A 139,033-nucleotide genomic window follows, 5' to 3' on the forward strand; every position below is an offset into this window, starting at 1 on the left:
GGCCCTCGGCCCGGCGGAGCGCCTGGCGTTCGCCCCGGCGGCCAAGACCCGCTGGCTGGCCCCTCGCGTCCGCGCGCCGGGGCCCCTGGACCCCCTCTACGGCACCGTGCGCCGCTTCCTCTCCGTGGTGCAGCTCAACTCTTTCCCCGCCGGTGAGTGCGCCCCTCCCCCGGGCGGGCCTCGGCGGGTATTGGGTCCCCCCTGTGCACCCTAATCTCCTCTCCACCGAGGGGCGCACCCACCGTCGGCAGGCACTTGGAGGGCAGGGTCCCCAGCACTCCCCAGCCCCATCTTCCTCCCCAGAAGGCCCAGGCACCCAGGGCATCACCTTCCTGTGTGACCTTGCACAAGCCCCTTTCCCGCTCGGAGCCGCGGTTTCTCTGTCCTAAGGTAGAGGAAGTTACAGTCTAAGCTCTCCAAGAGGCGGTTGAGCTTTTTCTCTGGGTCTGGTGACGCCGTGGAGGTTGTGAGGACCAGGGTGGCCAGCAGGACAGCTCCCAGCCTGTCTCCTGCCTCTTAGGGGAAGAGCTGCTGCTAGGCCAGGCCCCTTCTCTGCTTTTAACCGGGCTGCCGGCTTCTCCGCTGCAGGGCCTACCTGGGGGGCGCAGGAGGCGGGGTGAGCCAGGCCTCCCTGCAGACACAGCCTCCTGTAGCCCCTGCTGAGGCACGAGGGCTCCGGGCTGTGGTGACACAGCCTTCTCCGAGGGTGCCCAGGTGGTGGGAGGACCCCCTTCGGAGAGCCCACCTTTGCCTGGCAGCGGGGGTGGACTCAGGGGCAGGGCAGTCGCTGCCCCCAGACCCAGCTTGACTCTTTTCCTAGAGCTGATAAAGGCCTTGCTGAATGAGCCATCCTCCGTGAAGGCGGATGAGGTGAGCGGCTGCGGGCTTTGCCGGGGGGAGGGGAGGGCGTTCATCGGTGAGCCTGAGAAGGGCCTCGTCGGCTCAGCCCACCTTGCTGGGTGTGCCCCAGGGTGGGGTTTCTGGCATCCCTTCCCCTTCTCCGTGAGCACTGCAGTCCGCGCACCTGATTTCTGACCACGGAGCGGCTGTGGGGTTTGCAGGGAGCCCTATAGCCTCCCTGGACTTCAGTTCCCTTGTTTGTAGGATGGTAAATAACACTAAGGACCCGGTGCCCCTCACAAGAGTTAAAGGAGATGCGAGATGTGTGCATAGTGCCCCCGCCCCCGAGCGTGCCTCCCTCCCCTCGGGTTTCCCTCCGGAGTCAGGCGGGAGACGGCTGGGATGGCAGGCTCAGGACAGCCCTCATGCCTTGCTGCCCTGCCCAGGTGGTGCGGTACGAGGCAGGCTACGTGCTGTGTGCCGTGATCACCGGCCTCTACCTCCTGGTGGTACCCGCCGCTGGGCTCTGCTTTTGCGGCTGCCGTCGCCGCCGGTGCTGTGGGGGCCGAGTGAAGACGGAGCACAAGACGGCGGCCTGCGAGCGAGGCACCCTCGTGGCCTTCCTGCTGCTGACCACCCTCGTGCTGCTGTGAGGGGCGCCCAGGTCAGGCGGGAGGCGTGGGCCGAGGCCCAAGGTGCCCACGGGCATCCAGCCAGCCCCTTCCTCTTCCCCCATCCCTGCAGGATCGGCGTGGTCATTGCCTTTGTCACCAACCAGCGCACGCATGAGCAGATGGGCCCCAGTGCCGAGGCCCTGCCGGAGACTCTGCTCAGCCTCCGGGGCCTGGTCTCCGATGTCCCCCAGGTGAGCACCGAGTAACCCCGCACGTGCCCCCATGAGCGCCAGCCATGGGCGGGACAGAGCAGGGTAGGTCCTGCAAATTCGTGCGTAGCCTGCGAATTAGAGAGGGTGCCCCTTCCAGCACGCACCTGACTGCCCCCTGCTGGAGAGTCACTGTAATCCATGACGGCACCCACGGTATTCTCAGGACAGACGCCCAGCTGTGGCGGGTAGTAGGGGAATAAGGGCTGGGGAAGGGACGGGAGCTGGGGTGTCCAGTGACAGGAAGGAGCAGCCTCACGGCCCTGTGTTTGCCTAGGAGCTGCAGGCCGTGGCACAGCAGTTCTCCCTTCCTCAGGAGCAAGTCTTGGAGGAACTGGATGGTGAGGGTTCCAGCTCAGGCCTGCCTTGGGGAGGCCTCTCATCCCCTCATCCCGGGCTCCACCTGGGAACACCCTCGCAGAGGCGGGGAGAGGGTCCAGCTGGGGGGCACGGTGGCCACTCTGCCGCAAGACCACCCTCCGGAACCCAGGGGAGGAGGATGGTTGGGTGGGGAGGCCCCTAGTCTCCTGGGGGCCAGCCCTGCAGACTGCCCTGTGCTCTCCAGGTGTCCACAGGAGCATTGGGAACACGATCCACACGCAGCTCAAGAGCACCGTGTATGAGGTCCTGGCCTCCGTGCTCAGCCTGGGCCAGGGTGAGTGTCGCTGGGGGGCAGGCCCTGCCCTCGCCCAGCCCTGCATTTCTTACACTAAGTCAGCGGTCCCCACCCCTGACTTTCTCACTGCGTTATCCTAGGATCCCTTCTGGCACCTTTGTCCACTCCTGGCTTAGCGTGCCCCAGGGCAGTTTCCATTATAACTACAGAGATTAAGGATCACCAGTCCCTTGGGTTTGGGAGGGAAAGATGTTCTGCCTCCTGCAAGGTCTCCAAGGATGCTGTAGCATTGGAGACCAGTCAGTCCAAATGTGGGTCTCGCAGCCCTGCAGGTCGCCGTGGACCACCTCCAAGCCCTGAACGCCACCTCCGTGGAACTTCAGGAGGGGCAGCAGCCCCTGGCACCGGCTGTCCAGGGGCACCGGGAGCGCCTCCTGGCCCTGCTGCAGGAGCCCGGCTGCCGGGGCTGTGCAGGGGCCCTGGACAGAGCCCACGCCTTGGAGCTGGGAGCCGACTTCAGCCAGGTGCAGGCCCAGGACTGAGGCCCCTGGGGCGAAAGGGGCTGCTCTGCCCACTGCTCCAGGAATCCCTGGGCAGCCTCTGTTCCGGATGTTTCCTGAAGCGGACTCCTGATCCCTTTCCCTGGGCTGCCCGTCCCCTCTCCACGCACCCAGGGTTAATGATGGTCAGCCTGGCAGTGGGGTGAGAGCTTCCCTGGGCCACGCGCTGTGCCGTGAGCCTCATGTGGCTTCGCTTCTTGAGTTCTCACTGCCACCCAGGGCCTTCGGGGCTGTGGTGGTGCCCATCTTGCACACGAGGACACTGAGTATTCAGAGACCTCTGCCCCCATCCTTTCCCCAAGGACCCCTCCCAGGCCTCTCCGTGGACTTTGTCATAACAACCCCCTCAAACCATTTCAGGTGCCCTCTGTGGATGATGTCCTGCATCGGCTGAAGGGTGTCCCAGAGGCCAGCTTCTCCAGCATGGTGCAGGAGGTGAGTGCCTGCCCCAGTCTACCCGACTTCTTTGCAACCTGGCTGGGAACTCTGATGTGAGGGGCCTCCGTTTTTCTCTTTTGGGGTGGGAACCCAGTTGAACCTAAGACTTGGGTCACATCAGGGCCTCGCCTACCACGTGGCACCCTGGGCTGGAGGCTCACGATGCTGGTCCTTGTGTGCACGGGGTCTGGTCGGGGAGGCAGGCCTGGAGCTCAGAAGGAAGAGCTAGGACCCTCAGGGGGTGGGGTCTGGGGTTGGCCAAGGAGCGAGCATGCAAGCTGAGCCCCAGACGACAAGCGGGCTCTCCTGGGTGGAGACGGGCTGAGGGGAAAGGTGTAGCATGAGTCAGCACCTGTGACCCAGGGCCTGGAAAATGCCGGGGTTGGGGAAACGGTGAGTCAGTCGTGCTGGGTAACTAGAGCAGAATGTTCCTGGAGCAGGGAAATGGGGCCTGAGGCTGGAAGAATAGACTGGAGCTGGGCTTCAGGGAAATAGACCTGGTGGTCCTGTGCAGAGTGGCTGGGAGAGATAAGAGGATGGCTAGGAGTCTACTGCAGTAGTCTAAGCAAGAGGGGTGGGGACAGAAAGGAGCAATGTTTGGGGGAGTTGAGTCAGGCTAGGCCGAGGGAGGGGAGAAGAAGGCACTGACCAAGAGAGCAAAGGGAAGCCTGTTTCCTGATTTCCTGGGCTGGGAGCACCGAGGGGGGATGCTCTCCCACTGGACCTGGCGATGCAGGGGTCCCCCAAGCTAGGACACCGGGGCGGAGAGCAGGAGGCACAGCTGCATTTGGTTCCGGCAGGAGAACAGTACCTTCAACGCCCTCCCAGCTCTGGCTACCTTGCAGACGGCTGACGTGATCAGAGGTGAGGCCCTGCCCAGGGGCCAGGCTGGCTGCCTAGGATGCCCCCCAACCCACCCCTACCAACGAGGCTTCTTGAGAGACGAGTGGGGTCGTGGGGTGGGGGAGGTGAAGGCTGTCCTCTTGGCTGGGCCTGGACGGAGAGTAAACCATCTCTGTGCATCCCAGATGTTCTTCCTGTGCATCCATCTCCTCCCTGGGCCCCTGGGGGTCTTCCCCGTCCCATAAGCCCCTGCTGCTTTGGGCAGAGCTGAAGAAGGTGGTGGCCCAGCAGCCTAGAGAGCTGAGGACACTGGTCGAAGCATTCCCAGGCTGGGAGGCGGCTTCTCGCTGGAGCCAAGCACTGGAGGAGATGGAACAGAGCAGCCGCCCCTACCTGAAGGAGATGCAGAGATACGAGAAATACAGGTGCCTGGGAACCCGTGGTGGGGGTGGAACGGGCAGCTCCGCTTCTCAGCCACCCTGGAACCAACTTCCAGCCCTCATCAACCCTCCTTATACTAAGTCTCCGCCTCCATTTAAGCCAAGACCCCTCTCTCATTGGGCCTCCGTGTCCCCACCTTGGCTGTGTGCCCTGGGGATCTGAGCCTGGGGACCCTATAGGAAGTCACACTTCTAAAGCCTCAGCCTTGGGGTAGTGGCCCCACCCAGCCACTAGGTCCTCCACCAGCCCCTCCTGTGCCCACTGCTGCCCTTTCCGTGACGTCCCAGCTTCTCTGTGGCAGGTGGATTGTGGGCTGCGTGCTGTGCTCCGTGGTCCTGCTTGTGGTGGTCTGTAACCTGCTGGGCCTCAACCTGGGCATCTGGGGGCTCTGTAACGGAGAAGACCCCAGCCACTCGGAAGCCAAGGGCAAGGCTGGAACCCGCTTCCTCATGGTGTAAGAAGGGCTGGGGAGAGGAGGAGGGTCTCTCCCCCCACCCCCGGGCTGGCACATTCCTCTCATGCCCATGGACAGCTTCTGGTGTAGCTGCCGGAGCGAGTCCTGGGGATCAAGAGACTGAGCTGTGGTCTGGCTCTGGGCTGACTTGCTGGGTGGCCCTGGGCAAATGATAACCCAGTTGGGCCTCAGTGTCCTCGTTTGTATAAAAGGGTTGGCCTAGAGCAGGAATGCAAATAAGAAGCACTTCCCCTTCCCACACCAGTGGCAACTTTAATAATTAATGGGCACCTTTTCTCTCTGAGCCCAGATACAGCCTCAGAATCCTGCTTAACCCAGTGTCCAGGCAGCACTACCATTAGGAGGTGGCACCAGAGGTAGAATCTGTTTGCCAGCCGTGAACTAGATAGTCTCTAAGGCCAGGGCTGCCACATTCAGTTGTGCAGGAGGGTCACTGTATAAAGGTGCCTGGCCAAAGGGGAGAGTGAAATCCAGCCCATGTTTCACTCTCCAAGCCTCAAATCCTGGCACGGGGCCATGCCTGTCTCACAAAGAAGCCTTGGTCAGTGGCACAGGTCCTACTCAGATGCTGTAGGTTGCTGCCTCTGCTTGTGGGTCATGGCTGGCCATGCCAGGTGGCCCTGTTGAGGCCGAGCTCTGGAGCTGGTCACCTCCATGTGTCCTCGGCCCAGAGGCCGGCAGCCCTGGCTCTTTGAGCAAAACAGCTGTGCTCTCCTCTAGGCTGCCAGGGCCAGCCAGGGCAGCAGCGGTAGGGTGGGGATGGGGGAGGATGAGGTGGGGACGGTGAGCAGTTCTGAGTCCTCTCTCCTGCCCTGGAGGCTGACTCCTCTGGCTCCTCTCCCCGAAGGGCTCTGCCCCGGGGCTGACTCACTGACCATGCTGGCCCCGGGATGGAGATGGGGATGGAGGGCATGGTCCAGGGCATCCTCCCTCCTGTCTCAACCTTGTTCCTCCGCCTTCCCCAGGGGTGTGGTCTTCAGCTTCCTCTTCGCTGCGCCCCTCATCCTCCTCGTCTTCGCCACCTTCCTGCTGGGTGGCAACGTGCAGACCCTGGTGTGCCGGAGCTGGGAGAGCGGGGAGCTATATGAGGTGGGCCTGCCCCGCTCTGGGACCCAGGGGGATGTGGAGAGAGCTGTGGGCAGAGCAGGAGGTTTAGAGGGACGTAGGAGCCCGAGGGGTTAGAAGGGAGAGAGAGAGACAGGAGGAATGATGGAGATGGCCAAGGAAAGAGATGGAAAACCCCCAGTGAGAGAAGAGAGCCGGTGAGTCCCCGGAAGGCTGCCCAGGCCCCAGGCAGGGACCTCGAAGGATGGCGCCCAGACCTGAGGCCCTCCGCCCTCCTAACACTGAGTCTGGGAGTTGGGGATCCTTGTTCCCTGTTGCATTGAGCAGGTGAGCCGAGATGCTGGCCTGGGTCCTCTGCTGAAGACCAGGCTGGCCACCCTCCTGGAGAGTCACGGGGAGGGTCCCTGCCAGGATTTAGGGCCCAGGAGTGATCTGAGTGAGAGGCAGGTGTGGGCTGGAGTCACAGGGTTGTGGTCTCTGCTGTGCCAGGGCGGCGTGGGACTAGGCCCTGGGAAGCTGGGTGGCCTTGCCCCCCACTCCCTGCTCCAGGCCCGTTCCTCTGTGTTCTTTCCCCAGTTTGCAGACACGCCGGGGAACTTGCCGTCACGCATGAACTTGTCCCAACTTCTTGGCCTGAAGAAGAACCTCAGCGTCCTCCTGGCCTATCAGTGAGCGGGAAGCCTGGGCTGGGGGACGGGGTGTGAGGAGGGGCTGAGGTGGGCATCCCATTAGGATGACGTCAGCCCCCACCTGCCCTCCCTCCTCTCACCTCTGATGCGTGTCGTTCCTTCCCAGGCAGTGCAAGCAAGGGGCTGCACTCTGGACGGTCCTGCAGCTCAATGACTCCTATGACCTGGAGAAACACCTGGATATCAGCCAGGTGAGAGAAACTTCTGGAACACAGTGGGGACCCCTCCTGCAGATCCCCCCTCTTCTGATCTTGCCTTGTTGAGGGACCATCTCCTTGAACCCAAGAAGTCTGCAAGAGCAGTTGAGGTGCCTCAGGGGCAGAGAACCCAGGTGCAAGCTCAGGACCTTGCCTGGGGCTAGAGCCCAGGGCAGCTTCCAGAGTGTGTGGGTGAGTGCATGCATGCCTGGAGGCTCGGACCAGCTCTGAGCACTGTGCTCCCGGAAAAACTGAACACAGGTGAGGTTGAGGCCGGACAGGGTGGTGACAGTGAGTGAGAGGACTAGGGTGTGTGTCCTGACTGAGGACAGGCATTGGTTTGGATGCTCCAGTTGGGAGCGGGGTGGGGGATAGTTGGCGAGGGAGTGTGACAGTAAAAACGACGGTGATGAAGTTGGGTGCCACTGGAGAAGGGCTCCCCACAGCCTGTTCCCTAACCACTGGACTTTGCCAGAACTTGCTATGTAGAACTGGAGAGATTTATTCACACTGGCAAGAGATAGTTCTAGAACAAAGAAAAGGAAGTGCTCCTTCATGAGAGGAGACGTACTTTGAGAACGTGGTTCTCCTAAGGGTGCACAGAAGCTGTAAAACACCCCCTCCTTTCCTGTCTTCACACCTAAATGAGGTGGGAGGAGAGCTGCCTTGGCTCCCAGGGTCCCCCAGGAGCCCTTCCCAAGCATATTCTGGGAAAACCACATTTCTCCCACCTGCTTCTCCCCCGACCCCTCCTAAACTGCTAACTCCTAATTCTGCCTTGTCTCCGGAAACCTTCCAACTCCTCTTGAACCCACCACCTGCCCCTAGTCCGCAGGGTAGCCTAGCCACGTGGTCCAGATTTCAGTCCCAACTCCACGCCTTAAACTATAACCTGGGGCAGTTTCCTTAATGCCGTAGCCATCTCCTCTTTCAGCGTCTCTAATCAGAGGAGAGGTCCACTGAGCTGGCACTGTCCTGGTGCAAGGCCACGGGGTGAAGGCTGGCCACGGAGGGCTGCAGGAGGGGGCCCTGTGCTCTGCTGGCTGAAAGGGGAGGGCTCTCAGCCCTGGTCCAGGGAAGGGAGGGGTCCAGGTCACAGAAGAGTCTGGACAGATAGGGCTTCAGATCCAGAGGGACTGGGCAGTCCTTGGGGGCCATCTGGCAACAAACCAAATGTGACCTTAGGAGAACTTGTCCTCGAAGGAGATAATAGTGAGCTGATGATGCAGAGATAATTAAGACAGGTGTGCTTTCCCGGCACCAGGAGGACTCTGCCCGCCTTGAGACCTCTCCTTTACCTGTGTGTTACTGGTGCCCGAAATGCTGCTCCAAGACCCCTGCCTCTGAGAGGATGGGCCTTTTCTCCCCCTGGGGAAGGTGGTGTGAGGGATGGTGAGAGGTGAGCTGAGCTGGGCTCCATGCTTTAAGGTTCCTCCCTGTCTTCAACCTCTCACCTGTGAAACATGGGGGCTGAATTTCGTGCCGTTTAAATCTCTCCCAGCAATGGTTGGAAAATGTCGAGTCCCCTTTTTTTTTTTTTTTTTTTTTTTGCGGTACGCGGGCCTCTCACTGTTGTGGCCTCTCCCGTTGTGGAGCACAGGCTCCGGACGCGCAGGCTCAGCGGCCATGGCTCACGGGCCCAGCCGCTCCGCAGCACGTGGGATCCTCCCGGACCGGGGCATGAACCTGTGTCCCCCGCATCGGCAGGCGGACTCTCAACCGCTGCGCCACCAGGGAAGCCCTCGAGTCCCTCTTTAAACTGTGCTCTGTCTTAGAAATGTGATCGTGTCTATTCACTCATTCATTCATTCACTCATTTTTACACATTCAACAAACCTGTACGGCACCCACCACGTATGAGCCTCTGCTGTAGACGCTGAGGGTTTGGTACAGAGTGGGCAGGTGAGGTGCCATTCTCATGGAGCTGATGGCAGTAAACTAGTACCCAGATAAGTAAATAGCACACAGGTGCCGTGAAGACCTTAACACAAGGTGACGTGATAAAGATGGGCCGGGGAAGCTATTTTTCTTCTGGGTGGCCTGGGAAGGTCTGTGCTGCTGTCCAGTAGACAGATAGGTGCTGGAGGAGAGCTGGGTCTTGGTGGGGGTAAGGTGGAGTCGGGGATGGGTGGGGAGCAGAGACCTGCTGGGAGCCTCTCTGGGACTGGGAGTGTCCAGGGTAGGGGCCCTGGATATCCAGAAGGAGGGCGCTGAGGGCCTGCTGACCCCTCACCTAGGATAGCAGCTCTGGGGTCCTGGCTCAGCCACTGAGCACGGCTCCACCCTGCTCCCACCCTCGCAGTACACTGCCAAGCTGCAGCAGGAGTTGCAGAAACTCAAAGTGGACGTGAAGAATCTGGACCTGCTGAGCCCAGCCGCCCGCCAGGACCTGGAGGCCCTGCAGAGCAGTGGGCTCGAGAGTATCCACTACCCAGGCTTCCTTATTGAGGTCAGCAGTGGGCACCTCGGGCCAGACCACGGCAGAGCAGAGGGGCCCGCAGAGGAGCTGGGGGTCGGGGGGCTGTCTCGCCTTGTCTTGGGCTTCCACTGTCCCTGGACTCATCCACGTGCCCCTGGGGCCTCTTCTGCTGGGGGTGTCTCCAGACCACGTGCCCCAGCTGCCAGCACATGGGCTGGGCGAGAATGAGTGTGCCTCCACCCAACAGCGTGTGTTGCTGTCCATGGTCCTGAACCCACTGCTGTGGCGAATGCTGGTGGGATGTCACCTCTCCGTTGGGTTACACCAGAGGGCGCCTCATTTTTTTTTCTTTCCTAATGGAAAGTGTCTCATATGTTTCACAATTTCAGGTCAGACCCACTGTGACTGATGTGTCACAATAGACTTAGCTGGTGTGGGTGCTTTTGAGAAGACTGGGAATTCTGGGGCTGGGGGAGCCGGGGTTCATCCCCTCTTGGCCTCTCCTGTCCGTCTCCAGATTCAGAAGCCTGTGGTGAATATCAGCGTGGAGGAGCTGGCCCAGGAGCTGGAGGGACTGGCCCAGACCCAAGTGAGAAGGGAGCAGAGACCCCACTTGGCAGGCTGGAGCCAGAGGCCTGGGAGGGGGGACGGGGTGGGAGTGCCTGGATTGGGGAGGGGACTGAGGGCCCCTGCCACTGAGGGCTGAGACTCTGGACCCCCGGCTGGGATGAAGGGTTCTGTAGCATCAGTTCTGGCTCAAGCTCTACCACCAACTGGCTGTGTGTGGCCTTGGGCAAATCACTCCTCACCTCTGGGCCTCGGCATCTTCATCTCTAAAGTGGATTATCACCCACCTCAGATCAGATGACGTCAGATGTGGTCTGACATCGCACAGCTGGTCAAGCATTGCTAGGTGCACACTGCTTGTGGAATCTGCTGGGACAGATGCTGCGAGGGCAGCCCGATGGATCAGACATCATGATAGTTGCCTTAGCTTAAAATGTACTGGGAAAAGTAGCACTTTGTATTTATAAATATAGAGAGTTTAAAAAGTTCTCTTCAAGACAACTCATAGACACCCCTCCCCTACCCCCCACGGTGCTCAGAGCAAGCTAGGGCCGGACTTGGAACTTGGGCTCAGGCCCCCAAACCCAGATCTGGCCAAGGAACTTAAGGAGGCCTCAGCTTTCTGCCTCTGAGCCCAACCTCTGATTCCAGCACTTTCCACATCCCTTCAGTATGTCTGGTCGAACGGTTTGGTGAAGGATGTGTCAGCAAAGCCTGTCTCGGCCTGGGCAGAGTGCCATTCTGGTCTGTCTCCCCTCAGGACAATACTGTGCTGGGGCAGCAGCTGCAGAAGGAGGCCCAGGGGCTCAGAAACCTCCATCAGGAGAAGCTCCTCCTCCAGCAGAGGCTTGTGGTAAGTCTGGAGGCTCAGGGAGGCCGGGACCTGGAGAGGAGATGCAGGCAGGGGGTAAGGAAGAGGAGAGGGATGCTGGAACGCTCCCTCCTACCAGTTCCTTCCCCTGACCAGCCCTGATCTCTTTTTCACAGGCTCAGCTCAACCTCAGTGTCCATGCCCTGGCCGCCTCCGCCCCACTTCTCCAGGTGGCTGCTGGGGGTGGATGGGTGGGTGGGGGGAGCAGGTGGGCAGCAGAGGGAGGAAGATCGCGCGGGCCCAGCTGGCTTGGGGCCTCGCCTGCTCTGCCCAGGCGCACTGGAAGTTGAGGGTGGGGTGGGAAGAAATGAGGGTGGGTGGGCAGATCCTTGAGGACCACCATAGGTGGCCTCTGTCCTTAGGGCCTAACACCGCCCACCCCAAGGTGAGTATGTTGTGTGTCGTACACTGAGTTAATGAATGGATGAGTGAACGAGAGGCTGTTCCCTGACTGAGCCTCTCTCCCCTCCCCCAGCTGGAGACCTCAGATGTCCTGGACAGAGTCACTCACCTGCAAGGAGAGCTGCCTACCTGGGCCACCCGCATCCTGAAGAATGTGAGTGGGAGGATGGGGCGGGGGTGGGGGTGGGGCTTCAGAGTCAGAGGTGAGTTGAAGGGTTAAGGCTCGCAGGGCTCCCACCCCAGGATTCTCCAGCCCTGCCCCCTCACCGTGGCTCCCAGGAAAGCCAGCTTGGCCTGTTCTGATGGTGCCAGGCATGGGGGGCAGGGGTGCTGGCCCTGGGACTCCGACCAGCCCAGGGCTCCTGTCTTCCCTGCAGGAAAGTGAGTGTTTCCTGACCCGGGAGATGGGCTACTTCTCCCAGTACGTGGCCTGGGTGAGAGAGGAGGTGAGTGTGGGCTCAGAGCCTCCTGGCCTCAGGCAAGCTTCCAGCGGTGCCAGCTGTTCGACCTCCTCTGCCCCCTGAGAGCCCCTGGGGGTGCCCTAGGCCTGCAGGATTGAACCCAGACTCCCAAACCTGGCATCTGGCTGGCTGGGTTCTGCCCATCCCCCAACCTCTGCTATAGCCCTTCTCTGAGGCCTGAGCGTGGACTGGGCTGTCTACCACCCACATTGGACCGGCAGGGGTCTCGCTTAACCCTGGGTGTGTCTGTACATGTGTGTGCGAGTATGTGTGTGTGCAAATATGTACGTGTGTGCAGTGCATTGTGTGTGTGTGCACACGTGTTGCCTCCCAGTGAGAGTGTGACTTAGAGAACAGCTCTGGGCACACAGTAGGGGCTTAACCCAGGCTGGTGAACAGGGTGGGAAAGACAGGAGGTGAGCGATGAGCTGATGGCAGTGTGTCCTCCCTTCTCTGTGTTGCCACATCCGTGTGTCTGTGTACAGCCGTGCAGTGGCTCCCCACTGCGTCCCTGGGCCTGTCTGTGTCCCTGTCAACCTCCCTCTGAGCACCTGTGGGTCTGGGTGTGTCTGCATGTACCTGCCTCACGTTGACACCACAGGTGACTCAGCGCATCGCCACCTGCCAGCCCCTCTCCACAGCCCTGGACAATGGCCGTGTGATCCTGTGTGACATGGTGGCTGACCCCTGGGTGAGTGACCCCCAGCCCACCAGGGCTCGTGGACGTGGAGGCCTCCATAGGAGGAGCAGCGTGAGCGGGGCCCTGCCCCGGGCCTACACCCCCGTCCTTTCCCTCAGCTCTGAGAATGCGTCCCTGTGCCCCACACTGAGTCAGCGGGGGGACTGGGGGTGCAGAGTGGGGTGGGAAAACGCCACTGCCCAGACACCGTGCGCTGACCTCCCCTGCTCTGTTCCAGAACGCCTTCTGGTTCTGCCTGGGCTGGTGCACCTTCTTCCTGATCCCCAGCGTCATCTTTGCTGTCAAGACCTCCAAATACTTCCGTCCCATCCGGAAACGCCTCAGGTGAGGAGGCTGCCAGGACTGTGGGGTGCAGCAGGGGCCCAGGAAGGAGCCCTTCCAGCTGCTGGGCCCGGGCCCTGCTGCACCCCGTCTTGAGACCTCCAGGGAGGGGAGGCTTACGCCTAACCCTGAAGAGTCACACAATCTGAGGAGCTCCAGGGCCAGAAAGTTCTTCCATGTGTCTGCCCCGAATCCTTCTTGCTGCAACACATCCGCCAGACCTAACTTTTGGGCACTCTTGCTACCCCTGAAGAGCTTCTGAGGCAGGAAACTCCGGGCTCTGGGCTTGTTCCTGTGTCGGGGCTGAGGGCCTGGGCCTGGGGGCCTCACTCACTCATTCCCTGTGATGCTGCAGTTCCACCAGCTCTGAGGACACTCAGCCCTTCCACATCCCCCGGGTCACCTCCCTGAAGCTCTAGGACCCCAGTGAGTGAGTTTCCCCCCGCTTAATTCCTTGGTGCCAAGGGTGGGACTGAGAAGGGAAGGGAAGGGTTTGGGATCTGGGGTCTCCAGGGCCCAGGAGGGCAGGAAGGTTCTGGGACTTGGCTGGGACTGATAGGCCTGAGCTCAGCTCCCCCCCACTCCCTCCCCCTCCCCCTCCCCCTCCCCTGTTTGTTCTTAATCCGCAACAGGGATATGGCCGCAAGGTGATGCATGGGGCTGCCTGCCTTCCCTACTGACTTGGCCTGGACCAGAGGATTTCTGTCGCTTTTGCCACCAGAGCCCACGCTGGCATCCAGGCCTGGATTATCCCCCAATTCCAGTTACCTGAGCCCATCTTGCTACTCCCTTTGCACCCCTTTTGCTCATGATCCCTTCATTCATGCTCAAAAACACACTTACCTTCTGTTGAATCTCAGAGCCAGCAGGTTCCTCCAGGTGTGTCTCCCTCATCCTCCTTGCTGCAATATGTTAGCTCCAGGAAGAGCCTGTTCTCCACCCAGTGGAACCTCCTCCTCAGCCCCTTGGGTAGGACAGAGGCCCTGCCCAGCCCCAGTCTGTCCCATCTGCCCCTCCCCCTGCCTCGCACACCTCTCCAAGCTCCTTGCCCCCTTTCCCCCTCTCCTCTGACCCCCCACTTGCCCCACTTCACTCTATCCCCTCCCCAGCCCTCACTTCCTCCCCCCAGGGAAGCCCTTTCCCCGCTTTTTCCCCTCTTTACCATTTGCCACTACCTGTCGGCCACGGGGACCCCTCCTGCCCAACTACACTAATCAGGTAAAGCCACCAAGCAGGCCAGGGTCCACCATGGCCTGGGCCTGGGCCGGCTGCAGGCTCTGCCTCGTGGCCCCTGAGCCCTCCACTGCTCAGGGGGTGGGACCCCCCACAGACCCCGGCCTGGATGTCTGGCCCCCAGGGGGTGTGGGACGCCCGTGGGAAGGCTGAGCCCCCGTCTGCACCTTGGGCTGGAAGTCACACTGCTGCCCTCGGCTTAGGGAGCATTGACTCCCTAAGAAGGGACCTGGGATGTGGGCTGGAGCGGGGGCTCCCCCTCGGCTCCCCAGAAGGTAGCTTCTTCGACAGTCACCACCCAGCTTTCCCAGGAGAGATCTGGTGGCCCTTACCTCTTCTATCCTGTGCCCGTGACTGGGCATCACCTCTAGTCCATCCCTGTGCCCTCCCTGTGTGCTGGACCCTGAGTTCCAGAAATGGGGAAGAGGAGGAGAGAGGAGAAGAGGTGGACAGGACCTCGGATGCATTAAAATGTTCTCACTTGGCTAAGTCTTGGCCTTGGATCTTTCAGCTCTCCCAGGCTAGGGCCCTGGATGTGGCTGGTGCTTAGTGAGTGTTTGTGGAGAGGAGAATCCAAGGCCTCCTCTGACTACAGGCATCCAGGGGTCCCCCCAGTAATCAGCAGGTGGGGAGTGGGGCCCACACTGAGAGCAGGCAGACCTGGGTTCACACCTGGCTCTAACGTTTAGTAACTAGGGCACCTTGAACATGACCCATGGGCCCCCTAGACCTCAGTTTTTCCACCTATAAAATGGGGAAAATAGTCATAGCCGCCTCCTAGGGTTGTGAATAATGTGACAATGTGTGGAAATCCCTTGGCAGGGGCCTGGCACAAAACAAATACTCAAATGCTGCTTTTTTTTTTTTTTTTTTTTGCCATGACTGCTCTGGGCCAGGGGCAGAGCTGGGTCTGGGCAGATACAAGCGAAGAGGGAGATGGGTCCCTGTTCAAAGGAGCAAAGCCCTTCAAGATTAGAGTCTGCTGAGTTTCAGAGGGTGTCTATGTTTAGTTGCATCTTACAAACCAGCAACAAATTTGCTACTAGAAATTGAGACGGTGCCTACACAATGTATTGTCACTATTGCACGCACACTCTCAGACCAGCATCCTTGAATGTAGCACAATCGCCTCTTTTGGGCTTTTCCCAGAGGATTCTTGGCTTGCTTTCCATGTTGCCCTGTGTGGGGCACTGTAGCACCCTGCATTTTAAGAATGAGATTGATGGGATAAAAATAGAACTAGAAAATGATTAAAAAATCATTTCTAGTTCTCTATCAAAATTGCCTATCTTATCTTTTATGTATCTGAGCAAACTAAGTATGGTTATTTTAAAGTTCAATAACTCCCTGATATGGAGCCTTCTGTGAGTCTGTTTCCAGTGTCTGTTGTTTCTCTTGGTTTTTGTTAGTATCGTCTTGTCTCCTCGCATACTTGGCAAAAATGGAGTGCCACACATTTTATATGAAAACCTGTAGAAATAATTTGAGGCACAGAATGAAATTATCTTGCTCCATGAGGATTATGTTGACCTTGGGCAGATGCCTTGGGATCCTGCAAACCAGGTTGTTTTACTTTACTTTCAGGGACTGAGATGATTTGCAGTCCCTTGGAGCACTTGTCTATTTCTAGTTCATTCATATTCTGGGGGTGAAACCCTCTGGGGTCCCAACCCAAAGCATGAAAGATTTGCCGGGTACCCCCTGCTCTTGGTGGGCCTAGTTTTGACCTCCTTAGTCGCAGAGGCTGTTAACAGCTCTGCTCAGCACCTTTGCAGTATCTTCTGGGATCAGCAGACCCCCTAGGGAGAAAGCAACCCCAGCTGCCAGCACACATCTCTGGGTTTCCTTCTTTTCCCAGATCTTGGCCCTGTGATGTTTTTACTGCCTTGTTTGTTCCCTGATACCCCTGAATCAAACTTTAAAAAGTATATTTTTTGAGCAGCTTTTAGTTGTCCTCAGTTGGGAATTTAGTCCAAATTACCTAGTCCAGCATGATCAGAAGTTAATAGTCCTAAAAAATTAACTGATTTTCCCCCTGTGAATTGGGAAAGGCTGCCACTCATTGAATTTAGTATCCAGAAACCTTGGCCTAGGGCATTGCACATGGACTTTTCAAAGGAGCTCAGTTCAGAGAGCATCACCCTGGGCTCTGGTAACCTGGGGGTGGGGTGGCACTCAGCAGGTGACAGACAGAAATAGCCACAGAGAGAAATAATATTACATATTTTCCCAGTTTTAAAATGCTGCGATCCTACAATGCTCATCCTATGTTATGTGTGAAACAAAGCCCCTTCGAGGTCACAGTCTCATCTGTTCTTATGACATTCCCTGAAGCAGGTGGGGATCGTCATCCTTGTTTCACGGTTGAGCAGATGAAGCTCTGAGAAGCTCTGTGGCTGATCCAAGGTCCCATAAGTTGAAGCCCTGCCAGGCCTTGATTCAGATGCCCTGACCCTGGGCCCTGGAGGTTTCCTCCTGGGCACGCTGTCAGCCGCGTTCCCTGTGGGTGTGTGGGAGGGAGGCTCCGTCTCCCAGGAGGTGTGATCCAAGTGTCCTTGCTGTCCCTGTAGCAGGAGGGATGACAGATTGGAGGCCCTGGGAGTTCTGCCAGCCTGGCCATCCCAGAGCAAAGGCCATAAGCAATGAGTGGCAGATTCTGCCAGAGAAATGCTACATGGGCCAGGGTGTCGGGTCCCAGGTGGCTGGCCAGTGTAGTTCTGTCTGGCCCCAGGTGTGCAGAGGAAGGGCCATACGGTTAGGGGCCTGCTTAGGCTCCCTGAGGGGACAGAGTTTCATTTATTGAGCTCTGAGTATAAATCGGGAAGTGTGCTGAGGACTCACATGTATTAGCTACGAGATAGACACTGTTATTTACCTATTTATGGGTGAGAAAGCTAAGGCACAGGACTGGATGTGGGCTGAGTAGAAAGGGCACAACGTACCCCAAAGAATCAACTGGGGCCTCCCTGGTGGCGCAGTGGTTGAGAGTCCGCCTGCCGATGCAGGGGATACGGGTTCGTGCCCCGGTCTGGGAGGATCCCATATGCCGCGGAGCGGCTGGGCCCGTGAGCCATGGCCGCTGGGCCTGCGCGTCCGGAGCCTGTGCTCCGCAACGGGGGAGGCCACAACAGTGAGAGGCCCGCATACCGCAAAAAAAAAAAAAAAAAAAAAAAAAAAGAATCAACTGATAAGGGGGGCACTTTATAAGTCAGGTGATACCTGAATTCTCTGGGTGGTCAAGGTCAGCGTCCCTCTTACCCTCCTGGACCCAGGGCTCTGAGTTCCTAGTGCCCTGTCTCTCCAGACCTGAACGCAGGGACTGAACCAGGAGGCTGGTGGCCAGCCTGGGCCACACCCTAGGATGCTGGAATGAAGCCTCTTCTCCATGGCCCCTAATCCTTCCTTGCACTTCACGGATGTGCCACTCCTGGAGCAGTTAGCAGTTACCCATCTTACAAACACTGAGCACTGCAGCACCGGGGGAGGGGAAGGCAGGGTGTGCACAGAGATGATGCCACCCGGCCCCTGACTTCTGCCCAGCAGCGATGCACAGTTTCAGCAGCCCGAGCCCTCACCATACTGAGGGTACCCAGGAGTCAGGCTTTGAGGCTGGGGGAGAGATTTGGGGGAGGTGAGATGAGCCCAAGGGGAGGGGTGGGGGACCCTCCCTTGGCATCAAGCCAGAAGGAAGGGGCTTTAAAGAAAGCCTTCAGAGCCTTCCAGGTGTCCCCTGCAGTTTGAGAAATCCAGCGGACGAGTCCCAGCCCCACCTGCGAGGCCTAAAGCTCAAGAGACAGGCTGGCTGCTTTGCCGGCAGAGCCAGGAAGAAGGCTGCTGGCCCAGACAAGGGCCTCGTGGGAGGGAGGGTCAGCTGGAGGCTGCCTGGGGGGGGTGGACAAGCCTCAGCTGTGCGGAGATGGAGCTGCCTGGGGGGGTGGGGCTCCTTGGCACTCCTGAGACCTACGTGAAGTACGCTGGTCAGGGGGAAGCTGCAGAGGTACCCAGTGGTGGCCAGGCTCTGAGGACTCAGGGAGGTGCCTGCAGGAGGGAGAGGTATAGTTTCCAACCTCTGCCAAAGCCAGAGTGACGTTCAGGACAGCTCCAGTGGGAGGCCCCAGCCCACCTGAGCTGGGCGGAGGCCTGGGCTGTGCAGCAGGAGGGCTGGCCTTGAGCAGGGCCTGGACCCCAGCTGAGGCTGTTGTGTGAGGTGAAGTGACCCACCGTATCTCCCTACCAAGCGGCATCCCGGGTCTGCTAGGTTTCCATCCAGCCGCCGGACGGCGGGCAGCGGAAGAGGTTTCCAGGGCCAGTGGAAGACACAAATAAGGCTGCATTCGGTGGCTTTCCAATTCCACAGCTGTGCCAGCTCATGGTGACACCTGAGTGCTGTGGTGTCCGGGGAAGCACTGTTTTGGGGCAACAGACGTTTCTTGAGCTCCTGTGGGGAGGGGCTTCCACATGCCTGGTGAGACCCACCTCCACCCAGAGGGGGCCTTCCTCACAGGCAAGGGCTCTTGGTGGAGCAAGGGCCCAAACCATGAAACTGTACTGAACATCCTTCTGTCTGTCTCTGTCTGTCTGTCTCTCTGTGCCCCTCAGCCAGGGGAAGGCAGAACCAGGGCCCGAAAGGGTCCGGAAGAAACATACAGACTGGGGACTCCGCGGGGCCAGGTGTGGGGTACCGAGGAGGAGGGGTTTGAACTTGGGCCTGGAGTGGAGAGGATTGTGTGTAACAATTGAGGAAGGTCCGGAAGACCCCCAAGGCTTGTGGGTAGGGGTGGTGTGAGCCCCTCACCACGATGGGATTAGAGTGAGGCCCTGAGCCAGCTCAGATGGCATGCCTCTTCTCAGATACAAGCTATTCAGCCTTCCTCCAGGCTTGAAATGAACCCCTCCTTCCCCCTTCCAAACTCCCGCATCCTCAGGCTCGCCACTCCGCAGTGTGAGGAAAACCACAGCTGAAGCCCATCAGGCTGAAGAGTTCGTGGCCGACAAGGCAAGGTCATCCTGAAGCCTTCCTTAATCTTTTTTGGGTCTGATGCACTGCCAAAGAATCTCCGGAAACTCCCAGACATTCTCAGGGAGAGTCAGCTGCTGCCCATGTGCCCACAGCACTGTCGGGCCCGCTGAGGCCCACGTGGGGAGCCCTGCTCTGGGGTGTCCTTGACCTCCACGCTCTCCTGCCCTTTCTCATCCCTGCATTCCCCACAGGCCTGTGTGGGACCAGCTGGAAGCGCTCTAGAAAAGCCCCCGAGGGCGCTGGGGGAGGAGGGAGGGTGGGGGTCACAGATCACGGCGAGCCACCCCCCCATGTGTGTTTTATGAGGTGCACCCCCTTGGTGGCAGCTGAAGTGGGAGGTACCCCAGGCCCAAGGGCATGGGGGCCTGGCGGGGGAGGGCGGCTGCCCTGTTTTCTTGTAGCTGGAAGCTCATTAGCTTGTTAATTCAGAAGAAAGCATCTCTGGGTAGTGGAAGTTCAGTCCTGACGCCAAACCCGGGGTCAGGGGTCTTCTCTGGTTCTACCTCCGAGCACCAGGCCATAACCAAGGCCAGGCCTGTCCTGGACAGCACAACTGGCAAGTGTCCAAGTTGATGTATGGAGCGTGGGAAGTTTGGCGGGTCTTAGCCATGTGTTCACTTAGGGGTGAAAGGAACAGGCTTTTTGCACCAGCTTTGTCACTTTCTAGCCTATGACCTTGGGCAAATCCTTTAACTTTTCTGGGTCTCACTTTCATCATCTGCAGAGATAATGACACTTCCCTGCCAAGGCCACTGTGAGGACTCAACATGTTCAGGGAATCCCTGCTTGTTCAGAGCCAAGGTCACCAGGTGAAAAGGCCCCCAGGTTCTCAAGGAGCTCGGCCTCTGAGCCTGACCCTACAGCTGCCCTCACCTCTTCCAGGACACAGCCATGGGCAGCGGGGAGGGGGGCCAGGGTCTGCTGAGTTCCTGCCTGGCATGAGGCCCAGGCGGTCCTGGAAGTCCAGTGGGGCCAGACACACGGGCTGCCTCCTGTCTAGAAATAGTCCTCCTCCCTCCATGGGCAAACAGCTCCAGACTATTTTCTTCCTCCCATGATCTGAAAGTTGGAGCTGATAGGCTGGCTCAAAAAAAAAAAAAAAAAAAAAAAAACACCCAAAAACAAAAAAAAAAAAAAAAAGAAGGACATGCAAGTGCTCTTGTGTGCCCAGAAGAGGGGGTGTCTCAGGGCTCTGTTTCCAGGGGAACCAGCGGCACAAGCTGGCTCCTTCCTCAGGGTGCAGAAAAGAGAAACTTGGCTGAGGTTTCAGGCACCTGGCTCCTGGGTGGTTTCCCTGGGGGCTGAGCAAATGCCCAGGAGTCTGCCCTCCTGAGGGGCAAGGGTCCCCCCTCCCCAGGATGCTCAGGGGCCCTCACCCCTTTCCTCCACCACCACAACCCCCAGGAGGTCTGGTCAGGTCCCTCAGCTGCCCTGATGTGGTCCCAACCTGAGACACAGACGATGGGAACAGATGCCAGGCTCCCTGGAGTGTATAAGGAGCTCAGGTTTGGAGAGGGCTCCCCTACGGCAAGGCCCCGCGTGCGGTGAAAGGAGATAAGTAAGGGTGGGGCACCCATGAAACTAGTTGAAGGACCCCTGCCTGTGACCCACGTGACGTGGCCCTGGTAGCCATCACCATCTCTGGGTGGTGAGAGCCCATCAATGGGGCCATTGAGGGCTCAGTGCCCGGAGCGAATGTCCCCACCAGGAGGATGCTCTGGATACCAGGGGTCATCTGCAGGGTGGCTGGAGGGACACCAGGGAGATCCCCCTCCACAGCCCACCTTGACTGCAATGGCCCGAGGTCATGGCGGGGGTGTCACTCCACCTGGTGTCCATAGGAACCAGTAGGATGAGAGAGGGGGCAGCGAGGAGGGGAGGGCTGACCTCCCCGTGCTGGGACAGGAACTTGTGCCGGAGCTCCCTGCCCCCAGCCCGGGCTCTCGGTAAGCCCCCACCCCTCCCCGCTCCAAGGCTGGGGAGCAGAGTGTGTGCTACAGACAGACGGGGCGGGGGAGGGGGACACAGAGAGAAAGAGAGACCCCCGGCGACAGGCTGAGAGGGCAGGGTTAGGAGTGGTTTATACCCAGAGAGTGGGACGGAGAGCCTGGGAGAGAGACGGAAAAGATGCGAGAGGGAGAGGGAGAGACACACACGGGGTGGGGGGAGGTGGAGCGGGGGAGGAGACAGAGCAGAAGGGGCGGAGCTTAGGGTAGAAGCGCGCAGGGAGGGCGGGTGGACAGGGGGCGGGCGCGGAGCCGCTGGTAACAATTACGTCTGGGTCCCAGCAAACATGAGGCAGCTGCCAGCCCGGCCCGGCAGTCCTGTTCTCCTCGGCTGCGCGGTGGGGAAGCCGGCAACAGTTTCCTCTGGTGCCCAGGATGCAGCGGGCCAAGGTAGGCGCCGGCGCGGGTGGAGAGCGGGAGCTTCTGGGGGTTGCCCTGGACCAGGGAGCGTTTCTGTGCCTCCTCCTTTGACCCCAGCCCCTGCTGTCTCCTGTAGGGTCGCTTTTGGGAAAGTAAGTGTTGGGGTGTCCTGGCTGGGAGGCTAGACTCCTGGGGCCCCGTTTGGACGGCAGGGGCTTTAGGTATTTGTGGAACAGAAGCTGGACGGAAGAGGAGCTTGGGGTCAGCCACCTGGTACAGTTAAGTCCCTGGGACGGGTGCCAGAGTGCTGACCCTGAGCCTGGGCCCATGGCCTTTTGCGTTGGGGGAAGGCTGAGTGCTGGGAGGCGGTGTCTTACTCTTGAAGGCTGGTCAGTGAGTGCATTGTTTAATTATCCAAGTAATTAATGAATATCCACTTCCTAAAGGGCTAGGAGACCCCTGACAAGGACGAATGTGATTAGTTCCTACTCTGTGGGGTGCTTGGGAGGTTGGAGACAGAGAGTGCAAGGAAAATGCCTGGAACAAAGTTCAAGAGATGGTAGCGAGGTGTTGGGAAGGATGAAGGATAATTAAATGAAAAATAAAGAGGGAAAGGAAAATAAGCTAACCCCCAGAATAGTTAACACTCAGAAAATCTGTCCTGATGCCTTGCCAGCTCCCCACGTGTTTGGGACAGTCTTGCTTTGGAGGGAAGAAGACAGACCAGGATTAGATCTGGCTGCTCGTAACAGAACAAATAACAGTGGTTTGACCAAGGTTGCTTGCATTTCTCTCTCATGCAGAAGTCCGGAGGGAGGCAATAGAAGGCTGGCACAGAAGCCCTACGGTCAGCAGGGACTAGGCTCCATCTGTCTCACTGGCTTCTATTCTTGAGGTTACGTTAAGGTCCAAAATGGCTGCTGGAGCTCCAGCCAGCACATACAGGCAGCAGGAAGTAGAAAGAAGGGCAAAAATAAATCTCGACTAAAATCAGGGTTTTATGGGTGAGGAAGAATGGATACTGGGCTGGCATCTGGCAGTCTCCCCCAACTCCACCCCCCGCCCAGAGATGGATTCCTGCCTCTCTGTCACCCGTGAGGACAAGCAGCCCAGAGTGGGCTTGTGGCTGCTGATTCCAGGCCACACTACCCCAGAGCCCCAGGCCACCCCTGCTCTATCTGTTCCATTGCTCAGGGGTGCCAGGAGGATTGGCAGAAGTGCTGACAGGAAACCCTTCGAGGCAGGCAACAGAGCATGTTGAAAAGGTATTTTCTCTCCAGGCACCTTAAGCCTCTCCCACAACCTTCAGGCAGACAGGGCAGAAGTAGAGACACTTAGCGCCTTGTTGCACGCACGCTCACGTGCCATGTGCTTGCTGCACACACGTGCCACAGCTGGCACAGGTCCCATGCATCCAGGGTCGTCACTATGAACGTGCAATGCACAGCCACGCCCTGCGACTGTGCCCACAGCTGCCCGTGCTGCATAGCCCGTGTGCACACAGGGGTGGGGACTTCTACAGAGTCAGGCGGCACGCAGGTGTGCACACAGCCCACTCCGTCCACCAGGCATGGGACAGTCCTCCTCCTCTTGCCTTTCCTCTGCTGGCCCTACCTGCCAGGAGGCCACTCCCTGTCCCTGCCAGATGGGTGGAGTGAGTGGCTCAAGTCCCGCAGGTGCATATTCCCCTTCCCTTGGCCATTGTGACCCCACACTGTCCTCCGCCTTCCCTCACAGCCGGGCCCCAGCGGATCTCGCGGTGCCTGCCGGGGGCCTTCCTGCAGCTGGGCTGGCCAGAGGCTGGAGTGGGCCCCTCACCTTCTGGTGCTGGGCCGGGCAGGGCCAGCGGTCTGAGGGAAGCCACCATTGGGTCCCTCACCAAGGTCAGCAGGAGGATTATGAAAATCACCTTCCCCTCTAGTGGCAACAGGGACTACAGTTCAGAGCACAGGCTGGGAGTTGCCTGACTCAGCCACCCTCAGTGCCTGTCACTGTCATTTGTGGATCCTCACAGTGTCCTGGGAGGGCAGGCACTGCCACTTCCCCTTTCACAGACACGAGGCTCCAGTGCGGTGGGGACGGGGGGCGGTGGGGGGGGCTCGTCCAGCCCAGCACCAGGACTTGAGCTCCGTGAACTCTTAGGAGAAAGGAGCAAAGAGAACTGCAGGCTGTGCTCCTGGGTCTTCAGGGAGGGATGTCTTCATGACCCGGCATGTCCATTGGGACCCGCTACCTGCCCCGGTTCCTGCCTTCTTGTGGGGCATTTGTGGGAGGTGGACCCTAATCTTCTCCCCTATTTCCAAAGTAATCAAAGCCCTGAACTGTAATGGGGAGTGTGGTGGCTCTGACTCTTCTCTAGGTGGAGCCTGGGACAAGGTCAAGGCTGAAGGGCAGGAGCCCTGAGGTGGCCACTCCTCCCTCCGTGGTCTTTCCAGCAGGCTCTGCACCTGCATTATTCCCCTGGACCCCCAGGCAGCCCTGAGGTCGCTCTTGGTATTGCGCTCCCTTTACAGATGAGGAAACTGAGGCCCACCCATGATTGCAAGCTATAAAGTGTTACAGCTGGGATTTGAACCCTGCTCTGTCTTGCTCTAAAGCTCAGTTGCCTAGGGCTTGGGGGGATGGATGGGGAGGTCATGGGAGAAGGCTACAGGGAGAGAGGGGCGTGCCTGTGACCAGGCAGCTGAAGAGGTGCCCCATCCCTGTGGGGGCTGGCTCCATGGAGTTATGGCCTGTTGCACCCTCCGAATCCTTTGGAGAGTGCACATAAGTCAGATCCCGCCCCTGGCCACGTCTCCCGGTTAGCCATGTGACCTTGAGCCAGCCACAGCCCCTTGTCTGGGCTGCAGATCCAGAGCTGCAAAGGAAAGGACCCCAACATTTTGATATCAGGAGCCCTTTTCTCATCAAAATCTTCTGCCAGAGAGGGAGCTGCTTTGCCACCTCGGGCTGGCTTGGGGCCCATCTACTCTCCCGCCCCACCCCAAGGCATCTCTGGTGATGGCCAGGAGCGGCTGCAGAGCCCTGAATGTGGCCTCTGTGAGGAAGAGGGGCAAGTTTGGTTTCCAAGGCAAAGAAAGGAGAAGGGAAAGAACTTGGCAAGTCTTCCTTTGCTGGTCCTCCAGCCCCGGGCCGGAAGGAGACAGAACAGAAAGGAGGGTGCAGTGTGGAGTGAGTCACTGTGTTGCCCTCCCCATCTCCCCATCCCCAGCTGACTGATGTTTCCCTGGAACGGGTGCATCTGTCAGCTGTGATCAGCCCACATCCTAGAGCGCCACAGAGCGGCCATGTGACAGGGAGAGAACCAAGGGGACCTGCAAGCACCAGAGTTGGAGGGGGATTGCTGAGCTGAGCTGGGCAGGACAGCTGAGAGGGGCCTGTCCCGTCTCCCGGTTGGCCCAGCCTCCCCGCTCTGATCTGTCGCCTGAAGTCTCTGCCCAGCTCTGCCCTCCATCAGGCCGGCCCTCTGCCTCAGCTAGGCAGAGCAGCTGCTGGCCTTTGCCGGCCTCATCCCCGGCTCTGCGGCCGCCCCCGGTCCTCCCCTGCTTCCAGCACGTGCCTCCGGGGCAGGCAAGGGGTAAATCCGAATTCTCACTGCTGGTTCTATGCCTGGCCCTGTTTTAAGATCCTCTCTCGGGACTTCCCCGGTGGTCCAGTGGTTAAGACTCCACGCTTCCATTGCAGGGGGCGTGGGTTCGATCCCTGGCTGGGGAACTAAGATCCCGCATGCTGTGGGGTGAGGCCAAAAAGAAATCCTCTCTCAAGATGGGCACTCTGGGCAGTGAGCCCAGAGAGCCAAATTCTAGCCCCAACCCTGCCCAAGTGACTCCGTGAGCTCGGGCAGGGTCCATCCCCTCCCTGGGCCTCAGTCACCCCATCTGAGCCTCAGATGCACTCATAGCCTCTGCCAGGCCGCCACTTGAGGTCGGGCCCTGTGCTGAGCAGTGGGGGCTGGGTGTAGAGGTGGGGAGGCCACCACCAAAAGCTCCAGGATGCTGTGGTGCAGATCGCCCCGCCCCACACATATGCCTCCTGGCCTGTCACAAGGCCCACCCCCGCTATTTGTAATTGACCAGCCCGGCCAGGAGCGAAGGTGGCTGCGGAGATAACACAGCTGCGCCTCACCAGCTGTTAGCCCAGCTCTGCATCAGCAGATCTGGGCTCAGTCCCAGCCCCCTCCTGCCCTAGCTGTGTGTCCTCAGACAAGTTATTTAGCTCCCCTGTTCCATGGTCTCCTCGTTTTCCAGGAGGAAATATCATCGACCTCCTAGATACATAAGATCCTACACCAACCCGCTGAGCATAGCCCCTGGCGCATTGCAAGAGCTCCGTAAATGGTTGGAGTGTCAGTGTTATCATTTTGGGATTACTGAGTAGAGCCTGGGAAGGGCACCCCGACGGGAGAATGCTGTCAGTGAGTAGCTCAGAGTCCACCCCTGGGTCGATGAGAAGCCCTCATTGCCTGGGCAGCAGAAGGCAGGTGAAGAGCTAGTGTCCTGGCCGAGGTGGCAGCATGAGAGGCAGGGCAGGGACAAGCCAGTCCTCCCCTCCCCTGCTCCAGTGCTCTGGGAGGGGCGGCACCCAGGCGCGCGCGCGCGCGTGTGTGTGTGTGTGTGTGTGTGTGTGTGTGCGCGCGCGCACGCACGCCTGTGTTCTTCAGGGACTCGTGACGATCTCAGCTCCCCTCTCAGGAGGCAGGGTGCCTGGCCCGTATCTGTTGGTGCTCAGGGGTGGAAGGAGAATCGAGGCTCCCCGAAGCCTCCCTATCCCAAATCCTTGGGGCCCGCACGACACAACGCCCATTGCCACTTCCTGCCATCTGTCCCAAGTGCTGGAAATAGAGCAAGCAAAGATGAGTGGGCGCTCAGTGAGCTTGCCTGCAGGAGCACCCATGGATGGGGTCAGGGCGCCAGGCAGCCCCACAGCTCAGCAGGGCTACACGTCCCCGCTGGCCCAGGCTCTGGCCTCGAGGCAGCTCCAGCCCCGCCCCGCCCTCCCCCCCACCCCGGGAAGGAGGGAGATTGAGAACCCCAGAGTCCTTCCTCCCACAGACAAGGCCCAGAGTTTCCTATCCGGTGGGATAAGCACTCTAAACCTTAGCTGCACTTTCAGATTGGCTGAGGAGCTTTATAAAAATAGAGCAGCACAGGCCCCACTGAGTCAATAATGCAGCCCCCCGGGCAGGCAGAGATGGGGAAGTCTCCCAGGTGATTCTCATGTGCAGCCAGCTGAGTGGAGCGAGTTGGGTGTCTCCGCTGATGTCACTGGGCCCTGGGCTTGGCCCTGCGCCTTGCACTGAGCATCAGAAGGGTGAAGAATAGTGCTAATCACTCCTGCTTGGGGGGGTTGTATATGTCACCTTGTTTAACCTTCTCCATGGTCCCGTGAAGCCCTATTATTATCCCCATTTTACAGATGAGCAAACTGAGGATCAGGGTGGTCAAGTACTCTGTCCAAGGTGGCCCAGCCAGGAGGTGAGGGTCCAGGAATCAAGTCCCTGTCTGGCTGACCACAGACCTCTTCCCACTGTCCTGACTGCAATAACATCAAGCAGCTTGAAATTCCCCCTCCTCAGCTAAGTGTGTCTCTGAACCAGCATCCAGTGGGTCCTGGTGGCTCTTACGAAACTGTTCATGCTGTGTCTCCTGCATAAATGCCTGTAAACATTTGGGAGAAGTTAGCTGTGCCTTTTGCATATGCATTGACTCAATAACATTACCTCTGAGGAAGGGAGCCTGGATGTTCTCGCCCCAAAGGCTGCCACGTGCCCACAGGTCACCTCTGCCGAGCCTTCTCTGAGATACTCTTTGGGGGTTCTCTGGAGCCCAGCTGACGAGAACCACAGAAGCTGAGCCAGCTGCTCAATGGTCTGGCCTTGGAGTGCCCCCAACGGCCTGACCAGATGGGCTTCCACAGGACGGAGCTGTGCACGCTGGGCATGGGGCAGTGAGCAGGGGCAGCCACCCTGTGGACTACTGGCCTTTCTGGGGGCCTGTTGGGGCTGAGGAGCCACCAGGTGGGATGTCCCGGTCCAGGTGCCAGTGGTTTGTTTAAAGTGATCTGGCCTCTTTCTATGGGGTGGTGAAAACTCTCAGATGATGGTTCAGAATGGAGTGTCCTTGTGGAGAATCTGGACCGTATGTGTGGGGAGCCGGAAGGCATGAGCGGTTGTTCCGCTTCCGGTACCCATCTCCATGGTGACAGTGTCACAGTTACTGAGAAGTCAGCTTGACCCCTCCATCACTACGTACACCTACAGCAGATCCTAAATACCCATCCCACTGCCTGCGCCTGGCTCAACCCCCCACCGTCGTCCCCTCAACTTGGGCAGCCCCCCAAGTTAGCCACTTGCCTCATTGTCCCCCAGTTCTCCTCCACACTCCACCAGACCACCTTTCTGAAACAGCTCTGACTGACGCCAGCCTGGACGTGGGTGGGAAAGGGGAGCTGGGGTCAGGGTGTGCCCTGGCAGCGGGAGGCTGCCCCATATCCCCCAACTGGCGGCTCTGAGAACCATCTAGAACAGTGCTGGCCAATAGGAGTGCGTTACAAGGCACAGGTATCATTTTAAATGGTCCGGCAGACACATTAAAGAAAGTAAAAAAAAATTATTTTTAATAATATATTGTATTTAACCCAATGTAAATATTATTTCAACGTGTAATCAATATAAAAATTATTAATGAGCTATTTTACATTCTACTAAGAAGGATTTGAAACCCAGTGTGTATATGCACTGATGGCACATCTCGGTTTGGACTAACCCCATTTCAAATGTTCAGTAGTCACATGCAGGGAGTGGTCACTGAACGGGACACCTCAGTCCGTGATCAGACTCCAAATTTCCTAGCTGTTTGTACTCTGCCTTCACCGATTTGGTTTTTGTTTTGTTTTATTTTATTTTATTTGTTTATTTATTTAGGCCGTGTTGGGTCTTCGTTTCTGTGCGAGGGCTTTCTCTAGTTACGGCGAGCGGGGGCCACTCTTCATCGCGGTGCGCGGGCCTCTCACTGTCGTGGCCTCTCTTCTTGTGGAGCACAAGCTCCAGACGCACAGGCTCGGTAGTTGTGGCTCACGGGCCTAGTTGCTCCGCGGCATGTGGGATCCTCCCAGACCAGGGCTCGAACCCGTGTCCCCTGCATTGGCAGGCGGATTCTTAACCACTGCACCACCCGGGAAGCCCCCGATCTGGTTTTATCTGCCACAACCTGTGCTATTGTTTCTTATTTTTCCTTTAAATTAACTCACATTTTAAATGTCAGTCAGTTCATTTAAAAGGGAATCTGTAAATCATTATCGTAAAAGGACAGCTAGTAGCAGTCGCTGAGGTAACCATAACAACGCCATGAAAACAAAACAACAGCATTAAATTCCAGCCCCTCCCACCCTCCCCCACTATGTGGGCTGCTGAGTCTCAGGGCTGGAGTTAGAGGGATGCTACGGGCACCCAGAGTCTAACTCATCCCCTGTACCAGGCACGAGATTCTCCCAGATGCTCCACCCCCTCCAGCCAAAGCCCAGCAGGACACACCTGAAGGTGAACAAGTTGGTTGACTCCTTGTTGCCCTTGGCCGAGAGAGAACACACACCACGGGTAACGTGGTGAGCTTGGTGAGAGGGTGTGAGAAAGTCCTATTACAGGATTTGGGCTTCAGCTGGGCAATTTGCAGGAGGGCCTACGGAACCTCGAAAGATTGGTGTGAGCGTTAAATAAAGCACCCAGCTCAGTACCTGCTGGAAAGTAGGTGCATCGCCGGTGCAGTGCCCTTTCCGTCCCTCCTCTGCTGCCCACAGACCCGGGGACTTGGAAGGAAGCTGAGACCTGCCCTTGGACCCCACTGGCTGGGCAGGAGCTGCAAGTCTGGGGTGAGTGGCCGGAAATGGCTCAGACCACCTGCAGCCCCTGCCCTGAGGGGACCTTGTGAGGCTCCGAGGAGACTGCAGGTCCCTGGGGCCAGCCTAGGGCCATTTCTGGGACCTGGCCCACAATGCTTACATGGCCAGATGTACTGCTGGGGACGCTGTGTGACCTCAGGACCCAGATCTTCTGGCTTCACTGGTCTCTGCCACCCAACTCTGACCATCCCCTGAGGCCCATGGAGGGTGGAGGGATGGCTCCATCCGCTGTTAAAATGCATCAGGCAAGAGCAGGCGGGGAGAAGGTCTCAGGCAAATTATGGCGAGAGCATTAGGGGGCTTTCACTGGGGCATTTTAGGGTATTTATTGAAGAGTTTGTGTGTGTTTGTATTTTTTAAGTATTTTTTTTGTATGTACGAGAGTCTTTTTTTAATGGAAACTTTATTGAGATCATTGTAGACTCACTTGCAGTTGTAAGAAATAAAACAGCCCCTAAGGCAGGACAGGAATAAAGACGCAGACATAGTGAATGGACATGAGGACATGGGGAGGGGGAAGGGTAAGCTGGGACGAAGTGAGAGAGTGGCATGGACTTATATACACCACCAAGTGTAAAATAGATAGCTAGGGGGAAGCAGCTGAATAGCACAGGGAGATCAGCTCGGTGCTTTGTGACCACCTAGAGGGGTGGGATAGGGAGGGTGGGAGGGAGACGCAGGAGGGAAGAGATATGGGGATATATGTGTATGTACAGCTGATTCACTTTGTTATACAGCAGAAACTAACACATCATTGTAAAGCAATCCTACTCCAATAACGATGTAAACTAAAAGAGAATAAAACAGCCCCTAAATACCCTTTACCCAGTTTTATAATACATGCACTCGTGTGTGTATAGTGCTGCTCACTTTTATCACATGTCGATTTGTGTTTCCACCACCACAGTCACAGCACAGAACAGTTCCATCACCACGAGGACCCCTCGTGTTGCCTTTTTATATCCACACCCACCTCCCCCCTTCCACGTCTCCCCCCATCCTGAACCCCTGGCCCACTAATCTGTTCCATTTCTAAAATGTTATTTTGAAATGTTGTATAAATAGAATCATATAGTATGTGACCTTTTGAGATTTTAGCCGTTCCCATGGTACAAGTGATATCTCCTTATGGTTTTATTTGCATTTCCCTGATGGCTAATGATGTGGAACAACTTTTCGTGGGCTTATTTGCCACCTGCATGTCTTCCTTGGTGAAATGCCTGTGGCTGTCTTTTGCCCATTTTCTAACTGGATGCTTTGTTCTTTTACTGTTGAGTTTTGGACGTGAGGGCCTCTTGGGTGTCGGACTCTGTGATGCGGAAGAGCAGCGCACACAGCAGGCCAGGGCCAGCTCTCAGAGCTGACATTCCAGGAGAAAGAGAAAGAAATGCACCAGGAAACAAATAAATAGGGTAGGTTCATAAGCAGTGTGCTGGGAAGCACAGCAGGTGTTGATATGGATGATGAACGGCAACCTAGAGCGAGGGGTCTCCCATCACCTGGTCTGACTGAGGCCTGACAGGGAGAATGTACAGGAGGAGTGTGCAGGGGGAGGAGTGTGCAGGGGGAGGGGGGAACAGTGTGCAGGGGGAGGGGGAGGAGTGTGCAGGGGCCGGGGGAGGAGTGTGTGGCGGAGGAGCAGCAGGCGCACAGCTGTGCGGTGCTCCAGCCGGGCATGCGGGCACGCGCAGAACAGCTGAGGCGGGCAGTGGAGGTGCGATGGACTCGCAGGGTCAGGCGGGGTTGACGGAGGGGTCTGCAGGCCCGCACAGGCCCTGGGTCTTACTGACACGCAGCAGAAGCCACTGGGGCCTCAAAGCAGGCTGGCCGGGGATTTAATTTGTCTCCTCAGCAACCCAGGCCTCGTCAACTCTGTCACCTCCCTGCACAGAAGCGTCAGGGAGTGAGGTGGTGTCCCCTCGCGGGGCTCCCTCCTTCGATGCCCGAGAGCCCCCTATTCAGGAGGAGGGAGTGGAGTGGCCATTACCGTTCCCTGACAGCCCCGGCAGACCGTCGCTCAGACAGACGAGTGTCAACTAGTCCTGAGGATGAGCCGGTGGTCACTCCCCCGGCCTCCTCCCTCCCCCACCTTCTGATGGGCCAAGTACACGGGCCTCGGCCCCTCCTGGCATTTGTGTGGCCCTGCTCGTGCCCAGCCACTGTGGGCCCTTCCTCTCCTCGCTGTCAGGACCCCCTCACCCATTTCAAGTGGGAGGCCATCCCAGGCCCTACCTGTGGGCCTCACAGCGGGGTCCTGGCCCTCAGCCAGCTGGACATGGCCCAGGGCTCCTCCACCCTCGTCCACCCTCTCCACCAGGAGAGGTACTCCTTAGCCTGGGACATTAGTAAACCATTACTCTGACGTGGCTGGGGGGCTTGGGAGCCCCTCCCCATCTTCCAAGGCCTGTCAGGGGCCTGGCCCAGGAAAGCTAAGCAGCACAGCCTGTGGCCAAGACTGCCTGAACTTTGGAACCAGGAGGCCATGAGTGCAGTGTGGCCCTGGCATGCCCCCAAGCTTCTCTGAGACTTAGTTTCCTCATCTTTAAAATGGGCATGGTGTTGCCAACCTCCTGGGGTTGTCATGACAACGAGGTGACCTTAAGGCCCAGAATAGACATGCATGAGGGGGGCTCTCAGCCCCACCCTGTGGGCCCTCCCAGCCGGACAGAACCCCGGGCCACCGGCTGGGTCTCCCCACATCAGCTCAGGCCTGGCTGCAAGACAGAGTGCCCAGGACTAGCCGCAGGCTCTGCCAGGGCGGCCCCTGCCAGCAGCGCCAGCGCCGTCCTGAGATGGGGGGTGGGGTCCCTACAGACAGCTCCTGCCGGGGATGCTGAGGGCCACCTCAGTTTCTCCCTCTGATGTTCTCTCCTAAGCCCATGTGCAGAGCCTACAGCAAAGAATTCAGGAAATAATGAAGCACCAGCTGCCTGACTTCCCCCTACCTGCCTCCTGGACTGAAAGAAAGACTTTATTCATCGAGGCCATTTCTCTCCTGAAGCAGATCATTAATAATGGAGAAGGTCTCTCTCTGACAGCCTGGGCAGTGCCTGTGTGCACGTGTGCATGTGCATGTGTGTGGATGTGCGTGCGTGTGTGCATGGATATGCATGTGTGTTCATGTGCATGCCTGTGTGTTCATGTGCGTGCGTGTGCGTGCATGTGTGTGGATGAGCGTGCGTGTGTGTGCATGTGCGTGTGTATGGATGTGTGGATGTGCATGCATGTGTGCATGTGTGTGGGTGGGCGTGCGTGTGTGTATGTGTGTGCGTGCATGCATATGTGTGTGCATTGCGTGGGTGCATGTGTGTGTGGATGCACGTGCGTGTGTGTGGATGCGCGTGCGTGTGTATAGGGTGCCTCCCTCAGCATCTCTGGCACCCTGGGGCCCCTGGCCACCCCCGCTTACCCCCTCTTTCTACCCCATTGGGATGGTGAGTGCCCACCCTAACTGCAGCTCTGGGCACCCCTAACCCCCCCCATTGGCAAGCTGAGCCTTGGAGAAGAGGAGGAATGTGGCGGGTGCCGCCGAGGGTGTGTCTTGGGGAGGTGGCTTGCGGGGGTGATGACTACAGGAGGGAAAACCGGCAGCTGGGACCTGGCTGGAAGGTCCTGAAAGTCAGGATCAGGGGTTTGGATGTTGTCCTGTCTAGACGGCCACTCCACCGAAAGCTGACCAGGAGGCCAGCCGCCCAGCCCCAAATGTGGACGGGCCTCATGGGGTCATGAGCCAGCTCAGCACCTGGAGGGTTCTCCCTCCTAACCAGAGCTTGCAGGAGGCCATGCACCAGCCTCCCCTCACCTGGGCATTCGCACAAACTCCACAATTTAGGGGTTATTTGTAGGGTTTTTCTTATTCCTCAAGGTCAGGAAAGCCTCCCTAGAGGGCATGAAAGAACCTAAAAGGCCAGAAGCTTGCTTTCCCAGCTCTCCTTGCAGCCAGGGATTAGGCATATGACCTGGGCTGGGACAATGTGACCCCTCTGCTCTTGACCTTGAACCTGGAGCTAGGGCCTCAACCGAGACTCCCCCAGCAGCAGCCTCCAGGTTCCAGGGGCAGCAGGGCCATCACACCCATGGGGGGTCCCAGGCCCAGTGCCCCTGGGATGGCAGTGCTAGCCCCAGGGTCGGGTTATTCAGCAGCAGCGGAGGTGCCCTTGCTGTCCCGTGGGTGAGCGTGGCTGAGGTCTGGCTATCCAGCAGCCTGCTTTTTGCTCTGGTCTGTCTTCCAAGCCTGGGCTCTCTGTCCTTCCCGGGGAGGACCGGCCTGGGCTCCCCACTGCTGATTCCTTTCCAGTTACCATCAGCCTGGGTCCGTCTCTCTGTTCCTTGTACCTGAGAACCTGACCGAGGCAGGGGCTGCGCTGGAGTCTCAGCATCTGCAGAACTTGCTCGAATGTACATCTGTTTGTGATTTATTTCGGACAGCCATATACTCTTCAGGACTGTACAAATGTAGCCCACGTGACACCCCACAACCCTGGAGGGATATCACCAACCTGTCACCCCATTGGCCATTGTCCTGGCCAGTCAACCCACCCACTCAGAACTGGTACCCACGGGGGTGCGCTGCTTTCTCCCACGTCTGGAGCTCAGACCGCACATCCTGGGTACCATGGACCTGGGGCTACCTGCGGCAGCGACCCAGCGGGCCAGGCCACACCTATGGCACAGCCGCCCCAAGCAGGAGGCATGGCACAAGGGCAGCAAACCAGACTCAACAGATGCCCAGAGGGCCATCCTGCTGCCGGCCTGGGCACTGAGGGTGGTGGGCCACTGGCAGGCCAGGTGAGGGTGCTCAAAATATTGATGTAGGAAAACAATTCTCACCACTCCGGGCCTCCACTGTGACCCCGGGCTGTCCTTTCCCTAGCCACACTCACAGCCCGGCATCTTAACATCCCACCCACAGCTCCCTCTTCCAAGATTCTACCCGTCAGTTTTGTTTTTTGGGTTTTTCTTTTAAAGTCTTTATTGAGTTTGTTTCAATATTGCTTCTGTTTTATGTTTTGGCTTTTTGGCTGTGAGGCATGAGAGATCTTAGTTCCCCGACCAGGGGACCAGGGATTGAACCTGCACCCTCTGCATTAGGCGAAGTCTTAACCACTGGACCACCAGGGAAGTCCCTCCCCCATCAGTTGTTTGAGTCGTTTCTTCAGATGGTTGCACAGGGTACAGTAGTGGGTTGCATCCATGTGCCCCCTCCTGGGGAGGTCCTCGGGCCTTTGATGCGGCCTTGATTTGCCTCCAGGTGAAAAAAGATCAAGGGCTCTGGCGTGAAGTGAGGAGGCCAACTTCGCTGTGTGACCCTGTGCAGATCTGCTCCCCTCTCTGGGCTTTAGTCAGTGAGGGGTTTGGACTGTGATCTCTAAGGGACTGTCTGGCTCTGACAACCAGGCCCGTGCCAGGGTCAGGGGTGTTGATGAGCAAGTCTGGACCCTCACCTCCCTCCTTCCAGGGACCCCATCACGTAACAGACCAGGGTGCCCAGTGGGGGAAACCCTGCCCATAGACCCTGCCTTCAATCGGGAGTTCTTCCAGCAAATTCCCACTGCACAGTCCGTGCTGTTGTCGAACTATCGATGCAAGGACAGACCCAACTCCCTCAGCTTTAGAAGCCAGGGGGGCTTCATGGGGGAGGTGACTTGCTAGCGGGATCTTAAAGCATGAGCAGGGCTCAAGTGTGGAAGGGGTGTGTTCACAGAGCAGCCTGGTGTGGCTGGTGGGGAGTGTGTGTGGGAGCACAGGGTGCACAGAGCCCTACGGTGGCCTTTAACGTCTTTCTCAACCCACTCCTCCAGCTTGGATCACTGGCGCAGCTTTTTCTAGCGGACACTGTCCGTGCCTGCAAGGTGGCCTCGCCAAGCAGTGACCAGGGGCTCTTGGAGAGAGAGTGGGGCTGCTAAGAAACCAGGCAGGAGATAACCAGGGGCGGGGGCAGCAACGGGACTGCGGGCTCCTGGCACGCATCCCTGAAAGGCTAGACCCTGAGAGGAGGGAAGGACCCCCTCAGGGCTGGCCTGGGGACGACCTGGAGGTCCCCTGAGGGAGCAAGGGCTCAGGGCCACTCTGCCTGTTCCTGCTGCAGGAGGTGATGAAGGTGTCAGATGGCAGTCTCCTTGGGGACCCCGGGCGCACACCGCTGAGCAAGAAGGAGGGCGTCAAGTGGCAGCGGCCGAGACTCACCCGCCAGGCCCTGATGCGGTGCTGCCTGGTGAAGTGGATCCTGTCCAGCACAGCCCCGCAGGGCTCAGGTAGGGGTTGGGCTGGCTGGGAAGAAGGTGGGGGTCTGTTCTGAGCGCAGAGACCTACCCTGGGACCCCAGCCTGGGCCACACCGCCTCTGCCTCCGCGGGGACACGTTTCTATCATTCACGCCTGTTCCCATTCATCGGTGCCTGCTCCGCGCAGGGTGCTGACCTCAAGGCGGGACCCAGGGAGGTGGGGACAGATCCTTAGGACTGTGCTGCAATTTCCCCAGCTGGGAGGATGGAGCGGGGCTTCAGAGCCTCGCCGGCTGGGTGACCTTGGGTGACACAGTCTTCCTTTCTACGTCCTCTGTGAAAAGGGGCGCTGATACTCACCTGCAGGGTGCAAACACGTGCAGGGGCCGGGTGAGGAGAAGGCCCGGGCTTCAGCCCTTCCTCGGTCCTGCCCAGTGCAGCCCAGGGGCTGGGGCTGGCTCTTTACCTCATGCTGCGTTCTGGGAGTTTGTGGCAGAAATGGCTGGCCGGCACTTGCTGTTGGTGATATTTGGTGTCTGTGATGCAGTAAGAGATGCAGGGGGGACCTCATGCAACCCCTATACTCTCACACACATACCACACACTCACACCTGTGCACACCCACCAAGTGTGCACATACCACCCACTCACCCCTGTGCACACCCACCAAGCACATGTGGGTGCACACACATCACACACAGGTGTTCACGCCACAACCACACCATGCACACTCCTGTGACCACACACATAGGCGTGCATGAGACTCTGCCTCTTTGACTTTAAGGAAAAGGTGCAGACTTGGATCCTGACAGCTGTGTCTTGTTCGTTGTCTCAGACACTGTGTTTTCCAGGGAGCCTCAGTCCCCTTGCCTGGAGAATGGGTATATTCATGGCCCCAGCCTCCCAGGCTTGATGGGGGTGGGGCCAGCAGTGTGTGCAGGCCAGGCCCCTGTCCTTTACCTGCACACCCACTCGAGGGCGCTCCCAGCATGATTCCAGTCCCCTGCCTTCTGCTTCCCTGAGCCCCTGCCACCTGTGCTGCTTCGTCACCCTTTTCTGACCGTTCCGTTACCCAGAGCAGCCTCCATGGAGGCCCTGGGGCCTGTGAATACACATGTGGGGTCCATGTGCGCTCTCTCTCTCCAGCTTCTTGGGACGACGCAGAAACATGAGGTTACTACAATTTCATACAAGCAGCTTAACTGGGAAGCTCACATCTTCACAGGGCTGTTTTTCTGCAGCAGAGTAAAAGCAATTGTTTTCCATTAGGGTAGGAACAGGGAGCAGAGGTGAGCCGTGGCGCCCTCGTGTGGCCGGCCTTGTGCGCCCGACGGGCTCGGGTGTGCTCTGATGGACCCAGCCTCGCCTCGCTGGAGGCTCAGATTCTTTTTTTTTTTTTTTTTTAGATTTACGATCTGAAGAATTTTATTTTATTTCTTTACTTATTTATTTTTATAAGCAGGATCTTATTAGTCATCAGTTTTATACACATCAGCGTATACATGTCAATCCCAATCGCCCAATTCATCACACCACCAATTTTATTGTAGTTGATTTACCATGTTGTGTTACTTTCTGCTGTACAGCAAAGTGACTCAGTTATACATATATATATTCTTTTTCATATTCTTTCCATTATGTTTTATCACAGGAGTTCCCTGTGCTCTACCGTAGGACCTTGTTTATCCATTCTATATATACTAGTTTCCATCTGCTAATCCCAAGCTCCCAATCCCTCCCTCCTTCACCCCACCTCCCCCCTCAGCAACTACAAGTCTGTTCTCTATGTCTGTGATTCTCTTTCTGTTTTGTAGATAAGTTCATTTGTGTCGTATTTTAGATTCCACATATAAGTGATATCACATGGTATTTGTCTTTGTCTGACTTACTTCACTTAGTGCGATAATCTGCAGGTCCATCCATGTTGCTGCAAATGGCATTATTTCGTTCTTTTTTATGGCTGAGTAGTATTCCATTGCATATATGTGTACATCACATCTTTCTCCATTCATTTGAGGCTCAAATTCTTACCGGCCTGCATCTCCAGGGTCTTCTTGGCAGCAGCTCAGGCTCCTCCTTTTCCTCCTGTGGATCTTGCAACCCCTCCGTGACCCCGGTGTCTGTCTCTGCCTCCCCGGTCCTCGGCATCCAGCACCCACCCCACTCCCAGGCCTCTCTCCTGCTGAGCCCTGGCTCCAGCTTCCAACTTCCAGCAGAAACATCTGGCACACGGTGGTCTTCAGGATGGGGCTGGGGTGTGGTGTGCCCCCCTTTCTGAGGCCTTTTGCACACCTGAGCATGCGTGGACACAGGGAAGAGCAAGCCCAGGGGGCAGGCTGGGTGTGTCTGGGGTCACAACGAGAGGAAACGGGGCCGAGGGGACCACGCCCACAGGTCCCACCTTTAGCTCAGTGGGCTCCTAGATGGCAGCGTCTATTCCCGTCAGCTCCTTCTAGTGCCGTGTGGAAGCCTTTGCTGAATGGCTGGTCACGGCCATGCAGCAGTGGGGGTGGGGAAGGGGTGCAGGGCCCAGGACACCACCAAGGGCTCTGCCCAGCCCTGCCCATTCCCCTGGTGACATGTTCACCAGACACCCTGCCAGGCCATGTGGAACACGGAAAACTCAATCCTTAGTTGTGTGAGGCTGGCACGGAGGGTCACTCTGTTTTACTAAAAGTAAAAGAGCAGACAGACCCTCAAGAAGGTCACACGAGTCAGCGGGTCCCACGGGTCAGGGGCTGAGTGAGGTCTCTGACCTGGAGCGTCTCTCATGTGCTGCGGGCAGGGCGCCCACCCTGATGTGCGTCTTCCCTGACTTTTCTCTCGGGAGCTGCGGGAAGGCGGGGCTCGGGGTCTGCGGAGGCTGCAGCCACCCTCCCAGGCAGAGGAGCCGGGACCCCAGTGCACCCCCCTCTCCACTGAGCATCGCTCTGCAGTCCCAGCACATCCCTTGAGGACACCTTGCTCACACCAAGGGCTCCGTGTGCTTGTGAAACGATCAGCCGTGTGCAGACGAGGTGCCTCGGCTCCTCAGGAGCCTCCCGGGGCTCTGGGTGCAGAGGACAATCGTGCCCTTCAGTGTGGCTCTGTCCCCGCGCTCAGCCTGGCCCAGCTGGGTGTCCTGGGCTGGCGCCTGCGGAAGGCGGGCAGGTGGCCGGGACACTGCACCCTTGTTGGCGGTAGGGGTGGTTTCCATTCAGCAGAAGCGGCCTGAGCCACAGATTTCTGGGACATCTTAGAGCAGGACCCGAGGAGCGTGGCCCAGTGGAACACGAGGGTGGCCTGAGCCTCAGCAACTCGGCAAGGAGTGGGCGGGACTCAGGGACCGGGTGGCACCAGGACATGGGGCCAGACGAGCTGCTGCTGCTGCGCCCTGGGGGTCACTCCTGGGCTGTAAAAGCCCCAACATGGAGTCGGGAGCCAGTCAGCAGCGGTGGCCTTTTAAGATGGGTGGGCCCGGGACCAGGCCGCTCAGAGCTGTTGGCATGGCCCCAGAAGTGCATCCCTCCCCAGCGCTGGGAGGCCATCCTCAGTGACCCAGAGGCTGGCACTCTGAGCTGCTCTGCTTATCTCCCCGGCACCTGAAAGTCCTTCTGGGTGATGTCCTTCTGACATCAGAATGTCAGGCCCCCTCTCCAGGGGCACGGCTGAGCCACCAACCGGACAGACCCGCTTCTCAAGTCTGGCTCCCACGAGGACAGTGGGACTGGGTGCCTTTAACTGTAAGCCTGGAATAATGATATCACCCACAGAGTAACCTGGGGTCTTCGAGGCTGGCTGGTTTAAGCAGAGAGGCATTTACTCTCGGCTGTTGGGAAGTCTGCAGAAACTCTACAGGACCAGAGAAGGAGGCCTGGATGTGACAAGGCCAGGGCCCTGCCTGCCGCTATGGGAAACGCCCCACGTCCCAGCCCATTCCGGTAGGGACGCCGGAGCTGCAGCCACATGCTCCTGTGTGACACGGTGTGACCATTCCCCACGCCAAGGGACACATTCCTGCGCCTTCCCCCAAAGTGGAGACCCAGATTCTCAGCCACCGCCTCCATCTCTGGGAGATACTCATTTCTCCTGGGGTTTTGTCACCTCCATAAAATCATAAAGTCACCACCACCAGCAGCAGCACGCGTGATAAAAGAGCGCTAGTAGACACCAAACGTAAAACAGACAGCTAGTGGGAAGCAGCCGCACAGCACAGGGAGATCAGCTCGGTGCTCTGTGACCGCCTGGGGAGTGGGGTGGGGAGGGAGGGAGGGAGACGCAAGAGGGAGGGGATATGGGGACATATGTATGCATAGAGCTGACTCACGTTGTTATACAGCAGAAACTAGCACAACGTTGTAGAGCAATTCTACTCCAATAAAGATGTTAAAAAAAGAAGAGTGGTAGTAGAAAGGTACGGGGATGAAAAGGTAAATTAGCTTGTCTATAATACATAAGGATATAAAACTATATACTAACAGGATTTTTTTTTAATTAAGAAAAATTTTTTTTAATTTATTTGGCTGTGTTGGGTCTTAGTTGCGGCACACGGGATCTCCGTTGAGGCACGTGGGATCTTTCGTTGTGGCGCTCGGGCTTCTCTCTAGGTGTGGCGTGAGCGTTCTCTCTCTCTAGTTGTGGCGCGTGGGCTCTGTAGTTTGCGGCACGCGAGCTCTCTCATTGAGGCGCTTGTGGCGTGTGGGCTTCGTTGCCCCGAGGCACATGGGATCTTAGCTCCCTGACCAGGGATCGAACCCACGTCCCCTGCATTGGAAGGCAGATTCTTTACCACTGGGCCAGGAGGGAAGTCCCTAACAGAATTTTAATGTGTTTGAAGCACCAAGATATACTCAACATCATGTTTCAAAGTGAGATGCCAGATCAGGTGCAAATTTTCAAGGATTTATCTGAAAACTGTACATGGCTTTTGAAGCTTTTACCCTTATCAAAAGTATAGAAAGTTGAATGGTTAGAGCCTGGCGGGAACATGATTTGTGAAGAGGATTTCTCTGGAGAGTTCAGCACCCCCCAGTGTGAAGGAGAGATGCTTCAGTTACCTTTTGATACCTAACAAAATACCCCCAAATGTAGTGGCTTAGAACAACCACCATTTTTTTCTCCGAATTCTGTGGGTCAGGCATTTGGGTGGCCCCCCTACCTTCCCCCCCGATGGTTCTTCTACTGTACATGGCATCAGTTGTGATTACTCACTTGCCTTTGCTTAGCTGGTGACTGGGCTGGACTGGGAGGTTCAGGAAGGTTCCACCCACACGTCTGGTGCCTCAGTGCCTGTCTTTCTCCACATGGCTGCTTGAGCATCCTCACAGCATGGTGGACTCAGGTACAAGATGGCTGACTTCCAGGAAGGGGTGTTCCAATAAGTAAGGCAAAGAGTTCTTGAGGCCGAGGCTCTAGAACTCACACAGCATCACTTCTGCTGCATGCTATTGGTCAAAACAATCATAGGCTCAGCCTAGGGGAGGGGAAATAGACTACCTTACCGTGGAATTGCAGTATGAAATCTGTGGCCATTTTAATCCACCACAGGGCCCTCAGCTAAGAACCAACCCATGGTGGAGTGACCCAAACTCTCATTCTTGAGGGATCTGAGCCCTTGGTCATCCTACCTATAACTCCACCCCACCTCCACTCACTTTGATCCCTGGATTTGGCAATATGAATAGGTTGCGTGGTGAATTCACTAGGTCCGAGACATAGTTCCCATCCTCCACCCCATGTAGGGCTAACACCTTCTCCCCTGGATAATCAGCATCATTCATCCCAGCCAACACCCTTTCATGTCAGTTGGCCTGAGTGGTGTGGGGAGCCCCAGATGGCCAGGGGACAGTCTCAGCTTCCAGTTCAGCAGATGCACTGGTGTCTCCCCTTTGGGGAAGCATTCTTCTCCTTCTCCCTCTCCCTCCCCCTCCCCCTCCCCCTCCCCCTCCCCCTCCTTCTCCTTCTCCTTCTTTTGCTTTTTTGGCCATGCAGTACGGCATACAGGATCTTAGTTCCCTGACCAGGGATCGAACCCCCGCCACCTGCATTGGGAGTGCAGAGTCTTAACCACTGGACCGCCAGGGAAGTCCCAGCATTCTTCTTTAGGGATGTAAAACCTCTTATCCAGAGCCCAAAGTATTGCAGATGAGAAGCAAAAATGCTGCAAGTATGTGGTTGGGGGCTGGTGCTTCCCTTGGTCCTGGACCCATTCTTCTGGCTGGAGGAGCAGCCCCATATATGGTGGCACATCCAGGACAGCACCTGAACCTCACCACTGGCGCTGGAACCAGTGTACGGTGGGCTCTTTCACTGTTCTGTAAGTCCAGCCGCTTCTGGGTATGGGCAATAGGGGGAGACCCATGGGTCTTGTAAGCACTGGCCTTTGGCCACAATTCTTTGCTGTAACATGAGTCTTTGAGTCAGTAACAATGATGCGTAGGACACAGCAATGGGCGGTGTTGTTGGCAGAAGCAAGGTGGGCAGAAAGCGAGGTCTGTATTCAGAATGAATGTCAATTCCAGACAGAGTATATGATGGTCCCTGCCAGGGTGGAGCTGACCTGCCACCTGGTGGCTGGCTTGTCACCCTGCTGGCAGGCTGGGCACCCGACGACAGCGGTAGCCAGATCAGCCCGGTGAGGGGAAGTTCATTTCGTGTACCCACAAGTAATCTTAGTCCCCCATGGCCCTTTGTTCATGGCCAGGAATACAGGCTGACTGATGTGCACGGACAGGCCATCTTGTCCACCAGACGCTCAGTGCCTCCTCAGGCCTGGCTGCCCTTTGGACAGCATCCACAAAGGACTGTGACATCCTCACACCTCCTAGTCACCACTCCTCCAATCTTCTTCCCTCCACCTCCTTGACCCCTGAACGCATGCTTAGTACCCACCCCTGAGTCAATGTCCATCTGTACCTCAGGCCACCCCTCCTTCCAGACAATGTGAGCAAGCAGATGGGCTCAACGTCCTGCCCACCAGGAAGAGGTCCCTTCTCCACTGCCCCTCCCCACTGAGTGGGCTGCCATGTCAACTTTTAGTTGGTGCCAGCATTTCTTGCAGCTCTGTGTGCTTTTCCTCCTCAAACGGTCTTAGGACTCCCCATGAGGCCACAAGTGTGGGATGAGGGGAAGGTGGTGATGCAGCTGTTACCATGGGGGTCTGAGCCCCATGTATGAGCAGACACCTACCTGAGCCTTCTAGACCCCCGACCCTGAGCTTATACATAGCACCTGTGTGTGATGGTGGCGTGCTGTGCGTGCCCCTTTAGAGCTGAGGGAGAGGTGGACACTTAGTTCCTGATGGGCAGCTCGGGTCTCAGGGTCACCTGGTGTCCCACAGTCAGGCCTTCCATCTCCCCGAGGGCCCAGGAGTGAGCCAGAAGTAGTGTCAAAAGAAGAAGAGATTTCTTCCAAAGAAAGCATGGCTTTGCTCAAAAGCAGAGGCTCCTATCGGGGCCTACCCTGGGCCCCGCGGGACACCCTAGCTTTCCACAGATACACTGTGCACCACTGAATGTGCTGGGTCATCGGGCCCAAGGGGAGAGCTGCTTGTACGCAGCCTGGACCTGCTGCACAGCCTTTGCTTGTGCCTGGAAACAGTGTGGAGCAGCACAGCACCTGTGGTACACGAGAAGCCCCTTGTGTCCGTCCTTTCACTGGCTAGGAGTGCGAGGTACAACGGGTGGCCTTTCACTTTGGAAGGAATGCTTTCACTTGCCTGCCACCAGAAACCCCAAACAACAGTAGCTTAATTTAGACAGAGGTATGTATCTCCTGTCTGAGAAATCTGGGCTAGGCAGTGGCTGGCACTGGTTTAGCAGCTTGGGGATATCAGAGTCAAGGTCTTTGGGGTTTTTTGCTTCTTCCCTCACAGGTGCAAAGTTGTTGCTCTGGCTCCAGCCATCATGGCTTTGTTCTCGACAAGAGAAAGGAGAAATCAGGGGAAAGGAGGAAGTGGTAATGCCTACATCAGGAAAGCAACACTCTCACAGAAATCTCTGGAAGATTTATGCTTACATTTTACTGGCTAGAACTGAGCCACCCTGACTGCAAGGAAGGCGGGGGATGGCGTTTTTTTTCAAGCTGGGCACATTTCCACCCCCAACGAAATCTGAATTCTGTAGGTGAAAGAGCAGAGGAGAATGCTGCAGTGCTGTTCTCCGCCACACGTACCTCGTGGGGTTGTTTTGATGCCCAGAAGGGCCTTAGCGAGCTGCCTGCGCACACCGGGTGCTCCGAGAATGTGGGCTGTGGGTCTTCAGCAATGCCTGCTCCAGTCACATCCTTGGTTTTTCCTTATCCCCCTCAACACAGGGATCCCTTCCCATCTCCCCTTTCTCCACTCCACAGAGGCACCCGCAGGGCTGGGGACTGGGGTCAGTGAGCAGAGGGCAGAGGTGAAGAGTTAGCCAAAGGCCAAGGCCCCCACTCATCCCCCAGCTCTGCCCAGGGTCCCTGGCCCCTGAGCCTCCTGGGCAGGGGGTGGATGGGAGCAGGGCTGTTCCCTTTCTGGCTGCACAGCAGCCCCAGGACCTGGATGAGGCCCCTGTGCAATGAGATCACAGCCTCAGCCGAAAATCACCCCAGTGGCACCTCCCCCATTGCTGCTGGGAGCTCAGGAGCAGTGCCCACCCCCCCCCATGCCCTCCCAGCCCAGGAAGCCACAGGAGCCCTTCTGCCTCCAGGGAGAGTGAGCACTGGGCCCCACCGAGGAGCCAGGGGAGTGGCCGGCGCTGGGGGAGGAGCAGGGCTGACCCCGGCAGGGCACCAGCCGGCCGGCCCGGGGGCTCTGGGCTGGGCTGAGGGACAGGCGGCCCTGGGAAAGGCCGAGAGAGGACAGAGGGCAGGGCCAGAGATCAGAGGAGAGAAGGAGAGGCCAGAGAGGCCGAGACACGGAGGGACAGGCTGAGACCCACAGGACTGGTGCTGAGACTGAGAGACAGACCAGAGGCGGGAGAGAGAGAGGGTTCTAGAGGAAAGACTGAGTGCCAGGCTGGGGAGACGCAGGCAGAGGAGGCACAGAGCAGGCTGGGGGGCCGGTACTGTGGCTGGTTGAGCAGAGCGAGGGCAGGAGAAGGGCCCCTGGGCCAGGCCTGGCGATGGCGGGGCGCGGCGAGGCCCCTGGCCCGGCCCAGGGGGCTGCCCTGAGGCTGCAGGTGTGCCAGCACGGCTGCAAGAAACACCTGGGCAACATCATCAACTTCTCCTTCCGCTTCATCTCTGGGGAGCTGGCTCGAGCTGAGGACTGCTCTGGCAGGACTGGGGACAAGGGGGCAGGAAGGGGCAGGCTTGGGGTTTAAAACTGTGCCCACCTTGAATGGGGCAGGGGGGATGGGGGACAGCGGTCCTGAGAGCAGGACTGGAAGGGACGCCCAGCCTTGGAGTCCTGCCCTGTGACTGGTGGACGGTGAGTGCCAAGCCGGGGCTCCCCCACCCGTGGGTCTGGGGAGGGAAAGCAGGTGGGAGGGGGGCTTCCTTCTCCAGGGAGCACCGGCTCAGGCACAGCGAGCATAGGCTGGGAGGGAGCTGGCGGCTCTCGGGCCGGGGGTCCTCTCCCCTCTTCCCTCCCTCACTGGGGACCCCTCTCCTCCCTCAGCAAAGACAGATATGACATCTGTAGCAAGGATTAAATAAAACGAGCAAGCGTGCAGAAAGGCCTGTGTCTAGAAAGTGCTCAATCAGTGATAGCCATCTTTCAAAATCTATAAAACCCACCAACCTGGAATTTCTAGCAGGGACGCAGTGGGGGGCTCCCCTGGAGCCTGTGCTCTCAGACTCAGGCCTGCGGGAGGAGGCCTGAGTGGGAGTAACTCCAAGCAGGCTGGGTCCCACTGCCCCTCTGAGCCAGGTGCTCAAGGGCTGAGCAGGACGTCGTCCCAGGCTGGGCCATGCGGACCATGCAGACCAGGCACAGGGAGAAGGGCTCTTGCGTCTGGGGCCCTGCAGTTTCCTTGGCAGGACGCCCCAGGAAGGGGTGGTGTCAGGAGCTTCAGACCCTGGAAGGAGAGACCCTCAGCAGCTTGGGTCTTGTGTGTCCTTTTGTTCTATCCTGTTATTGGAGGAAAGCGAAGGAAGCTAAAGAAATCACATGATTCCCTAAAGAGAAATCAAATTCAATCTCTAAAACATAAAGATGAGGCAGTGTAGACATGTGACATGTTGGCTTTTCAGCCAAAGCTGAAAGCTGCTTATGCTGCTCAAAGAAGCTCATGGACATTGAGGGACAAAGGGCCAAGGCCGAGCGGGGCTGGGCTGGAAAACCTGACCTTTGTCCCCTCTCCAGGGGCGGGTCCCCCATCTTGTTCCCTGCCCTGTCCCGAGTGCCTAGCACAGAGCTTGGTGCTTGCCCAGCACAGGCCCCAAATACTTGTCAAGTTAATGAATGCTATTTTAAGAAGGATCCAAATTAAAAATTGAGCATATAATCAATCATCTCAAAATTGGTCGAATAATAATGGTTTAAAACCCTCAAAAGCAATAATAAATCTCTAGGAATCAGAAGACAGGATTCTGATACGGTGAAGGTTTGCAGAGGGAGCTCAGATGGGAATGTGAGTCTAAGGCAGAGGGGCAACCTCAGGGACCTCCGGGGGGCACTTGGACCACCGCTGCTGCTGGGAATGGGAGCCCAGGGTCACCCCGGGCTTTTCAAAAGAAGGGAAATGCCGTCTCTGCCCATGATGCCTCTAAGCCCTGCCTTCCAGTTGCTGAGAATTCCTCTCTCCAAGCTGTCATTTTGGGGGAGGATGGAACTTTGAAGATGGTGGTCCTTGAAGAGAGATGCCTGGGGGCTGGGCCCAGGGGCAGAGGGAGGTGCCTGGCATGTGTCTCGAAGCCTCTGGCCATGATCCTTCTAGCTACTCCCACATACTCCTGCTGGCTGGTGATTTGGAGCATCTCTCCTGCCCACACTGAGCCCCCTCCTCATCTGTCCAACCCGGCAGGGGTGTAGGAAACGGCACCTGCTCTGCAGGGCATCTGGAAGGGTCAGTGAGCGCCCTGGCTTAGTGGAGCTTCAATCCATGGGTGTCTTTACTGCTGGTAGCTTTATGCACCTTTTCTAAACCTTCTTACCCGTCTGATACCGCTGCAGGCTCATGGGTGCTTTCTCTTGCTCTCTCTGTCTCAGTCTTTCTAGAAAGGGAAGGAGGGGATACTGCAGGTCTGTGTCACCTAAGGGTGCAGTCTGCCTCCCAGGCCTCAGGTCCCTCATCTGACAACAATCACAAAGGCCTGGGCTTGCTGGTCTCCCTCTGAGCCCCTTCCAGCTCCGGGGAATGCTGGTTCCGGGATTCCCAGGATGGCCAGGGTGGGAGGAGCTGCCTGGGGGCAGGAAGCGGGGAGGTGGGACGTGGGCGGCTGCTAAAGCACAAATACTTGACATCAACGTATGAAACAAGCTGGAGGAAGCGCAGCTCTTTGTCACCTCTGAGCCTTTCAGTTTGCTCTGTGGAATTGCTCTTTCCAGCCATTCAGATGAAATTTTGTGCACATCCTGTGGTCATCTTTCAGGTGTTAGCGGGTACTCAGGGAAGCCTTAGAGCTCCAGACCTTCATTCACCCCGGAATCCCCTCCCCCTGACTGTTTCAGGTTTAAGGCTGGAGCAAGAGGGCAGGGCGTGGGCAACTCTGAGCATCTCCCGCTCTTTCTCCACTCTGTTCCTGCGGGGTGCCGGGGCCAGGCCAATGCCACCGCCCAGTTGTTGTTTATCACACCCAACTGTTGAGACTTCCCCTCTCCAGGCAGTCTTTCTTGGAGGAGGATGGGCCCCCAGCTCTCTTCCACAGGGTCCAAGGGAGCCCTGCACAAACACACCCTCTGCCTCCATGACTGTTGCTATGTGGGTATCCACGTCCCTCCCATCACCCTGGCTACTTCTGACCAGTGTAGCCATGACAATCACCCTGACCTCTTCCAGGTGTGGGTCAGACCGACCTGGCCCTGCATCCCCCAGACTCCAGGGACACGTACCCAGATCCCCACAGGCTTCTCAGAAGCCCCTCACTTGGACAGAGGACCAAAGCCCCCCTGTGGGAGGAGGAGGGGTGACACCCCAGCACACCAACCAGCCTTTCCAGAGACATTCCCTTCCTTTGCCTCGCCAACCTTTCTCTTCTCTGGGTGAGGAGGGGTGAGTCACAGAGTCAGTTTCTCAGTCCCCTAGTGTGACCTGCAGAGCTGATCTTTGCCTTTGGACCTCTGCCCAAACTCAACAGGAAAAAATCACATTTAATACCTGGACATGAGACATGGAGTCCACACTAAGACGGGGAGAGCCCTGTCTTCTGGGCCTCTCACCACACCCTGCAGCAAGTGCCCAGGCCCGGGGCTCCCAGGGACAAGGCAGGTATGGGGCAGAGGCTGGGAGGGGCCAGGAGAGAGGGCTTGGGCTCCAGATTGAGATGGCAGAGACCCAAGGTTACAGACAAAGTTGGGCACAGCTGGGTTGAATTGTCAAAGCATCATTCTCGATGTGTTAAAAATATCATTCTCCTACAAATAGACAGCGTGTGTCAGGTTCTATTGAAGTCCTTAATGAGGCAACCAGCAGAGTGACAAAGCTGATGCAAAAGAGAAAGAAACACAGGGAGTTTTAGAGAGGATGGAAATAAAAGGAACACAGAGGTATTACTGCTCAGGTATGAGACTAAGAAAGATCAAGGGCAGTGAAACCACCACCCTCTGCCACAGAGAAGAGGAAATCATCACATCTTACCAGCTTTACAAGCTCGTACAACATCCGGGCCCTAATCAATTGCACTGCTTAGTTCTGCTCCCCTGGCCAGTCAGATGCCCCAGGCAGGCAGGGCCCGGAAGATCATGCAATGCTCTTGGGCTTTATTTCCACATTTTAAAAACAATTTTTAAACAGCAAAGAATCTTAACTCTGCCACTCATAGCTGTTAAAGGGTAAAAGGTAAAAAACACACTAAACATTTCAAGGGAGTTCCCTGGTGGCCTAGTGGTCAGGATTCTGGGCTTTCACTGCTGTGGCCTGGGTTCAATCCCTGGTCAGGGAACTGAGATCCCACAAGTCCTGCCGTGTGGGCAAAAAAAATTCAAGAGTTTATTTGAATTGGGTAGCACCAAACCAAAGGTGGTTAGGAGTGTTCCACTGACAGGAGCTAATGGGGAGGTTTTTATAGAGAAGTTGCAGAAGCAAAGCAAAGCAAGGAAATTGACTGGTCATAGCTTAAGCAGTTGTCTTATTTGGGAGAGCCTCTCTCTGATCAGTTGTTCATAAGTTGCATTTTCTCAGATTTAAGTGTGTTGACTCTGGCTTAGGTTTTGGTTTGTTTACATAAGCTACCAAGGCCTTAGAGGCACCTCAGTCCAACAGCCTCTTAAGTACTTTAACAATTCCTCCCTTTTGGTCATCCTCTCATGCATGAGAGACTGACCAACAATTTGGTATTACTGCCACTGTCCATCACCCTCAGGGGACTTATCTCATCGTGAAATTCATAGGTTATGACGTCGGGCCATGGGAGAATTGTTTTTGCTTTTCATCTCCTTGTCCATCTTGTTCCTGTTTCTGACTTGCTTCACTTAGTATGATCATCTCTAGGGCCATCTGTGTTGCCGCAAAAGGCATTATTTCATTCTTTTTTATGGCTGAGTGGTATTCTATTTTTTATATATATAGAGTACAGTACATCAGATGGCTTCAAACTTGTATTTAAGACCCCTAAGAGAACATAGGTCCCCAGGGAGACTACGGTGGTGAATGTCAGGAGGATAATACCAAGAGACTGAGTGTGCTCCTTAGCCAGGGTCCCCATGAACCAAACCAGTTGGTATCAAGTAAATCAAAGAACATACCTGAAGAGGCATCAACCTTTTTAAATCAAGTGGCTTGTTTGCTAATTTCTTGTATTTGAGTTTCTACTATACCAGAGCTGTTGATCCAGGTACAGCAGGAGGTCATTGCTATGGCACAGACTGCTTGTTCAGCCAGCAAATAATCTAAAGCAGTTCTGTTATCTGAAACCATTTTATCAGCTCAAAATAACCCATAAGCCAAAGAGGCACATTTTGGGGTGGCATAGTTTGTTACCCTGTGTTCCTTGCCTTTGAAATTTCTCCAAGAAGTCTCACAGTCTAGAGTTCGAGTTGGTAGATGTCTCCATCTCACTGAACCAGTCTCTTATTCCTGACAGCAGGTCAGTTCAGTTAAACAGTTGAGTCTCATTTCAGGAAGAGGTGTTGCTGGTGGGTTTCCAAAATTAAGCCTATATGGTACAAGCAATCGTATTTAATAAGACGTGTTTCTATGGAAACAAAAGAAAAACAAAGGATAAGGGTTGGAACAGGTTATAGATCAGTTTCTGAGTCCAGAGGACAGCCAGTCGAGAAGATTTCTGGATGCTGGGTTTCTAGATGTTGGGCTGGAAGCATCTTTTGTAGTTTGAATGTCTCTGGTGATATCATTGGATGTTCTAGTGAACTTTCTTAGTGGACCACACAACAACAGGCACAAAGTTTATCCATCCATGAGCTGGTGTGATGATTTCTCTGAAGTTCGTATCACGTCGTTCAGCTGTAGTTTGCAGAGCTTGGGGAAAAGGACAGTTTTTGTTCTCAGAGATTCTAAGTCAGAAGGGTGGAAGAAAATTGGAAACATTAGTTTGGAGGGTTGTAGCCAGATATTGGAGGAAACTAGAAGAATTTAGGATCCAGTGCAGTTTACGGGTAGATAACAAAACCTCGAGACAATGAATCTGACCTCCACAAGGGGGTGTTAAAGTTTTCTACAGAAACATAATTTTTCTCTCTACAATTACCCCTCTAATCACAGTAAGATGAATTTCTTTTCAAAATAAGCCTAGTCTCATTGAACTTGGCCTGATTATTTGCATAAGAGCAGCAAGAATAGTGATTTTATGCCTATTCTTTTTTTTTAATTTATTTAATTAATTTATTTATTTTTGGCTGTGTTGGGTCTTCATTGCTGCACACGGGCTTTCTCTAGTTGTGGTGAGCGGGGGCTACTCTTTGTTGCGGTGCGCGGGCTTCTCGCTGCGGTGGCTCCTCTTGTTGTGGAGCACGGGCTCTAGGTGCTCGGGCTTCAGTAGTTGTGGCTTGCAGGCTCAGTAGTTGTGGCACGTGGGCTCAGTACTTGTGGCTCGCGGGCTCTAGAGCGCAGGCTCAGTAGTTGTGGCGCACGGGCTTCGTTGCTCCGCAGCATGTGGGATCTTCCCGGACCAGTGCTCAAACCCGTGTCCCCTGCATTGGCAGGCAGATTCTTAACCGCTGCGCCACCAGAGAAGCCCCTATGCCTATTCTTAAATATGATATTCCACTTAAAGCTTGGTAATACCTCGGGGCTTTATTGGCTCAACCCTAGTTTATTACATTTTTAAAAGCCTCTTTAGTCTAAGAAGCCACGTCAAGGACTTGTCCAATTTTGTCCTGTTACAAGGAGGACAGATTCTTATTGAACTTTTGCAAATACCTACATTGTCATAAAAAAATAAGAATATTCAATAAGAGTTTCTGAATCCTGCAGAGATCAGGTAGAGAGAAAAAGATAAATATATACCATTTCTGTTTACAAAAGTGTAGTTTACCAAATTGCTATGATATAGATTACTTAAATGAAAGGAGAAAGGGGGTTCTTTAAATCTGAAAACAAACCACTGAAAAATCAGCAATGTTTCAAAGTCATAAAATTTATAATTATCCTCATCAGTTCATTCATTCTCATGTAATTAATTCCTTTCCTTTTCTTTTCCATTATGGTTTACCACAGCATATTGAATACAGTTCTGTGCTATACAGTAGGACCTTATTTTTTATCCATCCTATATATAATAGTTTGCATCTACTAATCCTAAACTCCCAATCCATCCCTCCTCCACCCCACCTCCCTCTTGGCAACACAAGTCTGTTCTCTATGTCTGTGAGTCTGTTTCTGTTTCATAGATAAATTTATTTGTGTCATATTTTAGATTCTGCCTATAAGTAATATCGTATGATATTTGTCTTTCTCTTTCTGACTTACTTCACTTAGTATGATAATCTCTAGGACCATCTATGTTGCTGCAAATGGCATTATTTCATTCTTTTTTATAACTCAGTAGTATTCTATTTCATATATATATATATATATACCAATCTTCTTTATCCATTCATCTGTCAATGGACATTTAGGTTGTTTCCATGTCTTGGCTATTGTAAATAGTGCTTCTGCGAACACATTGGGGTGGATGTATCTTTTTGAATTAGAGTTTTCTTCAGATATATGCCCAGGAGTGGGATTGCTGGATCATATGGCAACTCAAGGAACCTCCATACTGTTTTCCATAGTGGCTACACCACTTTATGTTCCCACCAACACCATGTAATTAATTCTTGATTAGTACTTGACCTTGGGTCAGTAGTTTTGTGAATTCATCAGTTTCTCCATCAGAGTTCTGAAAATTCTGATTCAGTTCAGTGGTATGATCTTAAAGTTATCAGAAATCTGTACTTGTAAGAATTCTTTCCATGAATCTCTTTGAAGAGGAAGCACTTTTGCAATTGGATCAAAGTAAAACCATAACTGTCAGTAAATGTCAAAAGACTTAAAAGTGGCCATGGCTAAATATCTGATGAGAGTTCATTATAATGCAGTTAAGAAGGAATTTTTATTGTTTCTGTGATGTACATTTTAAGATAATAACTAGAATTATGATTATATTATGCCAGGACATGTCAGATCTCTAGGAATTTTATACAATTTCTCATTCTAAAACAACCAGTTATTCTGCTTTAAAACAAAATAACTCTATTTTCCCTTAAAATTGCATTTCCACATTCCATACCTTTTCTTACCAAAACACATCCTACTTTTATTGTATACAGAGTCATTTTTCTTATTACTTCTTGTAGTTTTGATTACATATGTTGATTAGAATTCTTAACCCTTAGAAACCTTAATTTCTATTGAAACCAAGAAATGAGCAATTGTGGACTATCTGTTACACCAGCATTCTGTACATTGGCAAACTTATCAATACATTTCATAATTTCTAGAAGCATATTCTTCCTCATAGTGAGATAAAATCCTGAAACATTAATTACTGAACATAGGTTTATCTACTTTTGGCTTCTTATTACAGAGGGACTAAAGATATTTGGGTCTATTAATAAACATGTTTTGTGTTTCATTATTTTATCTTATGTGAAAGTTGTTTGGGAAGGCAGTCTCATATATGCAGTCTTTTGAGCCCCTCACTCAGCCGCATGAGAATGGGCCTTGGACCCAGAACACTTTTTTACCAGGAGATAAAGAGCTCACACAGCTTGTGCTGGGCTTTTCACCTTGTATGGGAATATCCCTCCTTGTTTAACTTTCTGAGTATTCCTTTGTCTCTGCTTAAAGCGTGTGTGTCCTATGGTAGCTGGCCGACCCACTGTTGTATCTGTCCTCTGCGAGGAGGGGACAGGGTTCTTCCTTTGTGGCATGAGAGGAGGGCTCATAGGTCAGTTGCCCTGTGTCCACTGCCAGGAGAGACCTGCTGGCCATGAGGAACCAGCCTCCATGATCAGAATCTATCTTGCCTGGTCTCTTCTCTATGTAAGTAAAGCGTTCCATCCAGTGCTTGACCGTGTTGTTTTCCTTGGAGACGCCAATAGAAGAAGATGCAGTGGGCAGAAGTGTTTAGAATCCTTCCCTGGGATTGGAAACCAGCACTATGTGCTGTTCTCCCTTGGGACTGGTAAAAAGAATAGGTGGGCTTTGAACTGCTTCTATAGCTGCTTTTTCTGTTCTTGTAAAGACGCAATTTGAAAGGCAAGAGCACTCGTTTTCAGTTCCTCAAAGAACTGGGTTGCAGCCTAAATGATATCAAGGGCTGGACCCACCCATCCAATTTGCTTCTTTATATCAGGGAGATTTCCAACTAAGATGGAAATGAAAAGGTTTCTATGTTCTAGATTTAGAGCTGTGTATCTTTGGAACGTTTTAACACATGATTCCACAGAGGCTTCAGAATACTGTCTTTCCCTCTGGATACATAGTTCTATATTATTTTATTGTATTTTTATTTTTGGCTGCGTTGGGTCTTCGTTGCTGTGCGTAGGCTTTCTCTAGTTGCAGTGAGCGGGGGCTACTCTTAGTGGCAGTGCACGGGCTTCTCATTGCGGTGGCTTCTCTTGTTGCGGAGCACGGGCTCTAGGCGTGCGGGCTCAGTAGTTGTGGTGCACGGGCTTAGTTGCTCCATGGCATGTGGGATCTTCCCGGACCAGGGTTCGAACCCATGTCCCCTGCGTTGGCAGGCAGATTCTTAACCAATGCTCCACCAGGGAAGTCCCATAGTTCTATTTTAGCTTAGGAAAGAAGGCTTCAAAAAAGTTCCTATCAGGCTCTGAATATCAGTCTCCAATTCAGCCAACTTCTGACCATAGAGTTCCTCTTAAAGAAAAAAATCCTTTCCAATATCTTACCATCAGGTTTTAGCTGGGACAAACAGTAAATATTCCTGGCAGTACTGAACTCTTTAAAGAGACAATTTTGATTCATTTAGTCTCAGAAGCTTCTGTGTACCAATCAAAAATGCATCCCATATTTCGGGGGGAGTTTTTCTGGGGGGCTCCTTTAATCTCTAGGGCATCTCATAAATGGATAAGCTTATCTAGTTAAAAGTTCCCCACTGCAGCCACTGTGATTCAAGATTATCTTTAGTTAGGTTAACCCACTTGTTCAGACAGACACAGGTTCTGGGCCTGTAATTTTTATACATATAGTTAGCCCAGATAGGGGAGTCCCAGACTCTTTGGACTCGGAGGGACCCATTTTCTCCTTCCTCTCCTTTCCTTAAAACAAAATTTTGCTTTTCTGAGGCCTTAGTCCAGTTTAAGTTTGACCCATTCCAGTTTAAGTCAGAGAAACATTTATAATGTTTAAGGTGGACCCAGTGCAACTCTGGACCCAGTCTGGTAAGAGAAATGCTCAAAGTGAGGGAGCTCATGATGCATAAACTGTGGAGCTCAGTTATCCAAGAGGGACTTACCCATGACCTTTAGGTGCATTGAGAAAGCAGTGAGTGCAAAGGGCTCAGCAGGTGGCTATGCCTGGTTGCATGTTGCTCCAGGGAACCACTGGAGGGAGGTCACCTTCATATCCCACTTTTGACACCAGAGTCGTTAAAAGGTAAACATAAGCACACTAAAATTTTCAATAGTTTATCTGAGCAAACATTGATTTGAATCAGGCAGTGCCAAACCAAAGATGGTTGGGGGCACTCCACCAACAGGAGCTAGGGGAGTGGTTTTGTAAAGCAGACGCAGAAGCAAGGCAAGGAAATTATTTGATTGGCTATAGCATACGTGGTTGTCTTATTTGGGAAAGCCTAATTCGCTGTTTGTGATTGGTTGTTCTTAAATTTTATTTTCTCGAGCTTGAGTACATTGACTCAGACTAAGGTTTTGGCTTGCTTCCATAGGCTACCAAGGCATTAGAGGCACCTCAGTCCAATGGCCTCCTTGTTTAAATATTTAACCAAGCTCTGCATGAAGCAAATTGCTTCTCACCTCTCTGAGCCTGTTTCCTCCCTCATCTGTAAAATGGTTACAAGAATAATGAGGTCATTAAGAAGACTGTTGTCGGGACTTCCCTGGCAGTCCAGTGGTTAAGACTTCGCCTTCCAATGCAGGGGGTGCGGGTTCGATCCCTGGTCAGGGAGCTAAGATGCCATATGCCTCACAGCCAAAAAACCAAAACATAAAACAGAAGGAATATTGTAACAAATTCAATAAAGACTTTAAAAATGGTCCACATCAAAAAAAGAAACCTTAAAAAAAAAAAAGATTGTTGTCATATGCACACGAAAACCTCTACACCTGTGGCATGGCTTTTTACCTTCTCCACTGTGATACCATGGTGGTCTCCTGTACTGGCTTACCTTTTGTTGGTATGTGGCTTTGGGCAAGTTATTGAGCCTCAATTTCCTCATCCATTGAATAGATACAATAGAGGGTGGTTTTGGGGATTCTACCAGAGTCTGTAAAGGGCTAGGGTCACGCTATCCCTTGTGGTTTTAGAGGCATTGCTGGTGATAATGGGGATATACTGTGTGACTCTGAGCTGGAGTTTCCCCCCTTTCTGAGCCTCAGTTTCCCTATCTGTGAAATTAGAGCTGGAGAGGGGAATTTTTTTTTTTTTTTTTTTTTTTTTGCGGTATGCGGGCCTCTCACTGTTGTGGCCTCTTCCGTTGCGGAGCACAGGCTCCGGATGTGCAGGCTCAGGGGCCATGGCTCACGGGCCTAGCCACTCCGCGGCATGTGGAATCTTCCCGGACCGGGGCACAAACCCGTGTCCCCTGCATCGGCAGGCGGACTCTGCATCGGCAGGCGGACTCTCAACCACTGCGCCACCAGGGAAGCCCCCTGGAGAGGGCAATTTTCAAGGCCAAGAACCAGCTCGAAAATCTGTGATTTCTCCCCATCCCCTTTACCCAGGCACAGGGGCTTGGGAGCTTGGGATGTATTGGGCTGGCCCAAAAGTTCGTTCGGGGTTTTCTGTAACATCTTGCGGAAAAACCTGAATGAATTTTTTGGCCAACCAAAATATTTGTGACTCCTGCCTTTATAGCCACTGCCCATTCCTGCCTCTTCCTGGCTTCTCCTTAGATGCCCCTTCTGGGTCCTGAGAGACTCTGTGCCCTTCCAGCATTCAGAACGCCTCCCAAATCTCTTCCCAGGGCCTTGCTAACAAGGTAAAGTTCATTAAAAGTCAACCTTGAGCACCTTGACTCTCTTCCTCAGCGTTAGCAGGGAGGTTGGCGTTCTCCAGATGGATATAACGGGCTGCTGTGGTCTCCACCTCTGCACCGGCCTCTGCCCACCTGGCCTCCCCCACTGCCGGCCTCCAAATGTCCATATCAAAATAGGCAGGGGGCTTCCCTGGTGGCGCAGTCGTTGAGAGTCCACCTGCCGATGCAGGGGACACGGGTTTGTGCCCCGGTCTGGGAGGATCCCACATGCCGCAGAGCGGCTGGACCCGTGAGCCATGGCCGCTGAGCCTGCGCATCTGGAGCCTGTGCTCCGCAACGGGAGAGGCCACAACAGTGAGAGGCCCGCATACGGCAAAAAAAAAAAAAAAAAAAAAAGGCAGGAGAGGGTGGATGGGGATGCAGAGGAAGGGGTCACTGGGCACTGACTGGAAGGGTGGGCAGGGGGACCCTAGAAAGGTGTTTGGGAGCCACCCGCCCAGACACAGGGGCCCAATGGTCCTGTGTCCACATGGTGTGTGTACTGGGGAGGTGGCCCTGCAGCTGTGGGAGCCAATTCCCTGCCCTCTGGGGTGGAGGAAGATTGGGGGTTATTTGGGGTGGTGGGGAGGGAAAACAATAGCTTCCAGATGCTCCAGGATGGGAGGAAACGTTTGTGCTGCACTTGGGGCGGCTCAGGGAAAAGGCAGAACCCTGGTGACCAGGTGGTTGGAGCTGCTGGGCAGACGCTTACAGGCTGGCGAGCCTGGTGCCCACTGGCCTGGCCACCACTGCCTGCCTCACTCCTTTCCTGCCAGTCTCTCTTGATAGGCATTCCCCCATGTGCCCACCAGGGGGCAGAGACCAGCATGTCCACCATGCAGGACTATTTTAATCTTAAATCACCAGCTCTGCATTTTCTGCCACCAACCTGCCCCATCCACCCCGCATCTTCACACCTTTGGGGCTTAAGGACAGAGGGATCTGGGCTTCCCGGGCTGTCACCTCTCTTCCAGGACACATCCTGTCTCCTGATGTCCTGAGCTAAGCCCAGGGCTGGCTGGGGATCCTCTCCCCAACAGCCCTCCCCTCCTGCTGCTGCCCATGAAGTCACTGAGCCGGGGTGTGCCTGGGTGGCAGTGCTGCCTTCTCAGGTCACCTCCAGAGGCCTCAGGAGGGCAGGGTGGATCATAGCGTGTCACAAAGCAGATCTTCTTTAGCTGTCCTCCTCCTGTGGATAAGGGACCAGGCTCGGACAGGAGCCATGGGTTTGTGCCAGATGGGGAGTCAGGGGAGCCTATAAGGATCTGATAGGAAATGCTTCCCACGATGGACAGACCAGGCTCCTGACTGCCAGTCCGTAGGCTGGTACGGGTCTCCAAGGTGAAATTCAGAAAGATGGGCAGTGAACTGTCAGTAAACTAAACAATTTCCCTTCTTCATTCTCTTTTGAAATAATGCTGAAGGTAGAGAGTAGTTAGGGTTTTTAAAAATATGTTTGTTTTTCCTGCCCTTGCATTGCAAAATAAAAGACAACACTGTTATGACCTCTTCCCAGTGTGGAGGGAAATATGAGGGGTCTATAGCCCTGCCTGGCTGAGGCTTGGCTGGGGGGTCGAAAGGGGGCTCCAGTGATAGGAGCGACAGGCAGCGACCAGGGACGAGGTGGGGAGGGCGGGTGTGCTGGCTGGGTCTCCCTGCAGAGCAGGGGGCAGCCATGCTGGTCCACAGGCCTGGGCCCCCCACTCTGGTGACCAAGAGCTGTCCCTCCCAGAGAAGGACAAGCTTAGGATCGGTCCTGAGCAGTGACCAGAATCCTGGGACTGGGGAGGGGAGTGACAGACACCACACCGGCCTTGGAACCGAGCACAGCCCCGAGTAGGTGAATGAATGAGGGAGTGAGGCCGGGCAAGGGAGAAAGGAGAAACCAAGGAAGCAGTCGTCCAGAGCATTGACCCAGCACAGCCCAGCAGGAGGGAAAAGCTAACGGAAGCCTCGAACCATCTCCAAGTTTGCAAAAGAAAAGAGAAAGAGAGCAGTGACAGGGTGACTAGAAGCTCACGAGCCATGGGCAGCCCCGGGGTCTGGCTGAGAGCGGGGCGATTGCAAGCGGGGGGGGCCCCCAGCCAGAGAGGAGGCTCACAGGGCAAGGCTACCACGTCCCCTCCCCACCCCCAAACAGAGGGGCTGCCCCCAGAGGCGAGGGAGAAGCCAGGGCGGGGGCAGGTCAGGGGTGGATGGAGAGGCTGGGAGCATTGGGCTGGAGTGTGAGGGTTTGGGGAGGCCAGGGCCCCCCGCCAGGTCTGCTCCATCAGCCAGTAACCCCTGCAGACCAGTTCACCTGTGTGAGCCTCTGGCCGCACTTGTAAAGGTGGGGAAAGCACCTGAGGTTAGCTGCTTGTTCCTCTCTGCCTCTTCTCAGTTCTGTCTCTCCTGCCAGAGGCAGCTTTGCAAACTGAAATAAGTCACTCTCTTGCCAAACCCCCCTGGTGGTTTCCCTTGAACCTTGAATAAGTTCTGGCCCCGCCGTCGTCCTGCTCTTCCCCGGGAGGATGTGAACCCGGGCCATCCTCTTGGTCTTTCTCCCCCTTCGAATGTCAGCTCCTCCAAGGACTTGCCCTGTCACATCACCACCATGCCCGGCACATACCAGGTGCCTGATCAAATGGCATTTGCAAAGATCGCTCTGTGACTTCTGGGGCTTCAAGCCAGACTCTGTTCACTAGATCTAGAGCTAGATGCACATCTAGGAGGCTGCTCATCCAGTTCAGTTTTGGGGACCCTGGGTCAACTAGCCAAGGCCAGACGTCCTGCCAGTCAGACTACACTGCTGCCTATGCGTTACGCTAACCACGTCCACTTCATCTCTGGCCATTCATTGCCACCGCTTGGCTTTGCCACCTAGGATCCTCATGGCCCCATTGCATTCAGGGATCCCAGTTCAATGACTCTGAGGTGACAGGCAGGCCCCCTGCTGGCTCACTCAGGAAACGTGCCTGCACACGCAGGCACGCACATAAACACTCACACCTCCTGGTACACCGGGAAGCAGGGGGCATTGTTTCATTTACAGCCACAGTCTGTGCGGCTTTGAGCACCTGCTGTGGCCTCAGCAAGGGGCCGTCCCAGGTGAAGAGGGGACCGGAGTGGTCAGGTGCTGGTGCCCACGCCTTTGCCTTCAGCTCATCCTCACGCTGATCCTGCAAGGTGGGCATCACCATCACCCTCGCCTTCCAGGAGCGCCTGAGGTTGACAGAGGGAAGTATCTGTCCATCCGTCCAATGCACGTCTATAAAGCACCTACTGCACCTGGCACAGAGCAGGGCTTGAGGACAGCTGGGAGGGAACAGGAGCCGCGGAGGCCTTGCCCTCTGCCCACCCCACGCCTGCAGGGCCCCATCGGACCTGTCCCCCAAACACACCTGGAACCTGCTGTGGTTGGGCTGTCGGGGCCTGGCCTTTGTTGGGGATATTTGAAGACCTGCTGCCAGCCTGTGCTGGACAGATCTGGAGCTCCGGGTGCCCTGCACCCTCTAGGGGGGATGTGGGGACCGAGGCAAGGGTCTGGGAGCAGTTTGTCCTCGCCCCCCACCAGGATCTCAAAATCCCCCCTCCCCCATCTCCCCTGGGCCTGGGAAGATGCGTCAGATATCAATACAACGGCAGCCTCCGCCCCTCCCCTAGCCCCTGTTGCCTTCCTTACTCTTGGACCTGCCGAGCTTTCCTGGTACAAATGGAGAAACAGGCCTGGGAAGACAATGTGAACTGGCCAAGCTCTAGGTCTGGGAACTCCCAGGACCGTGCTCTGCCCTCTACTCCACGCAGCTGTCTTAGCCTCAGTGTCCCTGTTTGGGAAATAAGAGGGACCCAGACAGGGAGGCGCTTTGAGCAGGGCGGTGGGGTGTGCAGTGGGCGGCTGGAAGGTGGCTGAGGTGAGTCGGTGGGGCGGCTGGAAACCACTACGCGCTGTCTCCGCCGCGTGGGTGTGCGCATGTGTACGTGTGTGAGAGTGTGTGTGTGCATGCACACGTGCTCACCATCTACATGTCCGCTGCGATCCACGTGGGCTTCATCGAGGAAGAGACCAGGTGATTTTCCTTGAGCGACATCCTCAGTCCACAACGAGAGGGTCCTTATTTTTTTAATTTAAAAAAATTTTGGCCACGCCACACTGCATGTGGGATCTTAGTTCCCCAACCAGGGATTGAACCCGCACCCCCTGCAGTGGAAGCGAGGAGTCCTAACCATTGGACCGCCAGGGAGGCCCCGAGAGGGTCCTTAGAGATCAGTTGAGCGCCCCCTGGGACAGCCTGGTCCGTGCAGGCCCCCTTCCAGCATGGATCTCGGGTGCAGGGGCTGCTGGGTAGAACACACCTGGCAGAGAAATAAACAGAAGACCGGCCTTTAGATATGCCCTCAGGCATGTGGGCGGCTAGCTGGGGCTGGGGCTGGGGCACCTCTTAGTGGCCTGTGGAAGGAAGACGGGGCGCCACGGAGGAGGAGGAGAGAGCAGAGAATGGGTAGGTCCCAGCGTAGCCCCGGGGTTCCTAGAAAGGGCGGGAGGGACCTGGACTCCAGTCCTAGCTCTGCCACTTACCAGCTGTGTGACCTTGGGCAAGTCACTCCGCCTCTCTGAGCCTCAGTTTCCTCATCTGTAAAATAGGGAGTGAAGACAAAGAACTCTCCTTTCTGGGCTGCCGTGAAGATTAAATAAGACACAGCACTTAGCCCAGGAGTGTCTGGCACACAGTGAGTACATAGTAAATGCTCTGGCTCTCGGCTCAAGGCCAAGCCTCAGGGCAGCCCCACACCAACCATCTCACATTTCTGGGGCTCCTATTTAGAGCACCCCACTTCTGAGACTTAAGCTGATCCTGTATTTTAACTGAGCAAGGGTCCAGGGTAAGACTGGAGCCCCAAGCATCTGCTCCCAGGCGGGCCTCCACCTCCTGACCCACTGGGCCCTTGCCAACAGGACTTGCATTTACCCAGTGCTGACCTCCTGGGCGCTGCACTGGGAGGGCTCACGTGCGCTGAGGTGGGCCTCATCAACCCATTTCACAGATGAGTCCAGAAGACCCGGGACGTTGAGCAGCCCGTGAGATGTGACCAAGCACAGCCTGTGCCCCCGGGGAGCTTATGGCATGGGGGCCCCTCACACAGGACTGGCCGGTCTCCAGGGGGTGCATCCCTCTGGGCAGCCTGATGGGGGTCTGTTGGGCAGGACCCTCCCCCCCGTGTTAAGTACGTGGCTGGCGCACAAATTCACAATTAAGCCGAGTAAGTATTTGCAGCCATTATGGCAATTGATTGCCTTCGATCCCGTGCCCTGCTGTGAGAGTCCCGCTTACTCACGCTTTCTTAAAACCGGCCTCTTCTCTCATACAGCTTTAATAATTCAGCTCCCAACACAAACCCGAAAATGCCAACTCAGGTTTCCTCCCCGCTCGGGTCCTTCTCTCGTCCTCCCTGCCGGGGGCGGGGGGTGGGGCCCTCACCCGGGTTCTGCTGCAGACCCTGCCCCCCTGCATGGCCTGCGATCGCTTCGGGGAGGGGCCCATGTTTCCGGTGTTTCCCCGCTCCGGCTGCTGTGGCCACAGGGAGGAGCAGCTCAAGCTGCTGAGCTTCAGGGCTGAGCTGGGAGGGGCAGGAAGGTGCGGGTACAGCCCTGCAGCGCTGAAGAATGGAGGGGAGGGGCGAGGACACCAGCTTTCTTGGGGTGACAGGGGAGGCCATCCTGAATGGGTCCCTGGAAAAGCCTCAGGCCAGAAACTTCTCTTGCCTGGGCCAGGGGGCTGCGGGTGGAGCCAAATCAATATTATAGCATCTCCGGGCCCGGTCTCCTGTGCTGGGTTTCCCGGCTGGCGGTGCTCTCCAGCGCCCTCTGGGGGCCATCTCCATAAATGGGGGACCGGGGGCGCTGCACTGGATCCCATCCCTGCCTGGCTGGGTGAGCAGGGGCTACTAGAAGCACCACTCTGAGCTCCACATCCCTTCTTCCTCGAGGTCCAGCCAAGCTGACACAGGGGTGCTAAGGAAGAGTTACCTGATTCCTCAGGCAGAGCATCTGCCCGGTGAAATCCTCATGGCCACTTGGGCCAGGCCCAGCTGGGCTGGACACCATGGTGGGAGCAGTCAGGAGGGAACCAGCGGTGGTGGCCTGTCCTAGGCCAGCACCCGCTGCTGCAGAACAACTGGGCCAGGGCTTCCCATCCCAGCGAGGTCTCTGGGCTGGTCCTGGCCCCGTGTAAACTTCCAGGACCCCCTGCCCTCCAGCCCCAGGCCAGGCTGAGAGCATCCAGTTGTATTTTCACTCTGCAAACCCTCGAGTTTGCTTACCAGGTGCTGTTCTGGGCCCTGGGGACACAACAGGGAACTAGACAGATCAAAATCCCCCTAGAGTTTATAGGATATAAAATGAGTGATAAATAAATGATAGTTAGAAAAGAGTAGGGCTATAGAAATTACACAGGGCAGGGAAGATGGATGGGGGCTCCCAGGGCAAGGCTTGGAGGGAACGTGACATTTGAATACAGACCTCAGGCGGTGACAGAAGAGCCAGAGGGGAAGCTTTCCAGGCAGAGGGAGGGCCAGGGCCAAAGCCCCAGGGTGGAGGCAAGCTGGTGTGTCTGTGGAACAGAGAGGTGGCCCATGTGGAGATGCTCAGAGAGCCTGGGGGCAGGTGGAGAAGCACCTGTGCGCCCCTGTGGAGGCTCCAGCTGTTCGTAGGAGTGAGGTGGAACCCAGGGATCTGAGCAGCGCTGTGCCGGGAGCTGCCTTCCGCTCTGAGCTGCCCCTCCAGCTGCTGGTGGAGAATAAGCCGCAGGGACTGGGAGGGTGGCCGGGCTGTGTGATCACCGGTCACCAGGCACCACGGGTTGGGGCAGGGTGGAAGTAACAGAAGTATGAGAGGCAGGCGGGTCCTGAAGGTGGAGCTGAAAGGATTTACCGATGGACAGCTTGTAGAGCGTAAGGGAGAAAGAGAGGAGTCCAGGATGACGGATGGGTCAAGGTTTTTGTCCTGAGCATCTGGAGATCTGAGCGCTTATTTACTGTGGTGGGAAAACCCTCCGTTTCCCCATCGCGGGTGGGGCGCGGTAGCTCGGCTCTAGTGTGTTCAGTTTGAAACATCTAAAAACATCCTACCGGAAGTATTGAGTAGGCGTTTGGCAATTGGCATATGAAAGAGGTTGGGACTGGAGAGAGAAAATTGGGAATCATTAGCACTTAAAGGTCTCTGGCTCCTGTGCCCACCCCCAGAGCTTGGCCCCTGGCATCTGCAGAAGGGTTCTATTGTTCATTCTATCCAGAAAAGCACTTATCCGTGTTCCAGACCTTCATTTTGTGCTACACATTGGTTGGGATGAGGGCCCCCAGCTTTTCACGTGCTTTTTGGTCTAGAGGTGGACCCCCGAACCAGCCGGCCAAGTAATGGAAGGGAAACTCCACGGGCAGGCCAGGCTGGGCCAATGACAGCCTTTCTCGGATCTTTTGACAGTGAGTGGCCCTAGGTCTGGAACAGAGAGGCTGTGACTTACAGGCCTGGTGTCTTCTAGTAGCCACGTGGAAGAAGCCATTTGGGGAGAGAGAGGCTGACATGCAGAGTCAGAAGGTGAGACCCAGTTTGAGCCCATGTGTCTGGTCATTCTTGTCCTTTCTCTTCCTGCAGTTTGGTTTAAGGGCTGATAAATCCCTTTGCTGAGCAAGTTCAATCTAGGGAACCCTAATACAGCATCTCAGCAGTCAGATGGAGAGAGGAGGTGTGGACAGGGGAGCCAGGGATGCCCAGAACACAAGGGAAAGACCGACTCTCCTAAGCTCTGGACAGATTGCCCAGAGCCAAGCCTAAGAGGAGCATGCGACACACCAGTGGTCACTGAGGCCAGGGCAGCCTTCACTGGGAGAATGTACTGGTGATCCGATTGTACTCAGAGTCCACTGTTTTAAAATATACATAAGGCCTATCTTGGTTCATTTGGGTTCCCGACAGAGGTCTGACTTTCCTTGTTTGTTCATTTCCTCCACTAAGAATCAGGGAAATGATGAATATATGGATTAGGTTCATTTGCAGGTAATGGGGGTCTTTTGGGGGTTGAAGGCTCAGGGGTGCTCCCTTCGCATTTTGGGCTCAGGCCTTTACAAGGTCCCTTGTTTGGTGCATCCTTAGCAATGGATAAACCAGACTGCATGCACCTGGAGAGCTGAACCGAGATGGGCATCCCTGCTCAGGGCCCAGCACACACCAGGGCTCGGCAAGTGTCGCCTTCGTGAGTCTTTCTCACAAACCTCAGAGAGGTGGGAGTTACTGAGATCAAGCTCCTATTGCTTTACGTGTTAGGAGACGGGGCCAAGACAGCACGCTGCATATGTGCTTCCAGCTCTCCTAGAAAGGCAGAAAAGATAGCCAGAAAAGAATGTAGAAGGGGTGCCCTCAGTGGGCCAGAAATTATGAGGAATCCCCAAAAGGCAGAAGGCAGGTGGGATCACACTGAAGAGGGAAACCACCGAACAAAGGGACAGAGAGAGTGCCGCAGCCCTTGGACTTGGGCGGAGGCAGAAGGGGTCCAGAAGGAGCAGCGTCCCAGTGAGGACTGCCCCTACCACCCGTCTGTGTGGAGGTGCCCACACCAGACCAGAGCTAAGTGTGGGCATGTGGACCTCAGAAGCAGAGCAGTTGCCTGGGGTGACTGGCAACGCCCCAGAAGCACAGGGATCCTAGTCCCAGAAGACGGGCCACGGGTACACCCCATGCTCCGCCTACCCCACCTGCCCCATCCTCTCTGCAGGGGTGGGTCCATACGCGCTTTACAAGCAGATGTGGACACAGGCCCGAGAGCCACCCAACATTTGAGGAAAACCAACAACATCAAAGAGAGGCGTTAAGCTCAATGAAATGAAGATAACACAGAGTTACTAAGACCAACGAGAAAAAGTATAGAACAGAATGAGTATAATTAACATTCTCAGAGATCCAAGAAGAGGTTATCTGCATACAAAAGCATCAGCGATCTTAGAAGTGAAACTATAATTGCTGAAATGTAGAAAATGTCGTAGATGGGTTGAATAGCAGAATGATTACCCTAAAAGGCAAGGCACTGTAGCCTAGAATTTCTATCAAGTTATATATACTGAAAGATAAAGAGATGAAAATATGAAACAGAATTAAAGGTCATGGAGGAGATTTCAGTAGGTCCAATTTTCATCTAAAAGGAGTTCCAGAAAGCAGGCATTGGGAGAACAGAGAGAAGGAACTATTAATAGAAAAATTCTGAGCGTCATTTTATTTAATTTTCTCAACAAGGCAGTGAGGCACCCAGAGGAGATGGGAAAGGGGCTTTTCCAGGTCCCCACAGCTAGGACGAGGATCTGCCCCCAGGTCTGCTTGACTCCAGAGCTGGGCTCACGCTAAGACACGCTGGCTACTCCCTACAAGCTTACACGGGAGAACAGTTTCTCCAGGTGTGGGCCATGGGTTCTTAATATGTGTTCCGTGAAAAGGGTTCTGTTGCAAACACATTTGAGAAGTAGTAGCAGAGGTGGTTTAATGAATTGATGCCCTCTTTATATTTTGAAAGCAATGTGGTGGCTAAGAGCCCTGGCTGGCTTTGGAATCAGTCAGACTTGGGTTCTCAATGTTTCTCTGCCTCTTTCTTTTTTTTTTTGGATGACGTTTGGGAAGACATTTTGCACCACCACCCTACCCTCCCACCCTGCTAGGCCTCAGTTCTCCCATCTGTTAAATAGGAATCATAGTTACATCCCTGACATCCCTGGATGTCTTCCAGGCTTTAGGGGCCAGAGGAAATGTTAGCTGTGAAACTGCCCCTAACGTATAAGATTGTACAAATACAAAACATCCTGTCTCCCGTGAGTTCTGTCACTAAATCCTCTGTCTACTTGCTGCTTCAGGCTATGATGGGCAGCTGTACAGACTCAACATTTCACACACAATTTATTTGGACCCCAGTCTGTTCTTTTGGTAAACATGTGAGTGATGAGAAGAGGCCAGGATGCTCACTTCAGGGAAGCCCTGGGCGGCACCTGTCCTTGTGCCCTGGACACTGGGGTACAGCACAGGGCAGCCAGAGGCCCGTCCCTCCTGCTGCTGCGGTGGCGTGGGCTGTGCGTGCTCCCCCCACCCCCTCAAGCTGCTTCCAGGTTTTATTTATTTACAATAAGTCCCCTACGTACAAACCTTCAAGTTGTGAACTTTCAAAGATGCGAACGTGCATTTGCACGTCCAATCACGTAAGTTAGTTCACGTATCTGGCATACGTTGTCACGTGCGTGCATCCTCTATAAGTGGTTGTACTTTTTGGTCCTGTACTGTAAGATTAAAAATGTTTTCTTTATTTTTTGTGTTTGTTTGTTTTTTATGTATTATTTGTGTGAAAAGTATTATAAACCTATTACAGTACAGTACTATATAGCTGATTGCGTTAGTAGGGTACCTAGGCTAACTGTTGCACTTATGAAAAAATTGGACTTACAAATGTGCTCTTGGAATGGAACTCGTTCGTATGTAGGGGACTTACTGTATTTAGTTAGTTAATTAATTAAAGTACAATTGCTGTACAATATTATATAAATTATAAGTATACAATATAGTGATTCACAATTTTTAAAGGTTATGCCCCATTTATAGTTATTATAAAATAGTGGCTATATTCCCCGTGTTGTACAATATATCCTTGTAGCTTATTATTTATTTATTTATTTATTTTTGTGGTATGCAGACCTCTCACTGTTGTGGCCTCTCCCGTTGCAGAGCACAGGCTCCGGACGTGCAGGCTCAGCGGCCGTGGCTCACAGGCCCAGCTGCTCCGTGGCATGTGGGATCTTCCCGGACCGGGGCACGAACCCGCGTCCCCTACATCGGCAGGAGGACTCCCAACCATTGCGCCACCAGAGAAGCCCCCTTGTAGCTTATTTTATACCTAATAGTTTATACCTCTTACTTCCCTACCCTTATATTGCCCCTCCCCACTTTCCTCTCCCCGCTGGTAACCACCAGAATGTTCTCTATATCTGCAAGTCTGCCTCTTTTTTGTTATACTCACTAGTTTGTTGTGTTTTTTTAGATTCTACAGTAAGTGATATCACATACTGCAGTTAGAGTGGTTGCTATAGAGAAGGCAGACCAAATGCTCCTTTGCCCTCTGGATGAAGCCCTGTCCCAACTCAAGCTTGACCCTGGGCCCCTCCCTGGCCCAGCCTCCTACTCCCCCCCCAACCTCGACCTCTGCTCACTACGACCACGCTACCGGCACCCCTTCAGTCCCACACCGCACCCACCCCTGCTCTCGCGCTGTGGGGCACTCTTCTGCCCTGGAGCTCCATAGCCTGGCCCATCCGCTCCAAATCCTCCTCTCACCCTTCTTTGCCTTCAGACCTCTACCTGGGCACATCCAAGCTCCCTCTGGGAAACCTGCTCTGGGCCTCGAGTCTGAGATGGGAGCTCCTCTGTTGTATTTCTCCCATCACAGTCTTTGCCATGTCGATTATAACTGTTTCATTGTCTGTCTCCCCTCGAGAATGTAAGCTCCTTGAGGCCAGTGGCTGTGTCTGCCACATTTAATACTGTATCTGCCAGGCACAAGGTAGGAACTCAGTAAAATATATGTTGAATGGGTAAACGCACGAATGAAGACTCTTCTAACTCTGAACTCGCCAGATTGAAGGAAGAATCAAAAACCATTTTTCCTCCTCTGGGTCTAGCTAACAGACTCCTCTGGGCCCTGACCTCTCCTCTGTGATGGCCTCACAAGGACCCGCCCTTGGGCAGTCCAGCCCTCTGAGAAGGGAGAATGCTTGGGTGTTTCCAAGGAACTTCTCAGTGCGCGTGTTCAGGTTAGAATCCTGATGCATCTGGAGAGCAGTACGCAGGGCAAGTCCTGCAGCTTCTGTTATTTGCAGTTGTGACTGGGGATACTGATGGGGGCGTTGTGAGGATTAAATGCTATGATGTATGTCAGTGCCTAGGAGAGTGCCTAGCGCACAGTAAGCACTCAATAGATGAAGCTGCTACTATGATTATTATTACCCAATTCCCTCACTTCACTGAGCTCAGAGAGGAGAATGGACAGGTTGGGGCCACAGGCTGGAGGCAAAGGCTGGACTCAGATCCTGGACTTCCAGCTCCCAGTCTGGAGCTCTGGCTTCTCCCCTGCTGTTTTCTATCTCAGATCCCAAGTCATTCATCTGCATCCAGCTGACTCAGAGCATCTGTAATAAACATACCTCCCTGAGCTGCCCGAGGCCACCGCAGAAGACGAGAAACAGGCACCAAGCATCCCAGATGGAAATTCCCCAGGACACCCTTGGGCCCTCAGCTCAAGTTCAAACAAAGAAATGCTTATGTCCAGACATCTTCACAGATCAGCAACAAGGATGTGACTTGAGAGCACTTAGCATCGGTGTCATAAAACATGAGGATTGATGAGCCCCTGTGACTGGGGTGAATGCCAGGGGGAACAAGCAGACTCTGAGTTGGCCAGTGATGCTTCCCGTGTACCTTTTGCACACAGGGCCCCGGCCTTAATTCAGCGTGGCGTTAAAATACCACGACAGTAGTTATTATGTCCATGGACCCCCTCCGTGCAGAGAGCACTCTCACGTGCCTGGGCGCACTTGAGTCTCATGAAAACATATGAGGGCGTGTCCTTGGGATTAAGGAATCGCCGACTTTGGAGATGAAGAACTGAGGCCCAAGGAAGTGAGAAGCAATGTAACTTAGGTTACACAGCCCTAGATCTCCTGACTAACCATTACCCAATCCTCTTGCCAGTACAGAGAGATGGGAAAGCCAAGTTCAGCCAAGAAATATAAATTTACCCAAAGAGACACAAATCAACATGGTGGACATTGCATAAACTCTAAGGGTCTGAAGTGAAGTTGCTGAGAAGAGCTACGGATGGCTTTATCCAGTCCTGTCATTCTGGAGCTGGTTGGTTCCCCTGGGCTGGAGCTGGGTAAGGTTAAGAAAAGACACAAGAAGAGATGAGAAGTTCTCCAAGTGACAGAGGGAATGGGAATTGTCCATCATGGTGGACCAGGGATAGGATGAGGGGCCCTGAGAACAGGGTACCCTCAAGCATCCCTCCTTCCATCACTCATTTAGTATTACTAGACTCTTGTAAACCCCTGGGACATTAGAAGGGGATTTGGATATGCCTGGTATAGGGATGGAGGCATGAAGAGAGATCCTCTCCTTCTGACCAAGGGGGAATCAAACAGGTCACTGGACAATCAAAAGAGAGTTTTCCCTTCAGTAGGCAGTGAGGGGTCCACCATCACAGTGACACTTGGTGATGTGTGCGCATGGTCAAGTAGCTCAGTTCTCTCATGCCTTCTAAGTCTTTCCAGACCATGAGAACCGTGGGACCTAGAACTGCTTAATTAAGGAACAGGAAGTTCCTTTCCTCCCAGAGACCACTGGCCCTGATTCTGGTCCGAGATGCTGAGAGATCCCATGATTCCTGTGATGGGCAAAGACTTATTCCTAGAAGCTGGTTCCAACATGGGGAACTTCATCTCTTTAGTACTTCTTGTGGAACATGTCTACTGATGACAAATTCTCTCAGTTTTAAACTCTGAATGTCTTAATTTTTGCTGGGTATAGAATTATAAGTTGGCCAGTTTTTCCTCTTTGAGTACTTTGAAAAAAGTGTTATTCCATTGTATTCTGGCTTCTATGATTTTTGTTGCAAACTCTATCATCATTTGTACTGTTATTCCCTTGGATGTCTTTTTCCCTCTGGATGCCTTTAAGGTTTTCTCCTTCCGTTTGGTTTTCAGCAGTTTGGCCATGACATGCCTAGCTGTGGTTTTCTTTGTATTCATTCTGCCTGGGTTTTGTTGAGCTTGTTGAAACTGTGTGTTGATATCTTTCATCTGTTTTGGGAATTTTTCTACCATTATTTCTTCAGATTTTAATTCTGTCCCTTTCTCTCTCTCCTCTTCTTCCAGGACTCTAATTACACATTTGTTAGGCTTTTTAAACTTTGCCTTTGTCCCATATCTTCCTTATATTCTTTTCTGTTGTTTTTTTCTTTTTTTTGCATTCATTTTTCATCCATTCACACGTAATTATTGTTATGGTTGGATTTACCTCTGCCATCTTACAACTTCTTTTCTTTTTTTTTTTTTAAATTAATTAATTAATTTATTTATTTTTGGCTGTGCTGGGTCTTTGTTTCTGTGTGAGGGCTTTCTCTAGTTGCGGCAAGTGGGGGCCACTCTTCATCGTGGTGCACAGGCCTCTCACTATCGCAGCCTCTCCCATTGCGGAGCACAGGCTCCAGACGCGCAGGCTCAGTAGCCGTGGCTCACGGGCCCAGCCGCTCCACAGCATGTGGGATCCTCCCAGACCAGGGCCTGAACCCATGTCCCCTGCATCGGCAGGCAGACCCTCAACCACTGCGCCACCAGGGAAGCCCATAACTTCTTTTCTAATTGTCTCTTTTTTGTTCTCCCTTCCTCCTTTACTGCCGTTTGTTGTATTAAACAAATATTTTTTTACTGTACTATTTAAATCCCCCTATTGATTTTTTAAAATATTATTTTGAGTTACTTGCTTAGTGGATCTTCTAGGGATTACAGTATACATTTTAATTTATCACAGTTTACTTCAGAATAATATTAAATTAATTCCAGTAAAGTATAAAAACATTCCTTCAATATATTTTCTTTTTCTCTCTCCTCCTTTTATCATCACATATATTGTATCTATGCATGTTATAAGCCAAAGTATACAGTGTTATAATTATTGGTTTATGCAGACTTATGTCTTTTAAAGAACTTAAGAGTAGAACTTTTTTTTTTTTTTTTTTTTTTTTTTGAGGTACGCGGGCCTCTCACTGTTGTGGCCTCTCCCGTTGCGGAGCACAGGCTCCGGATGCGCAGGCTCAGCGGCCATGGCTCACGGGCCCAGCCACTCCGCGGCATAGGGGATCCTCCCAGACCGGGGCACGAACCCGTATCCCCTGCATCGGCAGGCAGACTCTCAACCACTGTGCCACCAGGGAGGCCCAAGAGTAGAACTTTTAAAAAATATATTTATGCAGTCTTTTAAATTTATTCACATATTTACAATTAATGGCACCCTTCATTTTTTTCCTGTGGATTTGAATTATTTTCTTTCAGCCTGAAGGACTTCCTTTAGTATTTCTCATAAGGCAGGTCTGATAGCAATGAATTCTCTCGGTCTCTGTTTATCTGGGAATGTCTTTATCTTCATTTCTGAAGGATAGTTCTTGCTGAATAAAGAATTCTTGGATGATAGTTTGTCTTTCCTTTCAGCACCTTAATTATGTCATTCCACTGCTTTCCAGCCTCCATAATTTCTGATGGGAAATCAGCTTAAATTCATATTGTTGTCTGTATATGATGTGTCAATTTTCTGTTGCTGCTCTTGAGCTTTTCTCTCTGCCTTTGTTTTTCAACTACTGACTATGATGTGTATAGGTGTGGATATCTTCATGATTATATTTTGGATTATTTGAGCTTCTTGGGTCTGTAGATTTATGTTTTTCATCAAACTGGGGGATTTGGGGCTAATATTTCTCCAAATATTTTTTCTGCTCCTTTCTCCTATTCTTCTGGGACTCACATCACATATATGTTGGTATGTTTAATATTTGCCCACATCTTTTGGTATGTTTAATATTGTTTAATTTGGTATGTTTAATATTGTTGGTATGTTTAATATTTGCCCACATCTTTTCATCTTTCTTCAATGTTTTCTCTCTCTGTTCTTTAGTTTTGATAATTCCTATTAATCTGTCTTCAAGTTTACTGATTCTTTCTTCTACCAGTTCAAATCTGCTATTGAACCCTTCTAACAAATTTTAAAATTTCAGTTATTTCACTTTTCATCTCCAGAATTTCCATTTGATTCTTTTATATTTTCTATCACTTTATTGAGATTCTCCATCCCCTAAGTCATTGGTCATTTTTTTTTTTTTTTGCGGTACGCGGGCCTCTCACTGTTGTGGCCTCTCCCATTGTGGAGCACAGTCTCCGGACGCACAGGCTCAGTGGCCATGGCTCAAGGGCCCAGCTGCTCCACAGCATGTGGGATCTTCCTGGACCGGGGCACGAACCCGTGTCCCCTGCATCAGCAGGTGAACTCTCAGCCACTGCACCACCAGGGAAGCCCATTGGTCATTTTTTCCTTTCTTTTTTTTTTTTTTTTTTTTGCAGTACGTGGGCCTCTCACTGTTGTGGCCTCTCCCGTTGCGGAGCCCAGGCCCCAGACGCGCAGGCTCAGCGGTCATGGCTCATGGGCCCAGCCGCTCCGCGGCATGTAGGATCTTCCCAGACCGAGGCACAAACCTGTGTCCCCTGCATCGGCAGGTGGACTCTCAACCACTGCGCCACCAGGGAAGCCCTTAGCAATTTTTTATTACAAGCTGAGAATTGTAAATGATATGTGGTAGATCCTCTGGATTAGTTTCTCTCCCTGTAAAGAGTGTTAAGCTTTGTTTCGGCAGGCAGTTAAATTCCTGGCAAATCACACTAATTCTGTCAAAGCTTGCTTTTAGGCTTTGTTAAGGCACATCTGTTTCAGCTTTTTTCCTTATTTATAGACTGTAGCTCTTTTCTTTTTTCTTTTTTTTTTTTTAAGATGTTTGGGGTAGGAGTTTATTAATTAATTTATTTATTTTTGCTGTTTTGGGTCTTCGTTTCTGTGCGAGGGCTTTCTCTAGTTGTGGCGAGCGGGGGCCACTCTTCATCGCGGTGTGCGGGCCTCTCACTGTCGCAGCCTCTCTTGTTGCGGAGCACAGGCTCCAGACGCGCAGGCTCAGTAGTTGTGGCTCACGGGCCTAATTGCTCCGCGGCATGTGGGATCTTCCCAGACCAGGGCTCGAACCCGTGTCCTCTGCATTAGCAGGCAGATTCTCAACCACTGCGCCACCAGGGAAGCCCTGTAGCTCTTTTCTTAAGGCATGGTCTTAATCCCAGAGTGTGGCCTTTCTGGGATCTCAAAAGAAAGCACAGGGGTTCACCAGTGTCCTCCATTTTGGTTGGGCCTGAACCTCAGTATTTCCTTGGAGCTGTATGACCTCTGAAATCTCTGTTCAGCAATCAGCTTCTCCAGCAGTTATTCTCTGCAAGCCATCTTGGAGTCTCTCCCTGCTCATGCACAGCCTAAGAATTGACCAGGGATGCAGGGGATAGTTTCATGTAGATTTTTGGGGCTGATCTTTGTCAGTGGCTTCTTCCTTTCCAGACCCCTGCCCCCTCAAATCATGGCCACTTTAACAGTTCTGAACTCTGACCTCTTTTTCCTCCACCCAGTGTGACCACCAGTGCTGGGAGGTTTTACTGCCCAGCATTTTGGAAAATATGCTCAGGGATAAAGATGAAATGAACGTGGGAATCATTTAATGTGATTCCTTCTCTCAAGGACCATTACTCTGTGTTCATTGCTGTCCAGTGCCTGCATAGAGTTGTTTTACATATTTTGTCCAATTGTTTTTAGTGGTAAGATAAGTCTGATGCCAGCTAATCCATTGTGATTGGAACTTCCTTTTCTGCACTCAAGGGAGCTGAGGTAGTGGCATTTGTATGGTTAAAAACACCGATGTATGCAAACTCACCCATGTTCCTGCTTGGTCTCTGAGTGTCATTAGGATGTGCAATAAATCCTTTCTCTGTAATAACAACAGAAGCTACAGCCCTCAAACTGGCAAAGGACACTGTTCTAAGTGTTTTACATGTACTAATTAATTTTACCCTCACACTCACTCTGTGATATAGGTATTACCATTCCCATTTGTAGTTGCAGAAACTGAGTCATATTGAGGTTAAGTTACTTGCCTAAGATCACATGGCTAAGTGGAAAAGCCAGGATTTGAACCCATGCAGCCTGACTACAAAGCCTGCACTATTAACCTCTACACCTCACTGCCATTTAAAAACAATCTCAATTTTTTTTTTACCATTTTGTTATAAATAGTAAGTTATGAGAAGATCACTGTATCGCTGTATCAGCAGCAGAGACTTAAAAGCTACAGCTTTTCCTCCCCAGCTGCCTTTGGGATGTGCAGAATCTGTCGGCTTCATACATTCTCTCAGTGAGGTTCCCTCCTGTCCAGACCTTCCGCCTCTCCCTCCATCCAGGCCACCCTCATCTTTCAGCCAAGCTCTCCTCTGTCCTCATCGTGGGCTTCTGTGCCTCCACGGTTGTTCTTGGAGCAGCAGGGCCAGAGAGGAAAGGCAGGAAGGTAGGCTGGGGAGTGCTGATGAGGACTGGGGCCAAGAAAACCCACTCAGCCACTGGGCTAGAGAGTGGGGCAACCTGGAGGTGGTGAGGAGCAGCAGGACAAACAGCTGGAGACCTCAGGTGGGGGCTGGACCTTTAGAAGGAAGTTCTCACCTCGAAGACTGGCAAGGAAGAGGCCTCAAGGACAGGATGGAGGGGAAGGGCTTGTGGGGCACGCAGCCATCTCTCTGTGGCACTGACTTTAGAGTGACTTCAAGCCCCGGCTCTACCTCTTACCAGCTGGGAACACTTGGGGTACATCTCGTGAGCCTCAGTTTCTCCTCAGCTTCATGGAACAGAAAACCTAAGTAATGATGACTTAAAGGAGACGGGGTTAGTTTTCTCAAATAATGAGAAATCCAGAGGTAGGTAGTTGTTAGGTTTAGTTTGGCAGCTCAAGTCAGCAGAATCCTGTATTCTTCTCTCGTGGCTCCCGGTACAGCCATCATAACCCCATTCCAGAAAGCAGCGGGGGAAGAAATGCAAAAAGGCATATGTCTGTCCCACTCCCTTTAGGATGGTTTCCTAGGAGCCCCACCCAATGCCTTCTGCTTATATTTCATTGGCCCAAACTGAGTCACATGGCCATCTCTAGCCACAAAGGAAGCTGGGAAATGTAGTGTTTTTTTTTTAGCAGAACACATGGTTACCCCTCTACAAAATTAGGATTCTGTTAGAGAGAAAGAAGGGAAGAACAGATACTAAGTCTGTGTAACCAGAAGTCTCTGCCACAAGGGTAAATGATGTTGTTTCCTCCATTGTTAGGGTTGATGTGGGGATGAAACCAGGTAATTCTTATAAAGCATTTAGCAGGTACCTGGCTCAGTAAGTGGCAGTGAGTATTCTTGAACTTGAACTTTTGTAATGGCCCATCTAAGAAATGTCTTCACAGGGGCTTCCCTGGTGGTGCAGTGGTTGAGAATCCGCCTGCCGATGCAGGGGACACGGGTTCGTGCCCTGGTCCAGGAAGATCCCACATGCCGCGGAGCAGCTGGGCCCGTGAGCCATGGCCGCTGAGCCTGCGCGTCCGGAGCCTGTGCTCCGCAACAGGAGAGGCCACAACAGTGAGAGGCCCGTGTACCGCCAAAAAAAAATAAATAAATAAGAAATGTCTTCACAAGAGGCTGACTCCTCTGCAGACCGCTCACCAGGACCACCCATAGAGTGAGGGCTCAATAAATACTGCGGCATTGACTTGTCTAAGCCCCACCCAAGGAGAGGCCTATCAGTAGAGGCTGGTGAGACACAGCCCTTTTTAAAACTCTGCATTGGAGGAAGTTGACTCTCTTTACTCAATATCTCTTTACTCAGAGGGTAGAGGGGTGAGACCGTGGGCCTTGGGCTTAGATACTATAAGGAGAGGGGTATTAGTGCAGACAGTATTGCTTATTTGCCCCAATCTACCCCTTACCTTCTCCCTCTTTAGAGAGCTCTGGTTTCAGCCCCAGATTCAACCATGAGAAGAGCTGAGCCTTTTTCCTCGCCCCAGGGGGTAGTCCTGATTGATCTGAGCCATCACATTTGTATTAATTAGGGTAGCTCAGGTGCTGTAACAGTGAGACGCCCAAAACCCAGTGGCTTAAGAACAAAGAACTTTATTTCTCTCTCCTTGACCATCTTGAGCTCTGTGTTCAGGTTGGTCGGAGACTCTGCTCTATACAGATATTCAGGTGCCTTCCACCTTGTGGCTTTGCCAACCCCTAGAGCTGTGTCACTGTTACGTGGTTAAGGCTGGTCACCACCGCCTGTGGGCTCCAGCGGTAGGGTTGGGGAGGGGAAGCTAGGCCCAGTGCAGTAAGGGCTCCACCCAGAAGGGGCGCACTTCACCTCTGCTCACGTTCTGCTGGAGGGAACTTAATCACATTCCCAGGCCATGGGCGTTTTGGAAATGCAGTCCCAAGCTCCATGTGTTCAGGAACAACTCTGTTTGTCACCACAGAAGGGTAGAATGAATTTTGGTGGGGGACTGGCAGTCTCTGTCCCTGTTCACCAGCAAACACCTGTGCCCATCCTTCTTCCATGTCTATAGCACACTTCCTCCCAACCTAAGGGAGATAAGGTAAGAAGGGGAAACACACAGTAGACAGTGGTCCATTGCAATTATCAAATCCTGCTAGATGGAAATTACAAATAGAAGTATCATTGCTGTCAGAACTCTCCCTATCCAAACTCAGGAACTGCACAGATTCAGATAAATTTTTGAGCTGTCTTTCCTTCATGGACTCTCATGTTTGTTATCCGAAACTCAGGAATCTGATAGATTTGGATAATACATTACTCATGACCTGAACTTGTTGCAGGAAGTGCAACCCCATCCAGGGCCTGAGAGTGGGCTCTTCTCTAACACCTGGAAATGAATTGTCTGAGGAGACAGACGTGCTGACAAAGCAAAAGACTTTGTTGGAAAAGGGCGCCTGGACAGAGAGCAGTGGGGTAAGGGAACCCAGGAGAACTGCTCTGCACATGGCTCGCAGTCTCAGGTTTTATGGTAATGGGGTTCGTTTCCAGGGTGTCTCTGGCCAATCATCTTGCTTGTGCCCATATTTGGTCTGACTCAGAGTCCTTCCTGGTGGTGTGTACATCTCTCAGCCAAGATGGATTCCAGCTCGAAGGTTTCTGGGAGGTTGGCAGGACATATTATGGGCTGATGTCTCCTTCCTCCTGTTGGCCCCTCCCGAATTCTTCCAGCTGGCGGTAGCTTGTTAGTTCTTTGTTCCTTATTGGGACCTCCTGTTGTGAGATACCTCATGTAAGCTGTCCTTATCCTGACTTGCCAGGGTGGGCGGTTTCAGTCAATGGTTCCCTAAGAAACTCACTAAAAATAACTCACTATCTGACTTCAGGAAACACGTAGAGTGAGGATTTGTATAGTGAGGATTCCTGGGCTACCTGCCCTGGCAGTGAAATGAGAAAGCTCAATCGGCCCAGTTCTGCTCTCTGAGACCACCCACCATGTCCCCTCCTCCAAGGTCCCAGCCTTACCCTCCAGGAGGACCTTCCCTCTCCATTTCCCATTTGTGTTCATTTGGCCACATTGGAAGTAGGTGTTGGGAGGTGTGCCCTCCTTTGAGGCCATAGAGCTGCCCAAGTTTTCTGCTAGTGCAAGTTGGGAGGCCCAAGAGTTATTGTAAGTCTTAATTAGTCACAGGCTTTTGGGGACTAGGCTTCTGACCACAATATAATTCCCTCAAAGACTTGGTCAGTTTCTGATCCATTTGCTTCCAGTTGGTTCCTTGGTCAGTAACCATTGCCAAAGTTCTTTTCTGAATATAGTTCTGATAGCTGCTCTATTTCTTGGCTTCCTTGTCCTACCCATCACTTCCTCTCAACTTTGTTTGGCTAAATGTTCCACTGGTGAATCTTTATTTTTTTATTATAAATTTATTTATTTATTTTTGGCTGCATGGGTCTTCGTTGCACTGTGCGGGGTTCTCATTGTGGTGGCTTCTCTTTGTTGCGGAGCACGGGCTCTAGGCATGCGGGCTTCAGTAGTTGTGGCACATGGGCTCAGTAGTTGTGGCACACGGGCTTCGTTGCTCCGCGGCATGTGGAATCTTCCCAGACCAGGGCTCGAACCCACGTCGCCTGCATTGGCAGGCGGATTCTTAACCATGGTGCCACCAGGGAAGTCCTGGCTGGTAAATCTTAAAGGACCCTTGAAAGATGCTTTTTTGCACTTTTCTCTTCTGTTTGGTCCAAAAGCACTTTCCTTTTCCAGCACTGTGAAGCCTTCAATATCTGGTATTTCCCTCTTCTCTTCCACGTCTACTTTCAAAACAGCCAACTTTCACTTGAGCTTTTTAGATGTTTATTTCTTTCTCCCTTAACAGCTCATGGTGAGTGGTCCAGATGGGTGGGAGGCTGTGCTCCATGTGGTCATTCAGGGAGCCAGAGCCCTTCCATCTTGTGGCGCCATCCCCCCAGCCCCCTCCCAAGTTTGTCATGATCTACATGGCTGAGTCTGGTCATCAACATGTCTGGGTTCCAGCCAGTGGGAAAAGAGAAGAGACAATGAGTAGGAGACTTACTCACTGTCTTAAGTGACAGTGTGCCCAAAGCAGCCTATCATTTCCACTGGCAAGAACTTAGTCACATGGCCACCCTTAATTGCAAAGGAGACTGAAAAATGCTGTCACTATCAGGCAGCCATGTCCCTGGTTAAGACATTTTTTTACTGTAGAAGAGAAGAGAATGAGCTTTGATGGAGGGCTAGCAGTCTCTGCTACAGTGGTGGTCTCACTCCTCTTGCCAGCAGCTGATTTAGGGATGGCATGTGAAACAATTCCAGCCAATGAAACATGAGGGATCGTTCATGAGAAGCTTAATGGAAAAGTTTTCCTTGCTGTAAGAAAGAGACATAGGAAGAGATGGTCCCTTCTTTCCCAGGACGTTGTCATGTCAAGGCGTGATGTCTGGAACTAGGCATTCATCTTGTGATCATGAGGTCAGTACGCTGTGGGTAAGGTAGATGCTCTGTGGCTGGCAGTGTAGGTAGATACAAGATCCCAGATCCTTAAATATGCTGCTGGATCTGAGCTGACTGCCCCTGGAGCCAGCCTCCTACTGGACTTCCTGTGTGTGACAGGCTATAGTTCCTTATAGTTTAAGCTAATGAATGGAGGTTTTCTGTTACCTGTGGCCATAAATCTCTCACATTTCATCTGAAGCTGGGCTGGAACAGACCTTGTGTGGATGGGTTCTGTGTGGCCCCACGGGTCTGTTTGATTGCAGCGCTTGGGTGATGCTACAAGGCAAAGAGAACTGGTCCTGGCTCCGAGGAAGCAGGCTCCTTCAGGAACAAGGTCCCTCATGTGTGTTTTTGGATTCTTTCACATCCATCAGCTTATCAGATGCTCATAGCTCATAGTGTGACAGGCAGGTAAATGTCAGCAAGTTACCCCATTTTGCAAGAAGGAAAGGAAGGCTCAGAGAGGTGGTATGCCTTGGCCAAGTCCGTTAACAGGCTAGGGTTGGACCTAGGGACTTGGCCCTGGTTCTCCTGGACTCCCAGTCTAATGCTCCTGCTAGTGACACAGGACACCCTCTGCTGTAATAATTGGAGAAAAGGCATCATCTGCCATCTTGCAAATACTCATACGAGGCAGGTAATACCTGTATCTTCAGGAATGTTACAATCTCGTGGGAGAGCATAAACAAATAAGTGAACACACAAATATCTAAGTTCACACTGTGATAACTGCAAAAAGGGAATGGGATGGGGGCCATGTAGAGACTAATAAAGGGGAGGAGGGCAGGGAAGTCATCTCTGCAGACATGACATTAAGCTGAGAACCAAAGGACGAGTAGGATGTGTGTAGGGGAGGAGGAGGAAGGGTTCTACAGCTCAGGGAAGAGCCTGCACAGAGACCTCGGGATGGGAGAGTCCTGGTACCTGCAAGTGTGGCTGGGGTCACATGAGCAAAGGAGAGGAGGAGGAGCCTGACCACATGGGTCTACAGGGACAGGGTGGCGTTGAATTAAAATCACAGGCTCTGGGGCTTCCCTGGTGGCTCAGTGGTTGAGAGTCCGCCTGCCGATGCAGGGGACACGGGTTCGTGCCCCGGTCCGGGAAGATCCCACATGCCGTGGAGCGGCTGGGCCCGTGAGCCATGGCCGCTGAGCCTGCGTGTCGGGAGCCTGTGCTCCGCAATGGGAGAGGCCACAACAGTGAGAGGCCCACGTACCGCAAAAAAAAAAAAAAGAAAAAAAAAAACACAGTCTCTGGAGCTGGACTGCTTGGGTTCAAATCCTAACACTGTGGTTTATCAGCTGTGTGCCCTTAAACAAAGCATTAACCACTCTGTGCTTCAATGTCTTCCTCTTGCCAAGCCCCTGCCTTATCGGGATCTGTGAGGAATGAGGGACATGAGCTGTGTTCAAGTGCCTGGTACACAGTAAGTGTTCAGAAGATGTCCGCTGCTCTTATGGGGCTTGTTATGGATTTTGGTCTTTGTTCTGTGAGTAGTGGAAAATGCATTCATCAGGACCATCTTGGTTGCAAGGGACAGAAACCCAACTCACACTGGCTTAAGCAACAATAGGAGGATTTATTGGCTCCTCTAACTGAAAGATATAGGTTTGAATGTGCCATCAGGCACAGCTGGATCCAGGGACACAGTATTGTGTACCGGACTCAGTTTCTTTCTCTCTACATTCTGCTCTGCTTTCTCATGAGGCGACTACATTCTCAGGCTCGCTGTCCTCACATGGTGGTGGGGTGGACACTTAGCTGCCATAGTAAGAGAGAGTGCTTCTCTCCTGCTTGTCCAGGGCCAGTCCCGTGAGGTCTCTCATCATCCTGGCTCCCATGTGGTGGCCATTCCTGAGCCAATCACATGGCAGCAGAGGGGTGTTGTGGAGTAGGAAAAGAGGAACTGATGCTGATCGACCGGTCATATCCCCAAACCCCTGAAATCACTGGCCTGAGCCTGGCAAGGGCAGGGGTTTCAACAAAGAAAATCAGGGTGCTGTTACCAAATCAGGGGTAGGGATACCAAGCAGGCAAACACAACCAGTGTTGAGTCAGAGAGCCACTGGAGATTACCAAGCCAGGGAAGGATGGGACCTGACATTCACCTTGAGATGACCATCCTGGCTGCCGAATGGAGAAGAGATAGGAGGACAGAGTGGAGGTGGGGAGAGACATTGGGGCAGCGGGTGATGTCGCGAGTACAGGGGAGAGGGACGATGGCGTGGCTGGGCCGGTTGCCACCGGGAGCAGAGATGGATGAGAAGGAGGCACGGTGCCAGAGCTAGGTGACAGACCGGGCAGGAGCGGGGACAGGCAGAGCCCAGTCTAAGAGCCGGGGTTTGGGCCTGAGCAGTCGAGACAGGGAACTTGAGGAGGGGCTGGTGTGGGGCAAGACTGAGTATTGGGCTTTGGCTGAGCTGCATTTGAGGAGCCCTGGGACATCGCGGAGAGGAGTCCTAGAGGCATTTCTTTGGCCTGTGGAATTCTTGTCTGGTTGTTATGAAATATGAGAAGGATGAATAAATTGCATGACGCCTGCTCTGCCCAGTAGAATGCACTAGAACCAAGGGAGGCCTGCCCTCCAGAGAGTTGGGACAGGAACAACTAACTTGCTGGGCTGTTTGCAGGCAACGTGTCCCTCTAAACAGTATGTGTCCGTCTCCATTCCTCCCTTAAGAGTCAAAAGGCCTCTTGAAATCCTTGGGCAGCTAGGTGATCAGGAACAGCAGGCAGGTGGCATCCAATGAATGTTGGCCAAACTGACAGGGTCCCTGCCCACAAGAGCGGTGGGGCAGCACGGGTGACATGGAAGACGTCTGGGCTGACAGCTGAGACACACAGCGCAGAAGGTGTGGCCCACGCAGCAGAGGCCTTGTGGGTTCAGGGGAGAGAGGGTTAATGCAGGTGGTTGGTGGTGTGATCCGGGCTGGTTTCCTGGAGGCACAACTGGAGTGGCATCAAAAATATTCCAGGCCACAAACACCCCCCAAAATTCCAGGCCCAAGGAAAACCATAACCTCAGGCGTCGGGGTGCAAGCCTAGGTTTAGAGGGCACCCCACCCAGCTCCGAAGCAGCTGGGTCTCTGAAACGTTCTAAGTTAGGTCAGGACACCAGTGCCTCGGGGACCTCGTCCACCTCTTGAGTTCTCCAGCGAGGGCTCGGGGCCCTCCAGGCTTCCCTCGTCATCTGAGGAAGAGCCAGTGGTTCCCTCTTATTTCTCTACGTCTGTGGCAGCCCTCAGCCCCCTGCCCTGCAGAGGTTTCTGTGTCTGTGCCCCTCCCCCGAGCCTGCCCCTCCCCCAAGGCAGGGAGCTGGCAGGGAGCACTGCCGACACCCAGCTTGCCTTTGGGGGGTGGGGGAGGGGTGAGTGCATGCCAGGGCAAATGCCCCCCTGGGGGGAGCTAGAGGCAGCTGGGAAAGGCCTGGCCTGGCACTTCATGGGTGTGGGGAGGAGGTATGGGACTTGGGGGATTGTCTGCCAGCTCCCCTCTCCAGGTCCTGGGCAAGAGGAGGTGTGACAGGGCTGCCAGCACAGCCTCAGTGGACCTAGGTTGGCCCCAGAGCTGGCAGGCCCCGGGCTAGTGAACGAGCAGGGGAATCAGCTTCCCATCCATTAGGCCCCTGGCCCGGGCTGCTAATGCCAAGCGGACATTCTGCTCTCAGCCCTGGTATCCACTTAGGCGTCGTTAATATTTTACACCGCAGAGCCAGAGATCGATGTCTCGTTTCTAGCTCACTGTTTATGGGCAGTCACTGAAGCTTTCACAGGGGAGATGCTCGGGAGCACCAGGGGAAACTGAGGCAGGGAGCAGGGCTGGGGCAGCTCAGGAGGACCTGCCCCCCGCCCCCCCCCCACACAGATGGCTTCCTTTGCTTGCTGTCTTCTCTGCCCCACCTGTCTTAGGTCTGGCACCCTGTACACACCCTGCTCCAAGAACAGGGGCCATCGGAGCCTGCGACACATGCCAGTCCTTGTCTTATTCAATCCTTTACAAGCCCCTGGAGAGGTTGGATTATCACCCCCATCTTATGGATGAGGAACAGGCTTAGGAAGGTTTCGTATTGCTGGGCTCTTAACCAGGCTGTTGAGCGAGGATTGGTGGGAACTAGCTGCGACACAGGCTAGATTTTGCTCAGCACTTAAGTGTGTAAATTAGATGGCAGGAGGCTTTTTAACCTTTCTAGACTTTTACACACAAGCAACTCATGGGCTCTAACAGAACCACATTCTCCTGCAGTCGTTAGCATCTCTACTTAGACCTCTTGCCTTTGGTGGAGACTCACCACATGCCCACTTAAATGGAACTGAAAGCTGTGCATTTACAGTTCTTTAAAAATATCTCCAATAACTCAGTCTTTTAACCAGGTGTGTTAAATAGTGAGGTTGAACTGCACAGGCGGAAGGAGACGTCACAGCCTCTCTCTGCTTCAGCGTCCACCAGGAGCAGTGCGGTTCCCTGGGACAGCATCTGCTCTGCAATCCAGCAGGCCTGGGCTGCACCTATATCCCCTTCCATAATCCACCCTCTAGGTCTCGGTTTTCTCACCTGTAAAATGGGGGAAGAGGAATGCCCACTGGGGGAGCCCTTAAGGATTACAAGTAAAGCTAAAGGTTTGGCTCGCTTGCAGCTTCTGCGGGGCCCTCAGCGGCGCGCGCGGCGGTTTCCCGCCCCGCCCTGCCCTACCCTGGGAACTGTCCCCTGCGCCTGGGACGCAGTACACTCTCAGTATTTGTTGAATGAATGACAGAGTGGGTAGCAGAGGCTCCATAAATGGAAGCTGCCATTGTTCAGGCCCCAGGTCCAAACAGGGTTAACGCTCACAAGCGTGGTACGGGGCTGGATTTCCCCCTCCGCTAAGACAACAGAGAAAAGGAGAACTTGGTGTTCACAGCAGCGCACGCTTCCAGCGCTTGGAGTCTTGGGCTGGTGAGGACACCGCGGTGCGGAGCGCCCGCTGGAGGGCAGCAGAGAGTCACGGCTCCGGCCCTCAAGTCCCGGAGTTTGGGGGCTTGGAGGATTCCGGGCTCCGCCCTGCCACGCCCCCTCCTCTCCCCTTCCTTTCTCCTTCCTTTCCGCGGCTTTCCTTTTCTACCCAGTGTCCCCGGGCTGGAAGAAATCGATCCACAGACGGTTTAGCACTCCCTTGCGCTGCCCGCGCGTAGCACTTGGCATCCGCTCAGCTCTTTCCCACAGCCGGAAAGGCAGGCACCAGCCCCTCTTTGGGGAGGAGGAGGAGGCGGCGGCGGCAAGTCCGTGACTCGACCAAGGTCACGCAGCAAAGTCAGAATTTGAACTCAGCTCCATAGACTCTAATGCCAAAGCCCAACTCCCTCCTAAAGCCTCGAGCGCATGCGGGTTTCCAGAACTGGAGAACTTTGGATACCAACTTTTCCATTTTCAGCGGGGGCCAGACCCGGGCCAAGTTCAATCTCCGGCCGTGGGCTGATGGTTGTGGGAAATACCCTGGGGCGAGAGGACCTCCCGGATCCTCCGAAGGCCAGCTCTGCGCTGGGCCGCCGGGCGGAGATTGGCGGTGGCCAGGCTCAGTGCTCCTCCGCCAGGAGAGGGGAGCCCCGACTCCCCACTGGGAGCGGCGCTGCGGCTCCCTTCCTCTCCGGCCCCGGCCCCCTGCCCAGCCACTCGGCCCCACCCTGCACGGGCGGTTCGGTGAAACCGCCGGCTACGCGGCCTCCCGGGGGCTGGCGGGGTAGCGGTGGCTCGGAGCCAGACTCCGTGTGGGGGCTGGCCCGTGCGGGGCGGGGCCGCCTCCCTCCGCCCCTTCTCGGGCTGGCGCGGGGGGGCCGCAGGGGACTCCTCCCCGGGTGGTCGCCGCGCCTAGGCCAATAAGCGCGCCGGGAGCCGTGATGGAGGCTGGGGCGGCCGGGAGTGCCCGGGAGCGCCCGGGACCCCCGCAGCCGCCGCGCCCCCGCGCCCCGGAGCCCGTGAGGCTGGAGAGGGGGCGAAAGACGCGCGGCGCCCGCGCCGGGCATGGAGGCACCTCTGGCCCGCGCCGGCCGCCCGAGCTGCGCTCCGCGCCGCCGCCGCCGCGCCTCGAAGTTTGCCGGCTGACTCGGAAAGTTGCGCTCTGCTCGGCCGCCGCGCGGGGTCCAACCTCCTGGCCGGTCCCAGCTCGCCGCCGCCGCCACCCTCCGCGGGGCCCCGGCCCCGCCGACACCCGCAGCCCCGCCTGCCTGGGGCATGTGAGCCGCGGTCTCCCCTAGAGGCCGGGCAGGCTGCACCCGCCCCGGTGCCTCCAGAGGCAGCGCGCGGGCGAGGGGCACGCCCCGGCCCCAGGTAGCCCGGGCCGCCATGGGCATCCAGGGCATGGAGCTGTGCGCCATGGCCGTGGTGGTACTGCTGTTCATCGCCGTCCTCAAGCAGTTCGGCATCCTGGAGCCCATGTCCATGGAAGGTAACGCACGGCCGCCCGCCCCTCCGCTGCCCTGCGCCGGGGGCCAGCGGTCAGAGGGGAGCGAGCAGCACTTGCGCTCCGGGGTGCGGGTTCCCGGGTGCGGCGAGGAGCGGCCCTGCCCGCCTCGGCCGCCGCCCCCTCCCGGCTCCGGAGGGCTGGCCTGGGACTAAGGGGGCAGAGAAGGCTCGGACTCCGAAGAGTCCCAGAGGGGATGGAGCCGCGGCGCTTGGGGTGGGTGTGAGTGAGATGCCCGGTGACACCTTGAGAGGGCACCCCTGGCTGTCCTAGGCCCGCCGGTCTTAGCCGCCCCCAGTGAGCACGGCCGGCTTGGCCGCCCGGTGGTGGGGGGTGGCACAGGGTGAAGATAACAGGAAGGACCCTCAGCCCAGGGCGTCAGGCTGCAGCAGCGAGTAACATAAAACCTCTGCTGAGTGATGGGCCGTTCCTTCGACTCTTAGCCCACAGTCCCCTTCCCCAGGCAAGGCTCGGGGATAGGTAACCAAACCCTCAGGCGCCACGTTTCGGTCCCAATAAAATATTAACTGAGGAGACAGACCTACCCTTAAATCAGACACTAATGGCCTCCCTGGGACCCGTGACAGGGACCCTTAGAGTTGCTTCCCAACCCTAGGCACCTCCCTCCCACTTCTGGGCAGGTTAGAAGGAGCCCCTCCAGGGCACACCCATTGTGAAGGGGACCTTGACCCACCAGGGCTGTAACTTATCCTCTGCGCCCTGAACCTCTGCACTGTGGGGAAGGGGCCAGCCAGTCCTGTTCCTGTCACCTGTGTGCCCCTGCTGTCCTCTCAGAGGAGGATGGGCATCCTGCCTGCCTCAGCACTCTGCTGACCTTGCCAGGCTCCAGCTCCTGGGACTGAGACCCAGAGGCCCAGAGAGGGGAGGAGGAGGAGCCTGTCCTTGCCAGCTGGACTACCCCGCAGCCCCTCTCTCTGGCCTAGGGATGCGCCCCAACCCCCTGCAAATGGCTGCTGAGGGCAGGAAGGGGCCCAGGGCCAGGAAGCAAGGCCCGGCTCCATTCAGAGCCCAGGGCTGGCTCTTTGCCTGAAGTCCACGGCCATGTGCCCTTCAGAAGCCACTGGGCAGCATCACACCTTTTCTAGGTGAGTTCAGGAGGCCCAGAGAGAAGGGACTTGCTCAAGGTGGCTCTGAGAAGTGCCACCTTGAACTTTACATTTTAGTTGGGGAAGAAAATTGCCCAAACTGGGCCTGCACTTGGCTGGATGGATGCTGACCCTGGCAGGAGGAATCTATGACAGGCGACTCCATAGGCAATACAGGTAGGGGTAGGTGGGCATCCCACACTGCTGTGCCATGAGGACCCATGCTTCCTGGGGGCACTAGCGTGCCCACTATCCCCTATCCTTTCCCCATCTGGAGACTGCAGTGGGGTGGTTGGTACTCGGGAAACCAAGGCCACTATGTTGCCCTTTCCCCATTTCCTGGGCCCTCCTGGGACCACCAGAGGCCGGGAGCAGCAGCCGATCTCACTCTACTTAGTATACAAACCCTTCTTAACCGAGCCCAACATGCTCACAGGTCTGGCAGCCTGAAGTTTACCTTTGTGATTTCTAAGGAGAAGGGATTTCTTTACAGGGTGGGTCGGATGTGCAAGACTACAGATGGTTTATTCAACTTGCTAAAAAACCCACTTCGGGCTCTAATGAGTTTGTCTTTTCTGGTATATTTGCCCATTTGTGCCCCTTGGAGTTCTGGGGTCTCGATGCGGTGGGAGAAGCACAGAGCCTTAGAGCCAACCAGGTCTGAGTTGGGATCCTGTCACCCACACATACTGGCCGTAAAGCTCCTTAACCTGTCTGAAACTCAGCTTGACTATCTGTAAAGTGGGGCCAATAATTCCTGCCCCCTGGAGCTGCGGCACACTTTAGTCAGTAGGGCTTTAGTGGCCCCCAGGATTGTTCGTGGTGTGTAATAAATGCACAAACGTTGTGAACCATTGCTATCACCAATAATTAGCGATAGAATGATTACTCTTAATAGAAGAACTGATTCACAGATGAAAACATTTCTCACTCAGACAGGCCTCCCCTGCCTGCGTCAGAGGGAGGGAGTTATAAGTACCAGATGTTCCATGTTGCTGGGGAGTGGTGCCCGCTAAGTGCCTGGAAGGACCCATTGGTCAGGCAGTGTCTAAGGGGTGGTCATGGACTGGGAGTGGCCCAGACCCTTCGGCCCCAGCCTGGAGGTGAGCCGGCACTGAGGGAAGGGGGCTAGTGCCCAGCTCCCCTCCAGGCCTTCTCGTGTGCAGCTGGATGTGCCCTTGTCCTCTCTGAGCCCCCGTAGTTCTCATCTGTAAGAGACCAGAGTTATGGTGCCCCTGGGGATTGTTAGGAACTAATGGATTTGAGTTCTAGGAACGCAGGCTTCCAGAAGTAGATGAAGTTGAAGGACCTTCCTCTCTCCGCCCTGTCAGTCTCTGTCTTGGGGCGGCTCCATCGGGGGGAGTTCCAGCCGGGGTTGGCCACTAGCTCACTGGGTGACTTTGGTGCCTCTAAGCTTCTGGAACCTCCATTTCCTCATCTGTAGAATGAGGATAATAACAGAATATTTTCTCTTACACACCTCACAGGGGTGTGGTGAGCTGACGCACTTTGAAAAAGTTACAAGTGAGACTCAAACCCAAGGGATCTCAGAAGTGCGGGCACACTGGTAAAAAGTGAGCCTGGGCTGGTAAGCCTGGTGCCTGTTTGCAAGGCTGGCCCAGCCCTGACACCAGACTTGTTGGTCCACGTCTGTGGCCCAGGGCTTGACTTTGGCTGCCGCCTGTCTTATCTCGGTTCAGATTTCCCAAGTTCTAGACCGAGGGCAGTTTGGCTCCTCAGTGGACATTTGGTAAAGTCTGGAGGCATTTTGGATGTCACGGTTGATAGGGAGGGTACCACTGGCATCTAGTGGGCAGAGGCCAGGGATGCTACTAAACACCCTGCAAGGCACAGGCAGCCCTCACCATAAAGAATGGTCAGGCCCAATGTCAGTGGTGAGGATGAGCATCCTTGCTCTAGAAGGAATTCTGACCCGGGGCTTGGAGAACCACCTTTCAGCTCTGATGTGGTCCCTGACGTGCTGTCATTAACTTGGGAAAATCACTTTTCCTGTCTGAGCTCTGCTTCCTTGTCTGTAAGTGGGCGGTTGGATTAGAGGCACCATCTCCCCTGGGAACTTGCCCTGACCCTTCTGGATCCCTGACCCTCAGGTTGTATTAGACGACACCGTCCTGAAATTTTCTCACTGTCCTGAAATTTTCTATGTCCCTGTCCTCACCAAATGTGAGCCCTCCAAGGGTGGCACGGTCTTGTGTCCATGAACTTGTGGCCCCAGAGTGTGCCCAGCACTGCCTGGCAAACAGCGGGTGTTGAGTCTGTGTAAACCATATGCCATTTTCAGCCACAGTTGTTGGGCACCCATTGTATGCCAGGTAGTGTGACGCTGCCAGGAATGCAAGCAATGCAGGATCTTGACCCTCCCTTTAGGGCAGCCCTGGGAGGTGCCCTCTGAGGGAAGGGTCCCTCTGGCTGGGGTGGCGTCAAGGAGGCTGGATTGTGAGGGCCTGAGTACAGGTAGGTATAGAGGGCAGAGCAAGAGAGAGTAGTGCCCACGGCAGAGATACGCACAGCCTGGCCCACCACCCTGTTGCTCCCTCTGAGTGGCGGCCCCAGCCCTCTGCAGCTGCCCTCTGCACAGCTGCCCATGGGGACCTGGGCTTGCAAAGGTGACCTGGGAGCCCGGTGGGTCCACAGCCGGCTCTTGGCTTGGAGCAGGCCCACGGGTCTGCTGTTGTTCCTACTCCTTCTCCTGCTCTTCTTCCCCCCAACACCCTCTGCTACCTTTGCTGAGGGCGTGGTGATGTTCTGAGCATCCTGGATTCCCTTCTCCTTGGCGGGGTCCACCACTCTTGGTAAATTGCAAGTCCCTCACGACTTCTGCAGCCCCTGGGCAGAGTTTCCAGATCTGGGATGCTAATGACAATGACAGTAGCTGGCATCTAGTGAGCGCTGTCTGCACTAGGCACTTTATACACATCATAATTTTGTCCTCAACGGCAGGCCCACTTTACAGATGAGGAAACTGAGGCTCAGGGAGTGGCAGAGCTAGTACCTTTTCGAACTCTGGCGCACCCGTCCTGGATGCATCTCCAACTCTGCACGGCTAGGGCGGCTTTGCACACAGCTCTGTGTCCCAGCCTCCTACAGTACAGGTGTCAGGAGTCCAAAGTGGAGGCAGCTGTCTGGGTTCATATCCCAAGTGGGAAAAGTCTCCCTCGTAGAGCTGCGTGAATGTGCGCAAAGCTCATAAAAGCAGGGCCTGGCGTGGAGTAAGTGCTGTACGTGTTAGCTCTCGTCATTTCTTACCAAAAATGTCCTAGCCCAAATTCGGGAGAGGAGGGTGCACTTGACAGGCACTTCACCACGGTGGGTGTCCTTCACTGTGTGCTCTGTAAGGTCCTGGCTCCTGGGCCCCCGGGCCTGGGACAGGGAAGGAGAGAGGCAGGCTCTGTGTGGGTGGCTTCTGCAAGACAGGGAGGTGGGCTGGAGCCCAGGCCTGATGTTGCTGTGGGCTGGGGGACTTAGGCAAGGCCCCCTCCCCACCTCCCCCAGTCAGTGCCTCGGTGGTTGCACATCTAGACACAGTCAGAGGTTTCAAAGCAGCTTGATGGAACCTCAAAAGAAGCCTTACTTAGAAGCCTGTACCCCCGACACATAGAAAGGGCGCTGCTCAGATTGAGAAGGGAGTCTTGCTCCACAGGCCTCCCATTACCCCACGGCAGTCCCTGGGGCTTCTCTGTGGGACCCCAAGATCTAGGTGTCACTTGACCAGCAGAGAGTGAGGGATGAGATCCGCCAGCTGAGTTCAAGAGGGGCCGGAGCCGGGGAATGTGAACCAAGATGGCCATGGCTGGAGGCGTCAAGAGGAGATGCCGCAGCCTCAGGGGAGCCTTGCAACGGCGTCTGGAGCAGCCCAGAGAGTCCACGCCAGGCCCATGCATTGGCGTAGACCAAAAAGCGCCTCTCACCCACAGTAGGGCGGGTGGGGGCCCGTTTCACTGTGTGCTGGAGGCCTAGCCTCCTATTCTCTGAGCCCTCATGAACCATCAGCCAGAGGCACCTGTGGGCAATTCCAGGCTCATCTGTGGCTCTTGGGAGCCGAGCTCTTGTATCCCTAAGAGGCTGGTTCCCTGGGGAAGTGTTAGGACCGTCTTCCCTCCTGGTCCCCAGAGGCTTAATTTGGATCATGCAAAGTCACCGCAGCCTTCTTCCTCAACCCACACTCACTAAGGAGGGGTATGATGTTAGGTCACTAGTGTGGGGACCACATGGAGGACTCAGAGGCCCCAAGAATGCAGGGACTATAGAGCCTCCCATTGGTAAATCAAATTAAGCTTCATGTTGTAACCCAGCCTTGGTGTAAGGAAGTCCCTGAGCTTTCCCCTTGATGACCACATGGATGTCTTGTGAATTCTCAAATTCGATCACAACAAAGCCTGGTGCCCCCGCCTCGCTGGCACCCTGATCTGGGGCTGGTCTGCCTGTTGGCTGTGCCAGTGCCCCCACCCCTGGTTCCTACATGTGCTAAGTCTTTGGCTGGATTTGCCCATTCACTGCAGGCTGCAGGAATGCACCGCAGCCCACCGAGGGCATGCTGACCAGCAGCTGGGTTCAAGGGGTACTGGAGCCATTGAGTGTGGACAGCAGCTTGGAGTTTTGCTGCCAAGGGAAGCAAAGCTGGGTGCTGGCTGGCAGGAGAAGCAGCCTAGTGGGAAGCCTCGTAGAGGTGTCGGGGCAGCCAGGGTTGTGGGAAGGCTCCTGCACGGGGGCAGGTGAAAAGAGCCCCTCACCCAGTACCTGGTGCCCTTAGCTCAGAGAATGAAAGACTCGGAGCCACCTTTCCCAGGCCCCTGCAGGTGGGTCCTGCGCAGAGGGGGCTGCGTGGAGTGGGGGACGGGAACAGGGACTGAGACTTTTACACAGTGGGAAGAAAGCCTGGTTTGTAACCTATCAGGCTATGGTACGACCTTGAGACGTTTAGCCTTAAAACAGTTCTCTTCAAGCCTCATGCTTTCACTCCTTTGACAAAATGCTTGTCTGATAGAGAGGTGAAATCTGTATTGCTGACCCTCTGGTTATCAATGAATACTACTTAATGGGGAGGGGATGGCCCCGGACTAGCCCCTAGAGAGGGGAGGGGAGGGCTGAGCACAGGGAGATGACAGAGGCAGGTTGACTTCACAGTTTTGCCAAACAAGGCTCCTCAGCGTGTTGAGGAAAGCCGTGCAGGTGGCTGTTTAGGTCCATTCATCGCCGGTGCACCTGTAACTGCAGAAGGAGGGTGTGATGTCTTGGGCAGCTCCTAAGAGATCTGGCTGCGTCTCCACTGAAACTAACCAAAGAGGGAGGAACCTGTGGATTGCTCCTGTGCAAGAGGCAGGAGAGGCCTCCAGCGCCCCTGGGAGCAGGTAGGGTCCCTGGCACCTGGCCTGACGCTACGGGCGTCAGGAAGGAACCGGGCCCCCTGCTCCTGAGACGACCCCACAGAGCCCAGCGTGAGGCCAGCGGGCTGGGCAGGATGCTGTGGAATCGGGCTTCTGGAGGACGGGGCAGCCAGCTCCTCAGGAAGGAGGATGGGGAAGGGTCCACAGAGCCCGGGAGTCGGGTGGGCGTAGAGAACTGGTAGCTGTTTCCCGAGCCAAGAAACGGGGGATTTCCTCTGCCTCTTGTATTCTGCCAGCCCAAGTGCAAGTGTCAAAGTTAAAAACTTGACGCTCACTTGTTTAGGGAAAAGCAGGAGAGCAAAGCTGTTTCAGAAACTGATGCTACATAGGAATCAAAACTGGTTGATGTCCCAAAGGGCAAATTAATAGCCAGTAACGTTAAGGGCCATATTTTCCAAGGATGGACATCATTCCGTCCCTAGTGGACACAAGTCATTTGCAACCTATCAGTCTGGTTGACATCTAGCTTCGCAGCACCTGGGCTCTGATGGATAGAACATGAGTCAAGCAGAGTTTCCTAAAGCAAGTGTTCTAGTGTGACGTTGTAAAGCCCTCGGCGATCTTCCTGCCTTATCTTCCAGTTCTGGGTAATCAACACCCGCGTCTTGGTGGAAGGCACCAGCAGTCACTTAGTCTCCCAGGTCAGAAACATGAGGTCATCCTGGGCTCTGCCCGCCAAGCCCTGGTCCACTTGGTAGCCAGGGGTAGTGGCTTCTTCCTTCTTGACACCTTCTGCCAGTCTCTCTTCTCTGTCACCTCATTTGACACCCAAGGCCAGAGTGGCCACTCTGGAATGAAGATCAGACAAGCCCTTCCTCCGCTCTGGCCCTTCCGTGGCTCCCGTGCCCATATATCCCTTGGCTCACCTTGGACCCTCTGCCCAGGGTGCCCTTTGACCGTGCTGTCATTGCACCTGAGTCTCGGAGTATCACCTTTCTCTCTGATTCCCCACCCACTCCCTGCCCAACAGGTGTGAACCACACGGCATGTTGCTTCAGGAGGTAAGCCTGGACTAGAGACGTTAAAATGGACACCCAAGGCAATAATCCATGAACCCACCCAAGCAAACATAGCCATGGGAGATCCGCCCATCCAGCATGTGCTACAGAGCGTGCCCCACATACAGGTACTGTTCCAGGGTTGGGTGCAGCAGAGGGCAGGCAGGAGAGCCAGTTGTCTTGTTCTGCTCGGGCTGCTATAACAGAATAGCACGGACCAGGGGCCTTAAACAACAGAAATTTATTTTCTCACAATTCTGGAGACCGGAAGTCCCCGATCAAGGTGCCAGCAGTGTTGGCTTCTGGTGAGGCCTCTCTTCTTGGTGTGCAGACGGCCACCTTCTTGCTGTGTCCTCACGTGGCCTTTCCTCCCCCTCATGTTGGAGGGGGAAATCACTCTTCTTCTTCTTATAAGGTCACCATCACCTATTGGATTAGGACCCCACCTTTATGACCTCATTTAACCTTAATTACCTCCTAAAGACCTCATCACATTGGCGGTTAGGGCTTAAACATATGTGTCAGGGAGAGAGGGACACAATTCTCTCCGTCGCACCAGTAAACAGAGAACTATGCCTATGCCAGGGAGTCATGGCCAAATGAAGAAAGTAAAACAGAGACGAGGGATAGATAGGAACGCGGGGTGTGTGTGACACCCCTGAGGAGGTTATGATTGATCAGAGGCCTGAAGGAAATGTGGGCTCCAAGGGAAGAGCATTCGAGCCAGAGAGAAGAGCAAGGGAGTGTGCCTGGTGGGCTTGAGGGGCCAGAGGGGCCAGCGTGGCTGAAGGCGGGGGGGGGGGGGGGGGGCGGGGGCAAAGGGAGGGACCTGGGAGATGAGGTCAGAGCTGGGGGCGGGGGAGCACATTTACCGGCCATTTAAGGACTTTGGTGCAGGAGGTTGTTGCACGGAGGGGTACCTGAGGATATGTCTTCAGCAGCTTCCTCCAGCACGATTTCAAAAATAGACCGATGGGATCCAGGGCAGAAGCAGGGAGAGAAGCCGGGAGGGATGATGGAGCTCTGGAGCCTGGTGGGGGCAGTGGAGGTGCCAGAGGGGCTCAGAGGCAGGTGCAGGTTGAGGGTAGCGCTGGCAGGGTTTGCGTGGGGATTGAGGGTTGGGAGGAAGGTCTATGCCCAGGGTTTCGGCATGAGCCCCCACAGGATGGAGTTGTCGTCCATTCTTGTACCAGCCTCACAATTTTTATTACAGTGATTATGAATATGTGTTAGTATCTAATAGGGAAAACTCCCTCTTTACTCTTCCTTTCTAGATTTTTATGGATTTTTAAATTCCTCGTTACACATTTCAGAGTAAATTTACCAAGGTCTTCAAAAAATCCAACTGGATTTTTGATTGAGATGGTGTTGAATTTACATTTTATTACAGGAGAAATAACATCTTTTATAATGTTTTTATGGTCCTATCTAAAATAGAATGTCTCATTTATTCAGATTATCTTTCTATATAGCAGTCCTTCGAGTTTTGCTTAATACTTAGATACTTTTCATTTTTATTGCTCTTATGAATGTTATCTTTTTTATTATATTTTTTAGGTGGTTTTTACTGGTGTAGAAAATTGCTATTGATTTTCATAAATTAATCTTGCATCTGGCAACCTTACTGAACTCTCAGGTATATTGATTCTTTTTGTCACTGTAGGGACCATACCATCTATAAATAGTGTTAGTTTTATCTTATACTTCCCAACTCTTACACTGTTTGGGGTTTTTTTGTTGTTGTTTTGGGGGGTTGTTGTTTTTTTTTTTTTTTTTTTTTGCCTTTTTCAAGATTTCCTTAGGGCCTCCCTGGTGGCGCAGTGGTTGAGAGTCCGCCTGCCGATGCAGGGGATACGGGTTTGTGCCCCGGTCTGGGAGGATCCCATATGCCGCGGAGCGGCTGGGCCCGTGAGCCATGGCCGCTGGGCCTGCGCATCCGGAGCCTGTGCTCCGCAACGGGAGAGGCCACAACAGTGAGAGGCCCGCATACCGCAAAAAGAAAAAAAAAAAAAAAAAAAAAAGATTTCCTTAGAGCATTGGCCAGACATCAATTAGTGGTGACTGTGACCAACCTTGGCTTGTCCCAAATTTTAAAGAAAATGTGTCTGAGCCTTTACCATTAAACCTAATATCATCTGTAAATAAATATATGGTTTGCAAATATAAGCTGCATCAAGTTCATAAAGTTCTCTTTGATTCTTAGCTTGCTAAGAATTTTTGTCTATTTATTTAATTATAAATAGATGTGGATGTTTATCAAATGCCTTTTCTGTATTAGGATTTTCATATGATTTTCTCTCCGTATACTCTTACAAATAAAACCTTCTTGATCCTGGTGTACTTTAAAAGAAAAATACAGTTGGATTCAGTTACCTGACATTTGGTTTAAGATTTTGCATCTATGTTCAAAAGTGAAATGGGCACATAATTTTCTTTTTGTTTGTTTGTTTGTTTTTCCGGCTGTATTGAGATATAATTAACACGTAGCATTGTGTACATTTATGCAATGATCACCCCAATACAGTTAGCTGATACATCCATCACCTCACATAATTACCATTTTTGTTGTTATTGTGGTGAGAGCAATTAAGATCTGCTCCCCTAGCAACTTTCAAGTATACAATACAGTTTTGCTAACTGTAATCCCCATGCTGTACATCAGATCCCCAGAACTTATTCTTTTTTTTTTTTGGATAGTTACATTTTTTTTTCTTTAAATTTATTTATCTATTTATTTTTGGCTGCGTTGGGTCTTCGTTGCTGCACGCGGGCTTTCTCTAGTTGCGGCGAGCAGTGGCTTCCCTTGTTACGGAGCATGGGCACTAGGCACACGGGCTGCAGTAGTTGTGGCACATGGGCTCGGTAGTTGTGGCTCGCGGGCTCTAGAGCACAGGCTCAGTAGTTGTGGCACACGGGCTTAGCTTCTCCGTGGCATGTGGGATCTTCCCGGACCAGGGCTCGAACCCATGTTCCCTGCCTCGGCAGGCGGATTCTTAACTGCTGAGCCACCAGGGAAGCCCCAGAACTTATTCTTGTACCCTTTGACCAACATCTCCCCATCCCTCAATCCCCACCGCACCCCCACCACCACCATCTCCCGGCAACCACCAATCTACTCTCTGTTTCTTTGAGTTTGGCTTTTTTTTAGATTCCACATATAAGTGAGATCATACAGTATTTGTCTTTCTATGTCTGACTTACTTCGCTTAGCATAATATCCTCAAAGTTCATCCATGTTGTCACTACTTTTCATTCTTGTGTTGTCCTTGTATGATTTAGGAATCACGAAGACTGTACTGATCACTGGATTAGCAATATGGAGATCACTGGTGATCTTAGAAAAGCAGTTTGCGTGGCGCGGTGCGGCAGATGCCCCATAGAAGTAAGATCAAGGGAGACTAGGAGGAGAGGAAGTGAAGACAGTGAGTTAAAGGACAGAAAAAGGCACTAGCTTGAGGGGAAAGTAGGGTCAACGGAGTTTTGTTTTCTGGATTTTCGATGAAAGAAATAGCAGCTGGTTTGGGATTTTTGTCTTATTTTATTTTTGGCCCCCAGGGGCAGAGGATTAAGTTAATTGACTCTTTACTAACTTCTCTAGACAATATCAGTCTTGACCCACTTCAAACCCATCTCTTGTTTATTTATTTTTTCCCTTTTATCCCCTCCTTTCCCTCTTTCCCTAGAGGCAATTATTCTAAGTTTTATTTTATTTTTATTTTTTCTAATTTATATACAGTACACTTTGCCTTTTTTTTTTTTTTGATGTCCAGTCCATGAATTTTGGCAAATAGATAGTCATGTCACCACTACCACAGTCAAGATATAGAACAATTCTGTCACCACAAAAAATCTCCTCATCCTGTCCCGTTTGGAGTCAACCTCTCCCTTAACCCCCAGCCTCTGGCAGCCTCTGATATATCCTCCTTCCCTGTGATATTCTATAATTTTATCTTTTCCAGAATGTCATATAATTGGAGTCATACATTACGTGGCCTCTTGAGTCTGGATTCTTTCATTTACCTAATGCATTTGAGATTCATTCATGCTGCTGTGTGTATCAACACTTTGTTCGCTTTTACTGCTGAGGAGTATTCCACTTTACGGAGGTACCAGAGTTTGTTTATCCATGCACTAGCTGAAGGATATTGGGTTATTTCCAGCTTTTGGCAATTGTGAATAAAGTTGCTCTAAACATCTGCATAAAAGTTGTTATATGAATATAATAGGTTTCATTTCATTTGGGTAAATAACCAGGCATGGGATTTCTGGGCCATATGGAAAGTGTGTGCTTGTAAATGACTGCCAAGCTGATTTCCAGAGAGGCAGCGCCATTTTCATTCCTGCCAGCAAAGTATAACGGTTCCCGATACTCCAGATCCTTACCAGCACTTGATATTGACAATATTTGTTATGTAAGTGATTCTGATTGGTGTGTAGTTGTATTTTATTGTGGGTTTTTGTTTTGTTTTGTTTTGTTTGGGGCTGCGTCGGGTCTTAGTTGGGGCACGCGGGATCTTTGTTGAGGCATGCGGGATCTTCACTGTGGTGTGACGGCTTCTCTCTAGCTGTGGTGAATGGGCTCCAGAGCACGTGGGCTCTGTAGCTTGGGGCACACAGGCTTTCTAGTTGAGGTGCGTAAACTCAGTAGTTGTGGCGTGTGGGCTTAGTTGCCCAGCAGTATGCAGAATCTTAGTCCCCCAACCAGGGATCAAACCTGCATCCCCCACATTGTAAGGCAGATTCATTACCACTGGACCACCAGGGAAGTCCCTCAGTGTGGTTTTAATTTCTGTTTCCCTAACTGAAAATGGTGTTAAACATCTTTTTATGTGCTTATTTGCCATCAGTATAACCTCTGTGGTGAAGTATTTGATCAGGTTTTTCATTAATTTGAGTTGTTTGTTTTCTTACTGCTATATTTTGAGAGTTCTTTATATATTCTGGATGTCCTTTGTTAGAAATGTGATTTGCAGATCTGTAGTTTCTCTTTTTATTTGACAATATCTCTTACAGAGCAAAACTTTTTTTATTAAAAAGTATAGTTTTCAGTGTTTTCTTTTATGGATCATGCTATTGGTATCATGCCTAAGAACTCTTTGCCTAAGTCCAGGCCATAAGGACTTTCTCTTGTTTTTTTCTAGAAGTTTTATAGTTTTACATCTTACATTTAAATCTATGCTCCATTTTGAGTTAATTTTTGTATAAGAAATAAGGTTTAGGTCAAAGTTCATTTTTTGGGTGGATGGATGTCCAATTATTCTAGCACCATTTGTTGAAAAAAATTAAACTTTCTCCATTGAATTGCTTTTGCACATTTGTGAAAATCAGCTCATCATATTTATGTGGATCTATTTCTGGGTTCTCTGTTTTGCTCCATTGATCTGTGTGTTTATCTTTCCTCTAACACCACACATTCTTGATTATTATAGCTATATAATAAGTCTTGAAATTAGATAGACTGATTTCTCCCACTTTATTTTTTTACCTAATCTATATTCTTTGCCTTTGCCTGATTATAAAACCATTAAGTTTTATAATCAGTGTGTCTGTATCTATGAAAAAATTGTCCTGGGATTTTTATTGGAATTATGTTAAATCTGTAAATCATTTTGAAGATAATTGACATCTTTATGATGTTGCATCTTCCAATCCATGAACACAGTGTGTCTCATCACTTATGTGATTTCTGTGACTTCTTTCAGCAGCATTTTGTAGTTTTCAGTAAACAGATTATATGCATGTTTTGTTAGATTTTTTTACCTACTTATTTTTATATTTTTATTTTATATTATCATTATTTATATTTATTTTGTATTTTTAACCTATTTTCCCTATTTCATTTATGGGGTGAGTGATTGTAATTAGTATTGTTTTTAAAATTTTGGTCTCCAGTTGTACATTGCTGATCTGTAGAAATGTGATTGATTTTTGTGTGTTGACTTGGTATCCTGTGACCTTGCTACGCTCACTTATTAGAAGTTTTTTTTTTTGTTTTTTTTTTTGCGGTACGCGGGCCTCTCACTGTTGTGGCCTCTCCCGTTGCGGAGCACAGGCTTCGGACGCGCAGGCTCAGCGGCCATGGCTCACAGGCCTAGCCGCTCCGCGGCATGTGGGATCTTCCCAGACGGGGGCACGAACCCATGTCCCCTGCATCGGCAGGCGTACTCTCAACCACTGCGCCACCAGGGAAGCCCATAGAAGATTTTTTGTATATTCTTTGGAATTATCTACATGGACAATCAATCATGTCATCTGCAAATAGGGTTAATTTGGGTTTTTTTCTTTCTAATCTAACTGGTATGCTTTTTCTTGCTTTCTTTTTTTCCCCCCTTTTTGCACTGGCTAGGACTTTCATTATGATGTTTAATAGGAGAAGAGAGAGCAGATATTCTTGCCTTGTTCTCAATCTTAGGGGGAAGACATTCAGTCTTTTGCCATTATGTTACCTATAGATTTTTTGTAGATGCCTTGTATCAAGTTGAGGACGTTCCCTTAGATTCCTAATTTTCTGAGAGTTTTTTTTATCATGAATGGACATTGAATTTTGTCAAATGCTTTTTCTACAACAATTGATATGATCACATATTTTTTCTTCTTTAGACTATTAGTAGAATAGATTATGTTGATTTATTTTCAAATATTGAATCAACCTTACATTCCTGGAAAATCCATTTGGTGTGGTGTATTATTTGTTTTATACATCAATAGACTCAATTTGCTGAGATTTTTTGCATTTATGTTAATGAGAGATATCAGTTGGAACTATTCAGGTTATCTCTTTTATCTTGGGTGAATTTGAGTAGTTCGTGATGTTTTAGGAATTAGTTCATTTTATCAAAGTTATTGAAGTCTCTGTGAGCAGAGACTTGTTCATGATATTTCCTTTTTGACCTTTTAATGTCTGGAGAGTGTATACTTACTTCCTCTGTTTCATTCCTCACAGCAGTTATTTGTGTCTTCTCTCTCTTTTTCATTTTTGCTAGAGTTTTATAAATTTTATTGATGTTTTGAAAGAACCATCTTTTGGTTTCATTGATGTTCTCTACTGGGTTTTTGTTTTCAGTTTCATTGATTTTTTAGAAATATTTATTTATTTTTGGCTGTGTTGGGTCTTTGTTGCTGCGTGTGGGCTTTCTCTAGTCACGGCGAGCAGGGGCTACCCTTTGTTGCAGTGTGTGGGCTTCTCATTGTGGTGTCTTGTTGCGGAGCATGGGCTCTAGGCGCATGGGCTTCAGTAGTTGCAGCATGCGGGCTTCAGTAGTTGCGGCATGCGGGCTTCAGTAGTTGTGGCATGTGGGCTCAGTAGTTGCGGCTCACGGGCTCTAGAGCACAGGCTCAGTAGTTGTGGTGCACGGGCTTAGTTGCTCCACGGCATGTGGGATCTTCCCGGACCAGGGCTTGAACCTGTGTCCCCTGCATTGGCAGGCAGATTCTTAACCACTGTGCCACCAGGGAAGTCCAATTTCATTGATTTTTGCTTTTCCTGTTTCCTCTCTTCTGCTTGCTTTGGGTTTATTTTACTCTTCTATTTCTAGTTTCTTTAGGTGGAAGCTTATATTATTTATTTAAAATCTTTTCTCTCTTCTAAAATAGGCATTTATGGCTTTAAATTTACCTCTAAGTACTGTTTTAGCTGCACCCCACAAATTCTGATATATCTTTTCATATGCATCCAGTTCAAAATATTTCTGTTAGCTGCCAGTTATTTTCCTGCAGAACTTGATTTCCATTTGATGTCATTTCCCTTCATCCTGACGTTCTTCCTTTAGCATTTCTTGTAGTTCGATTCTGCTGGCAACAAATTCTCTAGCCTTCACTTATCTGAAAATGCCTTTATTTCACCCTTTTTTGAAAGATCACTGAACATAGAATTGTAGGTTAATAGATTTTTTTCTTTGAAGAATTAAAGTGTTGTTCCATTGTCTTTTGATCTCCATCATTTCACATGAGAAGTTAGCTGTCTTTCTTATTGCTGTTCTCCTGTAGGACCTCCCCTTTTCCAGTGGCTACTTTTAAGATTGCCTCTTTATCTTTGGTTTCCATCAGTTTGATCATGATGTTCCTATGTGTGGTTTTCTCTTTATTTATCCTTTTTGGGTTCACTGAATTTTTCGAATCTGTGTATTGATATTTTTCAACAAATCTGGGGAAATTTTGGCCATTATTTATTCAAATATTTTTTATGTTCCACTTTCTCTTTCCTCTATTTCTGGTATTTTAATTACATACATATTAGGCTGCTTGATATTGTCATTAAGACTCTATGCATGATTTTATTCGTATTTTTTCTCTTTGTTTTCAATTTGGATAATTCCTATTGACCTGTCTTTATGGTCACTGACCTATTTTTCTGTAGTGTCTAAACTTAAGTTCATCAAGTGAATTTTTTTTTAGATGTTGAGTTTTTTTTCAGGTTTAGAAGTTCCATTTGGTTCTTTTCTTGTTTTTTTAATAGCTTTTACTTCTCTGCTAAGATTCCCATCTGTTCACTTTTCTTTCCCTTAATACTTTCAACGTATTGGTAGTAATTGTTTTAAACTTAAATAATAATTCTAATAATTTAAAAACCTATTAATTCTGATGGCTGCTTTATCTCTTGATCATTGGGTCACATTTTCCTGCTTCTCGTGTCTTTTCATTTTTTATTATATGATGGCTACTATGGGTGGTATATTGTAGGGAATCTGGACTATATTATCTTCACCATAAGGCCATTGAATTTTAGTTTCACAGGCACTTAAATTCCTGGCAGATCCCTTCATCTGCACAGACTTTATTTTAGACTTTGTTAGAATAGGTTTGTTTTAACTTTGTTCTTAGTTCTAGAGCATGGTGCTTTCTCCCAAGGCATGGCCTTTCTGGGGTTTCAGCTGAATGCCTGAAGTTCATAGGGAAGTAGCTCCATTCTAGATGAACCAGAACTCCCAACTTTTTTCATCATTGCATGAACTCTGTTATGTCTTTTCAGGTCTCTGTCCTACTACCCCCAACAGCTGCTCACAGCTGGGCCTTACAGAGTCTCATTCAGAACATGTGTAGCCCAGCTCTTGGCCAAAGCCCAAGGGAAATGCCACACAGACTTCTGGGGCCCCATCTCTGTGCAGTTCCCTCCTCTCCAGGATGCTGCTCTGCAAGTCCATCTGTCTCAGCAGCCCCAAACTCTGATCTCTGCCTCATCAGCATTTCCCCATGTCACAGAAAGTGTCCCCAGCCCATATCCAGGGTGAATGTGGAGCTCACTTCATATGTTTCCCTCCTCCCAAAGATTATAGTCCTGTGCTGTAGTCCAAAGCCTGCTTATACTTGCCTCACATATTTCTTCCAGTTTTCAAGTTGATTGTGGTGGGAAGGCAAGTCTAACACTCACTACCCCATCATGACCAAAGGCAAAAGTCTAAGCAGTATGTTTTTTTAATTGAGGTATAACTTACATACAATACAATGCGCAGATGTTAAATGTTCAGTTCAGTAAATTTTGACAACTGTATACACCCTTTTAACCACCACCTGCTGTACTGCTTTCTAATGCCATGCGTTACTGTTACTTTTTCTATAATTTCATATAAGTGGAATCATAAAGTATGAACTCTTTTATCTCTGCTTTTTTCTGAGCATAATTTTTGAGATGCATCCATGTTGTTGTATATATCAGTAGTTCATCCTTTTTTTAAATGGAATATACTATTCTGTTATGTGAATGTGCCACAGTTCCATTCTTCTGTTGATTGAATAGTTTCCAGTTTGGGACTGTTATTAATAAAGCTACTATAAATATTCTTGTACAGGTCTGTTTGTGGACGTATGTCTTCATCTGTCCTAGGTAAATAGGTTATAAGGTTGATGTATGTTTGACTTTATAAGAATTTGCCAAGCAGTTCTCCAAGATGGTTACACCATTTTACATTTCCACCGATAATATATTATATGAGAGTTCCAGTTGCTCCACATCTTCACCAACATTTGGTGTTGTCAGTGTTTTTGAAATGATAGATCCTTGGGTATTTTGCATTGGAATATCTGCATTTCTTTGACAATGAATGCTGTCAAGCATCTTTTCCTGTGCTTATTGACCAGTTGTATCTCTTCTTTTGTGAGGTGGTCTAGTCTTTTGCCTATTTTAAAAATTGAGTTATTAAGTCTTATTTCTGTTGATTTGCAGGAGTGCTTTCTATATTCTGGAAATGAGCCTTTGCCAGATATGTGTACTGCAGATATATTTTCCAGTCTATGACTTGCCTATTGAGTTTCTGACTTTATTGCTTTTTCTCTATGTTTGCCTGTTTTCTTTTTCATTAATTTCTACTCTTAGTTTTATTATGTCCTTTCTTATAACTTTGAGTTTAATTTGCTCTTATTTATAGATTCTAGAAGCTTATATCGCTGGCTTTACACCTATCTTCTTTTCTAGTAAAGGAATGTAAAGCTAAAAATTTCCTTCTAAACACAGATTTACCTGCATCTAGAAAATTATGGTATGTTGTTTTCATTATCATTTAATTCAAAATATTTCAAAATTCTCTTTGTGATTTTTCTTCTCTAACCTATGGGTTAATTAGAAGTGTGTTGTTTAGGGAATTCCCTGGCAGTCCAGTGGTTAGGACTCTGCGCTCTCGCTCTCACTGCCTGGGGCCTGGGTTCAATCCCCAGTCGTGGAATTAAGATCCTGCAAGCCATGCAGTGCAGCCAAAAAAAAAAAAAAAAAAAAGTGTGTTTTTTAATTTCCAAATATTTGGGATTTTAAATATATCTTATTGTTTTAGATTCTAATTTAATATCACTGTGGTCAAAGTCTTAACACGCTGCAGGGTGAGCCCTGTGAGGCAGCCTCCCTGACGACCCACCCCAGGCCTGCAGAGCCTCACACACATAGCCTGATCCGGCTGAGCCCTGTGCTGGGCCAGCTCCGTGCCTGGGCCTCTACCATGAGCACTGCCTCTCAAGAGCTCTCTGCAAATTACCCGGCAATCAGGCTCTGTTGCCTTGGTCCATCCATGCACTCATTCTGCAAGAGAGCTATTTCCTTCCTTCTTTCTCTCTAAATTTCCAGTACCTCCTCCCGACCCCCCCCCCATCCTTACCCTCAAGTTGCTTCCTACTTCACAGAAGAAAATTTCCCTAAGCTCCTACCATCACAGAGCCTTGAGTGCTGAGGCCGCGTTGCAGGGCTCACCCTGCAGTGGGAGCAAGCAAACAGCTGTGCAGGTAACCATGGGCTCACAGTGCCTTGGGGAAGAGGGGAGACTGGATGGTGACAGAGCAGTGGGGATGGCGCTGCCCATTTCAGTGGGAAGTTCTATACTATGTGAGCCTGCTACTCAGCGAGGGGGAGGTATTCAATGCCGTTTTGTTTATAGCTTTGTTTTATATTATAAACTTGATACGTGCCGTACTAAAATAAATTAGGAAAATGTAAAAAAAAAACCCAAAAACCCATAAGTAAAAAATTAAAGATCACCTGAAATCTACCTCCCCTGCAAAAGGTAGCCATGGTTAGTTAATATTTTGATGTGTTGTTATTAAAAAAATGATCTGGTCCCTGCCCTACAGACCCTTGAAGTCTGACCTCCTACTCAAGTGTGAATAAAAGCCCCAGACCAAATGTTGGGCTGGATGAGCCAAGAGGAGTGCCCTCCCAATTCCTGGGGGAAATCGGGGCGGGGAGAGGCACATGGAGGAGGTGGTCCAGGAATTGGATCTTGAAGGTCGAGGGCCCCTGTGCTTGTCTTCTGTTTTTTTCCCTCCCACCTCCCCTTGTTCAGTGTCTCTCCAGGACAAGACCTGCTCCCAACTCTCATCCCCATCCCACCGTGTGGCTGAGAGGGTGGCACGCTCAAGGTGAGGCCAGCGGGCAGGGCCCACTCTATGTGAGGAGCAGGACAGCAGAGAGACCAGGAGGCACAACTCATGAGTGTGCTGTTCCTCTGTAGCCTGGACATTTGTGCAGTGCGCAGCCTGGGTGACCGTACATGGTAGTCGCTCGAGGAGAGCCCCTCCACCCCTTACTTCCGCCCCTTACAGTGCCCACACTGGAGCAAGATGGGGCGGGGCCGCATGTTCCACCCTCCTGGGTCTGTATCCCCCTCCAGACAGCAGCGACAGTGAGCTGGAGCTGTCCACGGTGCGCCACCAGCCGGAGGGGCTGGACCAGCTGCAGGCACAGACCAAGTTCACCAAGAAGGAGCTGCAGTCCCTCTACAGGGGCTTCAAGAATGTGAGTGCCCCCCATCCCCCCAGGAGAGGCCCTGGTCCCCCCGGCTTTCCTGTCCCTGGCTGCAGGATGCAGGCAGACCTTCTGAACACTTCCCATGGCACAGTGAATATCCCAGGGCCTTTATGGGGCTCATGTTTTGTGGCAGAGCTGTCTGGGGGGGTGGGCCAGGTCCTAGAGTCAGTGTTCTGAAGACACACCCCCTTCTGTGTGTCTCGATGCTGGTGCAGGGGAGGAACCTACAGAGGGACCAACCTGGCATGAGGAGACTCACCACCCCCTCCCGCCGTGCCCACCCCCCCAGGCTTTCCCCAGCCTGGGGCTGGTGGAGCCCAGCGGTGCCTCAGGCAGCAGGTGTCCCCAGGAGGGAGGAGAGAGCCCAGGCCCTATGGAGTCAGGGTGTGGGGCGGGGGTGGCTGGGATTACTGAGAGGGGTGCCTTCCTGCTGCAGGAGTGCCCCACGGGGCTGGTGGATGAAGACACATTCAAACTCATTTACTCCCAGTTCTTCCCTCAAGGAGGTGAGTCTGAGGCCAGGCCCCCAGTTCCTCCAAAGTTCCCACTTCCCTGTGGCAGCCCTGCAGAGGGTGGGCATCCCTTTTATGGGGAGGGGACCCTCACCCACACACACCTTCCCCAGCATCCCTTGCCCGGTGCTGCCTCTATCCGGCAGGCAGGGGGGGGACTCCAGCCCAGGACTCAGCAGCAATATGCTGAGGGTGCTTGGGGTGGGGGCTCAGGCGGCCCCGACACTCCCAGCCTTGCCCTTGGTCTCCCCAGATTCCACCACCTATGCGCACTTCCTCTTCAACGCCTTCGATGCAGACGGGAACGGGGCCATCCGCTTTGAGGTAGGTCCCTGTCAACCCCTCCCACGTCCCCTGGTCCTGCATCTCCCGGCCACGGTGCCACCCCCTCGGGGCCGCCAGAGGCTCAGACATGACCCTGGTGTAAACGGTCCAGTGTGTCACCCAGGGAACGAGTGGACTCTGCTTGGCTGGCCCTGGGCCTGACTGTGAAGTCAGTGAAATTTGATTTTGCTGTCTGGCCACCCTATTCTCAGCCTTTCCTTCCATGCCAGCCCCGCCAAGCCGAGGGAGCTGTTAAGGCACACTGAGTCGGTAGTGACCCAACGTGAATTTGCATTTGAAAAGGGGGCAGGGTTTAACTAGAGGTCTGTGCTAAGGGGATCTGGGCACCCCGCCCTGGAACTTATCCCCTTGCCCGAAAACAGGCAGAGCATCCCTGTCTGAGCAGGCTCAGGGGTCATCCCAGCAGCACTGTGAGCGAGCCTGCCTGTCCTCCCCACCCCCAGCTGCCTGCCCCCAGGAGGGCCCTGCCTGGGTTCTGTGCGGGCAGCACATGGGCTCCACTGAGGCCCCAGCTGTGGAGCCCAGGCCCCTAAAAATAGCTGCAGGAGAAAAGCTGAAACCTCTTCGGAGAGGAAAACCTTGCTGAGAGCCAGGCTTGATCGATAACCCCCCAGCTCGGCTTCCAAGGCCAAGGGCAGCTGACGGGAAATTGAGAGAGAAAGCCCCTGCACCAGCTGGGGTAATAATAACTCAAGATGCTTCTCAGCTTCCCTTATCGCTCCAGCTGGCCCGCTCACTGACCCTCGGCCGGGGTGAAGCAGCCCAAGACCGCCGCCAGCTCTGTGACCACAGGGGCCTCACCTTCCCCGGGCCACACTCTTAGTGGATTTGTGAACTTAGAGTGTTTTCAGCCTTTTTGTTTTCAGTTCTGCCTGCACATGGTAAAAATCTAATCAGTACAAAGAAGTAAACAGGGAAAATTCATTTTCCTTCCCTGGTCCCACCCCTGTGGCCAGTTTCTTGTGTGTCCTTTAAGAGGTACCTGAGGCTTCTGGGAATGAAGTGTGAGAAGCAGTTGTGTGACAGACCCCACCAGGACTTTGATGATGGTTTCTCTTGTTCAGGAATCAGATGACCAGACAGCTTCGCAGGGCCCCCGCATAGTGGGGGGTGTCGGGAAGGTCTCCATCACCCTCCTGTGGTCGCCTCTCTCACCACGGTCCCTTTAAGGTGGTCGATGGTGGGTCTTTGCTGGGGAGGTGCTGTCAGTGGCTGAGCCGGGGGCACTGGCACTGACCCCCTTCTGCTGGGCACCTTCTCAGAAGGTCATGCTTCTCCCTCTTGAAATTCCTCCGATTTCTTATGGGGAGGTTTGTTTACCTTGGGGACCTTCTTGTTTGTTTACCTTCGGCATCTTGATATCCATGCTCTGTTCTAGGAGGCCTTTTTCAGGAAGGGAGGGGGGTGTGTATCTCCCAGGGGCCTTCCAACGGGCAGGGCCTAATCCTGGGTGCACCATGGGTGGGGATCCCTGTGGTCAGGAAGGATCCAGAGGGGTTGGGGGGAGACACTCAGCCCTCCTTGCTACCTCAGACCAAACCTCTCAATGTGCTCTTAAAACAGAAAGTCAGGGGCTTCCCTGGTGGCTCAGTGGTTGCCAATGCAGGGGGCACGGGTTCGTGCCCCAGTCCAGGAAGATCCCACATGCCGCGGAGCGGCTGGGCCCGTGAGCCTTGGCCGCTGAGCCTGCGCGTCCGGAGCCTGTGCTCCGCAACGGGAGAGGCCACAACAGTGAGAGGCCCGCGTACCGAAAAAAAAAAAAAAAAAAAAAAAAAGAAAGTCAGGTCAGCTTATCAATATTTACAATGATCCCAATCCTTTGTGTATATTCTTGAGATAATACACATACATGTTAATTAGAGTTTATTGATGTGGTGAAATATTGTAACTTCCCTGCCCTCACCCGAAAGAGTAAGTAAATGGCAGGACAAGCCGACCTCAGCACTGGTGGCTGCCCTGTCCGTTACCTGCCCCTGCAGTAACCTGCTCCCTGTGCCACTGGCCAAATGATGGCTGTGGCCAGTACCCTCAGGAAGGCCTGAAGCCCCGTGATCTAATCACCCCCGCCCCACACTGAGCTCCTGCTCTGCACTCTGGGGTGTCCCAGCCGGTGTCACTGAGGAGCCCCTCAGGGACAGCACAGAGCAGGGGCTGTGGATATGACGGGCTTCATACACCTCGGCATTGAGACCAAGCAGCTCTGACGAGCGACAGTCCCACGTGAAGCTGTGCTGTGTGCGGCTGGAAATTTAGAACCAGCAAGCACCTGGACGTGGGCTGGCTAGACTTGGGGTCATCTGTGTGTGATTGGGGATGGGCCAGTGGTCTCGCAGGGGACATTCCGGCCCACCTCTCTCCTAGCACCGTCACTATCATACTACACACCCACTAAGGGACACCGAGTAGGGACAGTCCTGAGTGTGGCTGAGTGTGGCTACACAGCATCTGAGGAGACTAGATAGGAGGACAGTGGTGCCGGGGTCCCCCCATGCCCACACGGGAAGAATGGGTCCTGTGCAGGACCCGCTCGTTCCCTGGTGCCCAGCTTAGGAGTCCGAGCCTTTGCTTCCCACTGGGAAAGCCCGTCAGACCCCAGGGAAGAGGGCGTGATGTGGCATCAGGAATGCTCTGACTCTTCACTACTTCTGTAAATCCTACACGAGCTCAGCTTCAGTGGTTGGCATTCCTCAAACTCAGGCACATAAGAAATATCACACTGTTTCTCCCTTCGTATATCTTTATTTTCTTCACTTATACACACACAGGACTTTCAGGCTCCAGTAGATTTACAGGATGTGCTTTGGAAAAACAGCAGTTACCACCCCCCAGATACACCCAAGGAAGCAACCACCTCCCTTGTTTTAGCCGATTGTCACTCTTTGTCTCCTTGTCGCCTGATAGCATCCTGTTATTGCTCCTTCCCGACTGCCCAGCTTTAGATGCTGCCCGTTGACTCTCTGCACGGGTGAGCAGTTGGGTCTTCTGCACACACACCTTTCCCATCCCCTGGCTTTCCAGAACGATGGAGTTCAGATTGGATAAGCCTCTCGGTTCACTCACGATGTGAATTTGTTCCCCAGCTGAGCCTTGCAGTGAGCTGTGACTACGTTCCCTTTTCCTGCACACATTTTTATTTCACCTTCAGCTAACTGTGGTCCCAATTTGTCATTTGCCTGGGGTCTGTGACCTCATCAGTAATTCAGCGCCGTCCTTCTCCAGTCATCTGAATGGGCATCTCCCTAGCCTTTGACCAGCTCCATCATCCTGGTGCTGGGTGCCCTCTGGGGACCTCTTCCCCTCTCTCCTGGGTTGGGTCTCCTGGTTCTGGAATCCTTCATCTTCTTCTTCCTTGCTTTACTCTCTTTTCAAAAGCACGTCTTCCAGGAGTTTCCTACAGAAGAGTACGTGGGAGGTCATTTCGGAGCCTTTGAACGCCCGGAAGTGACTTCGTTCCGTTCTCACTCTTGCTTGATCTGTTGTGTGGGACCAGAGCTACGGCGGAAGCCGTCCTGCTGATTCCCGACCCTGTGTACAGGACCTGATCTTGTTACTGTTGTTGTTGTTTCTGTTTGGTTATGTTTTTCGCTCTGGAAGCTCGTAGGATCCTGTCCTTGCACCCGTTTTCCCGAAGTGTCTCGTGATATATGCCTGCAGGTCACGCTGTGGGCTGTTTCCCCACATCGTTAGGTCCTCGGCAGGACCTGAACACTCACAGTCTTCCCCTTCATTGCCTCTTGGACACGCTTCCCTCCGTTTCCTCCGGCTCTTCCTGGAACTCCAGCTGGTCAAGTTTCAGTCCCTCTGGAGTGGACCTCTCATTATCCGCTTTTCTCTCCTATTCAGCTCTGCCTTTTCACGCTGCTTTATGGAAGATTCCACGTGCTTTTCCAGCCCTTCTTCTGAGTCTGTCATTTTGCTTTCTCATTTTTAATTCCCAAGAGCTCTTTCTTGTTCCCAAGTATTCCTTTTTTATAGCATCCTATTCTTATTGTAGGGATGCCAGATATCTAATCTCTGAATCTAATGGTTTATGTTAAGTATTTTTTTCTCCTGGAATAATTTTTTGTTTCTTCCAAACTGCTTTTCTCTGTTTCCCTTAGTCTTCCTTTCTCATGATACAGGCTTCCTCTAATCCAGAAAATCTAAAATTTGAGTGGAGGGAATTCCCTGGAGGTCCAGTAGTTAGGGCTCAGCGCTTTCACTGCTGGGGCCTGGGTTCGATCCCTGGTGGGGGAACTAAGATCCCGCAAGCCACATGGCGTGGCCAAAAAGATAAAAAATAAAATTTGAGTGGGACCAAGCCCCTTGGTGCAAAGCCCTGTCCCTCCACAGTCTGCTTGTCCTCCATTCCCCACCATAGACAGCCCTTCTCTGCTCCCCTTGTCTCGGAGCAGCCTGAGAGGACCCCAAGGGGCAGGGAGGGCTTAACCTGCAAACCTTTCGGAAGAGGCAGGAAAGACTTGCTTTCTACCAACTGTTATAACAAAACAGTTGAAGTTTTCACACGGAAGCCTTTCGAACGTTCATTCACATTAGTAATAAACTATCTGTCACACCTGTGACTGCACACAGGCATGGCATGACCCCAGAACTGAGCACTGTTAGTTTAGTTTTTAAGCTGTCAGTTTTTAAGCTCCTTGACACGCAGACACCCCCTTCATTAAAGGAGCACCCCGAGGCCTTCTCTGTCCGTGGCAATGCATTAAATGGGTCTAAGACACCATACGTTTGAATGTCTTTATTTGAGATGATCAGTTCCAGCCATTATGCCATCCCCGCCACACACATGCAGACACACAGACACACACACACACACACACACACACACTCTCACTGTACGGACCTGATGGACACCATCTGCCCGCTCTGTGATGGAGGTGCCTCCCCTATATAGGTGTGAATTTCAGTGGAAGCCACACCGCGAACTGGAAATGGAATCTGAGCGCTGGATTTTCACTCCTCCCTGTCCCCTTCCTCCACAGGACTTCGTGGTCGGTCTCTCCATCCTCCTGCGAGGAACAGTCCATGAGAAACTCAAGTGGGCCTTTAACCTTTACGACATTAACAAGGACGGCTACATCACCAAAGAGGTACGGGGGTGGCTCGGGAGGCTGGGAGTGACCTGGCTGCCCCCCACCCCACTGCTCTCTATCCCCAGCCTCTCTCCTCCTCTCTCCTGCTGCCCTGGCTTCCTGTGCCCCCTCCCTGGCCAGAGACACAGCTCAGAGCCTGGCCTTGGAGGGGACAGCGGCCAGGAACTCTCCTGTCCCAGGCTCTCAGGCCTGGATACCTGGGTGCAGGGGACGTGGAGCTTGGTGCCCCTCCCCACGTGTCTCGATCCCGTTCAACAGGTGTCCTGGATCATCCTTTCTTACGGAGAGGTCCTGAGGGAGACACAAGTGGGGAAGCTGGGAGCGGGGGTGGGGAGCTGGCCTTGGCTCCCACCAATTGACGGAGAGCAGTGCAGTCCCTTAAGGCAGGGTGCAAACAGGGGCGGGGGGCCCTCACCACACAGGCCCACAGTCTGGTTTCGTCTGGCCCAAACATTTTTCTGTCTCTGAAATAGCTGCTACAGTTTCAAATTCTGGAGATTGCATTAAAAATCTAGCTCCAGCTGCTCTTAGAGAGTTAGAAGCTTGCGCTGGGCGGACGGGGTGAGGGTGAGCTCGCCTCCCTCCAGCTCCCACAGCCCCGGCCACTCACCCACCACCACCCCTGAGGTGCCCCCCACCCTTGGATGCAGCCCCTCCCCTCAGACCCTCGAACCCTCACCCCACCTCCTTACAGCCAGGCTCAGGCCAGCCCCTCCGGCCCCCCTGCAGGAGATGCTGGCCATCATGAAGTCCATCTATGACATGATGGGCCGCCACACCTACCCCATCCTGCGGGAGGACGCGCCCCTGGAACACGTGGAGAGGTTCTTCCAGGTGAGCGCTCCAGCCCCGGGCTGCGCGGGGAAGGGCGACCGGAAGGGGAAGGGGCTTCGGCTCTTAGGGCAGTCCTGGGCTGCCACTCCCCTCTGAGGGCCTCCCCGCTCCCACGAGGAGGTTCAACTTGCGTCCCCCGTTGGGCTGGTTGTCCGGATCCCAAGGAGTGAATTAAAGCCATCCCCGCTCACTGATCTGCCAAACTGCGTCTCAGAGCAGGCAGGGGCTCACAGATTCCAAGGTCGCCGACACCCCCCAGCCGTGTTCTTGTGCCTTCCAAGAGCTGCCCTCCGCTCCGCCAGGGACCTCCCTGCAGGAGGAGAGGGTTGGGGTGACTGCTTTGTATCCATGGGGACTGACGGAGCCAGGGCTTCGCCTCCCGCTTGCTGGGGGCCCTTTAGACATGCCTCCATCCTGACTTCAGCTGCTCCACCTACCCCGGCTGCCTGTCAGCAAGGTGAGGGGGTCCGATGAGCACGGGGCTGCCTTCTGGGCAGCGTGAGCCCAGGAGAGCTGCCGGAGAGTGTCTGGGGTGGGGGACAGACTGGGGAGACTCCAGAGAGGTCGGCTGCGCGGTGGACGTGGCTGGAGAGGGCACTTTACGTGGTCTGGATCCCGGGGAGGGGACAAAGGGGACGGGTTGGGGTGGCAGGAGCCCACCACCCGCCCCCTGGCACGTCCTCAGGCCTGGGGCGGGGGCCGGCCCCGGTGGGACACAGACTCACTGAGGGCGTGGCTTGAGTTGCAGAAAATGGACCGGAATCAGGACGGGGTGGTGACCATTGATGAGTTCCTGGAGGCCTGTCAGAAGGTAGGCGGCGTCGGGGCTTGGGGACCCCTGTGGGGAGAGACGTGGAGCCCTCAGGACAGGGTCACACTGTAGGAAGGAGCCTGGAGCCCCCGGCATTGCTGCTGACGCTCTTCTGCAGAGTGCCTTCAGGGGGCAGGACGCTGGGCCTCCACTGGCCTCGGCCGCGGCCTCACCCCCCGGGCGGCCCCTTGGTTGCCCCCGGCCTCCACTGGGTGCTCAGCCGGGGGTGGGGCGGCCTGGTCCATCAGCGAGTTAACAGCTCCCAGATGGCCTGACCGTCAGGCCGTGGGGCTGGAGACAGGCTGTGCCTGACAGTTCCCCCTTCGCCCAGTGAGACAGGCAGAGTCCCTGGAGGGCTCCAGGTCCCTGACGAGGATCTGCTCACAGTGACATTGGATTTGGGCCCTGCTAGCCCGGACCTGACCGGGCCTCTCGTCCTCTCTCCCCATGCAGGACGAGAACATCATGAGCTCCATGCAGCTGTTCGAGAACGTCATCTAGGACGCTTGTGGGGGAGGGGTGTCCCTGAGTGGCCGTTACCACCTCTGCCCCAAAGATGCCAGGAGCAGCCTCCAGGAGAAACTTGTTTCTAATATATTTGCACAAAGTGAATAGTTTGCTGCAGACACACACACACACACACACACACACACATGCACATCCTTCCTCTGGGCTCGCAGGTGCGGGGGGACAAAGGTTAGGGAGGGGCTGAGTCTGGCTGGGACCTGGGTCCAGGTGACGAGAGCCACACAGCTCCCACCGGCCCCCTCCCAGGCCTCCGGGTGGGCAGCTGAAAGAGCCGTGTCTTCAGGCCACTGGCCGCTGGGTGTTGCCTCCCCTGCCGAGGAGGGTCCAGTCTCCAGAGCAAAGGCCGCTCCCGTGGGAGCCCACCCTTCTTTCCCACCACCCAGGGGCCAGGCTCCGGAGCCTGCTCTGGCCTTCTCGTTCCCCAAGCCACTCCCTGCCCACTGACTACCCTTCCAGGATGGCCCTGACCCCAGGACCCCGGAGGGGCAGCTGGGGGTCAAGGGAGTTCAGACTAGGAAAGAGTTGGTAATTAGACAGAGGCAGCTGCTTCCTGGAAACGTCTCCCTGGGTCCCAGGACGCCTGCCAGTCCACTGAGCTGGTGGGAGCCCCGATGGTGAGGGGCCAGTGGGCTCTGTTCTCCTCCACCCCAGGAAGGGGGCTTTCTAGCTGGGGATGGGGTTTCTTGGTGGGGAATCTGAGGGGAACTGTCTGCCAACTCCACCTCCCCTCCCCCAGGCTGGCTCAGTGGGGATGCAGCAGGGGGTCTTCCCACACCCCTCAGGCACCCAGGTCATCATGGGTCCTGAGAAGAGGTCACATGGCTCAGGGCCTGGCCCCCACGGAGCCCGGGGGCGCAGAGCAGGCCTGGGAAGGGACTTCTCCCTCCGCCTTTCCTGTTGGCCCCCGTCTCCCTGAGCCCAGCAGCCTGGATGAGCCCCCTCTTCCTGGTTAGGGTCCTGGAGCCTTGTAGCCATGCCTCCACACAGACTCACCCCAACCCCATACAAAAAGCACAAACGCCCCCAGCAGCTCAGGCCACAGCCCACGAGGGGAGCCCGGGCCCTCCTGCTGGGCTGAGGGCTGGGTGCCACCAGCCCCCATCAGGTGGCCCCAGGGTTCTGTGGAGAGTCAGTTCTGTGCCTCAGAGCAGTGGGGGGCTTGAAGCCCACCCCCACCCCCACCCCTGCCCAGCCCAGCTCACCAACATTCAAAAGCACAAACCCCAGGGATTCTGCTTGGCTGGGTTCTGCTCTGAAGATGGAGGCTGGCTGAAGCCAGCCTGAAGCCAGCGCCAACAATGAGGGCCAAGGCGTCAGAGGCCAGGTGGCAGGTCAACAGAAACTTCCAGGAGAGAGAGAGAGAGAGAGAGGCCGCTCCCACCTGCCCAGGCCGCCCCGGGAAGAAGCCCAGTCCCAGGCAGTACAGACCGTCCCAGGAACATTCTCAAAGCATACATTCCATCGGCTGCCGCCCCATCTCTGCTCAGGCCTGGCCCTGGGGTGAGCAGGGCCCTCAGAGGCAGGGCAGGGTGGCGGAGGCCATGGAGGTTGGCCTGGCTCGGCCACAGGGACCCTTGGTACCCACACACAGGTGGTCCTCCCCCTTGGAGTTGCACTGACACCCGTCTCCAGTCTGACTGGGGGCTCCCTCTCCCCTCCTCCAGGAGGGCATCAGCTTTCCCCAGCTCAGGGATATTCTCCCCCATCCCCATCCCCACCCCCTCAGTCTAGCCCTCCCAGCTGGTGAGGCTTTGCTTCTCAGGGGCCAAGGCCAAAGGAGAGGGTCACCACCATGCCCTGCCTACCCTGGCCTTGGGTCAGACTGGTTGCACGTCCAACCAGGAGGGGTCTGGCTCCCACTCTGGGATGCGAACTGGCCGCATGTCTGCATGGCAGAAGTGTCTCCCTTGGAAGCAGCCTAGGAGGGTGGTTCCTGTTCTCAGCACCCACCAATATTCAGTCCTGTATATTTTAATAAAATAAACTTGACAAAGGAGAGGAACTCTTGTTGGCTTTATCCCAACTCTGAAATTTGGTCCAGCCCCTCCCTTCCCTGCTATGAGCCATGGCTTCTGCCCAGTGCCGCGCTGGTAAATGTTTAACATTCCCCGAATTGTAGCGTTTGCCGACTTCCACACTCAATTTCAAGTTCCCAATGTGCCGGTCAGTGAAGGCGGAGCCAAGAATAGACGCCCGCAGTTGGGAAGCCTTTATGAGAAGCTCCAGCCCTGCAGCCTGTACACAGAGCCACGAGGTAGGGTAACTGCTTGAGGTGCCATTTGTATTTCGTTCGCAAGTCATTTCTCTCTGCCAGTCGCAGGAAGTCATTTCTGCGTGTCCCCTTGGCTGGAGGGTGCAGCTCACAGGGCAGAAGCAGAATTTGCCTGAAGACATCTTCCTTTCCTGGGTTAGTGAGGGTTATGCTAGAGGAGGGGCAAGAAGTGAGAAGCTGAAGGGAGGAGAGGAAGGGGTTCCCCAACTCAGGGTTGGGAGACGGAGTTTCTGGGGGGTCTTGCTAGTGCTTCAAGGGCCAGCCCCCAGGCCATGTGACGTCACCTCCACTGGCTGATGGGTGTGTCATCAGTAACTGGGAGGATAGATAGCAGGAGCCCCCTTCCACCACCAAACACACCGAAGGCTCCAGTCTACCGGAGCCCCAGGGCCTTGGCACAGGGAGCCCTGACCTTACTGTCTGGGATGGGATGTCCTGTGTTTGCATGGGCTGGCCACTGTGCTGAGAACGTTTGCCGTGGCCACAGCCAGTTGGGCACAGCCGGGAAAGCAGGGCTGAAAGATGTTGGGGCCCCCTCAGCCGTTAAAGAGTGGAGCCAGGACTTGGACCCAGGCAGGTGGCTCCAGGCCAGGTGTGAGCACTGAACTGCCCATTTCATGATGGAGCTTTCTATTTCATCTTAAGCATGTCTTTACCTGGCTGAGCCTCAGTTGCCTCATCTGTAAAATGAGCAGAAGAACAATCTCTGATAGGATAGTTCTGATGATTGATTATGCTTATTTACCAGCTTCTTAATAAACATGAGCATCCTTCCTTCTTATCCCACTGAAGTTTTCATGCATTTTTCTCCCTCTCTATAGAAGGGTGATTCATATTGATAAGCCACCAGAGAAAGAACAGAACTTTCAGAAGGAGTTTCCAGGTGCTGCAAATGAATCTGTGATGGTCCCCAGTTGCCCTGGTAACCCCAAGGCCCATTTGGGGGCCAGCTGGCTAAGGCTATCCACACACCCCACCCTCCCACCACCCCTCACTGCGTGGCCGCGCTGACCTGCCCAGGGCCAGGAGCAAGAGCTGAGCATCCCATGGGCCTGGCTTGACTCCTTCATTCTCACAAAGACCTATGGAGGAAGGCCCTTGTTCCAAACTTTACGGTATGGAAGGAGAAAAACGAGGGCCAGAGACACTGAGTAAGGCAGCCATACACTTCCCCACTCTGCTCTGCAGCACAGCTTTCCAGAGCATTGGCCAGTCTACGATTTAGAAGATCCACGGCTCCTGTTCCTCCACCTCAGGTTCCCTGGAGGCAAATCCTCTGGGTCCAAGTGCTTTGCTTCCTATTGACCACCAGGGGGCGACGGTACCACACACCAGCCTTGTCACCAACTTCTTGCCCTAGGGTCGCCGCCTCCCCCACACCGTCCCCCGAAACCGACTTGGAAGGGAAGCTACTTGTCATTTCTTTCAAGACCTCAAAGACATTTTCATATTCCAGCCTCCTTCACCACTTGGTTTTCCCTCAGAAAATTATATCAAGTCACAATTCCACAGGCACACACACAGAGTCCACCGAGCTGGGTCCTGGGAGTGAGGACACACCGTCAGCCCTGTTTTATTAACTAGGACACATATAACTCTCATTAGACGGCATCACTGTTACCACACGGGGCTGACTTCGTGCCAGCCCAAAGCACATAAAGTGCATGTTTGGATTAGCCAGCCTAGCCTTACCTGTTAGGCTTTTTTTTTTTTTTTTTTCCTTTTTTCCTCTCTCTTTTTTTTTTTTTTTTTTTTCGGCCACAGAGCATGTGGGGATCTTAGTTCCCTAACTATGGATCAAACCCATGCCCCCTGCAGTGGAAACACGAAGTCTTAACCACTGGACCTCCAGGGAAGTCCCAAGGCTTTTGAAAATCCTGAAAAGAAGCTTGAAAACCCCACTTACCCACTTGCCAGGCTCCTGTAGGGTCTAGAAGGCCAGACAGGAGACAGTGCTCTGGGTACTGGCAGGAGGGACGTCTGGGCTGTCCAAGACCCCATGGGAAGGAGGCGTGTGTTACGTGTCTGTTAGGGTGCGTTTCCTACCTCTTCCCACCCACCAGGCAGTGACGCCCCAATGACCGTCTTCTTTGCTCCTTCCTAGTTCTGAGTTCCCAGGTCCACACGAAGGGAGGCGTCATTCCACACTTAGTAAACACCATCCACACACCAGGCATGGGCTGAGACCTGAGGAGACCACGGTAGATAAGACACGGGCTCTGCCTTCAGGATATTCAAGTCAGTGGGGACACTGAAGGCAAAAAGTCCAAGGCAGGGAATTCCCTGGCAGTCCGGTGGTTAGGACTCCACGCTTTCACTGCCAGGGGCCTGTGTTCAATCCCTGGTCACCAGGGAACTAAGATCCCACAAGCCACGAGGCACAGCCAAAAGAAAAAAGAAAAAAAAACTCCAAGGCAGTGATTTGGCCCACGAGGGAAGCTACAGGCTGGGGGACCGAACTGGCCGGGGAGGACTGCAGGGCACTGGGCCGTCTCATAGAATTGTGAAAAAAGCAAGAGGAAACAGGCTCAGAGCCAGGCATGGAGGAGCCCTCGTTAGTACAGTATTCGGGATGTCTGTTTACAGTGCTCGGAAGCCTTTTTTCCCTTGTCTGTCCCACCTTCCCTCATGGACGTGGACACAGTCCAGACAGGAGCCGTGCCGCTGAGTCAGGAGGGCTCTGAGACCTCGTACGGGCCCTCCCTGAGCCAGGTTTTGTCATCCTAACATGGTCCCTCGTTCTTTTCACTGCCCCCATCAACCTTCTCCATCCCAGACAAGCCCCCAAGGCCATGGACCCAGTTGCCAACCCAAAGTGGGTCCTGGGCCCCCTCCTAGCCCTCTCGCCAATTCACAGGGGCACCAGAGGCCAGCGAGCTCCGGTTTCACGTGATCAGCTATAATCGCGTGGACTTTGCCTGAACAGAGAATGTGCAGGCTCTAGCTGCCTGCAGAGTGAGCCCTGTGGGGTTCAGAGACTGAAGAAGAGAGTGGGGGTAGAGTCAGGGCCCAATCTGCGCAGGGAGCAGTGTCTGTGGGCCGGAACCAGAGCCAGCCAAGATGAGGGCAACTGGAAGAAACTACTTAGCCGTCGGCCAGGGCCGCGAGGTCCTGGAGGGACCGTGTAATGGGAGTGGGCCTGGCAGGAAGGCCCATTGTGGGCCTGGAAAGGATTCAGGGCCTGCTGGGCAGGCACCTGATCGTGGCCCTTTCTTGGGTGATGGCACCAGCTGGGGAACCATCCAACCCACAGATCGCCCCCTGACAGCTGCCCTGACTGCCAAGGGCCGCCAGCCTTAGAACCGGGCTCCCTGCCCACTGCGGTGTGCCTTTTTGTTCCGTCTGTTCCTCTAGCAGGAAAGCCCACCTTCCCTCTAACTCTCCTGCCCCAGCCCTTACCTGTCTTTGCTCTTACACCGCAACCCGGGCACAGGGCTCCCTCTGTTCAGCTTTCTTGGCTGGCTTTGCACATTATTGAACCCCTGTGGTTGCAGGATCTGTGTCTGCCCATCCCCCTGCCTGACATGGCCTCCTCCATTCCCCTGGCAAGCAAAGGCCTTTGGGAGCTTCTCTCCCACCGATGTGGGCGCCATGGGGGCAATGAGGAAGGTCAGCTGATTGGACATCAGTCTTCTGCCTCCGCAGCATCCTCCCTCTTCTGGCAGCGCCTGAGGATCCCTCTTCCACTCTCTATCCGTGCAGTCCTGGGGTCCACCCGACCTCCAAGACCAGACCCAAGTCAACTGGTGCATTACCCACCCCCCTACTCCCCAGTCACAGTGGCTGGCTGGGGGGCGGGCAGCCAACCTAATTGCAGCTGATGAGGCCCAGGGAGACCTGTGCTGGGAATGCTGGGGAAAGACGCTGCTCCCTCACTATCTGAAGCTGAGGGGTGAGGCCTGGAGCTGTTGCTGCCGTTTTGCCACTGTGAGGAGGCATGGGAATGCAGCCAGTGCAGAAGATGGCCTGATTGAGGGGTGAAGAGGAAGAATACAAGACTGGGGGCTTAGGGGGAGGGGGTCAGCCCTTGAGCTCAAAATCAAACCGCACCTTAAGCAACCCCCCACTCCCCAATCTCTAGACTCTTCAGTCATAGAGTCACTAATAGGATTCACCCTCCCCCCGAAGCCAGTTAAAACTGGGTTGATGGGCGCTTTCAGCTGAAAAATTCTCGACTGCTACGGCCACTAACGTCAGGCCATGGGTGGTGAACGTGCTTGGCAGACTCCAGCGGGCCCTGAAGGAAGTGGGGCCAGGGGCCAGCACGCCCAGCGCTGTCTCCCCTGCCTGGCTGTGGACATCTTGCAAGCATTCTCCCCTGGAGCCCCCAACAAGACGGGCACCCAAGATGGGTGGCACAGGGGGAGAGGATTGATCAGTCAGGCTGCTGCACTGAAGGTCATGGGGAAGGAGGCCACGGCGACAGCCTGGGTGGGGAGGAGGGAGGCGGGGGTGTGGGTGTCTCAGGCCCTGAGCCTGCAGGGTCAAGGGCCAGCTCTCAACGACACCAGGGTCAAAATCTCTTTGAAACAACTCTGCTGGCTGGCAGTGTAGGGCACCTCAGCCAGCCTGAGCAACATTCTCCTAGCACCAACAAGACAATTCCTTAAAAGATAACATTCCTTCTTGATCTTGTAAGGGGCCACGATGACGCTTAGGTCTGGACTGTGTAAACTGTCAACAATGTGTCATTTAATCCAGCCCTCTGCCTCAAAAAACTGATATAACTATACCTTGACTTCTAATGAGTGGAACAGTTCTCAGAGCTTTCTGAGATGCTGTTCCCAGGTTATAATCCTCCGTTTGGCTCAAATAAAATTTTTCATTTCTTTCTTAGGTCGACTAATTTTTTCATTGACATGCATGACGTAGCCGGCAGGATATCAGAGACACCTGCCAGAGGGCAGTTTACCCGGAGTTTACCCGGAACCAGAACCAGCATGGCCCGTTGAGGCCCACCGGCTTCTCGGTACTCCTCAGGTGTTCCGGGGAGTTCTCCTGATATCCGGATCTCATTGTTTGAGTGATGATCCTGAAAATTTTGAGCTGCTTCGCTTAAGACTTGGAGTCTTAAGGGGCACCCGTGCATTTCTTAGGCAGGACCTAGGGGGTTTGGGTAAGAGGCCCAGGGAAACATAGGTGGCTTTTTGTTAAAATTGGCTTAAATCAAAAAAAAAATGAGTTGATATATGGTCTGAACAAAACTTTTGTTACCGAAATGAGAGGCTGAATTCTTCAGCTCTGAAGAATAAGGGAGACCCAGTCAAACCTTAAGTAAATACTGCTCGTCCGGGTGGCAGCGAGACAGAGGCTGGTAACCTAGCGCTCCGAGCACCCCTGACGGTTTTAGGCCGTCACGCTGTTACTGAATTAAGTCGTATGGACCCTGTTCGGGCCCTAGCCTGGCCGAGGCTCTCTGCCTCTGCAGGGGAGTGTTCTTTTTCCCTTAGGGTTCAAGTAGGCAAATAACGAAACCTAAGCTGAGATGGACACAGCACAAGCTTCATTCAGTGGCCAAAGACTGGAGAAGCAGGAGCTAAGTTCATAGATCAACTTCTCACCCAGCTGGTGAGAGGGGTTTAATTTTAAAAAATAAAGCAAAGGGAGGAGGGAGGAGGCTAATAATGGGGCGGCATATGCATTAGTCTACTGGGAAAGGGGCGGTGCTTTCTCCACCCCCTTTTTAGCCTTTTTTGGTCCAGGTGTGTCTTTTTTTTTTTTTTTTTTTGCGGTACGCGGGCCTCTTACTGTCACGGCCTCTCCCGTTGCGGAGCACAGGCTCCGGATGCGCAGGCTCAGCGGCCATGGCTCACGGGCCCAGCCGCTCCGCGGCATGTGGCATCTTCCCGGACCGGGGCACGAACCCGTGTCCCCTGCATCGGCAGGTGGACTCTCAACCACTGCGCCACCAGGGAAGCCCCAGGTATGTCATTTAATATGCTAAAGTAGTGAAATCAACATGTAATGAGACTCAGGGTGTGTTGGAGGTCAGATTCATCACCATCTTGTGGTCCCAGCTGGTTCCATCTGGGGTTTGTTTGTAGCTTCCTTTCTTATCTCTGGACCCTTTAACTTAAAGGTTGACACTAACTCCGGCTAAAGGCGGGGTTGGCAGGTTTGAGCAAAGACCTGGAGCAGCTCTGGCAGCACCAGGGAGAAGCCAGGCCATGTAAAAGTGTCCAACTGACCCAAGGGTAACTCCTCAGCACACATGCAATCCACCACACTGTCCTCAGAGAGTTGTTCAGGTCGTAACTCATATCTGAATTAGGCCGCAGAATTAATACTGGGAAACTGTGCCTCAAAGGCCAGACCGCTTCCATGCACACAGCCACCTATGGGAATACCAGCTGGATTTATATATACTTGCAAGTACTTAATTGGGAACTAAAGGAAATCGGGCCCTAAAATGGCCAAGATGGGGTTCTTTGGGCACTCCTAAACCATTTTGAGTGCACAGTTAAAGCTGGCAGTCTTCTGGATCTGCGCCTGCAGGGTCTACTGGAAACAACAGTGGTAAGTGTTTTTCACTTTTCTAAAATTAGGTTAGCAAGGAAAAATATGTGTAGGGCTAGCTCCTTGGATCCTTTGAAGTGGAGAAACATCTAAATTGCTGAAAGTTTAGGGAGCTCTCATCTTAAATTATTGTACCATTTTAAATTGGTATGCAGAAGCCCCAAAAGGCCTCAAAATTCCAAAATAGCCTCACTGCAAGACTTGTACAGGCTAATCAAAGATTAATGATATAAAAGGTACCTAAAACTCTACTGCTCCCCTCTATCTGCCTTTACTGGAATACTCAATCTTCTGTCTGAATTGCCTTTCCACTCAGAAGACCCTATTAAATCATTACCTTTAGAAATGGAACCACCTGAGGCTGTAGGCAAATGTCTTCAGATCAAAGGCTGAACCAGGGGCCACAGTTAGTTTAAAGAACTTCTTAAACCCAGGGAGGCTCCACAGAAGCGTTTGTAAATGGATTACCAAAATGAGAGGCCACCGGTCTGGATAAACTGACCATAGCTGAAGTTTAGAGCCTGATAGGGATTTTTTTTTGAGGGAGAGGAGGCTTTTCCCTTAAGCTAAATGAGGGAAAGTAAAACATTCCAGCATAGGTGAATGGGTACATCAGTCCTTTGCTATCGTTGAGGAGGCCACCCAATTCTTTGAGGAATTAAAAACAACTATCCTTGTTTTACCAATCTAGTCTTTACAGGACCAGAGGTCTGGCTCCAGAAATAATCCAAAGCCCACCAATTCTTGTATCACATTGAAGAAAGAAATTCTATGAGAAGGTATATGTTTCTAGAGATTATAAAATACATTCATAAGTGCCAATCAGGAAATCCTGATATGACAAACAGTTCACAATTACTTCTTGGTTTTCTCTAGAGGTTAAGGTTTTAAGGTTAAGAATTATAACATATATAATAAAGCTACTAAAATAATCAGGGAAACATTTCAATAAGCAAGGAAAATGCGAGGCGTGTTTTCAGTGGAAGGAGGGTATAAAGAATGGAAATGCATTTTGTTCTGAGTTGTTATTCCTGGGTTATAATCCTCAATTTGGCTCAAATAAAATTTTCCATTTCTTTCTTAGATCAACTGATTAGTTTTTCATTGACAGATGGGTAGGAGTGAGTCAGGTAAAGTGTTGGAAGGGTGGGGAGACAGCCCTGGCCAGAATCAGGGGCTGGGTTGACGAGGCCAGAGCCCGGATCGTGGGCGCAAAAGCGGGTGAAATGGGGAGGGCAGCAGGACGGAGACGCAGGCAGGAGGCAAGGTCCCCTGAAGGCTTCGGCCTGGTCCTGAGAACAGCAGGAAGCCACTGATAAGGGTACTGTCACATGAGTGTTTTTGAAAATCTCCCTCTGAGTGAAACTGGACACCAGATTGGAGGAGGCCGAGTGGATGCAGGGAACCAGCCGAGGGGCCTGATGTGGTCTGTTATCTGCAGAGCTGTCATGGATTATCATTACATCCCATAGTGATTCTGGTTCAAGGTCTCTTGTGCACTTGCGATCAGACAGTGGCTGGGGAAGGGGTCAGCAGATAGCTGCAGTGTTTATGGCAAATCAGGGTGGGAAGTCACCACGTCAGCCACTAGGACTGTGGAGCCTGTCCATACCCTCTTCTGAGATAACTACTCTCCTTTCAAGAAACAGCTCTGGCTTGCTCTTGGGCTTTGGTAGAGACTGAACACCTAGCCATGGGCTATCAAGTGGCCATGAGGCCTGAGCTTTCCAGAGCAACCTAGGTGTTGTCGGACCCCCTACCCAGAAGGTTGGACGTGCAGCAGCAATCTGTCATCAGTGGAAGCAGTAGAGAAGAGGCTGAGCTTCAGCAGGTGTGAGAGGTACAATTAAGTTATAGGAGCAGGTGGCTCAGGTTCCTTTGAACCAACTCCAGTCCCGCTGCCTCCTCTGCCTCAACCCGTGACTGAGGCTTCCTGGGATATTCTTTAGGATCAGCTTACTGAGGACAAAAAGACTAAGCACAATTTAAAGATGGGTCTGGGGCTTCCCTGGTGGCGCAGTGGTTGGGAGTCCGCCTCCCGATGCAGGGGACGCGGGTTCGTGCCCCAGTCCGGGAGGATCCCACATGCCGTGGAGCGGCTGGGCCCGTGAGCCATGGCCGCTGACCCTGCGCATCCGGAGCCTGTGCTCCGCAACAGAAGAGGCCACAACAGTGAGAGGCCCGCATACCACAAAAAAAAATAATAATAAATAAATAAATAAATAAATAAATAAAGATGGGTCTGCATGATACGATGCTGACACCTCCCCAAAGTTATAAGCTGCAGCATGACCATTTCATTCAAGGATGACCCTGAAGGTCAATGGTAAAGAAAACTCCTCCCTGTGGATAGAACTTGGGCAGCCTATTTGATTTTCTGGAGCCATAGGTGAGCAGAAGCTTGAATCTACTGGTCATTGATTCATGATCAGTTGCTGATGGTTTGGCTTCATGGTCAAGGACTTGGATGGAACAGGAATGGAAGATTGGAGAATTAGTCAGCGTTCACCAGAGAATAGAACCAACATAGATAGATAGATAGATAGATAAATAGATAGATAGATAGATAGATAGATAGATAGATAAATTTAAGAAATTGGCTTATGTGATAGTGAAGGCTTTGCACGTCCAAACTCTAATGGGGTAGGTTAGCAGGCTGGAGATTCTGGGAAGAGTTGCAGCTTGAGTTGAAAGGCCATCTGCCAGCAAAATCCCTTTTTGCTTGGGGGAGGTCAGTCTTTGTTCTATTAAGGCATTCAACTGATTGGGCAAGGCCCACCCACATTATGGAGGGCAATGTGCTTCGCTCAGAGTCCACTGATTTAAATGTCAATTTCATCCAAAAAACACCCTCACAGAAACATTCAGAATTTTTTTTTTTTTTTTTTTTTTTTTTGCGGTACGTGGGCCTCTCCCTGTTGTGGCCTCTCCCGTTGTGGAGCAAAGGCTCCAGACGTGCAGACTCAGCGGCCATGGCTCACGGGCCCAGCCACTCCGCGGCATGTGGCATCTTCCCGGACCGGGGCATGAACCCGTGTCCCCTGCATCGGCAGGCGGACTATCAACCACTGCGCCACCAGGGAAGCCCGTCACTATTTTTTATTTTACCTGTTCTAATAATTCTGCAGTGTTATCTCATCCTGGTCTCAATGTGCACATCCCTAATCTCTAGTGATGATGAACATCTTTTCTTGTGATCACGTGCCATCTGAATAGCTTCTTCAGTGAAACATCTCTTCATGTCATTTACCCATTTTCTAATTAGATTGTTTTATTCTCTGCTGATTTTTGATGGTTCTTTATAATATCCTAGATATGAGTTCTTTGTCAGATACGTAGTTTGCAAATCTTTTCTCCCAGTTTGTTGCTTGTTCTTTCATACTCTTAGCATCCTTTTGCAGAGCAGAAACTTTTAATTTTGATTAAGTCCACTTCATCGATCTTTTTCTTATATTATGTTTCTGGTGAATGTCTATGAAACTTTCACCAAGATTATTGAACTAGCCTTGCATTCTTGGAATAAAGCCCACTTAGTCATGGCAGAGAATTATTTTAATATATTGCTGAATTATATTTGCTACTGCTTTGTTTTGAATCTATAAGAGATATTGGTCTGTAGTTGTCTTTTTTTTAATACTGTCTTTGTTTTTTGTTACCAGGGTAATACCAGCTTCATAAAATGAATTTAAGCATTGTTCCTACCTCTTCTATTTTCTGGAATAGATTATGTAGAAATTGGTGTTTATTCCTGAAATATTTGGTAGGATTCTCCAGTGAAATCATCTGGGACTGGATAGTTCTTTTTCAGGAGTTTTTAAACTACAATTTAAATTTCCTTAATAGATATAGTGTTATTCAAATAATCTATTTCATATTGGGTGAATTGTGATAGTCTGTATTTCAAGGAATTGGTCAATTTCACTGAGGTTGTCAAATTTATGTGTGCATACTTGTTTATAGTAGCCTCTTAGTATCTTTTTGATGACTTCAGGGTCTATAGTGATATCACCTGTTTCATTCCTGATATTGGTAGTTTGTGTTTTCTTCTTTTTTCTTTTGTCATTCTTGGTAGAAGTTTGTCATTTCATTGATCGTTTCAAAGAAACATCTTTTTGTTTCATTGATTTCCTCCACTGGAAAAGCTCCAGATCCGTGTCTCCAATGGCCCACCCTGCAGAGTCCCCTTCAATGTCCCATGGGCACACTAAATACAACCCATCCAACACTAAGCTCACCATCCTCCCCCCAGACTTGCTGCCTCTCCACAACCCGTCTCCATGAATGGCACTGCCATCTACCAGGCCAGAGACCTACAAGTCGGCCTGGCACCTCCTTCCACCTTACTCCCACCTCCTGTCATCACTGAGGGCCATCAGTTCTGCCTTCTAAACATCTCTGGACTTTCACCATCTCTGCCGCACACCAAACCACCACTGCTCTCAGCTGCACCTCTCTTAACCCAGACACCTTTCCTTGAGCAAAACTTCTCAAGTGCAAGTCTAACCACAGCACCCCACCCCCACCCCCGCCGCCCGGTGAGGACCTTCCAGTGGCCTCCTGTGTGCTTAGATAAGGCTCAAACTCCTTTCTGGGGCAAATAAAGCCCTTGATGATCTGCTCCTTGATTAAGTCTTGGGCTTCTTGCCCAGAGCCCCTCGTATGTCTTTATGCCTGGAGAGCTGGATTGTAACTGTTTAATTAAACCACCTCTCCACTAGAATGCCTGTTTTCTAACGATGGAGGTTATGCCTCCTACTACCCTGCGCACAATCCCGTATAGTGCATAAGAAGACAGGGCTGTAAAAGGCTGTAATTTTGCTTAAGAATGCCATCTTAAGCAAAATACTTCCGGCCGCAGGTTCCCCATATGTAAAATCGGTGCAATCATCACTCCTCTCTTTACTGATATGGCACAATCAGTAGACAAAAAGAGCTGTCTTTGTCAACCAGCGCGCCAGAATTTGGTCTCCACGCATTTCGCTCAACCATCAGAGCAGGGCCTGGCCCAGATGCTGGGCCCGACGCGGGCGAGGCCAGCGAGGCGCCCAGGGCGCAAAATATCAATAAGCACCCCCTTTCGGGTTCATGCAAACGCACGCCGCCCCGAAAGCGAGTGCCTTCGGGCATGTGGCGTCCGGGGCATCCGGCTGGCTTCGCCAGCTTCAGGTCCGCACCCACAGGCCTGCTGGAACGCGAGAGAGACTACCCACCCTCGGGCGCTGGGCCCGCCCCCTCTGCGACTTGGCTTCCGGCACCGAACTAGACGCCCTGCTATTGGCCGTTGTCCCGTGACGTCACCAGGGAGCGCCCGCCTCTGCTGACGCCTTATTTAGAGGAGCCGCGCGGCGTCCAGCCCCGCAGCGTTAGAACTCCCGGTCGGTCGTGGTCTCTGGGACGTTGTACCTGTGCTCAGGCGCCCGGTGACCTTGGCCTCTGGCCCGCGAGTCCTATCTCGACAACACAGGGTGCCAGGTAGGTTAGGTTTAGGCCAGACGGCGGGGTGCACCGGGCCTCAGCCTTCGTCCGGGCCTCCCGCTGAGGGCAGGACTGGACTCTGGTGCCCGGCCGCTCCGACCACACGGACCGGGCGGGCAGGCCCTCTTGGGCGCCCACTGACTGCAGGGCTTGGAGCTGGGCATACAGGGAAAGTGGGGGACTGGCACAGGGGCCCAGGCGAGTGGATGGTGGGACGCGGTCCCAGGTGCAAACCTTTGTCTCGCCTGCGCCGTTGCCGCTCCATGTCCCTGCCTCTTTGCTTAGGGCCCCTTTTCTAGAGTTGGATTGAGCTCAGGCTCTGCGGCACAGTGGTTCCCGCAGGAGCAGCGGGGCCACTTTCAGGTACCTCGGCAGGTGACTTCACCTCCTTCAGCCTCAGTGCCCCTTCTGTAAAATGAGGCGCTCAGCCTGAGGGGATTGCTAGAGAGCGGAATGAGAACCTGCAGGGGCCTGTCATGTGGGAAGCGCAGTCAGGGGGGCCTGCGGTTATCTGGGAGAGCAGGTGACCAGCCTTATCCCTGAGGCAGTAGCCAGCAGGAGATCAAGTTTCCCGGGGCACGCAGGGTGTCGCTGGGCCTCCAGAAGATTTCCTGTTGGAGGTTCCTACTTCTCACCACCACCTCTGGGCTAAAGTGTCCAACTCCTCACCTGGACTTGGATTCAAGTCCCAGTTCTTTCCTGTCCTTGGGAACTTGGGCAAATCCCTTAACCTCTTCGAGCCTTAGTTTTTTCATCTGTGAAATGGGACCAGCAGCCCCTACCGTCCACAGTTGTCAAGAGAATTAAATCAGCCATTGTAGGTAAAACAAAGTAAGACCTGGCATGCAGTGGGATAATAATCTTAGTGTGTGGAGTATATGAGTGCATACACTTTAGCTTGAACAGCCCCTGACAGTGGCATGGTAGGTGCTTGTGTAAGACAGGAGGGTGGGAGGTTCAGAACTCCTGGTTTTCTGGTTAAACTCATCGGCCAGCACAGCGATCAGATCGTTGACATGGATCTAATGACTGTTTAACTGAACAAGGCAGATGGAATCATCAGAGAACCAGGAGTCTGGGATGACCTCCACGTGCTTGAGCAAAAAGGGCTACTTTTATTTTTTATTTTATTTATTTATTTTGGGCTGCATTGGGTCTTCGTTGCTGCACGCGGGCATTCTCTAGTGGTGGCGAGCGGGGGCTACTCTTCATTGCGGTGCGCGGGCTTCTCATTGCGGTGGCTTCTCTTGTTGCGGAGCACTGGCTCTAGGCGTGTGGGCTTCAGTAGTTGTGGCACGTGGGCTCAGTAGTTGTGGCCCACAGGCCCTAGAGCGCAGGCTCAGTAGTTGTGGTGCACGGGCTTAGTTGCTCCGCGGCATGTGGGATCTTCCCGGACCAGGGCTCGAACCTGTGTCCCCTGCATTGGCAGGCAGATTCTTAACCACTGCGCCACCAGGGAATCCCTAAAGGGCTACTTTTAAAGGCAGGGAACCATGAAGAGGAGGGACTGTTGGGGTGGAGGCCAGACTCAGAAACAAAAGAAGAGAATGGGGTTTGTCTTTGCGTGGAGCCTAGAACTCAAAATGGGACCTGAGCCTTGTTGATACTTTCTAAGTGATTTGAGGAGCGAAGGCACAGCCACCCCTCCTGAGGCTGATAATCACCAAGCTTTCCCAAGTAGTGAAAAGTCAAGCCCCTGCTTCTGGCATTTGATCATTGAACAGAGAGTAGCTGAGAGCCTTCTGTGTGGCAGGCACAGTGCTAGGCACTATGGACTCGGCAGCGAAAGAGACAGCTGTGGCCCCAGAACCCAGAGGGGAGACAGCCCCGTGATGCCTGTCAGGCGTAGACCCCGCCCTCTGTCTGCAGCCCCTTTCCTAGGGCAGCCTGTACTCCAGCACAGGAGCCACTAAATAATTACTGCCTGGAGAGGCAGGCGGGGGCTGCTCCTAAAAGGCTGCGACAGCCTGGAGGGGGTTCTGGCTTGGTCATGTGAGCAGTGGAAAGCATTTTAAGTAGGAGGGTAACAGGATCAAATTGGCATTTAAAAAACTACCTGTGGCAGCTGTGAAGCCAGTTTCACCTGTGATCTCTTGCTCATGCTGGGCCCCACTCTTAACTAATTCCTAGCCCTGCTCACCTTAGCCCAGCCCACACTTCCTCAAGAAACTAGACAAAGACAGGGCCCTTGATCTACACAGCAGCAGTCCCAATTGCAGAATCCTACTTAACGGCATCCGTTATTAACATCAGTCCCCTGCAGGCAGGATGGCAGTGCTGAGTGTGTCTGACCTACATTGTTTGCCTGGTGCCCCAGTGGTGCCAGCTACAGTCTGAGCTTTCAGAAAGCACTGGTGACGGAAGGCTGGAATCCCTGGGACCTAGCTCAATGGCTGGCATGAAGTAGTTGCTTCTCTAGAAATGTTTCATTTGAAACACGTGAAATAAGTGAAAACCTGGACCACTTCCCAGTGGTGAGCCAAAAATGGCTCATGGGGCAAAAGGACTTGGGCTGCAGCTTGAGGAGCTTTGGGAACCCCAGTGATGGTTTCGGACTCTCTCCGTCCCCTTGGACCCACTTTTTTCTCCATAGGCTCCGATGCTGGTCTTTGGTAGAAGAAGGTGGCTCACGGCTCTGCTGCAGGCTCAGCGTTGGCCCTTTCAACCCTCCAGAGACATGAGATTGGTGCAGTTCCGGGCACCCCACCTGACGGGACCTCATCTGGGCCTGGAGTCAGGGAATGGTGGAGGTGTCATCAACCTCAGCGCCTTTGACCCCACACTGCCCAAGACGATGATAGAGTTCCTGGGGCAGGGAGAGGCCGCTCTCTCAGTGGCAAAAAGGTAAATCAGCAGGCAGCAGTGCCCTGCCGCAGCTGCCCCATTCCCCCTCCCTCCTCCCACCCGCCTCCTCTTTTGCAACCCAGCCTTCGTTTCTCACCTGTTCTCTTAGTGAAGAGCCTTAGAAATCTTTTCTGACAACATCCTCAGTCTACAGAGGGGGAAACCGAGGCCCAGGGAGGATGATTGACCATCCGAAGGCCACACACTTGGTGGTGGAGCCAGAATTCTACTTTGTCACACTGCCTTCCCTGGGGGATTAAGTTCCTGCTTGCCTGAGGGGCTGGAACCTGGGTTCCTAAGAGGCATCTTGGAAAGCTCATTAGGAGAGAGGGCTGCAAAGAGGTTCTTAAAGATGGTTCTTGGGTTTGGGCTAGATTAGGTAGGGACCTCCCTGAAGCCAGGAGTCCTGTGGAATCTGGTGTAAAGGTGTTGATGAACAGTAAATTAAAAACCACTTTGAGGGGACTTCCCTGGCGGTCCAGTGGTTAAGACTCCGCGCTTCCACTGCAGGGGGCGAGGGTTTGATCCCTGGTCAGGGAACTAAGAGCCCGCATGCTGCGTGGCGTGGCAAAAGAAAAACCCCAAAACAAAAAACCACTTTGAGGTGTCATTTTCACCTATTTAACTGACAAAAAATACAGATGTTTGATAGCATACAGTGTTGGTAACAGTATTTTTCCCCTACTTTCACATTCTCGCAAGATGAGAAACTACTTCTATGTCCCTCATTAGAGAATTGGGTGTATCTCTACTGTGCAGTAATAGGCAGCCGTACGAGAACGAGGAAGCTGTATACTGTTATGGTGAGATCTCTAAAATATATATATATTTTAAAGGTATATATAATTGTGCTATCATTTGCATAAAAAAAGATGGGAGAAGAGTATACATAGAGTGGCTGTGAAGAGCTACGTAGGACACAGTGGTTGTCTCCAGGGCTGGAGCAGGGTGACTAGGAGGTGTAGAAGGGAGACCTTTCCATTATTCCCATTTGCACCTTTTGAATTCTCTTACATGGACATGTATTACCTAATGGGGGAGAGGAAATCAACACTGGATACACATAAACAGTGCTCTGATACCAAAGGACAGTAACTGGGCTTGATTTTCCTGCTGACTCTGATGGTTGATCTAGAAAATACATTTTAAAAACTTGTAGCTGCTGCAGGATCTCCCCAGAGTGCCCCTCTCTCCTGCTCTGGTCTCTGCAGAGCCCTGGCTGCCCAGTTGCCAGTCCTACCACGGTCAGAAGTGACATTCCTGGCCCCAGTTACACGGCCAGACAAGGTGGTGTGCGTGGGCATGAACTATGTGGACCACTGCAAAGAGCAGAATGTGCCTGTGCCCAAGGAGCCCATCATCTTCAGCAAGTTTGCCAGCTCCATTGTGGGGCCCTACGATGAGGTCGTCCTCCCTCCTGAGAGCCAGGTTGGTGCCTCCCCACTGTGCCCCCGAGTCACTGGGGCCCATCACACAGGTGCTCAGCCTCCAGCCTAAAGCAACCACCTGTTGCTCATTAGTGCATTAAACAGAAACTCCAGGGGATTATACAGTAATAAGACTGCTCTCGGGGGGGTGGGGGGGAGAAGTTAATTTATATCTTTTCCTGATTACAAAAGTAATATACTTGCATTATAGAAAATTAATAAAATACAGATAAACATAAAGAAAAATCACCCATGTTCCCACTGCCCAGGGCTTGCAACATTTATGTTTTGCTGTGTATCTTCCCAGTGTTTTTCTGTTCCTGTTTCTGTTTATACTGTACATATGCCTACCATTTACTTAAGTCTCCAGCAAGAACATTTTTCATGCCATTAAATATTCTCCCCTGACATTTTTTAGGTTACTGCTTAGTTTTCTATTGTGTCAATGGCCATAATTTATTCAGTAGTCCTCATATTGCTAGATAGGTTGTTTCCAGTTTTTAGCTTTTATGAGTGGTGTTGCAGTGAACCTCCTTATAGAAAAGACTTTGCACATCCATGAATGTGTGATTATTTCCTTTGCATAAACTCTTAGAATTTGAATGTCTTTGTCAGAGTGTAGGCAGGGTTTCAAAAATCAGCCAAAGTGACCTTAAGAGAAGTTGCAAAAGCAATTTACATGTCTACCAGCAGTGTATGTACCCTTACTAATACTTTCAAATTTTTAGTTTAGGAATATTTTGGAAATTACAGGAAAGTTGAAAACAAGTACAGTGACTACCCACAGACTCTTCACCTGGATTCACTGTTAAAATTCTGCCGTATTTGCTTTTCCTCTCCCTCCTTCTTCCTCCCCCTGTCCGTCTTCCTCTCCTTCCCTCGTGTCCCACGGGCACACACACACTTTTTTTGGAGGGAGAGTGGGAAGAACCTTTGAAAGTGAGTTATAGACATTAAGACAGTTCACTTACAGAAACTTCAACATGCATCTCCTAAGAATAAGGCCAGTATCCTACATGACCGTAACGCCATTATCACAACTCAGAAAGTTAACACGAGTAATATCTAATATACAGTCCAATTGGGAATATTCCCAGTTGCCCCCAAAGATGACTTTTAATTTGGGTCCTGTTTTGTTTTTTGGTTTTGGTCCAAGATCAGTCAAGGTCATACATTGTATTTGGTTATGTCTCTTTAGTGCCTTTTATCTAGAACAGGGATCCACAGACTTTTTCTCAAAGGGCCAGTTAGTAAGTATTACTAGGCTTTGAGTGCCAAATAGTGTCTTTTGCAGCAGTTCAGCTTTGCCATTGTGAAGTATGAAAGCTGCATAGCTGATAGGTGAATGAATGAATATGGCTGTGTTCCAGGAAAATTTTGTCTACAGTAACAGCAAAGAAGCAAGGATTTGGTCTGTGGGCCATAGCTTGCCGACCCCTGATCTCAAGCAATTTTTCCCCCTGCCCATTTTTATCTTTAATGACACTTTTTGAAGAAACCAGGCCAAGTTGTCTCATAGTATGTCTCACACTCTGGATTTGTCTAGTTGTTTCCTCATGATTAGATTCAGGTTAAACATTTTTGTCAAGTTCTACACAGGTGTCTTAACCTGTTCAGGCTGCTATTACAAAATACAGAATGGATGGATGGATGGCTTATAAACAAGGCATTTAATTCTCACAGTTCTGGAGTCGAGGCAGTCCAAGATCAAGGTGCCAACAGATTTGGTGCCTGGTGAGGGCCCACTTCCTGGTCCATAGACGACTGTCTCTTCACTATGTCCTCACGTGGTAGAAGGGAACTCTCTGGGATCTCTTTTTGTAAGGGCACTAATCCTCTTCATGGAGGCTCCACCCTCATGACCTAATCACCTCTCAAAGGTCTCACCTCCTAATACCATCACCTTGGGGGTTAGGTTTCAGTATATGAATTGGGGGGTGGGGGGGTGGGACACAAACATTCAGTCTGTAGCAACAGGTGTGTACTTGTATTGCATCCCACTGGGAGACTTGTCAGGCCCTAAAGTTTGATCCCTTAGTTTACTTGATGCTCACGTGACCTCTCCATTGTAAAGGTACATTTCACTGTGGTAATTAGTAAACAATCTGCAGGGTAGACATTGAAACCATGTGACTATCTTATTGCCTCACAATTTTCATCCAGGGATCATCTGGTCATCATTACCTGAATCCATTATTGCAGTAAGGGTTAGAAAAAGGTGATTTTTTCTGTCTGTGTACTTTTATTAGCTGGTACTCTGAAGAAACACTGCTTCCCTCTTTTTTTTTTTTTTTAAAAAGCCACGTCCCTTTAGTATCACTGTAAATTCCTGATTTTTAGTTTTATTCAATATGTCATAGTCCATCGTTTACATTCTTTTTGATAGTCGAAGGGTCTTAATTTGGCCAATGAGGGCCTTCAAGATGACCCCCATCTATATCACTTTCTGAGTACCTCCTTGCTATGGCCAAGCTATTGCAGGCTCATCTTGTACTCTCTGTCTCAGACTTGGAATTAGCCATTTCCCCAAGGAACCCAGTTCTTTTCTGTGTTTCTGGTTGTTACTGTTAGAGCAGTCAGTTTGAAAGGCTAAATTGTTATCTATTTTATAGGGCACTTTGTGGTTTATGAAAAGGGCTGAGCATGTTTTCCTTTTTGTGGCCATGTATATGTATTTCTTTTTGTGAATTGCTTATTCAAGCCTTTGGCCCACATTTTTGGCATGTTGATCTTTTTCTTGTTATTACTTGAGTTAGTGCGTTAAAGCATTTATAGTAGTGCCTGGCACACAGTAGGGTTAGCTGTTGTTACTTGGTATTCATCCTTTTCTGGAAGTTATCAAGAGTGACTTTAAAACTCCCTCCCCGGACAAACGCTGCTCTTCTGCAGTCGCTTGGAGAGCTCTGCCTGCCTCTAGGGGTGCTGCCTGCCACTGCCCAGTTGATGGGTCTGCACGTGATACCTCCCCTACTGTTCACTCCACTCTGGCTCGAGGTCTTACAAATGGGGGCCGGCAGCCAACCCCACTGTTAAGAGGCCCTGGCCCTGAGGCAGTGTGTAGCCCCTCGGTAGAGGAGCGGGGCCCAGAGCCAGGCAGCTCACTGCTCCTTTCCCGCTCTACAGGAGGTGGACTGGGAGGTGGAGCTGGCCGTGGTCATTGGAAAGAAAGGCAAGCACATCAAGGTGAGGTGAAAAGGGCAGTGCCATCTGTCCCTGGCACTGGGAGGTGGTTGGCATCTACCTGCTCCTGACCCTGCCTTGCCTCTCATCCACCTCTGGCCACTAACGTGGGACCAAGGCTTTGAGATCCTTTGTTACAGGGGTTGGTGTCATCATGATTTAACCTCCAATCTGGCCAAACCCCTGCCCCCATAGGCCACAGATGCCATGGCCCATGTGGCTGGCTTCACTGTGGCACATGACGTGAGTGCTCGTGACTGGCAAATGAGACGCAATGGAAAGCAGTGGCTGCTGGGAAAAACCTTTGACACCTTCTGCCCCCTGGGCCCTGCCTTGGTGACCAAGGACAGTGTAGCAGGTAGGTCTCTGACAGGCCACTTGGTGACTCCTGTTGCTCTTGCATACATCAGTGAAGAGAAAGCAGCTTTCCGGGAAATGGGAGTGAGGGGTATGGCTCCACGTGGGCCCCCGACCCCCAGCTGCCCTTTCGTTGATTGCTTATATTAGAGCCAATCTCTCAGCGTGGGCCATGAGTTCTCCAGTGGGCCTCACCGTGTCCCCTCACCCCATAGAGAGCCACAGTTGCAGAGGTGGTGAATCTGCATTCATGAAGTGAGTAACGAAGCACAGTGCTCTCAGGATGGGTGGGTCAGGCTTCCTCTAGTTGCCACCGTCTGGGAGAGTCTTTAAGTTGGAAAGCAGCAGAGCTGGCCTTTGAGCATCACAGAGAATGGCTGTTCCAGATGCACCTTCACCGTGCCCTTGCTGCTTGTAAGTGGCTGGGTGAGGTCCTGTGAGAGCCAGGAAGAGAGATGGTGCTTAAGAGGACAGAGCACAGCCATCTGGGTGGGGCCACGTCCATGCAGTTCAGCCTCACGCACCCCGTACAGTCAGTCATCAGAGAAGTTAAATGGTGATCCCTGGGGTGGGGGGGTGAATGTGTAAAACACCGAAAAGTTAAAGGGACAGTCTACTCGGGACAGTATTACAGGTAAGCCTTCAGGTGCAGGAGTCTTCACTACTCCTGCTTGTGCCAGGGCAGCCTCTGCTGTGGGTAGACATGTTTCTTAAGGCAGAAACAGCCATTTTTCTCCCCCCCTTGAGAGTCCGGAACATCCCCTCCTTAACCCACCCAAGGGACCACTGGCAGGCACTGCGCTCTGTGGTGGATACAGGGAGGCCTGAGGAGGCCACTGTCGACACACAGCTCCAGGGTAGGGAGTGCCAGGGCCAAGCACAGGCAGCCCAGCACCCAACCCTCGCACCTGGCGAGTCACAGGCCTCCCTGTGCTTTCATTTTCTAGCTGGTTATTGGGAGGGCTTTGAGGGAAAGAAGAGAACCCCAAAGTGTTGTCTTTGCATTTCAGATCCACACAACTTAAAGATCTGCTGCCGAGTGAATGGGGAGGTGGTCCAGAGTAGCAACACCAGCCAGATGGTGTTTAAGACAGAAGAGCTGATAGCCTGGGTCTCCCAGTAAGTGGGATGGAGCCCTGCCCCCAGCACCCACCTGGAGGCTAAACCGAGCGCTCCATGGCAGGCTGTAGCCACCTCGGCCCCTGGTCTCACCTGGCCCTTTTGCCCTAGGTTCGTCACTCTTTTCCCAGGGGACGTCATCCTGACTGGGACCCCCCCAGGTGTTGGTGTATTCAGAACACCTCCTGTCTTTCTCAAGGTAGGTTGGCTAAACGAGGAAAGGAAGAAGGCCTGGCAGGGTGGGCTCAGACTTGAGAAGTCCAGGCCTGTGTATGTGCCACACCAAAGGACTGACAGCCTCACGGCCCACTCTGTTGTTGCAGAAGGGCGACGAAGTCCAGTGTGAGATCGAAGAACTAGGTGTCATCGTCAACAAGGTGGTGTGACGGCCTCTACCGCGGGCCGTGGACTTACGACGAGGTGGGGGCGTCCGTCCCCACTGAGCCCTGCACAGGGAGAGGCTCAGTGGCAGCCCCCCTGAGTAGCTCCCCTTCCAGGCAGACGGGGAGGAGGTGGTGCTCTCCTCAATAAACTTCTTTTTGGCTTCCTTTAGGATTTGTTTCAAGGAGTGAGATAGGGCCTTCTCACACAGGGGGGAAGCAAAGAGCAAATACAGTCACACCAAAAAGAAAGACACTGCTGAGCTTGGGGAAAGAGGACTCATCCAGTCCTCTCATTTATCACACCAAAGGAGGCAGAAAGCAAGAGATGGCGAGGGGCAGTCAGACCTCAAAGGTGTTACAGTCCAGCTGAGGGTTTGCAGCTCCTCCCAGGCCAGCCTTCTGGCTCCAGGGCACAGCTGTGCTCTGGGGCTGGGAGGTCTCAACGCCGGCCCCTCCTCCTAGTTCTAGCTACAGATGAACTGCCGGATGAACCGTTCCAGCTTTTCCTGATTGTCCCGGCTGGCGAAGGTGGGGGACAGGTGCAGCATGGGGCCTGCGGGGCTGGACGTCTGCTGCAGCACCTGGGCCACAGAGAAGGGCTCTGAGCACTCACCACGGGCGCTGTGCCCCTCCCCTGGAAAACTGCAGTGAGACCTGTGGCCCCGTGAGCCTCAGTGTTTGAGGGCAAATGCTGCCTCTCAAAACACCCCCAGGACCCCACCCGGGAGCAGAATGAGCCAGGGGTTTGGGAGACTGAGAGGGGCAGGAAAACTGTCCTACCTTCTCCAACAACTGTCACCACACCTATTCGTGGGAGACCCTGGGGAAATCCCAGGGTGGGTGCAGCTGGGCTGCCCTGAGCAGCTCTTTGAGGGTATGGGAGTGGGAGGCAGGGGGACAGGAGGGCGGAGAGACCAGCCCCTCTCACCCCCAGGTCTCTGAAGGTCCAGACGGCACTGATGGCGAGATTTGGGTCCACACACTCTGGAGGAAAGAGAAGTGAAGGCTACGGAAGGGAGCCCTGGGGCCCAGCTCCTCTCCTACTCTTGTCTAAGGATGGGACAACCGAAGGATAGGGCTCAAGCTGGACCCAAAGGCCTTCTCTGTACCCCTCAGCCAGCCTTCCTGGAGTTGGGCTTCCACTGCCCACTAGGGGGAGGCAGCCACCAGCAAAACTTCCCCACCTCCCAGGGCCTGGGCTGGCTGCTCGGGACTCACCGAAGAACCCTTCCTCCTGGGCGGTGGCTTCTAAGAACCGCAACAGCTGCTCCACGTAGCCCGACTCTGGTGGGGGGAGAGAGAGGTCTGAGGCCTGGGGCCCCACGCAGGCAGGGCTCCCACCCTGAGCGCTCAGCCTCTCCTCAGGACGGCTGCGGTCGCGCGGGCCTCACCAGTATCCGGCAGCTGGCCCCGGTGGAGGAAGGTGGCAGCCTGCGCAAAAGCCTTGAGCAGAGGGCTGAGCAGGCGGCAGAGGAAGAGGAAGAAGTCAGGGCAGCGTGACTGCTGGCTGAGCTGGAGGGGGACAGGCCAGGGTGAGGGCGGCTCCCACCGCCTCCCGACGGCCCCCTCCCCCGATGGCTTCTCCCAGCGCACCCTGAAGTACCGGCCCTCAGCCTCCTCGAAGTCGTCGCTGTCACTGTCGGTAAAGTCCCCACTTGGTTTCCACAGCAGTTTCGCACTCAAACGCCGCCGCCCTGTGTCGCAGGCTGGCCGGGAGCCTGGGGTCTGAGGGCCGTGGGAGCCATTGGTCCCTGTCATGCTGGCCAAGGTTCAGCCCCGAGGCCCCCAGGCCGGGCACATAGCCAGCCAGGGAGATGAAACCAGCACACGCAGACCTGGGGAGCCCAGGAGGATGCCCCAGGCCACACCAGACCATCACAGCTGTGGAGCCAACTTGCGGGGTGAGAGGAAGTGAGCACCCACCCTCAAGGGCCACAGCCCCTGTGGACAAGAAATGTGGAGAGCGGGGCTTATGCAGAAACCCTCGGGTGCATTTGTCCAATCCTGTCACTGTAGCTACACACGGGCCCAGAGCAGATGCGGTCTGACAAGTCCCATGGCGGAGAGTGGCGAGGCGGGGACCAGGCTTCTCTCCCTCTGCTAGGCCAAGGGCTGTACATACACACACCCCACCCCCCAACACAGACGCACCCCCCACACACACGCCAGAGGAGGAGCCCAGGCCGCCGTCACTCGGGGGGAGGCTGAAGGAGGCCGGACCCCAGGCAGGGGCTTTG

The 139,033-nt window shown here is 53.1% G+C and overlaps 4 protein-coding genes across 7 annotated transcripts in view; 3 read left to right on the plus strand and 1 right to left on the minus strand.

The window, feature by feature from the left end:
* Positions 1 to 14,496, plus strand: part of PROM2 (prominin 2) — a 14,706-nt gene extending 210 nt beyond the window's left edge. Inside the window, exons 1-24 of the mRNA XM_082642749.1 lie at positions 1 to 152; positions 821 to 870; positions 1,287 to 1,489; positions 1,585 to 1,705; positions 2,001 to 2,064; positions 2,289 to 2,378; positions 2,664 to 2,863; positions 3,260 to 3,334; positions 4,138 to 4,201; positions 4,446 to 4,605; positions 4,923 to 5,075; positions 6,062 to 6,185; positions 6,738 to 6,829; positions 6,957 to 7,041; positions 9,350 to 9,496; positions 9,984 to 10,055; positions 10,794 to 10,886; positions 11,021 to 11,074; positions 11,380 to 11,460; positions 11,684 to 11,752; positions 12,369 to 12,458; positions 12,685 to 12,791; positions 13,144 to 13,214; positions 13,421 to 14,496. The exon at positions 1 to 152 is cut by the window's left edge and continues 210 nt beyond it. Of these exons, the coding sequence (XP_082498875.1) occupies positions 1 to 152; positions 821 to 870; positions 1,287 to 1,489; positions 1,585 to 1,705; positions 2,001 to 2,064; positions 2,289 to 2,378; positions 2,664 to 2,863; positions 3,260 to 3,334; positions 4,138 to 4,201; positions 4,446 to 4,605; positions 4,923 to 5,075; positions 6,062 to 6,185; positions 6,738 to 6,829; positions 6,957 to 7,041; positions 9,350 to 9,496; positions 9,984 to 10,055; positions 10,794 to 10,886; positions 11,021 to 11,074; positions 11,380 to 11,460; positions 11,684 to 11,752; positions 12,369 to 12,458; positions 12,685 to 12,791; positions 13,144 to 13,207 (2,410 nt within the window). The 3' untranslated portion in view covers positions 13,208 to 13,214; positions 13,421 to 14,496. The remainder of the gene's footprint in view (positions 153 to 820; positions 871 to 1,286; positions 1,490 to 1,584; positions 1,706 to 2,000; positions 2,065 to 2,288; positions 2,379 to 2,663; positions 2,864 to 3,259; positions 3,335 to 4,137; positions 4,202 to 4,445; positions 4,606 to 4,922; positions 5,076 to 6,061; positions 6,186 to 6,737; positions 6,830 to 6,956; positions 7,042 to 9,349; positions 9,497 to 9,983; positions 10,056 to 10,793; positions 10,887 to 11,020; positions 11,075 to 11,379; positions 11,461 to 11,683; positions 11,753 to 12,368; positions 12,459 to 12,684; positions 12,792 to 13,143; positions 13,215 to 13,420) is intronic.
* Positions 14,497 to 21,334: 6,838 nt separating this feature from the next.
* On the plus strand, positions 21,335 to 113,196 carry KCNIP3 (potassium voltage-gated channel interacting protein 3; the record flags this gene model as incomplete). Its single annotated transcript, XM_082642751.1, is given in 10 exon segments — positions 21,335 to 21,355; positions 21,357 to 21,437; positions 35,392 to 35,557; positions 104,964 to 105,088; positions 105,537 to 105,606; positions 105,866 to 105,936; positions 110,940 to 111,047; positions 111,780 to 111,884; positions 112,633 to 112,695; positions 113,149 to 113,196. Coding segments are annotated over 10 exon segments (858 nt in total).
* Positions 113,197 to 127,326: 14,130 nt separating this feature from the next.
* LOC309815843 (oxaloacetate tautomerase FAHD2A, mitochondrial) lies at positions 127,327 to 136,965 on the plus strand. 4 transcript variants are annotated; one of them, XM_082642872.1, is made up of 8 exons: positions 127,327 to 127,483; positions 130,080 to 130,330; positions 131,542 to 131,758; positions 134,881 to 134,940; positions 135,133 to 135,295; positions 136,305 to 136,413; positions 136,525 to 136,612; positions 136,737 to 136,965. In XM_082642872.1, the coding sequence occupies exons 2-8, from the start codon at positions 130,086 to 130,088 to the stop codon at positions 136,797 to 136,799; spliced, it is 945 nt and encodes a 314-aa protein (XP_082498998.1). In that variant the 5' UTR covers positions 127,327 to 127,483; positions 130,080 to 130,085; the 3' UTR covers positions 136,800 to 136,965. The 4 variants fall into 4 exon arrangements, with proteins under 4 accessions (XP_082498998.1, XP_082499000.1, XP_082499001.1 ...); XM_082642874.1 differs by having other exon boundaries at positions 136,545 to 136,612; XM_082642875.1 differs by lacking the exon at positions 136,305 to 136,413 and having other exon boundaries at positions 136,545 to 136,612.
* Positions 136,966 to 137,113: 148 nt separating this feature from the next.
* Positions 137,114 to 139,033, minus strand: part of GPAT2 (glycerol-3-phosphate acyltransferase 2, mitochondrial) — an 11,473-nt gene continuing 9,553 nt past the window's right edge. Inside the window, exons 18-22 of the mRNA XM_082642515.1 lie at positions 138,390 to 138,521; positions 138,188 to 138,308; positions 138,015 to 138,080; positions 137,725 to 137,780; positions 137,114 to 137,377 (exon numbers count right to left, since the gene is read on the minus strand). Of these exons, the coding sequence (XP_082498641.1) occupies positions 137,261 to 137,377; positions 137,725 to 137,780; positions 138,015 to 138,080; positions 138,188 to 138,308; positions 138,390 to 138,521 (492 nt within the window). The 3' untranslated portion in view covers positions 137,114 to 137,260. The remainder of the gene's footprint in view (positions 137,378 to 137,724; positions 137,781 to 138,014; positions 138,081 to 138,187; positions 138,309 to 138,389; positions 138,522 to 139,033) is intronic.

The sequence above is a fragment of the Mesoplodon mirus genome (genome assembly GCF_964341445.2).
Source record: "Mesoplodon mirus genome assembly, chromosome: 14".
In the NCBI taxonomy this organism is placed as follows: domain Eukaryota; kingdom Metazoa; phylum Chordata; class Mammalia; order Artiodactyla; family Ziphiidae; genus Mesoplodon; species Mesoplodon mirus.

Coding starts and splice junctions, on each gene's coding strand:
- LOC309815843 (XM_082642872.1), top strand. CDS start 130,086: ATGCTGGTCTTTGGTAGAAGAAGGTGGCTCACGGCTCTGCTGCAGGCT. Junction 134,941..135,132: donor AGAAAGGCAAGCACATCAAG/GTGAGGTGAAAA, acceptor CTGCCCCCATAG/GCCACAGATGCCATGGCCCA. Junction 135,296..136,304: donor GACCAAGGACAGTGTAGCAG/GTAGGTCTCTGA, acceptor TTTGCATTTCAG/ATCCACACAACTTAAAGATC.